The 143,483-nt window shown below is 37.9% G+C and overlaps 9 protein-coding genes across 13 annotated transcripts; 2 read left to right on the top strand and 7 right to left on the bottom strand.

Annotated features, from left to right (window-relative positions):
- Positions 1-3,381: 3,381 nt before the first annotated feature.
- Positions 3,382-17,281, top strand: kcnk4a (potassium channel, subfamily K, member 4a). Its single transcript, XM_065275235.2, has 8 exons — positions 3,382-3,568; positions 4,303-4,441; positions 5,450-5,688; positions 7,826-7,940; positions 8,018-8,178; positions 8,374-8,560; positions 11,978-12,114; positions 12,282-17,281. Exons 3-8 carry the CDS (start codon positions 5,500-5,502, stop codon positions 13,134-13,136), a joined length of 1,644 nt encoding a protein of 547 aa, XP_065131307.1. The 5' UTR covers positions 3,382-3,568; positions 4,303-4,441; positions 5,450-5,499; the 3' UTR covers positions 13,137-17,281.
- Positions 17,282-29,490: 12,209 nt separating this feature from the next.
- tgfb5 (transforming growth factor, beta 5) lies at positions 29,491-35,256 on the bottom strand. Its single transcript, XM_065263949.2, has 7 exons — positions 33,886-35,256; positions 33,226-33,389; positions 32,947-33,079; positions 32,741-32,851; positions 30,541-30,718; positions 30,108-30,258; positions 29,491-30,017 (listed from the first exon to the last, which is right to left on the bottom strand). Exons 1-7 carry the CDS (start codon positions 34,232-34,234, stop codon positions 29,859-29,861), a joined length of 1,245 nt encoding a protein of 414 aa, XP_065120021.1. The 5' UTR covers positions 34,235-35,256; the 3' UTR covers positions 29,491-29,858.
- Positions 35,257-38,673: 3,417 nt separating this feature from the next.
- On the bottom strand, positions 38,674-39,783 carry trmt112 (tRNA methyltransferase activator subunit 11-2). 2 transcript variants are annotated; one of them, XM_065263839.2, is made up of 4 exons: positions 39,571-39,783; positions 39,345-39,458; positions 39,132-39,224; positions 38,674-39,011 (listed from the first exon to the last, which is right to left on the bottom strand). In XM_065263839.2, the coding sequence occupies exons 1-4, from the start codon at positions 39,643-39,645 to the stop codon at positions 38,913-38,915; spliced, it is 381 nt and encodes a 126-aa protein (XP_065119911.2). In that variant the 5' UTR covers positions 39,646-39,783; the 3' UTR covers positions 38,674-38,912. The 2 variants fall into 2 exon arrangements, with proteins under 2 accessions (XP_065119911.2, XP_065119912.2); XM_065263840.2 differs by having other exon boundaries at positions 39,357-39,458.
- Positions 39,784-39,906: 123 nt separating this feature from the next.
- On the top strand, positions 39,907-47,741 carry LOC135745537 (uncharacterized). Its single transcript, XM_065263838.2, has 9 exons — positions 39,907-40,275; positions 40,742-40,913; positions 40,995-42,287; positions 42,373-42,512; positions 42,939-43,140; positions 44,414-44,518; positions 45,064-45,248; positions 45,336-45,477; positions 45,578-47,741. The coding sequence occupies exons 1-9, from the start codon at positions 40,117-40,119 to the stop codon at positions 46,198-46,200; spliced, it is 3,021 nt and encodes a 1,006-aa protein (XP_065119910.2). The 5' UTR covers positions 39,907-40,116; the 3' UTR covers positions 46,201-47,741.
- atg2a (autophagy related 2A) lies at positions 47,249-86,271 on the bottom strand. Of its 2 annotated transcripts, none has more exons than XM_065275232.2 (42): positions 85,711-86,271; positions 85,099-85,261; positions 82,290-82,439; positions 80,692-80,794; positions 80,084-80,222; positions 79,763-79,981; positions 79,459-79,561; positions 78,091-78,258; positions 77,774-77,907; positions 76,901-76,976; positions 76,565-76,817; positions 76,346-76,487; positions 76,159-76,257; positions 74,679-74,840; positions 74,327-74,591; positions 73,969-74,056; positions 69,024-69,195; positions 66,744-66,886; positions 66,515-66,657; positions 66,268-66,422; positions 66,032-66,182; positions 65,779-65,963; positions 62,208-62,288; positions 62,018-62,124; positions 61,842-61,934; positions 61,684-61,754; positions 61,519-61,595; positions 59,386-59,556; positions 59,177-59,303; positions 58,871-59,094; positions 58,556-58,785; positions 58,341-58,476; positions 58,062-58,268; positions 57,756-57,857; positions 57,575-57,659; positions 54,702-54,855; positions 54,553-54,622; positions 51,175-51,257; positions 50,197-50,318; positions 49,967-50,121; positions 49,729-49,881; positions 47,249-49,563 (listed from the first exon to the last, which is right to left on the bottom strand). In XM_065275232.2, the coding sequence occupies exons 1-42, from the start codon at positions 85,879-85,881 to the stop codon at positions 49,327-49,329; spliced, it is 6,069 nt and encodes a 2,022-aa protein (XP_065131304.1). In that variant the 5' UTR covers positions 85,882-86,271; the 3' UTR covers positions 47,249-49,326. The 2 variants fall into 2 exon arrangements, with proteins under 2 accessions (XP_065131304.1, XP_065131303.1); XM_065275231.2 differs by having other exon boundaries at positions 58,871-59,097; positions 85,711-86,270.
- Positions 86,272-86,459: 188 nt separating this feature from the next.
- LOC135745532 (nuclear RNA export factor 1-like) lies at positions 86,460-97,139 on the bottom strand. The gene is made up of 16 exons (XM_073812107.1): positions 97,131-97,139; positions 96,332-96,401; positions 96,135-96,223; positions 94,625-94,732; positions 94,382-94,491; positions 93,404-93,440; positions 93,088-93,156; positions 92,955-93,010; positions 92,771-92,875; positions 90,010-90,068; positions 89,797-89,912; positions 89,671-89,713; positions 89,519-89,591; positions 88,399-88,587; positions 87,276-87,336; positions 86,460-87,033 (listed from the first exon to the last, which is right to left on the bottom strand). The coding sequence occupies exons 1-16, from the start codon at positions 97,137-97,139 to the stop codon at positions 86,995-86,997; spliced, it is 1,233 nt and encodes a 410-aa protein (XP_073668208.1). The 3' UTR covers positions 86,460-86,994.
- A 366-nt stretch (positions 97,140-97,505) lies between these two features.
- On the bottom strand, positions 97,506-100,225 carry LOC135761928 (uncharacterized). Its single transcript, XM_073812106.1, has 7 exons — positions 100,135-100,225; positions 99,072-99,128; positions 98,672-98,810; positions 98,424-98,553; positions 98,140-98,223; positions 97,817-97,921; positions 97,506-97,622 (listed from the first exon to the last, which is right to left on the bottom strand). The coding sequence occupies exons 1-7, from the start codon at positions 100,205-100,207 to the stop codon at positions 97,506-97,508; spliced, it is 705 nt and encodes a 234-aa protein (XP_073668207.1). The 5' UTR covers positions 100,208-100,225.
- A 196-nt stretch (positions 100,226-100,421) lies between these two features.
- LOC135761824 (inositol-trisphosphate 3-kinase A) lies at positions 100,422-110,219 on the bottom strand. Of its 2 annotated transcripts, XM_065275226.2 has the most exons (8): positions 109,483-110,219; positions 109,295-109,392; positions 106,930-107,014; positions 105,444-105,657; positions 103,421-103,625; positions 102,403-102,504; positions 101,113-101,184; positions 100,422-101,017 (listed from the first exon to the last, which is right to left on the bottom strand). In XM_065275226.2, the coding sequence occupies exons 1-8, from the start codon at positions 110,093-110,095 to the stop codon at positions 100,775-100,777; spliced, it is 1,632 nt and encodes a 543-aa protein (XP_065131298.1). In that variant the 5' UTR covers positions 110,096-110,219; the 3' UTR covers positions 100,422-100,774. The 2 variants fall into 2 exon arrangements, with proteins under 2 accessions (XP_065131298.1, XP_065131297.1); XM_065275225.2 differs by having other exon boundaries at positions 109,295-110,219.
- Positions 110,220-112,838: 2,619 nt separating this feature from the next.
- Positions 112,839-120,456, bottom strand: bscl2l (BSCL2 lipid droplet biogenesis associated, seipin, like). Of its 2 annotated transcripts, none has more exons than XM_065263835.2 (8): positions 119,983-120,456; positions 118,990-119,071; positions 118,238-118,381; positions 115,853-115,987; positions 115,605-115,702; positions 115,377-115,521; positions 113,962-114,055; positions 112,839-113,792 (listed from the first exon to the last, which is right to left on the bottom strand). In XM_065263835.2, exons 1-8 carry the CDS (start codon positions 120,240-120,242, stop codon positions 113,503-113,505), a joined length of 1,248 nt encoding a protein of 415 aa, XP_065119907.2. In that variant the 5' UTR covers positions 120,243-120,456; the 3' UTR covers positions 112,839-113,502. The 2 variants fall into 2 exon arrangements, with proteins under 2 accessions (XP_065119907.2, XP_065119908.2); XM_065263836.2 differs by having other exon boundaries at positions 112,839-113,783; positions 119,983-120,452.
- Between the last annotated feature and the right edge of the window lie 23,027 nt (positions 120,457-143,483).

Below are 143,483 nucleotides of genomic sequence, written 5' to 3'. Positions count from 1 at the left end.
CATTTACACTCACTGGTAGCAGGGACATTACATGTGTGGTAACAAATACGCTTCAAGTGGCTTGACCTATTGTAGTGCTTTATTTTCTAAAATGTAGCAAATCAGAAACGTTCAATCGTTTTGCAAGTTTAGAATGACTGATATGTTTCAGGAGGCAAGGTTTTAGAAAGGGTGTGTGTTTGACGTTTTACAAAAATTAACAATTTTTTATTAATACAATATTAAGCAGGGAACCTCCAAACCGTTCTGCCATGATTATAGCACAGTTAGCACAAAAAATATGAAAGAAATAAGCTTTTATAAGCTCTGAGGTTATTGTTAACTATTAGAGTGTTTAGAGGAAATTGTGTTTTAGGTTTATTGCCATATAGCTTATGAATGGATATCTTCTAGGAAGGAATTTAATAGGGCGGTTTCCTGGACAGGGATTAGACTAGTCCTCAGAGATGTATAGTAACGAAGTAGAACTACTTCACTACTGTACTTAAGTACTAAAAGACAGTATCTGTACTCTACTGAAGTATTATTTTTTTCTCCTACTTCCACTTTTACTTCAGTACATTTTTTCTTTGAGTTTAATACTTTTACTCCAATACATTTTTTATGTGCTGCATAGTTACTCGTTACTCTCAAATGTTACGAATCATGGTCACATGGTGGTCTGAACCAATTGGAGATAGTGAAGTGCGACCCCTCCCTCCCTCTCACTCACAAATATGAGCCGGGGTTGTGGACAAATGCGCGAGTGCGCGAGAAAGACAGAGAGAGAGAGAATGCGCAAGAAAGGGCGAGTGTGCGCGAAAGAAGGAAACCTAAATTCAATGAAACACCTTGTACCTTTACCTATTACCATTTTATCGACAAATATTTCATTAATTCTGAATTCTCTATCGCCATATCAGTTAAATTAATCTGAATTATCTGAACATTCATGTCCTTGTACTCCTGCTACAGCCAAAGGAATTGTGAGTGTCCTTTAGCTTAAACATTTGAAATAATATAAACAATATCATATTCAAACTTTTGACTGTTTTCTTTAATAACTACATTACACAATACTTGTACTTTTACTTTCAGTACTTGAGTAGTATATTTTAAAATAAACTACTTGCAATACTTAAGTACAAAGCATGTTTAATACTTTAGTACTTCCACTTAAGTGCTGTGCTTAAAGAGCACTTCAACTTCTACTCAAGTCACTTTTTTGATAGAGCATTTGTACTTTTACTCAAGTCTGGGTCACTAGTACTTTATACATCTCTGCTAGTCCTAGACTAAAATAAATGTAAGAGCTGTTCAAATTGAAAACAACTTCTACTGGCATATCTTAAAATACATCAGTGCTCTTTGATTTGCCTCAAAATGCACAATGTTTTTAGTAATGCATGTTTGTTAAAACTAGTTATAAACCACCCTTTTTTTTTGCTTAAATAATCTTTTAATGATGGCATGTTGGTCCAAACAGTGCCGTTTATTGATCTTTTTATATTCTGTAGTAACGTTTTAACTTTTTGGCACTAATAGCTTGAATTGAAAAAAAAACGTTGGTTCAACATTAAATTAATAAGTTATTCGGTTAAAAAAAATATATTAAAAAATAGTAGTTAACACAACAATTTTTAAAGTTTTTTTTCATATTTTTATTTGAATTAACAAAAATTTTTGCTGAACCATCAAATAATTTTTTTAAGTGTTGGTTTTTTGTATTTATACATTGTAATAATTGCATAATTTTTATTAAACAACATATATTTTTATGTTACTTTAACTTAACAAATTAAGTAAAACAATTTCAACTTGTTTTTATGTGTTTTGTCAGTGGTTCTCAAACTGGGGGCCACGAAATGTCATTTTATTAACTCTTTCACGTCAGCGGTTTTTTAAAAAGTTGCCAGCCAGCGCCAGCATTTTTCATGATTTTCACCAAAGTTTAATGCCTTCCAGAAAATGGTGTTCTTTAAATATATAAACATACAATATACCAAATGAAAGAACAGACCCTCTGCTTTTAAACAAAAACAAAAAACCGTTTCATCCTACCTTCAGTGGTTCTTTTGTAATCAGCTTTTGAATATGGATAGGTTTCTGCAAAAACACCACATTTTGAGCAAAAAGCAGAGATAATTCCATTTTTGTGACGGACTTTTCATAGAGATCCCGTTCAGAGCGATCTTTAAAATAGACACGGACATGCAGCCGCTTGGCATAGGGCAATGCTTCCGGGTTTAAAAAGTTGCGGAATCCACCTGGTGGATAATAGCGGTATTGCGGAAAGACGGAAAATCTCGTCATTGGCAGGGAAGCGTTTTCTCTTGATTGACGAGATATCTCGTCAATGGCAGCGAAAGAGTTAAATACATAAATTTATCATTCTGTGTAATTTAACCTAAAACAAATAAGGCTACTAACCTATAGCGCTGGGTATCGATTCAGATGTTCCAGAGCGATTCAATTTCGATTCACACGCTATCGATTCGGTTTCCGGTTCTTGGGTTGGTTTTTATACTCGATTCAACTCAATGAATATAGATTTAATACAAATACAGTACTATATTAATTAAAAAAACAGTGAACACAATTTTACAAGTGGGTAATTAATAAAAATAAATTAAAAGCCACAACACTATCGTTGTCGTCTTGCTTGCTAAATCTAAAATGCTTCCATACATCTTACTTTTTATGTGAAGGTGGCATCAACGTCAATGAAGCACCTAAAACTGCCATTTTAAGCACTGAATGAAAGAATGACAGGCTCCTTGGTAACATCGCGCAAGGCAAAAAAGAGGTTGACATCTAGTGAAGAAGACTACTAATTTGATTAACGTTAATCTTACGTTCAATGTTTGCAGAAAAAAATGCTCTTTGAGAATCGATTCTGAATCGACCACATAAAAAAACGATTAATCGAAAAATTTATTTTTTTGCCCAGCCCTACTAACCAACAGCACTACTTTAATATGTTTTGTTTAAGTAAAATGTTGTGTTTTAGAACAAATTTGTTATGAATTCTCTTGGCGTGAAGATATGCACTGTACACCGTACACATAACTGTGTTATGTCAACTTACCACAGGTCAAAAAGTAAAATAACAGTTGAATTTCCTTGTAAAACCAAGTTTAAAAAAGGGTGCTTATAAAGTAAAAAATTAAAAACCACGTCCAATATCATAAAATAAGGCTAAATCAATATGATCTGGTGTTTTTCCGGGGTGAGGAACACTTCACATTTCCACTTCATGACACGGTCTCAGTGGTTTCCATGCAGACGGATGAGAGACAGAGACTGAAGAATTAGAGCAGGCTGCTTAAACATGTCAAGGTAGAGATGAATAAACTGTCAGGTTACATTGTGTATCATTTGTGTCTTTGCCAAGAGTCCTCTCTCCTCCCCTTCTCTCCGTCTCTTCCCTACTCTTACTCCGCTCGCATGTTGGCAGGTTCCTGTAAGTCTTTGGTAATGGGGAAAGACCTGATGAGATTGTGTATCTTTACCCTGATCTGCTGGAGGAAGGGAACTCCTCATATCACAACACACCAGACTGAACTTAACATCTTGATTTCAAGCTAAGGTAAGATCGAATCATTCCCTAACTTGACTTGTCTTGAAAGCTCGCATTGTGTCTTGTAAAGTATTTCATACTAATTACTAAGTAGTTTGTAAATAAATAAGTGGTCACTTTTTGTTTTACAGTTGAAATCAGTTGTAAATAAGCAAAATTTAAAAAAAAATTAAAGCATTTAAGATTTGCTGCATAGTGCGGGTTATTTTCAACCCAGCGTTGAGTCTACAAGGGACAAACCCTGCTGCTGGGATTTTAAATTATCCAAGAAAATGTATATTTGACCCAACAACCCTTCTTAGGTTAAATTATAACCCAACTCTTGAGTGAAAAACAAGACGGTAGTCCTTGTAGTCTTGTAAGATCCAAAAAAAACATGTTTTTAGACCGAAACGTTTTCTTTCAACATGTGCATGTTTAGTTCAATATCACAGAATGCTATAAATGAAAACGTTTAGAAGTATATATGGTGACAACGCAATATATACAGTAATATATTTTAACATAAGTACTTAGAAGCCAGTCCTAGAAATCCCTGGTGAACATCAAGATCTTGTCAGAGGAACAATCTGTTTACATGGAGCTCTGCCAGAGGTTCTGTTTTAATGCCGTCATATGTTGACTTCTTTACCTCTGAGCCTTCATGTGTCTGGACTGGGTCAAATGTTCTGAAGCTCAACACTGACCTGTGTTCATTTGCCGGTTTACTTTTAGATCACTAGAGTAACAGTTATGTTTCATAGGTGTCCGAACAAACCAATGAAAAAGGCAGGGCAGGGAAAAGATCAAAAGGAAAGAGGAGAGAGAGATAGATGCCGGCATTAAACATCTAAAATGGAGGAGAATGAGAAAACTGTTGATTGGGAAGCTTGATGTTGTAAGGTAAACACTTTATCTCTTTTACATTACATATACAGTGGGCTGTTAATATTTGTGACACTACACTACAAACCATATAAGCATACAATTAAAAAAATAATGGGTTTACTAGAAATATATAAAGCCAAATTCTGACTTCAAAATTCATAAAAGTTGTGTACTGTGTAGATTAACTTCACGTGTAAACTGTCATAAACTTTGTTAAACACAGAGCTTTAAAATGAATGGGTTTTTTAGTGAGGGAACCAGTCCAGCTAACTTGGTTTAGCCTACAAAATATGTGTTCAATAAAACTACTTTTCATATGTAATTTAAATACAGTTTTAACGATTTATAAGTTGCAGAATTAAAATTAAAATGTATTACCCGAACTGATTAACGTTTGATATGTTTTCAAGCGAAAAGTGTAGCAAAATCATAATTAAAATGTAATTTTCCCTAAATGCATGTACATTTACGGGTAGGACATTTGGGATTGCACTTTATTTACATACCGTGCGATGGATGTAGCAAAATTTAATAAGGATTAAAAAATTCCGGCAAATATTCTTTCATATTATTCAGGCAGTAGCGTTGAAAGTTAAAAGAGACGATGGCGGCGCGGCTTTCCCGCGAGTGGGCGTGGTTTCAGAGCCGCCGGCGAACACGCCCCCCAGCGTTTGATAGCAGAGAATCCTATCTGTTTTATATACTTATTTCATTTACTCGGCGGTTTTTTCATCATTCAAATTTGGCTGGGTGGTTAATAACAAATTTTTCTTTGGTGTGACAAACTGAGAATACATTAAAAAAGCGGATATTTAAGATATCAAAGTTATATTTTCACAGATTGTTTTTTGACATCATGCAGGATGATTTTATGTAAATCACAAATCCGTTTCTTTCACAGACTGGGTCAAAGTTGTTTTTCTTCAGTGTTTTATGATGTATAAAATAAATTGAATTGCTATTCTTGGGGCTTTTTCTCTGTTTAACCTAAAAGCCACATGTTAACAAATTTCTCCTCTGCAGCGTTAGTTTTCATCCACAGCACAGGGGAGACGTTTGACGTCATCAGAGCCATGCGCAACTCAACGCTGTTGACCATCCTGACGGCTGTGTTGCTGTATTTGGTGCTGGGAGCTCTGGTTTTCGGATGGCTGGAGTCCTCGAGAGAGGAATGGGCCCAGCGGGAGTTACTGAACTCTAGAATGGCTTTTCTACAGAACCACAGCTGTGTCAGTACTGATAGTCTGACTGAGTTTACTAAGGTCATTATAAATGCACACAAACACAGTAATACATCATCACTGAAAAGATCAGCTAAAAACAGCCTAAGCTGGTTGGTTTTTGCTGGTCTCCCAGCATAGTTTTAGGCTGGTTTTAGAGTGGTTTTGGATCCACCAGCTTGACAAGGCTGGAAGCTTGGCTAAGCTGGTTGGCTGGTCTTAGCTGGTTTAAGATGGAAGTAGCTGATTTAAGATGGTCCATCCAGCCTGTCAAAGCTGGTCTTCCGGCTTAGTCAAGCTGGTTGGTCAGCTGATTTTAGCTGGTGGACACAAAATACCCATCAAATGAAGAAGGGACGGCTCTTCAAAGAGCATTTAAGGGGCTTTTCACATATCGTGTCTTTTAAGCGCTCAAGTTTGTTATTTCAAATATAGGTGCGTGGTATGCACGCTCATAATGGAAATGACGCGGATGGTTGGGTGATTCTCACGAAATCCAGATTTAGAAGGTGTCCAGCATCAGAATTTTTAAAAAGCCCTTGAAGCACATATAAGATTTCTTTTTGTGAACTTACTATAACCATTATTTTTAGATGATTGCAAAATATTTCCTATAGAATTATTTATATTTTTTAGATTATTATTATCAAAAATTATCATTACCGCAACATGATATTACATTAAATATATGCATTTACAAACTCATGTTTCAGTAATTAGAACTAAAAAGTTGTCTAGGTACTATGACAAACAAAATTGTTACTTTTATCTGGAGAGAAAAAATCAAAACTGCTTACCTGGTAGCCATCTTGAGTGTCACAGTCAATTATGTCCCTTCCAACTTTTTTGTTGTTGAAAATGTTAGTTCCTTGAGGGCTTAAACAATGATTGAAAATTGTTGCGGATGATGAGAAAAATAGTTTTGACACATTTATATTCCTTATTATTGTCTCTACATTTTCCAATGATCACCAAATACCACATGTTTATTTACTGTTAATGTTTATAGTATAACATGCACTGAAGCTTTTTATTTTTTAGATTTTTTAATTATAAATATTTCCATGTCAAATAAACCAAATCCAGTCATGGACACGTTGCGTTAATGAAAATGTTCTCCTTAAATGTGTTAAAAACAACAAAATGGTTTGTATGATGTCATTTGAAATAATTTGCAAAATAATAGATGAAGAGATGTTTGTAACTGTATGCTACTTATTTTGATAGCATTTACTTTTATTATCAAAATGTTTCATGACACCTAGCAAGTCTAATTTTGCGAGAATCACCGGTTGCAAACGGGGTGCGACATGCTCGTTTTTTCCAGGCGCATCCACACCGCATTGAGTTAAAAACATCTCAACTTTTCAGAATGCCGCAAGCGCACCGCAGTTCATGTGACAAAAAAACCTACACACCTGGCATTTTCCACGCTTTTTCGGTGCGACGTGTGAACGGCCCCTAATACTTATTTTATTTCAAAGGTGCGCTGTGTAGATTTTACCGCCATCTGGCAGTGAGGTTGTGAATTGCAACCAACAGATCAGTCCACCGCTCACCCCTCCCTTCCGAAGCACTTAGAGAAGCTACGGTAGCCGTCACAGGACAAACATGTCATGCCAACATAGTGACCGTTTAGGGTTACTGTAGAAACATGGCGGCGCAAAATGGTGACATCCATGTAAGGGGACCCGCAGTGTTTGTAGAAAAAACTGATTATTGTACATAACGGTTTATTATGTAAGGTCTTTATACACCACTGAAAACATAGTTATGTATATTATATTGCATTTCTGTCAATAGATCCTCCCTAAAATGTACACATGACACCTTTAAGTACTATATGCGCATTTATGAGGAAGAAACGGCGTTATGGCTGCTGTGACATTTCTCCGGTATGACCCGACACTTCTAAACGTTGCACTCAACTATGAAACATAATAAAAATGCTTTAAAAAATTAAATGGAGGCATTGTGTATTTAAACCACCAAATATTTACATCTGAAAGATCAGGACGGTTAAAAACCTTAATTTTTTATGATAAGGATGCCTTATGCATGGATATGCCCATATATCTGTTCTTAAACCTCCTTGCAGACCTTATTAACAGACCATCAATTGAAAACCGCTAGTTGATATATATATGTCTAGGTATAAATGATACGCCTCTCTCTTTAGAAAGTGGTTGATGCCATTGAAGCGGGCGTGGATGCCAGAATCACGTCAAACTTTAGCAGCAGATGGGTTTTTTCGAATGCGTTCTTCTTCTGTGGTACCATCATCACAACTATTGGTGAGACTGAAACACCATTCACTTAAGAATATCAGAATGAATCAAATCTTCATGATCTCCTGTCCTTTGGTCTCTAGGCTTTGGAAACATCTCTCCTAAGACTGAAGGTGGTCAGCTGTTTTGTATATTTTATGCTCTGGTGGGGATCCCCATGTTTGGCATTCTGTTAGCAGGGGTTGGAGACCACATGGGTACCCTGCTGCGAAAGGCTGTGGCAAAGATAGAGACTTTGTTTTTGGTGAGTGACTTCAACAATTAGATTATAAGTGATTTTTGGATGAAGAGAGGAACTAGTTATTGATGGCGCTTCATATTAATTTAATTTATGAATATAAACAGACAAACAATCCGAAATGAAATCGTGTGTTAGCAGCGCAAAAAGTTACTAATAAACTGTATAATAAAATGTATTTACGTTTGGTTTCTGCCATAGCGCAAGGGTGTGAAGCCCACCAGTGTCCGCATAATCTCTGCCGTCTTCTCCATCCTGATGGGCTGTTTGATCTTTATCGCCGTGCCGACAATGGTGTTTCAGGAAGTGGAGAGCTGGAGTCTGTTGGAAGCTGGGTACTTTGTGGTGATCACGCTGACAACAGTGGGCTTCGGGGACTATGTGGCAGGTGCACATATTAAGTCTGCCCCATACATATGTCTAATAATCATGATATGTGATTTAGTTTAAATGTCATGTTGCAGTCTGTTAACTTCATTAAGGAACTCAATAGCGTATTACGCATTGACTGCAGGAAGTTTTGTGGTTATTGCATCCCAGACAGCCATAGATTTGCAGTCACTTTTATTAACTTATTTATGCAATTCGTCAAAAGACCCTGGCACTAATTATTGTTGAATATCCTGAAACCAGAGCTTGTATGTATGCACAGTAACATTTTTCTAATCTCTCACAAAGTCAATTCACACATTTAACCATGGTGACCTGGTTAGCAGCACAAAGTTTGTGGGTTCGATCCCAATCTGATTAGGGATGCACCGATATATCCGCCTATAATCAGTATTGGCAGATAAATGAGCCAATGATCAGGGCAGATTATATCTTGACAATCAAAAGGGCCGGAAAATACATCAGAACTTATGCTGTGTGCTTATTTAGGGTGCATCCAAATTCTGGGGCTGCGGCTTTTTTAGTTCGCAGACTTTGAAGGCAAGGCTCGATATTTGAAGGCAGCAGCCTCTAAATGCCACAAAGCGAACTGAAATGAGACGGTCTAGCCTACGGGGGGAGTTGCATCATTTTAATGATATTAATTGGATAGGCAAGGCTTGGCGCATCCCAATTCAGGGGCTGAAGGCAAATTACATCACCGGGCCGCGATTCGGAGGCTCCTTCACATAAAAGCCTCCAAATGTGGCTCTTTTTCCCCCTGAAACCAAGGATCCATAGATCTATCCTTCAAAACCTTGGCTTTCCCAAAATTCAATGCGTGCCTGTGACGTCTGACTCGTGGGTATTTTGAAATAAACATTCAAAACTAAAATAAAAGTGTATATTTTGCAAATTAAAGGTCCTTGTCACAGTTTTATTATTAAAAATGGTGTTTTACTGATGTGTATTAATATTATTGCTGCAATATTGTGCATGTTGCATTTTGCTTTTGTATATTTTAAGGGACATTCTACTTTTTTTTTGAAAATATGCACATTTTCCAGCTCCCCTAGAGTTAAACATTTGATTCTTACCATTTTGGAATCCATTCAGCTGATAATGGGTCTGGCGCTAGCACTTTTAGCATAGCTTAGCACAATCCATTGAATCTGATTAGACCAATTAGCATCACGCTAAAAATAACCAAAGAGTTTTGATATTTTTCCTATTTAAAACTTGACTCTTCTGTAGTTACATCGTGTACTAAGACCGACGGAAAATTAAAAGTTGTGATGTTCTAGTCAGATATGGCACTGCCCAAATAGTCCCCTTGGTTACTTCCAAAAGCAGGGGACTATTTTCAGGCCAGCAAAGTCCATCAACAAAAATTATTAAGCCAGTTTGAGAATATAGTTAGTATTTTTTAGCGCTATGCTAATGGTCTAATCAGATTCAATGGATTGTGCTAAGCTATGCTAAAAGTGCTAGCGCCAGACCCGGAGATCAGCTGAATAAATACTAAAACGGTAAGAATCAAATGTTTAACTCTAGGGGAGCTGGAAAATGAGCATATTTACAAAAAAAGTGAAATGTCTCTTTAAGGTTGTTGAATTATACATACTGTTGAATAGTTTAATCTGCATCAATGTGTTATATTTTCTAAAATAAAACAAAAAATCTGCCTCCATATGTATTTTTAAAAGTCTAATAGGTCTCAGCTGTTGTGTCCCGCTGACAAGTGTAGTGGGAGGGATAAGCAAGTAACGCAACTCCTCCCGTAGGCTAGACCGTCTCATTTCAGTTTGCTTCATTGCCTTCAAAGTCTGTGGCCTTAACAGGATCCAGACCCTGAATTGCTATGCACCCTCTGTGAGGGATACATCTATGGATCCTTGGTTTTAGGGGGAAAAGGCCATTTGGAGGCTTGTATGTGAAGGAGCCTTCGAAATGGGACAGCCTTCGTCACGGCCCGGTGATGTCATTTGAATTCAAATACAGCCTTGGAAGGCTGTAGTCCCTGAATTGGGATGCACCCTTTGAATTGGGTCAGAATAGGCCTTATTCAGCCTGCCGCCATGTTGATTCCAAAACAAGGCTGTGAGAGATGGACGTCCAGGGCTACGTTTACAAAAAGCATTGTTAGCTGGTCATTCAGCCATCAAAACATAAAAAAGACATTATTTTACAAATTTCCACATGACAGATAACTTCATGTCTAGTGTGATTGCTCCTTAAAGCGTCTGCCAAATGCATACAAAATGTACTTATGAAAGGATCGCTCCCACTTTAGCACGACAGGGTTACGGAAAACAATTTCAACTTGTCTTTGAGTTTGTTAAAACTGAGTAAAAATATATTACACTGTACTACACATGTCTACAGGGTAGACTCAGGTCCAAAGAAATGTACCCAACCTGAAATGACCTAAATCACTTTTCACCCAAACCCGAAATAAAGAAATTATTATTTTTTTTAAGAACTTTTCGACACGGGACAAACTGGAGAAAATTAGACCCAATTCCGAACCAGTAGGTTTTTTAAACCTGACTGGACCCAAATGAAAACCGCACCAATGTGTGTGCAGTCTGCAGCCCCGCATGCACCAGTCAGAGAAAAAAAACCTTGGTGGCCTCGCAACCAAATTGGCCCACTGGTCCATTTATTCAAGGTACTGCTAGAATGTGCATTCAAAATTGATTGACAGGTCTGTCTCAACGTAAATCAACCTTCCAGCCACCCGATGCCGCAAGCGCTCTTGGCAAACAGAGGAGGGGTGGGAAAAGGACTTGATGCACACACACGAGATCAGGTCTTTCGTTCGACAAAACAGATTCATTTTAAATTACCGGAGGCTGCTAATATTATACCCCACCCCTGTCCGAGGCACACGTGAAACTTTAAGACCTGTATCTCAAGTAGACTCATGAAGATCTCTACTATGGGATGAAATGGTTCAAGAGATTATACCATGTACCATGCATGTGCAAAGTTATATCCAATCTGCACAAGAACACTAGAAAGGGACAAAATTCCACACACACATTATTTTAGTAATGCTTGACCCAAAATCTACTCAAAACTTTTTATAAAGATACAAGCTTTTAAATCTTCAGGGATGTCGTGCCCCATAGACTAATTCTATTGTAGGTGCATTACCGTTATTTTTTTATAGACCGAGGGACAAACTGAAATTATTTTCTGTGGTAATCGTCATGCCACATAAGCTGTTCCTAGAACTGCTAGAAGATGTATTTATCCCAGAATAAGTTCCTGGGAGAGCTCAATGGTGAAAGCTCATTGCTCCAGGTCTTTGGATGACTCAAACCAGCAATTCTCCAATTATTGCGTCACTAAGCTTTGAACCACTGAGCCACACCACTCCTGTGAAGTATTATGGATGTGAAATATTATTATTATCTTTCGTCTACCCCAGAGAACAGGGGAGATGGCGCACCCCTGTATAAGCCGTTGGTGTGGTTGTGGATAGTATTTGGTATGGCCTATTTTGCATCCATCCTCACTATGATTGGAAACTGGCTGCGAGTGTTGTCCAAGAAAACTCGTGCAGAGGTGAGAGACAAATTTGACCTAATTTTTAAGAATCTTATTGCAGTTTATTAACAGATTATCATGGCTTAATTTCACGTTCCCCTAAAGTAGGAGCCTGTTTTTATCATAGAGAAAAAAAGACTTCTAATGTTAATATAAAAATGTTTTCTTGGATATTTCTTGCTCAGATGGAAGAGCTGAGAGCTCATGCCACAGACTGGTCTCAGAACATCCAGAACATGTCCATGGACTTCCGTATTCCCGTCCCACTCGATCTCAACGACCCCTTTCAGCGCAGACGCAGAAGAAAGCGGCATCGTCGTCATCGGCACCCGAGGGTGAGCGTGACAGGATCGGCGCATAGGATCTCAGACGCGATTCGAGAAAACGGCCATTTGCTGGTTGTTTGGCCTGAATCGAGGTATATTTCAGCATCTGATATCAGGTCCGACGCAATGTACCATTCCAGGTCGTGGTCTAGATTAGATGGAAGGTACGAGATAAGACCAGGATTGAGGTTGGCGGAGGGAGCCGGGTCCAGATCCGGGTCCAGATCTATCTCGCGGTTAGAACTGAAAACACAGTCAAGACGCGGATCCAGAGCCCACTCCGGGTATCCTTCCGTATCCGAATCGGCATCAGGATCGGTCTCTGGATCCGTGACACCGTCAGAATCCTGGTCGGAATCCGAGTCAAATTCCCCAAACTCAAAGGAGCCAGAATGCGGAGACGAGGGCTCTCGGAAGTCACTGGGAAGTGAGAATGACGTTCCTGTTCTCGTGGTGAGCGCCTGTTCACCTCCCGAACCTACTCTGTTGGATTTCTTTGGCGAGAACCTGGCATACATTGACGAGTCGTCAGATACTCTTAGTGACCGCGTCAAACCGACTGGGTCGAAACATCCTCGCAAACCTAAGAGGAGAAGCATGAGGAGACAAATTCCCCACTCGCATCCCGCTGGTTTACGGAAAAATATCAGTAATGAACCACAACCCTCTTCACAATCGCCGACGCCTCCGCCTCAAACCCCACCCGAGAAATGAGAAAAATCCCTCAGCCAAGCTTTCTTTTTTTGTAATTATGAGAAGCCAACTAGCAAAATCATTCTCATCTTTAATCGACTACAGTCAATTATCCAAGTTGGCATCTCATAATTAATGTTCAGGGCTCCAGATTGCCACCAAAATTTGAGAGTGTGCCACTGAATTTTACATCCAGTCGCACATGTGCAACCAGTAAATTTGACCTTTTTTTCTGATGTGACAGTGAATTTGAAACAGCATATTGTACTTACTGCATCTATCATCAAAGTATGTATTGGTAATACAGTAGAAATGTGATTATTTGGTTAGCATGTTGATTTACGGTGTGTGCCCCTAAATTTTTTGGTTGCGCCCCTAAAATTTTCAGTTGGGGGCCACTGTGCTCCTAGTGAAAAAAGTTAGTCTGGAGCCCTGATGTTTGAGGCTATTTACAAAAGTTCATCATAGTTTGAAGAGGCCAAACAAAGACTAAAAAAACAAACCATTTGAAAACTGTAATTGTGTACCGTCATAGTGCATTAGACAAGACAAACATACAGAGAGCTGAAGAGCTTGCCAGAGTGGACTGCAAATCACATCTTCAGCTGATTCACTTCAGTTTTTTTAGTATTGTGCCTTTGACTCTCAAAGTGTTTTTTAAAGTGATGTCTTGCTATTTATATTTCCTTTTATATGTGTATTACTTATATATGATGCATTATTATATGCTTATACCATGGGCCTGTTGAATGTTCCATGGGTGTTGATTATTTTTCTGTAAACCGCACACCTAAGCAGTGGCAGCTCGTGACTGTTCATCTTAGGGGCGCTAATTCAAAATATGTGTTCTGCGCTTGAGAGATCCTGTGTGTATCACGTGTTTTGTCAAAATAAGTGCCTGCTGCACACGCGTCAAAACGATATGATATGATAAAAGAGTTATGATAAAAGAGACACTCATGTTAAGACACTCCCTTAACAGTAAACTCTGATAACGCATGAAATTATGCGAGTATCTGGCAAACGCGAGCGTCTCTTTAATCATAAACCCTTTAGACGCGTCTGCAGCAGGCACTTATTTTGACAAAACACGTGATGCACACAGGATCACTCGAGGCGCAGAACACATATTTTGAAAAAAGGAACCGCACACATGACAGGCTACATACATGTTGTGACGAACTTCACATCAAGCGCCCTCGAAAAAAGAAGTCACCGGCCGCCACTGCACCTAACCTGTCAAATGTCTTAAAAATGGGCACCAGAGCAATTTTTGTATTAATCGTGGTATAAGCGTAATAATTGACTCTGGTCCTTTGAATTATTTGAAAATAATACACACCCGCGGTGTAACGGCATGACGCGATTACCACCTTGGGTGTGCGTTTTTTTCTTATAATTCAACGACCCGTCGTCAATTATTCCTTACATACGTTATATAGTATGCATTATTATTAATATGCATTATTCCCACAATTTAAAGGGTTAGCTCATCTTACAATTAAAGTTGTCGTTGTTTACTCAGACGTATGTTATAGGGTGTCACGATTCTCCAAATCCTCGATTCGATTACATTTTTGGTTTTAAGTTCACAATTCAATTAGATTCTCTTTATTTTTATGTTTTTTTTTAAAGTACAAAAAAATGCTATGCCGTTTTTAGACTAGACTTTTATGAAATATAATATCTGACCTTGATCTGGAGATGCCCTGCCATGTTAGTCGTGCTGCCAGTGGAAAAATATGGTACACGCACATACCTGATAAAACCAAACTTAATATGTCAGATGAACATCTGTCAGTACTTTGCACCTTAAAAACGCGCTTTTATTACCGTCAGACGAGATTGTGAGACTATACCCCAATAAGTCATGTTTAAATGCTGTTTTCATAACTCTTAAACAGTTAAGTGTTGTGAAACTTAAACAGATCTCAGTTCAGAGAAAGACCGGTCCTGGCACAGACGTCGTTCTGCTGACGCGTGGGAGGCGCTTGCTATTTTTGTTTAGCATGTATAGAGCAGCTTGCGTGGTGTCTCCCGCATCTGCCGTGCTATCTTTTGACTGGCTGTAGCTAGCTAGGTTAGAGGAGGTTGAATCGGCGCAATCAACACGTTTTTTTTCCCCCCCGCTTGGTAAGCCGACCGGACGTGACATGGGGGCGTGGAAGCATCGATGATTCCATTTTTTTATTCCAGGTTTTTCCAAAATAAAAGTTCCAGGTTGTGACTTAATTTCGATTGATTTGGATTTGAAATCGTGACACCCTTAGTATGTTATTCCATGCCTGTATGATTTTCATTAAACACAAAATTAAATAATCATAAATCATTTTCAATACAAAGTACAGTATTATTTTTACTCCATTTTTTATCAGTATAAATAATCTTTCAATTGATGTATTTTTTTTAGGATAGGACAAGAATATTTTTAAATCTGCAATCTGAGGGTGCAAAAAATCTAAATATTGAAAAAAATCGCCTCTAAAGTTTTTCAAATGAAGTCTTTAGCAACACACATTACTAATGATAAATACATTTTGGTAGGACATTCACAAAATATCTTAATTGAACATGCTTTTTACATATCCTAATGATTTTTGGCTCACACAATGTATTTTTTGGCTATTGCTACAAATATACCTGTGTGACCTATGACCTGGTTCTGTGGTCACATACAGCTACGGAAAAAATTAAGAGACCTAGATTTACTATTTATTAAGTAAAATTATATTTTTTGTTTCATTCTGTCAACTACCGACAACATCTCTGCCAAATTCTTAATAAAAATTATGTTTTTATTTGCATTTATTTACTAAAAAATTAAAACGAGAAACATGGTCAAAATAACAAAAAAGATGCAGTGTTTTCTGATCTTCAATAAAGCATAGAAAATAATTAAGTTCAAATTGATTTCTCAACAACAAAATACAAATGTATTTTTAGTCACATTTTTCATGGGTCTTGACATGCTCTCTGTCTATTACATTCGCTGTTGGGTGTCTTTATGTCGTTTATGAGGTTTGATTTGTTGAAATTCGATAAACACTGGACTGAAATGGTCACAATACATCTAGAAAGATGATTAAAATAAAAAGTGGAGTGGTCTTTTTAAATCTTTCCCCGCCATTCAATTAAGAGAAAACGCTTCCGTGCCAATGACGAGAATTTCCGGCTTTCTGCAATACCGCTATTATTCACCAGGTGGCGCACTTCCGCAACTCATACAAGCCGGAAGTAACGCCTCACGTGAAAGACAAAGAACTCCGTGCATGTTTTAATGATCGATCTGCATCAAAAGTCCTTCGCAAAAATTGAATTATCTCAACTTTTTGCTCAAAATTTTGTGTTTTTGAAGAAACCTACCCATATTTGAGAGGTGATACAAAGAGAATTAATGAAGGTAGGATGAAACGGTTTTTTTGTTTGTTTGTTTTGTTTGAAAGCAGAGCGTTCTTTCATTTGATATAGCCTACTGTATGTTTAATTATTTAAAGAAGAACATTTTCTGGAAAGCATTAAACTTTTGTGAAAATCATGAAAAATGCTGGCGGGGAAAGAGTTGTTTTTTTCCGTGGCTGTATATTCAAAAAACAAAAACCTGGTCATGCTAATTTTGTGTGATGCTGAATAAGATTGGTTGTGGGTCAAAATGTCATCATATTCGTGTCATACGAAAGAAAGTCTTGTTTGGAACAACACTAGTGCCAGAATTTTTATTATTTTACATTTTTTATGACAATGTTCTCAAACTGGGGTGCGTGAGAGGAGCCCCAGTTTTATGACATTTAAAAAAATATTAATGCATCATAAATTCTGTGTAATAAATAATGCTATTAATCATCAGCACTAAATTGTATAATTTATATGTTTGGTTCAATTCATATTATAAGATTGAGATTGTTTTATGTCATGAATTTTCTTTGGGGGGATGCCACAAGGGTGTCAGTTTGAGAACCACTGATCTAAGCAAACATTTTATTAAATACAGACACGTCTGTAGCCTATAACTGAATTTCATGTCATGTATGTGCCAGATTTTACTATAATGAATACAAAATGGTTTTAAATGTGCACTGTCCTCAGACTTATGACGGGCGCCCTCTTGTGGTCATCTGATGAAACGAGGGCCAAACTTACCTTCACTGTTGACTGCTTCTCTTATTTCATTTTTCTCAAGCTTTCTTTGTTTATATCTTACGTAATAGACTCAAAATCATTCTGAAGTTTGTACACGTGGTATATTTTTACTGCGGCTTGTGGCTTAACGCACATGGCACGTACACAGCGGCCCCATTCTCGACACACTTTCCCATGGCAGATATCCATATGTTCACATTTTACAACTTACCGATATAGAACACAAACACAAACAGCGTGTTTACAGAGAGGTGGAAGTTGTTTCCACTGTAAACTTGGAGCCAAATGAGATTTGAAATGCTGTCAGTGTGGGAAGCTTTGAAAAACGAAAGAGAGTGAGATGAACGTTATATCCAAGCGTGAGACAGCTCCAGGAATGGCTTTTGTAAGGCCCTGGCTGTGGGGATAAATGCTGGTTGCAGAGCAAAGGGGGTATTTAGAGGGAAGACGACAAACACATGGTGGTGGCTTACAGAGGAGCGTTTCCGCAGCGTTACCAAAGCACCCTTAAATTCTACCTCTGCTTCAGAGCCCCACCTAAACGCCATTTACTCCAAAAGCATTGATGTCTCCAACCGGATGCTTTTTTATGCCCTTTCCACTTAGAAATCAATTGTAGTATGAAGGTAACTTGAGTGGAAAAAGTGTGAAAAAAATTTAGTTTGTTGTTGTAGAAATAAACACCTAGAACAAGATAATAAATTAAGAAATGTAGTGTAGTGTTTATTCTGTTTAGATACAATACATTGAATGTGTTCATGCTATCACAAGTGAATGCATTACCAAACAATAAACAATACTTCTACAGTATGTATTAATCTTAGTCTTAATCTTAAACAAAACTAATATTGCTAGTGTTAGTGAAGAGGGCAGCAGTCTATCTGCCTCCATATAAATTCCACCCGTAAAAAAATCTCACGATGTTTACTGAAAAATACGGAGCCCCTTTTTTTGTTGTAAAAAAATCTAAAGTTTAGTTTCATGTGCTCACGTGAAACCTAGATGTGCAGAATTCATTTAAAAAATTTAAACGCAATACTTTCATGTGCGCACTCGAAACTAAACTTTATTTAATTTTTGCTCCATGTCCCCTTAGGGGCTCTGTAGAAAAAGGGTCTGTTTGGGTTAAAATGTTTTAAGGTTATTTTTGAGAAGCATGACAAATCTTATTCAGACAAATAAACGTTCCTCCTTGATAATTAAAGTTTCTTTTTTAAAATTCTAGGGAACAAAGTTGCCCAAAAATATGTTTTAAATATTTACTAAATACATTTTGTAGAAAGTAAAGCTTTTATTAAATATATTTTTGAATTTTAAAAAATATATTTAGTTTTACCTTCATAAATTAGGAGCAACAAATAAATTGTTAAAAATAATAATAATAATTTACAACCCATACGACAAAAATATATTGTAAAATATAAAACTTTGTATAAAATATATAAGTATGTATAAAATAAGTATATTTTTGCAGTTAAAAATATATTTATTTTTAATCTTTTTAAACCTGTTATGTTTCCATACAAAGTTTTTTTCCAATGCGATGTGGATAAAAATGCTTTAAAATATATTTAATTTTGAAATAAATATTCAAAATATACAAAAATGGCCTAAAAATATAATTGTTTAAACTGAAAGATAAATTTTTTGTAAACATATTTCAAAATATATTTCAATACATATATTTTTGGGCAATTTTTGTATATTTTAAAATATATTTAAAAGTATATTTGAAAAAAATGTTTTTGCTGTATGAAGGCAAAAGTCTTTAAAGTCCCCTTTAATAGGATGTTGTGATTAACTTCCATATGGCGTCAAACGTAATGTCACACAAGGAAAATAATGGGCGTGGCTTGTGATTTACACATTGAATTGATTGGATATAGAAAAGTAGGTGTTTTGTTCAAAAATGAAACTCGCAGCAGACTGGCGTATGAAAGGGGCGGGGTTAATAGATGCTCCGCCCCAGCGTCTAGATGATCATCAGAGGATAATTTTCTATAAGAATTTTATATAAGATTAAGTATAAGATTTCGTTTAAGTTTATGAGCGCACACCAATATTTTTTTTATAATAAACACTGCAATATTTCATAAAAAAATAGAATAGTCAGTTTTGATTTTAAGGGCACTTTAAGATAAATAAATAAATAAATAAATAAATGAATGAATATATATATTAATATTAATATTAATATATTAATATATATATATATTAATATTAATATTAATATTAATATATTAATATTTATATTTATATTTATATTTATATTTATATTAATATATTAATATATTAATATATTAATATTAATATTAATATTAATATTAATATTAATATTAATATTAATATATATTAATATTAATATACAGTATCATGTTTAGGACCAACCCGATGTCATAAAAACCTTTCTTGTCAGAATTCCGACATCAACATTACGGGAATATAGTTTTAGTATTATGTGGCTATCAAGTCTTCACAGTAAGTGTCCCATTCTCCGATGTAGCCCAGTGTCCACATCTTTTAACAGCACTGTCACTTTATATAACACACTTTTATAATGGTAATTGTATTGACTGGTTCTGTGTGTTTTCACAGGCCATTCAGAATGACAGCAAATGTAAGTAGACTTTACAGACACACTTTTTCCTTTTTAAAGGTCTTAAGATGCATTGTCTGTATATTTTCTGCCTGTTACTGTACATCTATAATCAATACCAGCTGTTGCCTCAGGCTTGTTTTAGTTTGAAGCAGATACATTTTAGTTATTGTGGCAGAGGAAATTCTGAGTAAATCCAGAAATGATTTTTGTCTTAGGAGCTGAGGTAAACTGAATATGCAAGACGTGTTCAAGTCGCCTTTGAAAATTTTGAGACGTATCCAATCCATCGCATCTCATTACGTCAGGTAATATATTTCATCTGATTTCAATGAATGGTTTATTCATTCCATATGTGAAGGTGACTTTATTTCTTGAATTTTAAATATAAATACAGTACTTGCCTATGATGTGGTGGGTTCTTTGTATTATTCTGTGTGTGTGTGCTACCACAAAGGGAAATTAAAGTTTATGTTTTTATACTGCGAGTGAGACCACAAATGTATATTTCTGAAAGGTCAATACTGCTGTTCAGATTAATACCACATTTATGTCAATGAAGGCAAGAAACTTTGAAAATGACAGTTCCAAAAATAATGTCTGTTTGAAGTTGTCAGAAGATATCAAATGATTTCTTAACCACTTAATAGGTTTCCATTCTATGGTTTCAAGTCTTGATTCACTTTTGGCAAAGGAGCTCAGCAGAATTCTGGGCATCAGGAGTTCAGCATTTGAGTAACGTCAACCTCATGTCGTGAGATGGCTGATAGTTTCACAAAATACTCTCTAAATTACATAATCTGTTAAGTCGAATCAGTTAAAGTTTCTGTAAATGCGCTCTCTGTTCTGCGCTCTTTCTCTTTCCAAATTTTTACTCTGTTGCTGAAAGAAAATAAAGTTTCCCATAGAAACTTCACAGATGAGATTTCAGTAAAATCACAGCTGTTTCTCCTAGAAAGCAACTGGACAATATACTTGGTTTTTCAAGTCATGATGAGTTGCTGTAACTTAATAAAGTTAAATAACTGAAGCTACAAAAAGTTACAGCAAACCATGCCTAGTAATGAAATAAAAAATCAAAGTTGAAATTACTTTTATTATAGGTTACTGGAAAAATTAAATGCAAATTTTTTTTTTACATAACCATAATTTTTATTGCATTTTGAAGTAGAAACGAGTGATGGAAAAAGTCAAATTTTAAATAAAAATTTTGCTAAATTTGCAAAAAATGTTTATATGCTCATAGCGCTTGAGGTGGTCTGTTTTTGCAAAAAAATTATAATCTGAATAATGGAAGATGGAAATACATTTGCCGAATTAATTCTGACGTAGCGCTTCTTTGCATAGCATTTAGTTTGGCAACTACAAGCTGCACTGCTAAAAAATTAATAACCGTCATGTTTCCGTGTTCCAAGCGTGCCTAGTTTTGTTTACTGTTGGTTACTTGTTTACGAATACCACCGTCTTTCGCTCCAACAACGGGATGAAACGCACTTAATTTGCATATGGTTTTATAAAAAAGATTTGCTTCACGTTTGGATGGAAACCCAGCTATTATCAGAAATCATGTTTCCATGACCATGTTTTTTTTTTAAGTATCGCAATGCAAACGAGTGATGGAAACGACAAATTTCGATTAAAATCCCTTAATTCGCAAAAAAGTTTTAACGCTCGCTTGTGGTGGTTTTTGATTTATGCGAGTAAAGAATAAATGTACCGAGCCCCTAAGGTGACCTTGGAGTAAAAAATATCTAAAGTTTAGTTTCATGTGCTCACGTGAAACTTTCATGTGCTCACGCAAAACCTTCATGTGCAGATTTTTTTTTAAAGTTTAGTTTTACGTGCTTGCGTGAAACTATCGCGTGCTCGCGTGAAACTATCGCGCTTTCACGTGAAATTTTCGCTTTCACGTGAAATTTTCGCTCTCACGTGCGCGTGCGATAGTTTCAGGTGAGCACGCGATAGTTTCACGTGAGCACGCGAAACTAAACTTTAAAAAAAAATTCTGCACATGAAAGTTTCGCGTGAGCACATGAAAGTTTCGCGTGAGCACATGAAAGTTTCACGTGAGCACATGAAACTAACTTTATTTAATTTTTGCTCCATGTCCCCTTAGGGGCTCCGTATAAATGCGAATAATGGGGGAACGGAAACGCATTTGCTGAATTAATTCTGACGTAGCAAACATAAAACCCACGACACTGACCGTCTAGCTGTTTTCTCTGTTGTTGTTTTTACCATATATGGGGCTTGACGTCATCGCAATGTCCTTGCTGCTAGTGCCTGAATAAAAATGCTGCATATTATTTTTCTTTGCACAGCATTTAGTTTGGCAATTCCAAACTAATACATTAATAACTTGTCCCATCGAGACATAGCAGTCCTGTCTTCATTTTCCATGCATTCCTTGTTTGTTTACTATTGGTTGCTAGGTTACAAATACCATCGAATACAAACGCACCTAATTCGGATTTGTTTGTTTTTCATTTTTTGGGAATTACAAAAAAAAATTGCTTCATGTTTGGATGGAAACCCAGCTATTTTTGCAAAACTCCCAAATATCACAAAAAGCATTTTTATGCTCCTTTAAAGGAACAGTATGTAAGAAATGTATATCAATTAATAAAATGGGCCTGATATGTCACTAGACATTAAGAAATCATTTTCATTTTAAATACTTATATCACTGACAACAGTGGTCTGGCCAGGATATTGTCATTTAAAAAGTGGAGTTGCAGCCCTCAACTGATGTTTATGTTGTCATTTTGTGTATTGGCCACTAGTTGTGTGATTGCAGTACCAGTTTTAGCCACAAGTTTTGTGATTGCAATACCAGTTTTGGCCACAATCCTACATACTGTTCCTTCAAGTTTTTTTTTTTTTTTTTGAAAAACTGAATTGCACAAATCACAAAACTGCAATTGAAACAGTTTATTCACATTTTAAGGTCACCTGATGGAAGTAAGCCACATAATCATTATTTGATAATGATGCTCTATCTACTGAAAAATCCAGCTAAGACCAGCATAGCTGGTTTAAGGTGGCAGTAGCTGGTTTAAGCTGGTCCTCCCGGCCTGGCAAAGCTGGTGGGTCAGCTGGTCTTTCAGCCTGACCAGCTAAGTCCAGCTAGACCAGCTTAAAATGTGACCAAAACACAGCTAGACCAGCTTTCTACGATCGAAAAACCAGCTAAAACCAAGCTGAGAGTGCAGCTAAATCCAGCTTATGCTGGTCTTAGTTGGATTTTTCAGTAGGGAAAACCACCCAGAAACACTGCAATGCGTGCCTGCTTCCAGAAAATGAGGCTTTACTTGGCAATTATGTTTGGATAACACTCTTACATCTCTTTTGATTTAAAATAATGAACTATTACATACAAGAAACACCTATACGTTGCCGCTCCTAAGTAGATAAGGGGCTTTCCTTGGCATTCATGTTTGGATAATACTTTTACGTCTCATTTGGTTAAAAATAATGTCTAGTGTGGTGGACATTATATAAGTAAACCTACCAACATCAGTTGGGAGTTTTGCAAAAATAGCTGGGTTTCCATCCAAACATGAAGCAAATTTTTTTTAATTTGCAAAAAATGAAAAACAAATGCGAATTAGGTGCATTTCCATCAAAAATAAATATTAGTCAAAAATGTAAAATTAGGGTTTAATTAACTCGCATAACCAATTTAATTAAACCATTGCAAATTAGAATTATTTTCTAAATGTTGACAAACGACTATTGCGAAATGACGGCGTTTCCATTAATCATTAATTAATATTTAGTTGACATAATTTATAAACAAGTTCAAGTTATCAAAAAGATTTTTTGATCTTCACACTTAAAAAAATGCTAGGTTATTTTTTTAACCCAGCTTTGGGTCAAAAAGGAAGTTTGATTTCTTATAAGGTGCTTTAAAAGAAGCTTGTAAATACAAAATATAACCATTTAAAACTATATCTCTTATTGAAGAGTGTTATGGATGGTTTCAGCAGTAACAACATAAACAAATGATTTTTGTAAACTAAACTTAACTTCCGGTTAAACCCACATAATCAATAACAACAGAGTCATTTTATAGTAGTTTATTTCTGTTAACAAGGGATATAAATGACAAGTAAATTACCTTCAACCTACCTACTGTATTAACTATTACACTGAGCTAATGTTAACGCTGGGTAAAATGAATGTAGCCTAGACAGTGTTAGCTGCAGGTCCTTATAATCTTGCCTGGCTGCCAACCCTCTCCTCACATTTTTTCGACAAGTTATTTGTTTAGCCACTAGCCAGATGAGAAATAAATACAGACCTGAAGTTCACTTGGGTTCAGGTGCGTAACCGCGACAATGCGCATGCATCCGATGAAACCGTCTATATACATTCTCAACAATGTGGAGTTATTTTCAATGCAGCTTTGGATTTAAAATGGGTCGACCCCAGCCATTGGGTTAAATTAACCCAGAAAATGTTTATATTTGAGCATAGGTTAAATTACCACCCAACAGGTTGAGTTCATCCCTTTTAACCCAACCCTGGGTTGAAAATAACCACCAAAAGGAGCTTCTGCATTTATCTTCTTCTTAGCTTTCTTTATTTCCATTATTCACCAGACTTTTGTAGCGGCTTCCTTAAAGCTTAAACATCAGCATATATTTTTGTAAGGTCTGGTGTTTATTCAATATATTGTTATTGAAACAAATAATTTGATCCAGATCTACACTAGAAATATGTAGAAACCCACATTTGTTTGTTGAACATTTAATTGAGAAATCATGAGCATTAATCCCTCCCTTTACAGCTATAACAGCCTCCGTTCTTCTGGGAAACCTTTCCACTACATTGTAAAATTGTTTCCACTAGATGTTAGAACGTGACCGCGGGCATTTGTTTTCACTCAGACACAAGAGCATTGGTGAGGTCAGGTCCTAATGTTTGCTGATGACTTCTGGCTCACAGTCTAGAATCCAATTTAGTTCAATGGAGTTCAGGTCTGGACTTTGTGTAGGGCCGGTTACAGTAAGTTCTTCCACACCAGATTCCGTAAAACAAACCATTTCTTCATGAAGCTGGCTTTGTGCGCAGGAGCATTGTCATTTTGGATCGGAAAACTTCTGTTGCCACAGATTTGGAAGTGTATAATTTCACCAGAATGTCATTGTGTGCAGTCAAATTAAGCTTCATCCTCACAGAAATGACTGGAAAAAAAGCCAAACCCGTTAATCAGAAGGGTGTCTGCGTACTTTTGGCCAAAATGCACATAAAAATGCTAAAGTGAAGAAGAATCTTCCTCTTTTATTCTCTTTCCTGAAAGTGATTTTATTTAAAGGATCTTCATAAATCTGCACAGCAGATTTGCACCTTGTACTCACACTCGGAAAAATGCTAGGTTATTTTTAACATAGCATCAAAAGGGACCCAAAATCTAGTTGGTGGGTTAGATTAACCCAGAAAATGTTTATATTTGCCAACCCATCATTTTGGGTTAAATCAACCCAGCAGCATAGGTTAAATTACAACTCAATGGGTTGGGTTCTTCCCTTTTAGACCCAACACTGGGTCGAAAGTAACACTTATTTTCCAAAAAATACTGCATGCTACTGTAATTTCAAACATTAGCATACTAGGAGCAACCCACAATGCATAGCAAAAAAAAAAACAGTACAAAAGCATACAACATAAATACAGATTACTCTATAAAGACGATTATTGCATTGTTTTCTAGTAGATTGCCGTTGTAATGGAAAACCGTACATTATTGCCAAATTTTGCCAGTTTTTAACAGCAATTACTTTACATTGTCTGAAAATTGTATGTTCAGTTTCATCCTCATAAGTGGGGATGCACAATGCAATAGATTTAAGATGCATTAGTACACAAAATATCTGCTCTTTTGTTTTTACACAGATCTGAATTTAATCTAAAATCTGGTCTTAATATAAAATCTAGCTGGTATTGCTTCAAGCTCTTGAAGTCGTCAGATTTTCTATACCAGTTATATTTGTTATTTAAACCCAATCTCAGAATAAACGTACAAAAGCTGTCACTGGGGCCGTACCATTCAAAAAGGTCCCAATAATGTACCCTTTAAGTATTAATATTATGTACATTAATATGTATGTTTTTGTAAGGGTACTGCCACAGTGACGACATTTGTACATTTATCATGGATAGTTTGCTTAGCTGATTTTCTTAAGCCGGGCTTTGTCCTACAGGATTTTGCACCGAATTTACCCAGATTTTCTCCCAGCAAGCAAAAACCGAGACAGTGAAATGATGGCTAACTAGACCCAATATAGTCTGGCTATGAGTAATCCACTTCTACCCTAAATAACCTTCAATTTGGTTACATGCCGTTTTTGCCAAAAAACTTGGAGAATATTCCATCATGTGAGCAAAGTCAACAGGTGTTCAAAGTGTTTGCTTTCATTTAGTATACATTTAAAACATGTAAAAGAATGGTCTATTCTTGTGCTATGGTTAGACGTCTATTAGACTTTCACTGACAGCCCACACAGCAAAAAATGATTTTCAAGAAAAACATTCTTAGTATTTTTGTCTTGTTTTCAGAAAAAATATAAAAAATTCTAAAATTAAGATGCTTTATCTTGATGAGCAAAACGACCAAACCAAAATATCACATTTAAGGGATTTTGTGCATAAAACAAGCAAAAAAACTGCCAATGGGGTAAGCAAAAAATCTTGAACATTTTTCCTAAACACTAAATTGAAGAAAAGTTTGCTTACCCCATTGGCAGATTTTATTGCTTGTTTTATGCACAAAATCACTTAAATTTGATATTTTTGGTCTAAAACTAGACTTATTTTCTTGGGTCGTTTTGCTCATCAAGAAAAAGCATCTTAATTTAAGAATTTTTACTGAAATTTTTTTTTCTTAAATAATTTTTTGCAGTGCAAATCTTGCCTTGTTTTAGCCACATTTGCTCAAACATGTTTGATATTTAGGATTCGTCAGGGGCGTCATGCACCATTTTTTTTTTTAAACCAACACCAAAGAGTTTTGGCTCTTTGCTCCCCCTACAGGTTAGAAGCGTAATTGTCCATTACCCACTGTCATAAATATTGAGGCATAGCTGGCTCTGATTGGATTGTAGGTCTGCCGTAAAGCAAGTTTTTGTAGTATTCACTCGGACTACAGGACCCCTACCCGACGGTTGGAAACTTCTTTAGTGCGGTTTTGGCCGATATAGGGCTGCAAAGCGAATGTGAAAGTGCCGTTCACCCTGTTTCGATTGGATGAATGACTGAAACTTTTTTGGAAGCGTTATTTTAAGGTAAAAAAAACTCTTTGGTGTTGCTTTAAGGTGGCACAGTGTGCACAGCTCACAGAAATTTGTGGATATACAGACATCAAACTAAATATTGTATAGCTTTCAGTCTTTTCCATGGCACTTACATTTGAAGAGTTTCGTTGCAAAACGAGATAACTTACTTTATATTTATATAACTTAATTTTTCAGAAATCTTGTTTTTTGGTTGTGCATTCAAATTAATATCAATTCAACTGCAGTTGGTTTGTTTTGATTTAAACCTTTATAACTTAAAAAATACAGCTAAGTAGCACCATAAAACAAAATAATAACATGATAACATAATAATAAACATGTTTTGACAAAAATGTTAAAAATGTTATCTCGTTTTGCAATGAAACTCTTAACTTCTAACAATCTGAACACCCCTGCTTTCATGCAAAAACCTCCAAATGACTTGTTTTATTGTATCATTAATGCATTTATCACAACAACTGCATTATCCTTTAAAATGTATGTAATTTTAAATTCATTAAGAATATAAACAACGAAAATGACTAAGCTATAGCCACGTGATTGGTTTTAATATTCAATAATGATTTTTTTTTAAATTATAAAAAATTATTAGAGGAACGCATATTGAATCAAATTTCACCTCATATTTGAGCATGTACTCTGGCGAACTTTGGCGTTGTACCAAGATGAATCTATAAATCTACTCGTATAACGTTGAGACTGTCACGTTTTAAACCATACATTTTCTACACAGAGGAGGTTAACTGCACATTACCTTACTGGGGTTTGTAAATGCTGTGAGCGTTTCTTACACGTTTTAATTCCTCAGATAGCAAAATGCAACAGCAAAGAGCCCGTGAGCGAGCTCAGACGCTTATGACGTCTGCGACTGCGCTGTCTACTCTGCAGCGCCTGCCGCCAGAATAAAGTAATGTAACACGATCAAAACAACGAAAATCTCTGAAAAGTGACAAGGATGCAGCACAGAATTAATAATATTGTGCATATTAAACGGATGATTAAAAGACATAACAAATAAATGGACGCTTCTTTGATTTTGAGGTTGCATGCAAAATCCATTTGGCTCAAAAAAAAAAAAAAACAAGGGGGCACGTGACCGCCCTCAGTTTGAATGGGCATGATGCCTCTGGGATTTGGGATGATCATGTCAAGACTTTCACAATAGCCAATAACTGAAGCAGTTATTACGTTTTAATTCTGTAAACTGAAATTGCACTCTTAAAGCCTTTTTGAAGTGTCATTAAAGTTGAATGCACTCGACTCTTGCTGTCATAAAAGCCAAAGAACCCAAAATCCTAAACAGTGTAGATTTATACAGATGCCCACGACTGCCATCTGTAGACTCACATGCTTCTGCGTAACTCACACAGCCCATTTAAGTTCACACCCCATGAAAACCATGAGGCCCAAAGCTGCACTCACACCCAGACAGCTCTTCCCAAACCACACGTTACTCAGACGGCTGATCTTCCTCTTTCTCCCCGTGAGGTTTACAGTTTCCGCTCGCCCACCTGCTTTTGCGGGGGAGCCGTGCTGCTGAGTCAATGTTGCGCAAGAGTTAATAGGTATTTTTGTCGATTCGTTTGGAGGTCCGTTATGTAATCATTTTTCATGGCTTCTCTCTCTCTCTGAGCCATTTTATCCCTTTTTTTGATAGGACTTTATAAAAGCTGTTTTCCTTAAGCGAGAGACCGAGGCATTGGCTCGATTTAGCCCTGGCAACCAAACACAGAAGCCCTGTCATTCCCTGCAGATCAGTCTCGCCGGCCACAGATAAACATTTAAACTGCAGGGAAAAACACTCGAAAACAAACTTTTAGCGCGATGCCTGCAGCTATAGGTTTTTAAAGGACACATTGAGGCTTCGTAGGTTTTCGTAGGGAGAAACCAAGCAATATGTAGGCCAAGTCAAGATTGTTTTTCATGTACCTCGCACAGATCCGACTACAATATATTGCTCAGCATTGTACCGTACTGTATGAGGGATATTACGCAAACCAAAGCGATCGCACGGCTCATTCGAGTCCTGCAGGCCATTTGCACCCAGTGTTCATTTCACCACAAACCCTGAACCCCATGCGTTTAAATTTGGCGTTCCGTGAGTGGCCGGTGTCTGGAAATTGTTCACATCCTGTTTACGTCGAAGGCTTTCCAACCTCGAACTGCATCTGGCTGATGAGTCCACCAGTCAAAACTGCATTTTCAGCAAGAGCGGACCACACAGTTATCGTTTGAAGACGTTCGGCCACTTGCAAAATGACTGAACCGTCGTTGGTCATCTACTGTGGGAACTAACTACTCTTACAATGATTAAAACAATAAAAAATGCCACAAATAACAAGCATTACATAATCGAAATTTATTGTTTTAAGGAAATAATCAAATATAAACTTCACCAAAAACTATTTACACTTGCAAATTGCAAAAATAAACAATTCTACAATAAACTTTGTTTGAAAACTATTGTTGGCGTATATTTTCCGAGTCACTGATATTGCTGTCTAAAAGCTCTTCTATTAAAATATGACCGATGCAGGATGTGTCTACTGTACTTAAGATGCTTAAGATATATGATATTCCTCCCGACAACTCCCCAAACTCGCATAGGTTCGTACTGTAAGAAATATTGTTCGTTATTTAAGTATTGTTCTTGTCAGTTGTGGTTTTACTCATCCACCTCTTCATCCGTATTTCTTTTCTCTCTCCGCTGCTTCAACGACACTTACAGGACCGGACCACCATGTTGGAGAGCTGTTCAACGCGAGGGGTCCGGCCTAGGAAATAAACGATGGTGAGGGGCTCCAGATCCTGTGGTACGCAACATGGAGACGCGGACGCTTCTGGATTCATCTTGTTATACAGCGGAAGAATCTGAGTGTAATAAAAGGCATAATGTAAGCTAAATGAATAATGCAATGCAAAAAAATTGCATTTTACAGACTTGGCAACCCAGATGCTCACCATGTTGTAGTGATTGTCTGTGCTCCACAGGTAAGGGCAGTTCCCTGCACAGAAATTTGCTTTGTACCCTTTCGGTTCGTGGATCCACTTCCATTTCAAGTCCCGACGGAAATCAATGTAGAGAGACCTCAGACAGCAGCCCTGGTCAGTCCTACGCGAAATCAAATGATTACTATAAGTCATCTATATTTTTCAGATTGATGTCATGTCTTCTCCAAAAGTTTGAACAGAGGCACAGAGACCTCATGTGGAAAAATGAGCATTTAATTCCATGACAGACTAAATGTAGTTTACAGTATTAGACATGACACTCCCCGGGCAAGTTATTGCATGTGTTGCGTTTGGGCATGTGAGATTTTGTCCATAACATTTCTAGCATTCAAGCAGATGATCTGAGATAAATGCATTTGATTCATTCAATCTCTCTCCATACCGTGAGCATATAGATGTGTTTGCCGCTGATCTCTTCTTGCGGTTTTTCCTGGTTGGGTTGTCCAGGCGGTCACTGGGTAACAGGGTCAGTATCAAGTGTGGCGTTTTAGTGCTGAATTCAATCTGTCCTTTAGTCGCACCGGGTCTTCGGTTCACCTTTATGATGTCATCATCAATCCCTGGGGATATGGTTGAAGGGGAAATATAAAATTACTTATAAGCTGCATAAGCTTTTGCATAAAAGTTTTAAATACTGCTTTTGGACACATTGCATTTAATTTTTCATCAGTACTAAAATCGATTGATTATGCTTGAAGTTTATGCCTAAATGCTTTAAAATGCAGGAAGGAAAAGCAGCCAACAAGTGTCCTTTATATGTAAAAACTTATGTTCGAAAAGCATCTCAGGATGAACATCAAGAATTCAAGATCTTCTACTTTTGCACATAACTTTTTGTACAAAATGTTCTTACTTTCATTTGTTTAATTACATTTTTGGTGATTTTAAACAATTGTGGGAAATATTCAAAAAAAAATGTATATTTAATAGGCTTGCAATTTTCACATTGTATTATAAAAAAGTAATAATAAAATAAATAAAGGTACGATAGGCAGTTTTTAACCAATAGTAAGCTAGCTTTGAAAGCATATGATCCCACTTGTTCCAAAAAATGTGAACTCTGCTTTTAGCTATTTCTCGATGCAGACATTTTTTCTTTATAGCCGTTTCTAAGCCTCTGTTTTTACCTTTTCTTGTGCCATGTTTTGTCTGTTCAGGTCAGGAGAAATGTAAGGTAGTCTCTGTTTGTCTGCATCATGGCATAACAAAACATGCAGGGTTGCCAGATCTGCATAACAAAACCATCTCAATAGCCAATCAAAACTAGCCCTGATGAAGCTAGCTCAAATATCAAAACTTTGCTTTTATAAATAAAATCATATTTGAACGTGGATCACAAAATCAGTCATAACTTGCACGGGTATATTGAATGGGTCAAAATAATTTTTATGTAAAAAATCATCAGGATATTGAGTAAAGATCATGTTCGATGAAGATATTTTGTAAATTTTCTACCGTAAATATATCAAAAAGTATTTATCAGTAATATGTGTTGCTTAAGACTTTAAAGGCAATTTCGTTTTTTGCACCCTCAGATTCCAGATTTTCAAATAGTTGTATCTCAGCCAAATATTGTGCAATCCTAACAAACAAACCATATATCAATGGAAAGCTGATTTATTCAGCCTTTAGATGACATATATAACTCAATTAAAACATTTACCTTCATGACTGTTTTGATATAATATTACCTTAGAGGGACACTCCACTTATAGTCCTCTGCTATTGAAAGTTACTAAGGGGGCTATTTCCGGGCACTGCATAATATCATTGCACCTGCTGCAAAGATCCTTGATTATTACGCCAAAATGAGAGTATAGTTCCTAGTGATATCGGCCTAGAAAATCGTAACTTTTAATTTTACGTCGGTCTAAGTAGACGATGAAACTACAGAAGAGTCAAGTTTTAAATAGGTTTTTTTTTAGCATGATGCTAATGGTCTAATCAGATTCAATGGATTATGCTAAGCTATGCTAAAAGTGGTAGCCCCAGACCCGGAGATCGGCTAAATGAATTCCAAAACGGTAAAAATCAAATATTTAACTCTAAGGAAGCTGAAAAATGAGCATTTATTCAGAAAAAGTGGAGTGTCTCTTTAAGATTGACAGCTGATGAACACTTTATGATCCTGCACCTTCCATGAAAATGTATTTAGACCACTTTACTTAGTGATTGCTGTCAGGATGTGACAACCAGCATAACAAAAAGTATTTCTGGAAAAAATTGCTGTTGATTTTAGCATCTTCAGTGAATCTAGTCACCATTTGCCTCGAATTTGCTAAATTGTATTTTATCGAAAAGCTTTTTGAGGTCTCACCCTGGGATGGTTTTTAAACAGTACTAACATAATTTCTTATTGACAGATTTTTGTTCATTATTTAGTCTAAGTCATCCATTAAAAAAAGTAATAAAATGTTATAAAATGTTTTATTTAATTTATTATAAAATATGAAAAACATTGAATGCTGGCATATTTTGCAAACATTTGCAACATTGTAACATTTTACATCATGCATCATGTTTTTAAATATGACATCACATCAGTTTTATGTGTCAGGGTAAAATAGAAATAGGATAACAACCTGCAAACCTGGCCTCCAGCTCTTCGCTCTTGTTAGGGACGATGTTGTTTGTGGCGGGGACATATGTGCAGCAGGGACAGTGTACACTGATCTTAAGTCCAAGATTTCTTTCTGAGAGAGAAAAGAAGGAAATTCATCTCTTGAATGTTCCTCTTGCTTTAACATGCAGTAAATATATGTTCAAGACCCAGAATGAACTTACTGACCTCTGAACGCCATCCATTCCTTTACAGTCTCTGTGACGTCGACAGACAACCACGCCCCCTTGGCACGCGGATCGACTGTTCTAGAATCGATGTATCTCTGAGATGGAGCCCTCACATCATCAGATTTAAGAATCTATGGATGTGAGGAAGATTTATCATCTATTTTTTTCTCATCTGCTTGGGCCACCATTGGCAATAATTCACTTTTATGCTCCATGGACTTCTGGATAATTAAAGTCTTTGTTGAGTTATAACCTATTGTCTGGGAAGTTCACTCACTTGGTATATTTCCACGCGTTGCTCTGTCGTGCGCGCCTGCGGGTTTGGCGCTCTGAAGATGCGAAATTCTGCTTTAACCAAAGTGCTCGAGTTTCGCTCCACGTTGGTGACATCGAAACCCACCACCCTGAAGTATGGGCTGTGAGGACTCTGATTAATCGAGTCTGTGGGACAGAAGCAGGATTCAAGGTCTTAATGTTTACACACTGTGGTCTGAGTTTGGTTTTTAGATGGACCTCAAGGAAATAAAACCTGCTGCACTGCCAAAAACGGCAGATGCACTGACTAACCCCGTGAAGTCTTCTTAAGCCTCATTGAGACTCATTATTTAACTAAAGCTGCCTAACAGAAATTATCTTAGTTACATCACATTGAAGATCAACACTACTAACACGACAAAATAAAAATAAAAATTGTGCATTAAAAACAGAATTATATTTTTATAATGCAAAAAACATCCAAGTATGAGCTGTTTGTGTTCTTTAAAACTTTTTTTAACCAATCCCAATTTTTGCAAAACTTTTGGCTACATGGATACTAAAATAATTGTATGCATGAAGCATGGATGGCACAGCACTTTTGTTTGCACATTTAGATCCACCATGCATTCTTCAAACAGTGCATTAACAACTCGTGTCTAATAAAATCCAATGCACTCACTCGTTTCGGTGCGCTGTGGTATCATATTCACCCGCTGTACTTCTTTCGCATAGTAATCCTCTTCGCTGCTCTCCAGATCGCACGCGGCTTCGGCCTGGCGCGCGCGCTCCTTCAGCAGCTCTTTCGTGCTGTTGTACAGTAACATCACCTCCGTCGGTACCGACACCGGCGTCGGACTGGGATCGGGTTCCGGTGGACTTCGGATGCGCAGCTTACTCAAAATCTGCCCGCGCACCGCCTCGATCCTTTTGGATTTGTGGTCGTCCAAGTTGTAGGACTGGCACGTGGAGAATCCCTCCGCAGACACGGATAGTTTGAGAACCAGCAAAGCCAGATTGATGAACCACATGATTGATTTACAGGATGAGAGGATCTGCTGTGGGATCTGGGTCTGGGTTTCCTTGGAGAGCGCGCCGGCGCAGCGCGCGCAGTGTGGGACAAACCCAAAGTGCGTAGGTTGCGCTGCTCACAGCATGTACTTTACTTACCAGGTGAATGGACTAAACCGTTATATGCAACTCTTTCCTGCACTGCCTATGATGTAAATAATGCATATAATTTTATACGCTCACATAAAATAAAGATTTGCAAAGTGCGCCAAGTGCATTGTTATCTTCAAGTAAAAAGGAGTTGAAATAAAGGCCTAATCTTTGCACCCAGTACGATAAATATCTTAAAGCGACACCACATTGTGATATTAACTATAGGAATGTATAAACAGACCTTTTCATTGCTTTCCCATCACGCTTGCCTGGATTTTAAGTATTTACCGGTAAGGTAATAAACGGAATAGTCCCTCATGCTTGTCTGGTATCCAAGGATAAAAAAAGTGCTGCTTTGAATTCTTGCGGTTGACTTTGAGCTTCAGAAAGTACTTCTAGTTCTTTCTTTTAAGGTTGCTCTCCAGTTATTTTCCCATGACAGCTACACCATTCGATTAAAAGAGATCAGATCCCATTTTATTTCTCCTCGATTTCGGTTTCTTTCAGCACTGAGTCAAGCATATCTGTCGTCCAAATGTTCGGTCAAGCCGCTAAAGTTGCAATAGGAAAATAAAATGATCCCATGAAAAAGGATGATGTCTCCAACAGCGCCAGGTTGAACTGGACTTGGTATAAACAATTGTGACTCACAGAAATGCTAGTCTAGGCTGGACTAAGAATAATCCATTTAAAGCAGAGGGGGAAACGAGAAAACCATCAACACGTCAGAAGGTAAAGCGAGTCTTTGAAGGTGAGATTGATTTCACCACATCTATATAATTAAAAACACAACGCCCTTCTTTGGGGGTTTAAATCGACCGACATGTTCTTCCTACTCTCCGCCTTAACAAGTTGTCTCTAAAGTTTTGAGACCGTGTGTGTGCGCGCGCGTGCGAGAGAAAGAGAGATGGAGTGAGCGCGCGACACATACGTGTACTGATATAAGAGAGGCAGAATCAAACTAGTTAAATATTAATTCATGTTAAAATGACGTCACATGAAAACTTTTAATGTTTGGCCATTACATGTTATTTAAAGTTTGTTTTCTGCTTACTGTATTTAGTTCACTGTTGGTTGTGACACATTTCTAAAAAAACAACAATCTTTGCCACAATGTTTACTTGTTTATACAAATTCATAAGCATGCTGAAATTTGTAATTTCGTGCACTGTAAACAATAATTAAATATTTTAGGTTTAAACAACAAGAATTAACAAATCACTTCAACTTTCTTGATTAAGAGTTGGTACATTTTAAATAAGACAGTTAAGCTTAATTTTTTACAACTTAAAAAACCGTTTAGGCTAAATTTATTGAATAAAGTTGTTTAAACTGAAATGTTTAAGTGCAGCAATGAATTTTACATGTTAACCATTTAATGCCTTTAAACATGAATCTACTTGATATTAATATATATAAAAAAGAATAGACCAACCAATGTAAGTTTTTAGATACACCCTTCCTTATTTTCCTTGCACTTTCTTCTCATTTTTAATTACAGTTCACCAAATACACGATCGTTAATCTTTCAAAAACGGCTTCTCTTCACCTCTCTTTAATGACATTATTATAGTTTGGCTGGGAGGGCTGTAATTGAACTTCAAGCAAAGAGAGAAGCCTTGAAGAAATGAGATATTAGGAACCAAAAAGTAGACACCGGAGGGCTGGAATTTTTTAAGGGCTGATATAATTTCCAAAGCACAACTTTATTCTTGTTCAAGCATGACTTCAGACCTTCATCTTTATACTGGAACTTAAACGTGGAAAATTCCCGACGGCGAGTTGAACTCTCGAGCGCCATCTGGTGGCGGGTAAATGAAAACTGCAGGGCTGCTCCGGTGGTTAGCTGCGGTGTGGCAAAATGAGATGTAAAAATAGAGCATAGAAAACAGCATATCCCGTGCTTTCCTTTTAACGTCCCTTAAACTAAATATAGTATCCGCCTTGCCACGTCATCTTGCTTTGAGCTTTCTGTGTGATGTGAAAAAATATTTGGCTGCTCTACTCAAGAGTAACTACTATAGCTGACCTCAAGTAAACACTGAAGAGTTGCAACAATCCAAAATCCCTTTGTTGGAGAAAAAGTGTATGGGCATAAGATGCATTTTAGCAGTACCGCTGTATCATTATGGTTATATTGTTTTATCAAGTTATTTATTTATTTTACTTGAGGTATGATTTGAGACAAAGGTGTCAAATTTGAATATCAAATCCGGTCCCTATTAAATAAAGTTTAGACACCCCTGCTAATGCTATAGTAGTACCATTCTGAATCCCGAATAATGGAATAATGTGTCAGGGTCTATCTAGGTCAGTGGTTTCAAACTTTTTTTGTCAGCCAAACCCCCTCTTATTCTAAATTATTTATATGAAGTAAATATCTAAAACATGTTTAAATTTGACATATCTTAAATTTGCATGTTTAACTTTAAAAAAAAATTCCTCCCATTTTTAAAAAGTTTTTATGAGTAGTATTTTGGTTATTATTATATTACCTGTTGGACCTTCTAGTAGTACATTTTTTACACATTGTTTTGTGATATACTATTAACACATTATGTGCCATTTTGTGCTGATTTTTTGTTCAAATAAATTAAAGGGACAACACAAGGTGTGTTAAGTTGTTCCAATTATAACACAGAAATGTGTCAAGTTAAGGACAACACCTTTAATGTGTTGTCCTAAACTAGACACAACATGTGTTGTTGCATTAATCTGTGCATTTTGCCTGAGTTTCCTTTTTTTTATATAGTATGAAATATATATTTTGTTTGCGTTTGTTAGATTTTTTTAATTGCACTTTTTATTTACGCTTTATGTAGTGCTGTGCATTGATTAATTTAGATTAATCTCATACAAAGTAAAAGTAATTTTTCGCATAACATTTTGTTTGTGCTGTGTGTAATTAATATGAAGAATAAGAAACATTTACTTGTGTATATATATTTATTTATATTTTTATATATTCTATATAAATAAATAAAAATCATATATAAATAAAACATTTCTAAAATATATATATGTATGTGTGTGTGTGTCTTTAAATATACATAATATTTAAACACAGCACAAGCTAATATTATATGCAAAAAATTACTTTTATTTTGTATGAGATTATCACCCTTAATCTAGATTATCACCCTTAAGTAAGGGATAATATATAGGCAGCCGGTAGTTATCGGGATATAAGCCCCGACAGTGTGATCAGGACCCGACGCGAAGCGGACCCGCTTATTACACGGCTACTTGTCACATAAGAAAAAAAACGGACATGAATATGAATTTTAAACATTTTATTGGCATATTTGTTTTAAATAAACATTTTTATCCTTCCGCGAAACTTTGCACAGATGCATAAAATGATCGTAATACCTTATTAAGATCCTCTGCTTCATACTTGTCTGTCTCCATTTTTTCTCTTTTAGCCAGTCTTTGAGAAGTTTTAATGCCCATTCTGTATTTTTTTGTGTGTTGGCTTCGTAGCTGTCATGCTCTATTTTGTCAAGTTCAGTCTCAGTAAGCTCTCTGTGTCTTGTCGTGGTTGTCCAGTGTTTGTCACAAGATGGCGCCAAACAGTAATCTTTATTGGCGTGGAGCGATTTTACTCGTACAAGTAGTACCGGCTATGCGTTATTACTTTGGAGCGGTTATTATTTGAAAAGAACGAACCTGCAAATGTCTCAACTGACCAATCAGAATCAAGCATTCCAGAGAGCCGTGTAATAATCTAGATTAATCTATGCCCAGCCCTAGTTTTATGATTTAATTGTTTTTTTTTTATATAAACACACGAACCCTCGGCAGTTCCACCGCGAACCACTAGGGTTCGCAAACTTCAGTTAAAAAAACCCGGATCTACAGTAGATAACTAATATGTTTTGTTTTAATAATCAATAGGCTTTATGCCCAGCTGCACTTCTTCCTGTCTGCCATTATTGGACAAACTGATTAATCCAGGTGTGCCTGACCTCAGTAGTCCAACAACAATAATCAGACACACCTGGATTAATCAGTTTGTCCAATAATGGCAGACAGGAAACAAGGAGCTGGCTGAAGTTCAGGAAATAGTGCAGCTGGGCATAAAGCCTATTTAGATAAAGTTCTTACAACATAATGAAAAGACAAAATATTTTTATATTTAAAGTTTTATATTTTAAAGTTCATATCTACATTTTTAGAACCAAGTGTTTTCTTTGAAAGAAAACATATGCCTGCCATTTCTAATATTTAAGAATTACTGAGATTTCAGTTTAAATGGTGACCACAACTAAATGAAAAGACATGGTTTGATAAAGAATAACTAATACAAATGTATTTAATATTTAATAAGGTACACAACAGAATGGCAATTCAGATAAGAAACTAATACAAACAAAAACATTAGTTGAATCCACACATTCGTGGATTGTGATCAAATATTGTAATCTTTTTAATAACATAAAATTGCATCCAACAAACGTTCAGGTCCAGTACACAGTATAGACATTTTGTCTGGGATGCTGTAGGAATTTGATAACAGGGTGAAGAGTGTATCAGCATCACCTTTCACTCATCTTCATTGAGCAGCATGTTAGGAACACCTTTGGAGATGGGGAACTCTCTTCCAGATTCAGGACACTGTAAACATCCCTCTATAACCTCAACCTGAAAGTAGACAACACAATTGTCAGCACTTAATCATTTAAACAAAATACATGGCATGAAACTAGTTTGTTTCCCTATTTATTTATAGGAAAAGGCCTGGCACGACTACTGCTTCCTCACCTCCATCATAATTCTGTGAACTTTGCGCAAAAAATCGTCATCGTTTTCATAGTTTGGTATGAGCGTGCTGGGGAGGTCTTGCGAATGTCCAAGCTGTTGAAAAACATTTAAATACAAGTCAATATTGTTGTTAAAGAAAAACATCTATTATGACAAATTCTCTAACTCCAGAGACAAAACACGTAGTAAGTAAATAAATGTATGACTGAATACCTGCAAACTCACCCCTTCTGCTGCCTGGATCAAGGCACTCCACTCCAGCTTTGGAATCATCCGGGTAACAAATTGAGGATTAAACTCCACTTCATTCACTTTCACCTCTGTAGCCTTCACATAACAATAGAAAGAGTCATGGTTTAAATGCCGATTCATACTAAACGTTTCTGGATTATTTTAAGTGGGCTTGATAAAAAAAACTTTATAGAGCTTTCAAGCTTACCTTAATGATAAGCGGGTATCCTTTAGTTACGCCTTTTACGTGTGACGTTAACATGTTATGTGTTAACAGCTTCATTTTGACAGTACGCGTGTATATATTTCTGCAACAGATTACACGTGTTAAATTACAGAAGCACTAAATTAACTTACAAAAACATACGCATAAAACCACATGCGTCTGAAGGGATGACTGAGTGCAACGGCGAAAATAAGCACGGCGAGAAACAATACACTCATTTTTGGTTCCGCCTGAGGAACAATTTCAAAGTGCTTTTTGACAACAACAATAACACTAATAATAATTAAAATTTGAAACAATTATCTTTATAAGCGTTATTATAAATTATCTTTATAAGGCCGTTTTTCAATCCAAAGGCTGCAGCCTGCGGTGGTCGCATAAGCAGGCTGCATACGCCATCAAGCCTGGTTTATTTAAGTTAACTGAGCATTACATTTGCAAGTCATAAGCATATTACAACAATTTACGGTTAACTTAGAATAATAGTCAACTTTATAATTGTTAATATTTTGAAATAAGACAGTCTTGATGATGTATGCAGCCTGGAAATGCGACCTCCAGGGCTGCACCACAGCGAAACCCAGGGCCAGCGGATCTGTAAAGTCGCAGAGCCTTGACGTCACAGCAGTTTCCGGACAGCAGCACAGGACCGCAGTTTACAGAAAATCAACAATGGCAGAAAGCGTGGTAAGCTGTTTTTGTAATGTTTATTTTGTCAGCAATGAATAGGTTCAAACTGGGCTTTTAACTGTAGACAAGTTTTCTTAATCTTACGCTAATATGAATGATATATCATGGTTTGATAATGGCTGCACTCGTCACTTACCTTTACGAACTTGTAGCCTAACTTTCATTCTTTTAATTGTGATCAAATTATTGCTGCATGTTGTGTTAATAATTATGTATTTGGTTGATAACCTAACATTTGCTATTAAAAGAAAATAGTGTAGGTCAAATTTACATCACAAGTGGACCTAGTCACGTGACTCAAGTCTATAATATAACGCACAGTAATATAGGTTTAATTGGCATTATTAATGTTTTATGAATGGTTTTCTTTACATCAACGGCTGTAATAGTGTACAGTGTCTTGTCTTTTATGCTTCCAAAGTTTCCAAAACTAAGCAATGTTTCTCCATGTTTCCCTTTTTAGACCCATGTTACGATTCAGCGAGGGAGAAAAATACTTAAGTTGCAAAAATGCAAAGACTGTTGCAGTAGCTTCCACTGCCCTTTCTGCAAGGCCAGCGTCTTCAAGCCAGCACGACTTGCTAAATTAAAATTGCATCTCAAATGTCACTATAAAAAAGCAATTACACATGGTGGTATGAACAACACTTTATATATTAGCTGTCCAAACATACAGTGTCACAATTAATGACTAATATATAATTTTTTTCTTTTAGACTTCACCATTCACAGATGTGGACTGGGCTGTAGATCGACACTCCATTATCATTGCGTGTACTGCACGACTACAGTCCTGAGGAAAGAAGATTTTCAAAACCATTTGGAAGTCTGTAAACACAAACTGCATCTTCCATCAGCCACGGAAAAAGCTGTGACATCTGCAAAAACCAAAGAAACATCAATATCCTCTACAGCAATAGTGACCGCTCCAGACGTCAAACCAATGCCCTCAAATGATACCTTAGTAAATTTCAATACAGAAACAATTACACCAGAGTCCTCGAACAAGGTTCGCGTCCGACCCGTTGTCAAGACACAATGCCCGATTTGCAATGCCCTAATGAATAAATGCAACCTACAGAAACATATTGTTCGCAAACACACCGATGAGCCGAAAAAAGACTTAAACGCCACACTTCACCTCACCAGCCAGTGTATTGATAACACAAACGGCATATTTGCCGTTTTGAAAAACGCCAACGGTCGCTGTGTGCCACTCCACGTACAGTACAAAACATGGGGAGAAAATCACAGAGTCCTCTGCGAATCCAACGACTGTCAGGTAAACCTTGAACTTGCTCAGAGTAGCGGCTTGCCACCGCGCCAATGCAAGCACATTACGTCTGTGACCTACTGCCAGTCGTCTGCTGAACAGGTCTCGCTTACAGAAGAAACTTTAACAGAGATGGCGAGAGCGAAGTGGTTGAGCGAGGAAACCAAAAAGATTTGTCTCGCTCACCAGCAGCTTTCTGAAAGCAACTGTGTGCCGCTTTCTGTTCACGTTACAATTGGGGCCCTGCAAACCAAGAAATGCGTTTCGGTTTTCGAGTCCCACCACATTTTGGGCCGTGTCATGGTGGTTTATAAGACAAAATTGAACAAGTGGTACTGCCCCTGCGCAAAAAAGCGTCAGTCATGCATTCACAGATTTGTCGCCCACTGGCACCTGTTTCAGACCCATCCTGAGCTGTTTCAGCCGCCGGTCACGAGCACTGAAGAAACGCTATCAGAAGACCAGCATGACTTTCCAGAAGAGATGGATGACTATACCGTGTATCCCCCAAAGGATCATGAACTCAAAAACATGGTAGATTACATCTATCAGAACAAGAAGATACCTGCCAACCTACCGTACGATATCTGCGTGCCATCGACGGTGAGGAGCCACCCAAGATCGCTTTTGCCAAATGAAAATGTATGTCAGAGGTGTCCGGATGCCGTTCCCCTTAGTGACCCTATCCTGATAACACAGACTGCAAAAATACTCACCAACTGGAGTATTATTGAAGGTAGGGTATGAATTTATCCAGATGCTTGTGTGTTATTCGGCTATGCTGTCATGTAATGCAATGCAATGATTCTTTTAAATGTTAGATGTTGCCACCTACTATAAGCAGTGTCCAGAGTGTGAAATGTGTTACCGGTACCAAGAATGGAAAGATGGCCTACATAACTTCAACGATGACATCATTCTCGACATCCCCTTATGCTTAACCTTGAGGAACCTCTTGCAGGTGACATGCAGGCTAATATCACTTTATGAACATTTTAAAGAGGGGTCAGTTTCACTTTACAGGGTTTAGATTAAGCCAGGACTAGGCCTTAGTTATTTTAAGTCATTTATACAAACATACATTACAAGAAAACATGTACATCTTGAGACAAAACAATGGCACTGATATATTTAAGTTATGTGCGTGCAAGCTGTTAAGACAGCTCAAATATGTATTTTAGTCTGCCCCAAAATGTCCCAGTAAAATATACAATTTTATTAGATTTACAATATTTTTAAATACAATAAAATTTGCAATAATGCATTGTACTATATTTTATATGTAAGCTATGTATTTAATAATTTTTTGTTTTCTGTGTTTTTCCATGTAAAGCTGCTTCGAAACAATGCAACATTGTAAAATAAATGATACTTTTTTTTCTCTTAGGTTCATACTTCAGTCAGCAGAGCAGTGGAGTTTTTGCAGCTCATGACAGGTGTGGCGTATCCACCAGCAAACGCTGTCCTGCGTGCATATTTACATTTTGAAGCTCTTACAGAGCATGAATACAAGTTCTCGTGTGTTTCCTGTGGAGATCATCCACCTGTGGTCATAATGGGTTTACAGAAAAAACCTTCACAGGTTTCAGGTAGGACAATTGTAATACCATAAATTGAATAAAGTTTACTAGGTTTGCGGTTTTATTTTATTTGTGTAGTGGGCAGTGCTCCTCCATATGGCGGAGACGTGCTTTTGGTGATGTGAGTTCAAATCCTGGCTCGATGTCCTGCCGAGCACATCCTGACAAATCAGCTTTTTTATTAGTAAGGGGATTTCTAAGTGGGCTATTGACACAACATTTTCCACCAGATGTAGCCATCAAGCCAAATATTGAATTCATACAAATAAATCAGAACATTTAAGTATACAAGTTGAGTCATAATAAAGAAAGTGAAATGACACAGGGAATAAGTATTGAACACTCTTTATTTAATACTTTGTAGAAAAGCCTTTGTTGGTGATTACAGCTTCTAGATGCCTCCCAGCTATATATATATATATATATATATATGAATAAATAATCATAATTTTTAGATGTATTGTGACCATTTCAGTACTCAGTGTCTGTTGAATTTCAACAAAAGGCCACATTGAGAGTGACATAACGTCACCCAACAGAAAATCTAAAAGACTGAGAGCATGACCCATGGAAGATTTTTCCAAATAAATAAATTTTTAAAATGTTTCCTAAAATACATGTAAAAACATTAGTGTTTCGGTGTTGAGAAATGAATTTAAACTTAATTGTTTTCTCTGCAGTATTAAAGATCAGAAAACACTGCATCATTTTTTGACAGTGTTTTAACCATTCATCACTTTTATTAAGAATTTGGCAAAAATGTTGTTGGTAGTTTACAGAATAAAAACCAAAATGATAATTTTACTTTAACACATATCTATAAGAAGTATATCTCAAAAAACTGAAAGGGACTATTGAAACACTCTTAATTTTTTTCGTATATAGTGCTGGGCAAAGATTAATCGCACACATAATAAAAGTTATTTTTTTGCCAAATATATGTGTGTGTGCCTTTTAAATTTATATATAATATAGAAGAAATTATAAAAATATAAATAAATATATACACACTTGTAAATGTTTCTCAAATATATACATGAATGTGTGTATTTATGTTTATATAATAATTACACACAGCACACACACTTTTATTTTGTATGTGATTAATCGGGATTAATCTTTGTCCAGCATTGAAGTAAGTCAATTATTTTCCTGTAATTTTTCTTCGCAAAAAAAATAAATAAATTTGACTTAAAATTAAATTGAATGCCGTTAACTTATTCTGGTTGCTTTTTTATACTTTCTTTTTAACAAGTTGCTGCTTGTCATCTTATGTTTACAGAACGTGACATTGAAGAACCCCCCGAGGATTTTAAAGGGGAGGTCAATGTGGAAATATTCTGGGAGGCTTTGTCCAAGGAGATGATTGCTCAAGGATTTGTTGCAAGTACATGCATACATTTAAAAATTTCAAACAAACACCAAAACAAAGTATTAATATTTAGGATTCTTCAATATTTATTTATTCATTTCCTCAAGTTAATTAAAACCTGTATAAATGTCTTTGTTTTGCTTAACATAAAGAAGATTCTTGTAATCGAGCAGGAAACAGGAGCACTATTGTCTTTCATAATAGGAAAGAAAAATACTATGGAAGTCATTGGTGCTTAAAAATGTTTTGACTACAAAGAAATGTATACAGTTTTGAGTGAACTATCGATTTAATATACTATTAGGTACAAAGGTGTACGTTATGAAAGGGTACAGTACCACCCTGGTGACAGCTTTTAGTTCACTAATTTATGAGAATATTTTAAATTTCATGTTAATTTTTCAGATAAAAATTTTAATCTCATTATGTTTGAAAAAATAATAGAAAAAAATGAATTAAATTAGAAACATGCAAAAATAGAAACTTTTTTTATAACTTCTGAGCTCCTCTGTATATGCAAAATAATTCCTTAATTTTTATTATTTTGTTGCCGTTTGCAGATGATGGTTATAATCCACTTTCAGTTCCACCATCCTTTCACTTTTGGGCTCCTTGGATTGGCAGGAACACACGGCGCTCCGACACGGTGCTAAACACAGAGTTTGAGAAAGTTCGAGTTTCCAATTCTGCATCAGAGAACTTGATTTCAGAAGACCGGCTTAGAGACGAACTTTTCAAACAGAAGGTTTGTTTACGTTCAAAGAAAAAAAATACTTGTATTTATTGAGAAATTCATATGCTGTTGAATTAGCCTTCATGATCTTTTTGATAGGTTGATGTTTTGCGAAGCTTGTGCACAGACTGCGGTTTGGAGTCTACTGGATCTTACAGTGAACTCCTACTGAGATTGTCAGAAGACATGAAGTCTGAGGAAACTTATAAGAAAGTCAATGAGAAGATCTGGGCTCCATCCGGTAAGCGTCTTTTCTGATATACAGTGTTTTGCTTTTGAGGAAAAATATTTTAAAATTATTTGAACCATTACTATTTTTACACAAATTTTTTGTGCAATAGGAGGGTGGGGTGTGATCATGTGTCCCTGTGGGATTGTGTACAGTCTGAGAAACAATCTGCGAGGTGAAACTCCTCAAGACTTTGCAGATTTGTTATTGTCATGGAAACACATGCCAAACATCATCATTTATGAGTCTGCACACAGTCTAGCAACACATACGAATCAAAGGGCACCGGAACAGGTACCCATCGCTCCATTTGAAGGATGCTTAGCGGAGCCCACTCGAGCTAATGTAGATCTGGCCAAAAGTGGGCAGTTGAATGTGTCGCTACCTTGGTTGCAGAGCAAGAAGGCTGTTGCAGATGTTTACGGACATCCTGTTACAGGATCTTCTGAACGTTATGTGCTGTACGACGAGATTCATGAAGGAAATCACAAGGACATTAGCAATGTTTTAAGGAACGTTACATCAGTCCCTCAGCTTGACGGAAAAGTAAACAGCCGGATCGTAGAGCAACTGTTTACAGAGATGAAGAAAAACAGCTACTTTTTGAGGACGTCTTCACCATCAACGCAGCTGTTTCAGATGAGGAACATCATTCATCATTATAATGAACACAAGAACAACAAAGTGATTGACCGGATGGGAGGTCTGTGTTTGCTCAATCTAGGTGCTGTTTAAAGTTTCTGCACATAACTTTTTTTGACTACCCAAGTTAAATGGGTGCATTTTTTTATTTGTTGAAAGTTTAATTGAAGGTTAAATTCAGATCTTTAAAAACGCACTGTTACCTTAATGCTACAGTTCACTTAAATATGAAGTCATAACTTCCTCATGTCATTCTACGTTCACATGCTGTTTTCATGTGTTTATTTTCAATATAAGGTGAACACAACTTTGTCTTCATCCTGGCACTGTTTTGCATCCAGTTGCACATCCCAAAAATAAAGTCAAGGTACAAAAGTAAATTTCTTAAATGTTTTTCTAATGCACAATTTATTTTTTTGTATTAATTTGTTTACGCATTGTCTTGGTACTATACAGGTAATTCTTACAGCGTGTGATATTGTAATTACAGACGTAATAAATGTACACTGGTAGCCACAAATCACACAGGCAACCAGTCACAACCATCAATACACAACATGCATGTTCTTACACACACTCACTCCGAACACACACTGTACACATAAACTCACAAAATACCCAAAACTCACATCCCGCATACATTATACAATTAATAAAGAGAAAGAGAGAGAGAGAAAGGGCATCGAATGATCAACATCACCTTTACATTTCATTAGCCAGAAATACAAAATAAAAATGAAAACAAGGCGGCATTTAATGAAATGAAAGCAAGCATGTTTGGTTTGGAGGGAAGTTTCTAAATTAAGGGTAAAGCACACAAAATTAGTCAAGGACATGTTAGGGTCAATTAAGAGTTTTGCTTAAAGGAAAACAACACTGTTTTTCAATATTTACAGTTCTTACCTCAACTTAGATGAATTTATACATACCCATCTTTTTTGAATGCGTACACTTAATCTGTGTACGGCGAGTCGTACATGTGTTAGCATTTAGCCTAGCGCCATTCATTCCTTAGGATCCAAACATGGACGAATTTAGAAGCCACCAAACACTTTCACGTTATCCCTTTTAAACACAAATTAAACATAAATGGATAAAAAAAAGAGAACTATATTGTTTGAGCGAGAGGGGGAGTTGTCAGGAGTGATGTTGTTATTGCATGCCGAAGTGCTGCAAACTAAGTGCTCTTCCACCTTACTATATAGTTCTTATTTTTTATCCGCTAACAAAATCGCCACGTTTTATTTTGTGCCACCATACTTACTTGTGTAACTACTCATGTAACTTTAAATAGGAAAACATGGAAGTGTTTGGTGGCTTCTAAATTCATTGCTGTTTGGATCCTAAGGAATGAATGGGGCTAGGCTAAATGCGAACACATTCACGATGCACTGTACAAAGATTAAGTGCACGCATTGAAAAAAAGATAGGTATGTATTAATTTGTATAAGTTGAGGTAAGAACATAGTAAAATATTGAAAAACAGTGGTGTTTGCCTTTAAAATAAAAGGCCTATTTTGGGGAAAGTCAAGCACATTTGATAAATGTTATCCCAAAAATGTTGCTCTGCTTTTTGCTGATTTTACTACTACTAAAAAAAAGAAATGAATGCAATCCAGTAACTTTTTTTTTTTACAATAATATAGCAAAATAAATCACTGTATTACAGTATAACTAAAATCTGTATTGAAAACAGTTCAAGGTAAAATGCCTGAAAGCATTTAGTTAAAGGGACACTCCACTTTTTTTTAAAAAAATATGCCAATTTTAATAAACATTTAATTTTTACCGTTTTGGAATCTATTCAGCCAATTTCCGGGTCTGGCGTTACTTTTAGCATAGCTTAGCACAATCCATTGAATCTGATTAGACCATTAGCATTGCACTCAAAAATAACCAAAGAGTTTCGATATTTTCCTATTTAAAACTTGACTCTTCTGTAGTTACATCGAAAAATTAAAATCGCTGCAGCAGGCGCAATATTATCCCCTGCTATTGACAGATCCTAAGGGGACTATTTTCAGCTGCTGGGTAATATCATTGCACCTCCTGCAGCCATGTTACGGCAGCACAGTCCTTGATTATTACGCCAGAATGAGAGCATAGTTCCTAGCCATATCGGCCTAAAATAAAAAAAATCACAACTTTTAATTTTCCGTCGGTCTTATTACACGATGTACAGTAACTACAGAAGAGTCAGGTTATTTAGCACGATGCTAATGGTCTAGTTAGATTCAATGGATTGTGCTAAGCTATGCTAAAAGTGTTAGCACAAGACCCGGAGATCAGCTGAATGGATTCCAAAACGGTACGAATCAAATGTATAACACTAGGGGAGCTGGAAAATGAGCATATTTTAAAAAATAACAATGGATCTCTTTAATTTATAGAGGGGTGATGTACTTTTGTCATTTAACTAATGTAACATTGCTAATTTTGCATTTTTTATTTTCTATAATGCTTAGGTATCATGTATGTCAGACATGTTTTCATAAGAAAAAAATGCATTCTGAAACATAGTAAGTTACAAATAAAAATGGGCTTCCCTTACTAATAAAGACAGAAAAAGTTAGAGAGAGAGAGAGAGAGAGAGAGAGAGAGAGAGAGAGAGAGAGAGAGAGAGAGAGAGAGAGAGAGAGAGGGAGAGGGAGAGGGAGAGGGAGAGGGAGAGGGAGAGATTTAAAGTGTTTATGTTAATATAATTATGGCACTAGGACACCAGGAAATTCGACTGTGCTTAAAAACACAATCAGAGGTCAAAGAATCACTCACAAAATTTAGTAAGGCCACCAGAATATAGTCACGTAATGAGCGTTTTCACCTTACCTAAATCAGAGATTTGTTAATCTTCAAGTAATACTTTTCAGGGGAAATATTGATTCAACCCAATGCTGAATGAGTAGGGAAAACATCTGGTCTTGAGCTCACAGGTAAACCGTGTTGCAAACCGATATGATTGCATACTTCTTTATACACGTACGTCAAGATGAAGACGAGCTGCACTTGGCTATCTGGAGAGATTCACTGTAGCAAAGTGCAAAACGAAAACATTTGCATTGCACAAGACAAAGTGTGCAACCGTGAGGAAGCTATTTAAAAAAAATGTCGAGTTTGTTGTCCTATGTTTTTGCATTGGTGCTCACAGATAAACTAACATTCATACTTCGCTTCAACATTCACGCTAACAAAAATCTGACGACTTTTAAGTCCACGTCAATCTCATTCTTGACCGTCTTCTGTGCGCCATTTTAAGAAGTCCTCTTTCCGGGCATCCGGTTTAATTTGGTTCCTCATGCCTCCGAGCAGGTTGGATGTGGCCTCCGAGGCAACTATTAGGGGGCGGACGACCGTGGGTGGGATTTGGCGCAAAACCCCACCCACAGCTCCGGGAAGACCTTTCTGCTCGTGCCCGCGAGATGCCACATCGCACAGGGTGTGAGCTGTGTCAATCACTCCCTGTAAAAGACAATATGATGTTTATTTTACTTATCGTAAACTGATAAAGTTGTTATATATATATATATATATATATATATATATATATATATATATATATATAAGAAATGTAATAAAATAATCATAAAAGTCATATAAATCGCATTCATAACAATAAAGACTTACTTCTCTGACGGTGTCATAGGCCTTGGCCACACCCTCTCTGAGATCAGCTGGTTGAGGGGTGCGCCTTGGACGCGAGGTGGGCCGTCCCTCTGTAATGTAACGTGTCAGAGGAGGAGTGGGAGATAAGATGTCATACACGGTCTCAGCAGTGGCCTGGAAACAGAAAAATACGGCACAATAAGTAACTGAAATTACAGTTCTTGTGTATCATGTGGTTATTATTTGCCAGTGCACGCACTTGAATCGCTTGCACAAGTCTGTTGCTGAGCTCCAGGGCCGCAGAGGCTGTGGAGGTGCCGAATGATGCTGCCCCCCTCTGGAGCCCTCGAATAATGCGTCCATCCTTCCTGTACTGTTCAATGGGCATCCAGAAGAGATCTCGTACGCCGTGAACTACAAAGTGAAAAGTCAATTAAATATTTAGCATGCACCTTTTACTGTACAGAACTGCACAATATATGTACTCACATAGTTGTACGACAGAATGCATGGGTCCGACACCTCCCAAAATCCCCGGCAGCTGGTTCTTCCTGATGTCAGCAAGCCACTCGTTCACAGCGTATTGAATCACCTTATCAACACCCAGCAGCCTGAGACAAGACAGACACGATTTCAAGGTTGGGAAACAGTCGTGTGTAAGTCGCCAACATTGTGTGGAATTAAATAAAGGGACACTCCATTTTTTTTAAATGTGCTAATTTTCTAGCTCCCCTTGAGTTAAACATTTAATTCTTACCGTTTTGGAATCCATTCAGCTGATCTCCAGGTCTGGCGGTAACAGTTTTAGCATAGCTTAGCACAATCTATTGAATCTGATTAGACCATTAGCATCGTGCTAAAACATTTCCAAAGAGTTTGGATATTTTTCCTATTTAAAACTTGACTCTTCTGTAGTTACATTGTGTACTAAGAACGACAGAAAATTAAAAGTTGTGATTTTCTAGGCAGATATGGCTTGGAACTATACTCTCAAACTGGCGTAATAATCAAGGACTTTGCTGCCGTAACATGGATTATTACACCAGAATATGAGTATAGTTCCTAGCCATATCTGCCTAGAAAATCACAACATTTAATTTTCCATCGGTCTTAGTACACGATTTAACTACAGAAGAGTTGAGTTTTAAATAGGAAAAATATCCAAACTCTTTGGATTTTTTTTGTGCGATGCTAATGGTCTAATCAGATTCAATGGATTATGCTAAGCTATGCTTAAAGTGGTAGCGCCAGACCCGGAGATCGGCTGAATGGGTTCCAAAACGCTAAAAATTAAATATTTAACTCTAGGTGAGCCGAAAAATAAGCATATTTTCTTTCAAAGGTGAAGTGTCTCTTTAATGGAAGTGAACATTTGGTTATGCGAGACTAGCTGGTGTATTACATTGATGCAGACAAGGAGTTACTTAAAAATGAATAAATGTAAGCGAACGGGAGATGATTTAATACCCATGTCTACAACATAATCTCTTCAGCTTCAATTCAGAACAGTTCAGCTGAGCCAGACCAATCAGAATGCCTGCAAACGTTCCCTATGGACAAAAATAGATGATACTGATTAATACTCTAGCAGGATCTTTAAAAAATTGATGGATCTTTAGATTCGAATTAGTTCCTGTGTGCATTCTGTTAAAGGGCACATACAGTCTTGTTCAAAATAATAGCAGTACAATGTGACTAACCAGAATAATCAAGGTTTTTAGTATATTTTTTATTGCTACATGGCAAACAAGTTACCAGTAGGTTCAGTAGATTCTCAGAAAACAAACAAGACCCAGCATTCATGATATGCACGCTCTTAAGGCTGTGCAATTGGGCAATTAGTTGAAAGGGGTGTGTTCAAAAAAATAGCAGTGTCTACCTTTGACTGTACAAACTCAAAACTATTTTGTACAAACATTTTTTTTTTTCTGGGATTTAGCAATCCTGTGAATCACTAAACTAATATTTAGTTGTATGACCACAGTTTTTTAAAACTGCTTGACATCTGTGTGGCATGGAGTCAACCAACTTGTGGCACCTCTCAGCTGTTATTCCACTCCATGATTCTTTAACAACATTCCACAATTCATTCACATTTCTTGGTTTTGCTTCAGAAACAGCATTTTTGATATCACCCCACAAGTTCTCAATTGGATTAAGGTCTGGAGATTGGGCTGGCCACTCCATAACATTAATTTTGTTGGTTTGGAACCAAGACTTTGCCCGTTTACTAGTGTGTTTTGGGTCATTGTCTTGTTGAAACAACCATTTCAAGAGCATGTCCTCTTCAGCATAGGGCAACATGACCTCTTCAAGTATTTTAACATATGCAAACTGATCCATGATCCCTGGTATGCGATAAATAGGCCCAACACCATAGTAGGAGAAACATGCCCATATCATGATGCTTGCACCTCCATGCTTCACTGTCTTCTAGGGCTGTCACTTTTGAGAAAAATCAAATTCGAACGGATTTCGAATATCATGCAATGTATCCGAATATATTCGAATACCCCCCCCCCCCGTGCGCATAAAAAAAACACCGTAATGGAGATTCACAAAATTATTAACAGTGACAGTCATAAACAGGGTTGTCTGGATTACTCTTTTACTTAATGTTTGAAACAGCAGGTTATCAACTTATGAAGAACAAACTTATATATATAGAAAAAACGATTCAGAACAGTTACAAACAATAACGTGACAACTTAAATAGGAGCAGGAGTATATGCAGACCCAAACGGAATTCGCGCCCGCAGATTTCGGCAGAAAACTCAGCGGAATTCGACGGATTTAATGCCCATCATTGACAAGCACACATATCCCGCGCTTGAGCGTGTTCGTGAGAAGTAATCTCATTGACAACAAGCACACATACAGCCTATAACCCGCGCGTTTGTGAGCCGTCATTGACAAGTACATTAACCCTGCGCGTGCTGTTTGCTTGCCCGTTTTTAATGATAGAGAGCACAAACCCTTTGATACTTGAGATGAAATTAAACTTATAGATGAGTTAAGCAGATCTCACTTGACTCTGTCGTCTATGTGACGCGCGACAGTCAACACATCATCATTTCAAATCCGTTTACAAGACGAATGCTGTTGTTGTTTAATATAAAGTTTACATTGCATTGTAAAAATGATGAAATTATCTTCATACATGCTAATTTCATAATGCGAACGTATTAACACGTATTTTTATTCTGCTATAATATTTAACACTATAAACAATATGCCATTTTATATACAAACTATAATTCTATCTTGACATGCACATGAGGTTCATTTTGGTCCCATCTCGTGCGCACAGTTGCTGTCGTCGGTCTCACTCTCAGCCTCCTTCCTATTACGAGGTGTTACTGTAAAAAATGCGCCACACATGGCATTTTAAAAACCGGATGGTTTATTTATAGTTCGAATACGGATATTTTACGTCATGTTCGAATGAATATTCGAATATCGAATAAAAAGTGACAGCCCTACTGTCTTCACTGTGTACTGTGGCTTGAATTCAGAGTTTGGGGGTCGTCTCACAAACTGCCTGTGGCCCTTGGACCCAAAAAGAACAATTTTACTCTCATCAGTCCACAAAATGTTCCTCCATTTCTCTTTAGGCCAGTTGATGTGTTCTTTGGCAAATTGTAACCTCTTCTGCACATGCCTTTTTTTAACAGAGGGACTTTGCGGGGGATTCTTGAAAATAGATTAGCTTCACACAGACGTCTTCTAACTGTCACAGTACTTACAGGTAACTCCAGACTGTCTTTGATCATCCTGGAGGTGATCATTGGCTGAGCCTTTGCCATTCTGGTTATTCTTCTATCCATTTTGATGGTTGTCTTCCGTTTTCTTCCAACGTCTCTCTGGTTTTGCTCTCCATTTTAAGGCATTGGAGATAATTTTAGCTGAACACCCTATCATTTTTTGCACCTCTTTATAGATTTTCCCCTCTCCAATCAACTTTTTAATCAAAGTACGCTGTTCTTCTGAACAATGTCTTGAACGACCAATTTTCCTCAGCTTTCAAATGCATGTTCAACAAGTGTTGGCTTCATCCTTAAATAGGGGCCACCTGATTCACACCTGTTTCTTCACAAAATTGATGACCTCAGTTATTGAATGCCACACTGCTATTTTTTTGAACACACCCCTTTCAACTAATTCAACTAATTGCCCAATTGCACAGCCTTAAGAGCGTGCATATCATGAATGCTGGGTCTCATTTGTTTTCTGAGAATCTACTGAACCTACTGGTAACTTGTTTGCCACGTAGCAATAAAAAAATATACTAAAAACCTTGATTATTCTGGTTAGTCACATTGTACTGCTATTATTTTGAACAAGACTGTATTATGCAAAATCCACTTTTACAAAGTGTTTGGACATAAATGTGTGTTGGCAGTGTGCGAACACAACAACCATACAAAGAAAAAAATAATACTTTTTTTTATCCTCATTAAACCAAAGCTGCCTCATTAGACATGCTGTTTTGATTCTATTGTTAATGTGACATCACATTGATAAAGCCCTGCCCACAGCCAATGACTGACTGGTTTATTTTATCCAAAAGCTTTTCTAAATGTCTTTGTTAGCATGTTGTAGCGCTAATGTGGCTAAATATAACTGTCCCAGATTGTATTCACAGGAATCTGATTTATTTTTAACTAAAAGCGCTCACTGTCTGTTGGTTTAAGGAGTGAGAAGATGAAGCTCATTTGCATTTAAAGGTACTACAGACATGGTGATATGATATGTTGGGTATTTTTAGGCACACCTGAGACTTATATTACATCTTGTAAAAAACATAACTCAAGATGGGAACTAGACAATTATATGATCTTCTACCTGCTCAATGACCACATGCTTTCCTTGATAGTCCAGCCAGATGGGGACTTCTGAAGTGAAGCGAAACTCTCTACAGAAGAAAGAGAACATTACTGATGATTTAGAGGTCCTGTTGCACATTGCAATGTGATTTGGTGTCAGGTCTTTACCTAAAGTAGATTGGTTGGTCAGAGGATGAGGAGGAGCCAGCAGAAGAGGAACTCTGCTCACTATAGGTCGTTTCTACGGAGGCTGCAAGATCGGGACCCAATGCAGAGGCAGGATCTGTGTCGTCCGGATGCTTCAGAGGAGCATCAGTCTTAACTGGAAAAAGAAACGAGCGATAGAGGAGCAGTGGTTAGCCATTTGATACTGAATGTCACCTTGGAGTATAAACCAGGATTCACCAAAAGACTAAAACGGTGAAATGAAGATTTAATAGTCAGCTGTAACGTACCTGGTCTAAGTTTTAAATAGGAAAAATATCTAAACTCTTTGGTTATTTTTAGAGCAATGCTAATGGTCTAATCAGATTCAATGGATTGTGCTAAGCTATGCTAAAAGTGCTAGCGCCAGACCTGGAGATCAGCTGAATGGATTCCAAAACGGTAAAAACCAAATGTTTAACTCTAGGGGAGCTGGAAAATGAGCATATTTTCAAAAAACGTGGAGTGTCCCTTTAATATCCAAATGATTTTTGGCATAAAAAATCATAATTCTGTCCCATATTGTATATGTATTGTTGGTAGGGATGGGCATTCGATTAAGTTTTCTTTGTCGATCGTCGGGAGAATTAACGATCGACTATCGATTAATCATTAATATTTTTATAATAAAATTTGTTATTTAACTTTTATACCTAAAAAATGCTATGAATACAAATATACAGCGTGTTTTTCCTCGATGAGACCTTTATTACAAGATCAACTTGTGGCAGACAGTTAAACTATGTTTCAAACATTTATGTGCGTGCATGTGCGGTGCTCTAAAGCAGCGGAACCTGCAGCTGCGAGCCAGCGTTCTTAAACAGAGACCTCATTATTTCCAAAATAAATAAAAAAACAGATTCATGTTTAACATTTAATTAAACAAAACACATAATACTTAGATCTGAAAGGTTTTGTCAAAATGTAACTCAAAATTATTCAAGCCAGAAGAAAGTGCAAGATATTAGCCTTCCTTACATTAGGCTATAACAAATTAGGCTACTTAAAGCCTTGTGAAAAATAACTAACTTAAGTAACTGGCATAAAACTTCTGCACCAGTCTACTGATTTTTTTTTGAGAAATAAAAGCATGTTTTGGGGTCAGACGCGACCGCAACCCATGGTGACGGTCAGTCCAGCCGCCGCCGAAAACACCCGCTCCGAGGAGACTGACCGGGATGCACAGGTACCTCAGCGCTAACTTGGCTTGTTCCGCATACAGAGTATGTGTGAAACAGCGTGCGTTTTGTGAGCCCCATTCACCATTGTTTAATTATACTAACATAGTCTTTTAGTTTTTATTTGTTGTAAAACAACAGTAGACACACATTTACTATGGTCTCCAACTCCACAATATACCATAACCATGGTATTTGTTGTACAATTGCGGAAATACAAATCGTTATAATCTGCACAAAAAAACCCCACACATTTTCACAATGATAAAATCATGGCTAATTTTCCTAAGGTAGTAATTACAAAATTATATATGTTTGAAAGACAGAGATGCGCACCTGTCAATCTATTACATAACAGAGCGAGGCCAGAGACAAACGTGCTTATAAACGGGAGTAATATGGAATAATGTGTGCATCTTTGAATAACTGTAAGTATACATTTCTTTTAAATATATTTTGTCATATAAAGTTTTGAGACATTGCCTAATAATGCTTTTTTCACTTTAATTGCTCATTTAGACTTATTGTGCGGGTAACAGCGTTTTTGACGCATTTACCTCAGAGATTATTTTGGCAATATTGCTTTTTTCCGGTAATAATAATACAATTTATATTTCAATCCTGTTTCATTGTCTGTTTATTCATTTCATTATGCTGTTATGTTAATGTGAGGATATTTATTTGCCATATGAAACGTGCCGTTATATGAATACTTTTGTATAATATTCAAATTTATGCGGAATAATGTGTGCGTCTTTGAATTCATACAGTTGCTTATTTTTGTCATAAAGTTTTGAGAAATAATAATATTGTGAGGATTTATTTCCATATGAGACGCTTTTTGTCGTTGAATACTCTCGTTTATTATTTTGAAATCATATACATAGGAAATATATAATGTGGAAGGGTAGACTTGCAAAGTTACTCTGCTTATTTTTATTTATGATATATGTGGAGATAAATAAAGCATTGCAAAACTGCTGATTTGATCCATTCAGATCCTGACCACCAGGCTAGAGATTTTAAACATCCTTAATCCACATTTACTACTCTGTCAAATAATATCTAACATATATTGTTTTGTGAAAAAAAATGATGCTTTGTTCTATTGTTTATGCGGAAAAGTGTTCACAGAAAGTGTCAATCACATGAACGTTTTATATGCAGAATAAGCGGTCAGCAGCGCACTGCAACGGGTGCTTGACGGATTCGCCGCACACATACGCAAATGCACTGCATACGCAGTATTTGTGAAACAGGAGTTAGATAAAAAAAATGCATTCAATTAATTGATAACAAATTAACGTGATCGACGAAATTCTTAACAATCAATTATCGATCGTCGATTAATTATGCCCATCCCTAATTGTTGGCTATTGCCATATACCCATGTGACTTATGACCACAAAGATGGACCAAGTTAAGGTGTTATATTTCAGCAATGGGGTTGTAACAAAAGTCTAAATGCCCTCATCACTGCTGATGCTTCTTCAACAACATACACAACAAGTGTATCTTACTGCGTAGAAGGTACGGCGTAGGTCTGACGCAGAAGTATAAATCAGGCTTTAGATTAAATAATTGTAATAATTAATAAATATCTACTTAAAATAATAAGTCATGGGCCATCAAACACATTCTAGACTTTACTACACTTACCCTCAGCCGCAGGGTCGACGGGTAGGTACGGATTAACCCCTGCTGCCAAGGTACTGAAAAAGTCCTTTAGGAAGAAAAGTGCATCCTGGAAAATAAGTAAATTTTTATGATGTGCACTGAGCCTTTTAACCTTAAAGTTGCAGAATAATAAAATAAATGATGTCATATAGATGATACATACCTGGTCTATATTGAGTCGCAGTGGTAATAGACTCACTCTCAGACAACATTCGGGACCGCCCAGACCCGATTCAGGCATCACCTGTAGTGCTTTGACAGTGAGCTGCAGCACAAAACACAAACAGAGACAAAGTTTAAAAAGAAAAAATAAAGTGGATGAATACAGGGATGAATAAAGTGGGTAAAGTCAGTGAGTATGTATCCATCAATCCATATGTCTATATACACATCAAGGGTTAAAACATCAAGAGTGTAATTCATTATGCAACAAGGAGCGCAAGATGGCGTATCGTTCATAAAACCTTACCATGTTGGAGTGTGCTCTGCGCGGCATGCTCTCGCTGGTGTGCAGGTACAGGAACTTGTTGATTTGAGAGGAAGCCAGTCGGTCTCTCACCTCCAGCTCCTGCACAATAAACACCTGACGGGAAATAGGCTGCTCTCCAAGCCCCGCCCCCTCTGCATCCTGCCCCGAGGGCGACAGCACTTGGTACGTCTCATGTTGAAAACTGACCTGGAGAAACAGGAAGTGGTTACAGCTACTAGTGAGTGAAACAAAGTGTCCCATCACACACACTCGTTTTACCTTGGTGAGTTGTATCTCCATGAGCAGCGTGTGCTGCCTGCCACTTCCTCCAACCCAGCGCCAAGAATTTTGGGGCCGCGAAGGTCCGACCGAACGAGAAGGGGATCCGCGTGCGCCGGGAGCGGCTGCTCGAACCCTGAAAAACGTAAACATCTCAAGGCTTTGTAGCCTGCGTGTATCGTGTGATTTCTTTGAGACTCTGATCTCAAACCTACTTATGACTGTGCTGTGTGTGAGCGGAGCTGGGTTTGCCGCCGAAATCTTTCCCACCGTACAGGTGCCATATAATGGATACTTCTCGGAGCACAACTCTATTCTGAGGCACCGGAAACCGGACCGGAGCACGCAGCAGGTCTGAACTGCCTCGTGGCCGTGAGAAATAGCCATCACGGACCTTTATAGGGTCGTGGGACAGCAACGTCACCACAGGCTCACCATCTCTAGGCTGACAGAGGAGTTATCGTTATATTGAAAAAAATATATATTTAAAAGAAAAGCAAATGGATGTCTATCAAACTGCAGGTACAGACCGGAATGCCCATCCCAGGAGCTTCTAGGATGCAAAAGTCGTCATTGTCGGTGGAACCTTCGGAGCCGTCCTCTGACATCACATCCGCATGAACCTCCATAGCTGTGGTTACCAGTCCGTCAAGATCAGACTCCTCCCCTTCCAATACAGAGGGGCGGGGTTTAGGGGCTTCTCCCGGGAACAAGTAGACCGAGACAGGTGAGGCTCGACGGATGGAGGGAGAGCCTGCTGGAAAAATATAGGGTGGACAAATAAATGTTGTTCTGTTACACACATACACACACACAGATACAGTTGCTTGCATTACCAGAATCTTGTCCGTCTTCCTGCAGGATTCTCTCTGTGTCAATTAAGGCATCCGTGAGGTCATACTGATTAATCTCCGCCGTCTCCGCTGGTGGACAGGAAGGCAGGGAGGCGGGACTTTCGGATAGCTGAAGGAAACAGACACTCCAGAGTTAAAATCTAAAGGTAAAAAATATTAAGTTTACCAGTACTGTAGCAGACAAATCTCACCGGAAGCTTCTGTCCGGCAATTTCTGTGGGAGACGTGTGGCGGGGTGGAGGATGAAGGTCGCCCTGAGAGACCAGGTACTGCAGAATGTTGACCAGAGCAGCGCACGAGTCTGCGCAGGTGTGCACGTGAACGACGTTATTGGAACAGCGAAGCTCGAACAGCGGCTGGGTCTGGAAATATTGCACATTGATAATAAAGCCATTTCAGAGAATTGTTTCTAAATAGATCTTAAAGGGATAGTTCGGCCAAAAACGATATTAAACCCATGATTTACTCACCCCCAAGCTGTCCGAGTTGCATATGTCCATCGTTTTTCAGACAAACACATTTTCGGATATTTTAGAAAATATTTTATATCTTTCAGTTGATTAAATGTAATGTTACGGGGTCCAGCAATAGTCCACGACCTTCAAGTCCAAAAAAAGTGCGTCCATCCTTCACAAATTAAATCCAAACGGCTCCAGGATGATAAACAAAGGTCTTCTGTGGGTAATCCGTGCAGTGTTGTTGTAGAAATATCCATATTTAAAATGTTATTAACGTTATAAACTACCTTCCGGTAGCGCCGCCATCTTAGACTCAGGAGAGAGTATTAGCGTAGTGTACGCACTTTTCTTAGTGACGTATGACAAATTCGGAGGGTGGGGGCACAGAGCAGCAGCAGAGAAACTCTGTACGCTGCGTAAGCTCTCATCCTGAATGCGCATCACTCTAAGATGGCGGCGCTACCGGAAGGTAGTTTATAACGTTAATAACATTTTAAATTTGGATATTTCTACAACAACACCGCACGGATTACCCACAGAAGACCTTTGTTTATCATCCTGGAGCCGTTTGGATTTAATTTGTGAAGGATGGAAGCACTTTTTTTGGACTTGAAGGTCGTGGACTATTGCTGGACCCCGTAACATTACATTTAATCAACTGAAAGATATAAAATATTTTCTAAAATATCCGAAAATGTGTTTGTCTGAAAAACGATGGACATATGCAACTCGGACAGCTTGGGGGTGAGTAAATCATGGGTTTAATATCGTTTTTGGCCGAACTATCCCTTTAAATGTTAGAAATGTAAAAACTATAAACTATGTAGCATTAAACAGTTTTTTCAGATTTCTGTGTTTAAGATTATTTGGGCGGGGCTAAAACGGTGGCTTGATGACACACTGGAGCCAGTGAAGATGGCTCCGCCCCTAACACAATCGCAAGCATCCATTCAGGTTGTAGCGGTATTTAAGTTAAAGGAACATTCCACTTTTTTGAAAATATACTCATTTTCCAGCTCCCCTAGAGTTAAACATTTGATTTTTTTCCGTTTTGGAATCCATTCAGCTGATCTCCAGGTCTGGCGCTTGCACTTTAAGCATAGCTTAGCATAATCCATTCAATCTGATTAGACCATTTAGCATCGCACTATATATATATATATATAAAATATTATAATATTTTCCTCTATAAAATGCGACACTTCTGTCGGTACATCGTGTACTAAGACCGACAAAAAATTAAAAGTTGCGATTTTATAGGCAGATATGGCTATGAACTGTACTCTCATTCTGGCGTAATAATCTAGTTCCTAGCCATATCTGCTTAGAAAATCGCAACTTTTAGTTTTCCGTTGGTCTTAGTACACGATGTAACTACAGAAAAGTCAAGTTTTAAATAGTAAAAATATCGAACACTTTAATTTTTTTGAGCGTGATGCTAATGGTCTAATCAGATTCAATGAATTATGCTAAGCTATGCTAAAAGTGGTACCGCCAGACCTGGAGATGGGCTAAAAATCAAATATTTAACTCTGGGGGGGGGGGTCTGGAAAATAAAAATATTTAAAAAAAAAGTGGAGTGTCCCTTTAAGAGAAACGGCAGCTTTCCATGAGTGGGCGTGGTTTCAGCACTGACAGCAGACACGCCCCCAACGTTTGATTGCAGACAATTCTGCTTACTTTCCCAGATTTTCATAATTTACTTGGTGGTTTTTATTTTTCAAATTTATCTTGGTATTTTATAACACACTTTACTGTGGTGTGATAAACTCTGAACACATATTTAATATCACTTTAACACAGAAAAATATATACTAATAATTTAAATGTATGGAAAAATCATGTCACTCATAGTGGGACACTAACTGGTTTACTGGAGTCCGTTCCTTTCCATGTGGTGATGGCCAACTCCAACAGATCGATGTCTAACACGCACACATAGTCTAAGACAGAGAGAGATAATATCATTAAAATATACTTTTTACTGCTTATTCACACATCCAACCAGAAGTGCATCAATTGAAAACAAACCTCGTCTCAAATCCACCGTATCGCCTTCACATTTATCTGACAGGTACAGTGCAGAGTCATCCAAGATAAACCTGACAAAAATTACAAAAAAACCCAATCAAAACAACAATCTCATCATCTCCATAATACCGTCAAGGTCGCAAACCCATAATCGGTACCTGAGATGAAAGGTTGCCGTGTCTACGATGATGTTGCTGGATAGAGAGAAGGACTCTGCGGTAAACAAAACTCGCAGAGGAAGATAGAGAGGTCTGGAGGAGAGAAAAAACAAAGAAAGAGTAAAAAAGTCTGTAGGGATATTTGAAAAAAACTACTGCCGGGAGTATTGTGATACCTGTAGTCAACCGCGCAGGTGGCCAGATGAGTGTGTAGTACTGTAATGACAGCAGGTGCGGTGTATCCTAAAATGTCATCATCTATAACATCAAGGAAATCAACTATCTGCATAAAAAAATGCAATATGCACATTAGACCAATCCGACACACCGGTGAAGAGATTTAAGCTTCATATGCAGACTGCCAACCTGTTCATGCCAGCTGTGATTGGTCAATGCCATGTGATGTCGTAAAGTAGCACCATGGAGTCGCAATGCAACCACAAACTCCTGCAAAAGGAAAAAAGTCACAAATTAGCAATTCCATAAATGTCAACCATATTATGAAAAGTAAAGTTTTTAACCACACTGAAATCTTAGATGCCAATATTTGGTGGTTATATATAAATACCCATGCAAAGTATCTGTAAACATTTTTAAAGCATTTTTACTTTTTTTAATAGTTCAAATTAAGTGCAAATTTCAGAAATGATCCAGATTCCATCAAGTATTTTCCTCATAAAAGCGCATACAAAAATTAAGTGAAAATAAATAATAAATGTTCTTTAACTCTTTCCCCACCATTGATGAGTCATCTCGTCCATTAACCTTTATTGGTTGTTCGGGCTTTTAACAGCCACTGTGTTTTTTTAGTGGTCTTAATTTGGCCACAACTTTCTCTGCATTTCAGCAAAAGGAATGATTTTTGGTGACAAATCCTATATTGACACATATTTTGAGAAAATGCTTTGAAATTTTGCAAGAATTCAACAATATATCGTGAGCAAATTTAATACCCATTCGTAGTGATGCACCGATGTATCGGCCGCCGATATTTATCGGCCGCTTTCTGATGAATTTGAAACCATCGGCATATCGGCAATAGCACGAAAAAGGCTGATACCGATTGTTTATTAATTATCTGCATAAAGAAATCCATTATATGTAAAAAAAAAATGAGTTAATATTGTTAATAAAAAAAATGCTGAATATCAAAAAACACCTTTGAAGGTTGTCATGCTGTCTTATTATATTTGTTTTAGCTTAACTTGTGCCTCTCTTATTATGTTGGTCAGTTGAATGCTAATCAGATCCAATCCATGTTCAGTAAAAATAATTTGATGCAGAAATAAACTAGCTAATAGACCAACTGTATAGTATTGTATACAAGTGTTTAATATCGGTATCGGCCAGAAGTTGTCTGTTAAAATCGGTATCAGTCCAAAAAAATCCTATCGGTCCATCCCTACCCTTTTGGTTGTTTGTGGCTGTTTACAAATTAAATGGCTGTAAAAATGTATCAGATTAATTTTTCACATTTTTTGCATAAATCTGTTAATTAACCTCAGTACCGATCAAAACTACAAAAATTCCACAACTTAACTCTTTGTTGTCTTTTATTGCCAAGTTTATAAGTTATGTCACTGATTTGGGGAAATTACAGATTTTCAATATAAGAGATTGTGGACAGGATTTTTTTAAGCCTTCTTGGGCATTTGAAAGATTAGTAAAATGTTTAGTTTTTGACCAGCATCAGATAAAAAAAAAATTCTCCTCAATTTGTTGTTTGTGGCTTTTTGCCCCTTTGACTTCCATAATAACAACATTTCTTGAAAATTTGCCATTTTTACTGCTGATCACCATGTGGCACCATGTAACCTTTAGTAAAGGGCTAATGGTGCCACATGGTGATCAACAGTAAAAATAAAAAAATGTATCTCTTTGCAAAAGGAAAAACCACTTTCAATCAAGAATGCATGATTATATGAAGTCATGGCTTTGCAAACAAAAAAAATGACAGTATAATGAAAGTCAATGGGGCAAATCTGATGCTGCACAAAAACTAAAATGTATCAAAGCCAATGTTTTTACCAATCTTTGACATAACCAAGACTATAAAAAATACCAAAAATCTCAGTAGTGCCTCACTGCAGAACACAACATCCAGGGGTCGGGGTTGGATTTAGATCCAGGGGCGGAGCTGGATTCCGATCCAGAGATCCCATTGGTCGCCAGTTTTACCACAAGACACATCATACACGTGTTGCTGCGTTACCATTTCCGCATTAAGTCGTAACTAAAATAAGTTATTATTTTGACATAAAAACTAACTTTACTTATGACTACAATAAAAGTAGTGCCTTTAGGATGAAATGTAAGTTTTTTGCTATAATGTTTTGGAGTAAAACATTTCGGGTACGCCTACTACGAGTAATCTTACCACATGCAGTTTAAGACCTATTAATGGATACAGTATAAATATGCATAATTATTAAAATATATAGGCTATGGCATGTTATTTAGAAATTAATAAATTGAATGTTTATCTTGTATGGACTTTGAACTTGTTTTAACGCGTCTTTTCTTACAGCCATTAGGAAACAGGTTTCCCTCGTAGATGGTTTACTTTTTTATTTGCTAATAAAAGATATCAAATAAATTTGTTTTTATATTTACTCGTATAGGAATAGCTGTGTTATAAGTGGGATAATGTACAAATAAATCCCTTCAGTGATATCAAACTGTCGGGAACGTGTCCGTACCTCTCCTTACACCTAACTGTGATACTTTCTAAATTATGAATCTTTCTCAACTATATTATTAATCAAACGTACACTTAAATTGATAAGAGCAAACGTTGGCGACCACAGGTTGCAACTAATTGCGGGCTGCAACAACGCAAATATACTGGTTCTTTTGGCGGAACCAAGTATATAAAGTGGGAGGAGTTGGATCTAGGTTTGGCCTAACATATAAAGTGCGTTATAAATAAAATTTATTATTATTATTTATTAGATCCAACCCCGCCCCCTGGATGTTGTGTTCCACAGTGAGGACCATCTCAAAAATCTAGTCCACAATCACTTTTTATATTGAAAATCAGTCATTTTGTGTGTTTCCCCCCAAATCAGTGAGATCACTTATAAACAACAAAAAAATTCAAATAAACATTTGGTAGTTTTGATCAGTACTGAGGTTGATTAACAGATTTATGCAAAAAAAGTCATCTGATAAATTTTTACAGCCTTTAACAGCCACGAACAACCAGAAAGAGTAGTGAATTTGAACAACCCACAAGGATTAAGAGATAATGCATCCCTGCCAATCCATATTTCCGCTATTATCCACTAGGTGGCGCTCTTTCACAACTTATAAAACATTAAAGCATCCACTGATCCAAAACCAGTAAAAACAAGTGTATGGTTTGATCATCGCTCTGAATCTGATCTCTATCAAAAAATCCTTCACAAAAATGCAATTTTCTTTTTGTTCAAAATATGGTATTTTTTAAGAAACCTACTCATATTTAAGAAGTGATAAAAAGAGAACAAATGAAAATAGAATGAAATGTTTTTTTTCTTAAAAGCAGAAGCACTGTTCTTTCATTTGATATATTGTAAGTAATATATTTAAAGAAGAACATTTTCTGGAGGCATTCAACTTTTTAGAAATCATAAAAAATGCTGCCACTGACTGGCAAGTTTTATTTATAAAAACACGGGCAGGGAAGAGTAAAAGAGCCGTCCCTTCTCCATGTATTGGTTTTTATTGCACAAAATTCCTACAAAATGTGTTGTCTCCCAAAAACTAGTGTTTTATTTGTCACATCGCATGCATGTTTACCTTATCTAAAACAGAAAACAGGAGTATAGACGGTTCATTCTCTTAGAATTTATATTTCAAGTTTTGAAATTCCCAGGAATTGCTCAAATGCATTACTTCATAATAATAAAAGTGTCTACAGGTGATGCAGTGGCAAACAAGGCAGTAAAACACAAACCTTGACATTTCTCTCAAGGTCTAATGTGATTTTAATGGCGGTCGACAGCATTTGAATGTCAGATTCCCGTCCACCGACGCTGCTCACCCCCACCTCCGTGGGGTAAATGGTAGGGTCCAGATAGCCGGGGGCAGTGAATCTGGGCATTTCCAATCTTGCAGGGATAGGAGAGTCGGCTACCTCCGCTGTAAATATAAGAGAAAGACGCTAAATACCTGTAACTTCAAAATTGAAATGTCCTTTATGATGTTACCTTTATGATAGAGCTCCACTTTTCTGCTCTCTATGGTCAGGAAGTTAAGATTGGGATTGTTCAGATGTTGCGACACACTAAAAATCTTCCCCCCTTCTAAATCCAAAACGAGTTCCCCGTGACAATCTTCCACTTTGCGGCCAGCTTCATTCTAGAGATGAAGAGAACAACTTAGGGAACAATAACATATGTAGGTTAGTGACATTTTGAACTAATGATTTTTTCCTGAGAATAACCTTGCAGTCAGTCACGGCCTGAAGGCGACCTTTGCCGATCAGCACAGTTAAACAGAGCAAGCTGAGTCCGTGGCTAGACTGGGGCTCCACTTGTTTCCTTCGCTTCGATTGGCTGGCTGAGTAAAACTGAGTATCTTCCTCCTCAGAGTCCGATTCTGCGATGAGAGGATACGAAAATAATATTATGAGAGAATCTTTCATTGAAACCAAAGCATGTTTTTGTTTGAAATACAACATGGGGACTGACCCAGTCTGAAGGCAGATTTACAAAGGTAAAACTCATCATCTTCAGGTCTGCGATGATGTGAGGGACTACGGTGTAAGGAAGAGGAGGGTGCTTGGGGAGGTGGAGAGGGAGGGGGCTCCCACATCAACAGATCATTATTAATCCTGGAGAGAAAGAAAGATGAACAATGCTAATCAAATCCTAAACCTGAAAATGGGATTAACTTTTGATGGCAGTAGTGTAAGCAAACCTGTTGTATATGCTCTGGAAGGCTTCTTTACTGGGCAGGAGGACACATGCTACAGGAAACGTGATATCAACCACATACTGACATTGAGATATACATTGAGACTGAAACTCCTTCATTTCCTCTGGGTCTGCTGGTATCACCATCTGAAACAGATGAAATCCAGACAGAAGACAAAGTAAATTACTGTAATGATGTTGTGATACAACAAATAGAATGAGATATAGGTGCAAGCAAAACAAGATGACAAGCAAATGTGGACACATGTGATGATGAATTTGGGAAAGCCAATGAATTAAGTCATAAGCCAAAATAGCCATTTTTATTTATATTGGGACCTGTGCATGTCAGGTGACTTTAATGACATACAACAAGTTTCATATGTCAATGCACTAGAGATTGGCAGAAATACGGCAATTTCAGCGTGAGAATAGATTGGTCTAAAATCTTTTAATAACCATGTCAAGAGTGGTAGAGATGCACCGAATGTTTGGCAACCGACACTATTCGGCCATATAGCAAAAAAGCATTTGAAAGTGAAGCAGGTGAAATTACAGAAAAAAAAATTCCAAACGATAATGTTTTTGATGAAAAAAAGAGCAACCGGCGTAGGAGTTATGCCCCGTTCACAAATACAAGCGGCACGCAGAACAAAGCGACAAAATCCCACCGGCATGGGGTGTCTTCAGCGACACAACGATGTGGAGAACAGTTCAATATTTTATGCAAATGACGAGTGACTTTCATGAGCGACTACTAATAAAAGTGAGGTCAGGTCAAGTCAACCTTTTTTTATATAGCACATTTAAAAACAACAGAGGTTGAGCCAAAGTGCTTTACAAATAAATAAAAATTTAAAAAACAGTTAAAAAACAACAACACATAATTCTATCTATAAGTGAAACAGTGTAGTTTATGTCGGCCATTCCCAAACTGTGGTCTGCGGACAACTAGTGGTCCGTGAGGGTACTGCAGGTGGTCCGTGTAAAGGCAAAATAAAATATAAAAGAATATATTTTATTAAGAAAAATTTATTTTTTTAAGAATATGTTTTAAGAATCTGTTGTGATGACCAGTTAAAGTTTTAGTGCTAGTAAGCCTATTTACAAGTGCAGATAAATTCAGGACTTTGTGTAGACATATTTTATTATGAGTATTATGAGGTGGTCCGCGAAAATTCTTGATTACAAATAGTGGTCCACACACACAAAAAGTTTGAAAACCCCTGGTTTATGTCCTCTGTCTTTTACTGAAAGGATGGTTACTCATTTGGTCATACAACTAGAATTAGGAACACCTCCTAAAGGCGGGGTGCATGATCTCTGAAAGCCAATGTTGATATCTGAAATCACCTAAACCAACACACGCCTACCCCAATAGAATCTGGACCTTCTTTTGATAGACCCGCCCCACACATACGCAACCCAGGCAACGATGTCTGTTAGTAGACACGCCCCTTACTGCTGATTGGATATGTGTTACTCGGCCCAACTACCTTTTCCAAAGCGTTTCTCAAAAATTGTGCAGCCCGCCTTTAAAGGGATAGTTCACTTTAAAATGAAAATTCTGTCATCCTTTACTAAACCTCATGTTGTTCTAAACCTGTATGAATTTTGTTTTTTCTGATGAACACAAAAGAAGATATTTCGAGAAATGATGGTAAACACACAGCAGTAAGTGACCATAAACTTGGGGATAAATTATGAAGAAAATATTTTAATAAATGATGGAAAGCACACAGTTGACGGTACCCATGAAATTCCATCATATTTTTTTATTCCTACTATGGAAGTCTATGGTCACTTACTGCTGTGTGTTTACCATCATTTCTCAAAATATATTCTTTTGTGTTCATCAGAAAAAAGAAATTCATACAGGTTTAGAACAACATGAGGACGAATAAATTAACTTTCATTTTAACGACCTTTATTAAAAGGGATGGGCGACACACATGGTAATGTGAACACAGCGTGAGAGGCACACACACTTTATAAACGCAGCAAACATGTTGGCAGTGTGGAAGCATTTATTTGATCTTACTTTTGGCTATTTTCAATCAAACATTCAGCACATCCCTAGTGCTATTTCGAAAAACGCTTTTTAATGACAGAAATGACGTCGTAAGGTGCAATCAAATCGACACAAGCCAGAAAATACATCCTGATAAAACACATGTACTTTAAATACACTGCAAACTGCTTAAATGCCAAACGTCATAACTGTAACTTTAATAAAACAATCAAAATAAAAAACAAGCGATAAACAAATAAGAAACAGACGTACCTCCTCTGTCTCAAACATAGTGCGGTTGGATGAGAATGGAGAGCTGTTCTTCTCTCGGAGCTCACAGGGATTCTCCAGGGACACAGAGCCCAGACCTAAATCTCCATTCAGACCTTCACACGGACCTCTGTTTTCAGACCCTGCCGCTCCCTCATGCACACGCACCTGGATCCTAAAGACAGCAGGTAAAGTTGACCATTATTCAATCACCGTTTTTGTCATTTGAGTTAAAAAAAAAAAATTGATGATCTTGATGTAGACATATTTTTATTGATTTGAAATGTATTTGTTGTCAAGCAATTCCGGAGATTTCAGACTTTCCTGGTGAAATTCCCAAATCAAATTCAGGCAAATTTGTGAAATATAACATTAATTCCTCTGTTAAAATCTTGAAAATAAACTTCACCAATTACCAAAAATTCCACTCACATTTGAATTCTGACCTCTTGTACAAACACATTTACTTACAGTACCTTGCTAAATGTGTACGTATGCATTTAGTTTTTATATAAAACTCATTATAAAAATCTTAATTTTTTTATACCATAAAAAATAATTAATCTGAATTTATCAAAAAAATAAACATTTTGTCTGATGTACACATAGGGGCCGGGATGTCCCGTGTTTTGTGCCTAATTTATTTATCCTGTATGATACGTCCTGCGTCCCGTTTTTTGAATGCTACGTTGATCTAACCAGTGACTGATTTAACAGGCTTGTTCGACTTCATGTGGTGCCACAAGAAACGAAAGGCAGATAACATCAAAATCCTGTAAGAGCGATTTGAGAAATCATACCGAGGAGACAGCTATCGAAATGCTCTCACTGTACTTTGATGCATCCACCGGTCAGTTTTTGCGCCGCCACAAGCAGTGTGTCACAGCAGAAGTGTTTTAGACCGATATTAAAGGTAATTAAAATGTTACTCAATTAAAGGACTGTGTTAACAGTAAATTGACAAACTAAATAAACCTACCGTATGTTGCCAAGGCATAAGAGGTATAGATTTAAGCAATATCGCTCAAGTAGGAGTGTGATATAGCTCTATATCATCACGGCTGTGATAAGGCCAGAGGCACGAGGCCGTAGGCCGAGTGCCGGAGGCAATCACAGCCGTGATGATATAGAGCTATATCACACGACTCCGAGAGCGATATTGCTTTTATACAACAGTTCGACGGCACACGTTTGAAAAACGAAAACTAGAAAACAACAACGGAGTTATTTTAAAAGCCTCTTTGTTTGAGACCTACTTCTTCCGCCACGGATTTGAGGGCGGCCAGAATGACAGGTAAAACTTTCGGCTGCTTTGAATCTCATAACAACTCAATGGACGGAAAAGCCGTTTCTTTATATTACCGTTTCTTGGTCACAAAGTGTAGTTTTAAGATTAGTTCAGTCGAGAATGTGTATGTATTATATTTAAATCTGCAGTCGATTAGTAAAGATAGCGCCTGTTTGAACGAGTGCTTACTGAGATTCGGTACGAATGAGAACCAAAGCATGAGCGGACGTCAGTGTTCACTCGCCCCGCTGACCACCGCCCTCTCTGGGCTACATCTCTGACGGGGATTCCCTGGCTCTTATGTTGGCCTTGTTTGTTTATGATCGTCAAAATGAGATCAAATCAGCAGTATTTGGTGTCATAATAAAACTATTACTTGTTTTTTATTCATATTTAGTGTCTTTTGTGTTGTTATTGTTTTGGCGTGAGGTAAAAGTTAATAAAACTATACTTATTCTTAACGCGATACGAGCACTCGATTATTATTATTAAACTTTGTTCTTGTCAGTACTATATAAAACGTTTTTTTATAAGTGTCAGAGAGATGTTTTTGCATGCTGCTTATAAATATACCAGTGGCGATATCTCATAACATGTTTTAATAGTCACGTCACGATAAAGTAAATGATCAATTTCCACATTTAAAAGCTGCGGTGCTTACCTGCAATTCCACGGTGTTTTCGCGTTCTGATAAGAAATATAGCTCCAGAAAAAAACGAGTGTTTATATTCCTCTTTCCAAGTGTTAATCGTCCACACTAGTGATGGGTCGTTCGCGAACGAGCGGCTCTAAGAGCTGATTCTTTGTAGCGAACGAGCAGAGCCGAATCTTCAGACGCAGGCAGGGGAGCCAGCTCTTCTAAGGGAGCTGAGCCAGAAGAGCCGAATCTATGAAAAGAGCCGGACTGGCATCACTAAAATGTAGAGCCGGAGCTTGAGCCGAATCAATGGAAAGAGCCGGACTGCCCATCACTAGTTCACACGATGTGACAAGACATTTCTCCCATTAACTTTAACGTAACATCCAAGAGCGCTGATCTTTGACGGAATAATAACTTCCGATTGGGGATTCACAGACTGATTTATGAGCTAGTAAACTAATGAGACACACGGAGAGTGATTCAAAACAGCGCGTCTGTGTTTTTCCATTCAGAGATGAGCCTGCTTAAAACCTCCATTCACTAGGTGGCGGAATGATACAGTGAAGCGGTTACAGTGCCGTTATCAGCACAATATCGCATAGCTCTTAGCCAATCAGATTCGAGAACCAGAAAGAACTGTTGTATAATAATATTTAATTAGGAGATTAGCTATCATTTTGACAAATGGCTTAAATACACTTTACACAAAACCAGGGCTCTGAACCGGTTCAAGGAACGAAAACGAAAACCGGAAACGAACGAAATTTTAACAGGAACAAAAACGAAAACTAAAACGAAATCAATTTTAATCGTTCTGAACAGAAACGTTTATTTAAAATGACCATTAACCGGTTAATAACGTTATTTTATCGTTTTCTTTAATATTGTACTTATCAGTGACCAATCATGATTTGAACAGTACAACATGTGACTTTGACGCATCAAGCGTGAGTGACTTTGACAGACACATAAGCCGTTTCTCAATATGCGTTCTTGTCTGTACTTGTGTTCTTGCGGACTTGTGAAACGTCATCAGTCGCGGCCCAAGTACTGTTCCAATTCAAAGTTCGCATCAAGCCCAAGTTCACATAAAATCCCCGGATGTGTTCTTGATCCGCCCATTTTATCGAGGATGCATCAGAGGAGACTTGTGTGGACTTATGACAGCGAAGTTTCCCAGAATGCATTTCGTGTCAGGAGTTCGTTCTTCCGAGTCTGAACTTACAAGTTCGAACTACGAAGGACACAAGTCCGAGTTCAGCGTACTTGGTTTTGAGAAACGGCTATAGCGTGAGTGAAATGCCCGCGCAGCAGTCATCGAGTCTCCGGCCCGATAGCATTTGTCTTAAACAACCACAAAGCTACCCATCAAATGTTCAGAGGTATGTTTAAGTTAAAACTTGCTTGGAAAAATGAAGATGCAAACTGTAACTCAAAAAACCCAGGGGACTTATACCACTGTCAATTACTTTTTAGATGGGTCGCCACCAAGAAATTCCTTTTCGTTATTATTCGTTAGTCTTAACAAGTCTGTCTGCAATATTGAAGGATGTGGGGGAGAAGTACAGTAGCCGGGAATCACTAAGGTAACTTGAACCTCATTCACACAGACCTCTGGTCCCAGAAAATACCCGTAAAATTGCCAGACAAGCGTCTGTGTGAACAAAAACTCGTTCCGTTAATCTTCTGGGATCGTTGCCGGAAAGAGGACCTAGTAAGATACGCGGGTAACCCTCTGTGTGAACAAGAATGCCATAAAGGGCGTGTCGAAGTGAGGACGTGCGCGTCATCATCACAACACAAGTTATGGTTCAGCTCCTTACAACGAGAGATAATATGTATATAAACATTAACCACGAGAAATGTTGCAAACTAACATGTATATAAACATTCACCACGAGAAATGTTGCAAACTAGATTGAAGCAGTTATCAGGAAATGATATATGAGACGCATAAACAATGACGCACGTGCCGTAGTGAGGACGCGCGTGTCATGGCAACATGAAGTTGGTTCAACTCTTTAAAATGAGGGATTTACAACATTCACTACGAGAAATGTCAGCAGACTGGACTGAAGCAGATATCAGGTAAGTTAGCTCGTTACTCACTGCGTTGAAACGGAGATCATTCAGCAGCATAAAAGAATATCGCGTCACGTGCTCATTTGAGCCATAATAAACGAAAATACCCGCATGTCAAATATCCACTCTGAAGCTGAGATCATTCACCAGCATAGAACTGTGCGTTCACGCGCTCCTTTATAGTCTTATCATAAACAAAAATGCACGCCAGTTGTTTCTGGGGATAGAAATAATATATAATATGCAAACTTCAGACGCTGCGTAGAAGAGAGGGCGGGACTTTCAACAGGTCGCGTGTCTTTCCGGGACCATCAGATGCCGTGTAATCTTGGCAGTGTGAACAAACAAAAACTCTAACCATTCCGGAAAAATCCAGGATGCATTTTACGTGTATTTCCCGGAATGTGTGTGTGAAAAGGGCTTTACAGAGGCACATTTAACACAAACATCCAGCAGAGTATGCTGCGGTTTCAACCAGTAAAAGACATGGTTGAAAACGGGTCGTTTTTCAGCTGTTTATACTTAAAATGAATGCAGGTATTTCTTTTGTGGTTTTAACAATTAATGAAATGTTGAAGTTTAGTTATATCATGTGTTATGTTATTATTTTTGTGTGAAAATTAGTCTGTATGCATGTATTTGTTAAAGTATAGCCTGAATTAAAATAACGTTATTAACCGGTATTTTTTCTAAGTAAACCGTTTTCGGAACGTAAATGTTCAATGAGGAACGTAAAAACGGAAACGTTAAAATATCGATTCTGCTCGGAGTGAAACGATTGATAATTTTTTTCGTTTTTAAGCCCTGCACAAAACCATATCCGCACTGCTGCGGCAAGCCATATTTTGTCCTGTATTTCAGAGTGAGAAAATTGGCAACCCTATGTACACCTTTTCAGACAATTGTTCAGTAGATATATACACAAAGTCACTTCTCACCTGGGCATGGACTCAGGGTTGTGTGGATCTGGACTCTTCTGTACACGGATACAGGGAAATGCCTCCCCTTCCCAGCCTTCATACACTCCTAAAGCAAACATAACATATAACTATCACACAAATAGCTTAGAGAGTACACAACACTTTACACACAACATGAAATGGCCTTCCCAACGTGCTTAACTTAATGCAGTAATGCAACATATTTGTTTTACTTGTAGGAATAAGTTGCTTTTTACAACAACAAAAAACATCTATTGATGAATTGTGCAATAATAAAAAAGTGTATACAATGTAAATATTTTTATATCATGCTGACATGTAAACTTGATGGCTTATTTAAACTCATGGTCCTCACCATGCAGATCTGTGAAACAAGCCTCCAGCAGTTTGGTAAGTTTGGCTCCAGGGCTCGAGGGGCTCTCCTGAGGAACATCTGGCCCCTGTTGAGACTTCAGCTCCAGGTTGGAGATCTGCAAACTCAAGATCTCACTACGCACCGCACGCTGGCTGAGAGGTCGTCTCAGTCCTGGGGGTCGAAGGTCAGGGATAGGGAAACGCACCTTCAGTACAGCGTGAGGAGATTGAAGCACCAGAGAGGAGTGCAGCTCTAACAACTGAGGCTGCAGAGAGGAAAAGAGAGAAATTTTAGCATAAAACTAAAAGGAGAATTAATTGGCGTTTCTGAACAGGATGGGGTGCGCAGTGACCTCAGCACTGTGTGCTCTTTTAGGTGGTGTTGGGCAGTGACTCAGAGCTTGCAAGATGTACTCCAGTCGACCTAAAATATCCAGGTCCAACTCAGAGTTCAGTTCTTCGAGCTCAACCTGTAGGGCACTATCTCTGCGCACCACACGCCGTCTGGTTCCACTCTACACAAAGAGGAGGACAAACATGCTGATAAACATTATATATACACATACACTCACCTAAAAGATTATTAGGAACACCATACTAATACTGTGTTTGACCCCCTTTTGCCTTCAGAACTGCCTTAATTCTTCGTGGCATTGATTCAACAAGGTGCTGAAAGCATGCTTTAGAAATGTTGGCCCACATTAATAGGAAACCATCTTGCAGTTGATAGAGATTTGTGGGATGCACATCCAGGGCACAAAGATCCCATTCCACCACATCCCAAAGATGCTCTATTGGGTTGAGATCTGGTGACTGTGGGGGCCATTTTAGTACAGTGAACTCATTGCCATGTTCAAGAAACCAATTTGAAATGATTCGAGCTTTGTGACATGGTGCATTATCCTGCTGGAAGTAGCCATCAGAGGATGGGTACATGGTGGTCATAAAGGGATGGACATGGTCAGAAACAATGCTCAGGTAGGCCGTGGCATTTAAACGATTGCCCAATTGGCACTAAGGGGCCTAAAGTGTGCCAAGAAAACATCCCCCACACCATTAAACCACCACCACTAGCCTGCACAGTGGTAACAAGGCATGATGGATCCATGTTCTCATTCTGTTTACGCCAAATTCTGACTCTACCATCTGAATGTCTCAAAAGAAATCGAGACTCATCAGACCAGGCAACATTTTTCCAGTCTTCAACAATTTTGGTGAGCTTGTGAAAATTGTAGCCTCTTTTTACTATTTGTATTGATGAGTGGTACCCGGTGGGGTCTTCTGCTGTTGTAGCCCATCCGCCTCAAGGTTGTGCGTGTTGTGGCTTCACAAATGCTTTGCTGCATACCTCGGTTGTAACGAGTGCTTATTTCAGTCAAAATTGCTCTTCTATCAGTCGGCCCATTCTCCTCTGACCTCTAGCATCAACAAGGCTTTTTCCCCACAGGACTGCCGCATACTGGATGTTTTTCCCTTTTCACATCATTCTTCGTAAACCCTAGAAATGGTTCTGCGTGAAAATCCCAGTAACTGGGCAGATTGTGAAATACTCAGAACGGCCTGTCTGGCACTAACAACCATGCCAAGCTCAAAATTGCTTAAATCACCTTTCTTTCCCATTCTGACATTCAGTTTGGAGTTCAGGAAATTGTCTTGACCAGGACCACACCCCTAAATGCGTTGAAGCAACTGCCATGTGATTGATTGATTTAGATAACTGCATTAATGAGAAATTGAACAAGTGTTCCAAATAATTCTTTAGGTGAGTGTACACACACACACTATAAACACATACGTGTGTAAATGTATAAGATCACAGATGAATTGTGGTACCTTGCGCATGTGCTTCTCACAAAGACTGTGGTGAAACTGAGCACAGGGTCTTGTAGCAGTGCCCATCGTGAAGCTACCAGCCGACTGAAACTGCAAAAGCTGGGAGAACAAAACGTGTGCGTGCACACATATTTATTAATAAGTAATAAGGCTTTTCAAATGTTTTGTTGACAGGTGTGATGTGTACCTCTGTGTACTGTGGACCACCAGAATCCCACAGGGACTCCAGTAGTTCCAGCCTGCTGAATGAGAGGTCAGAGGTCATGGCTCGGATGTGCTTCCCTGCGCTACGCATCTCACACACCAGCTGCACAGCGGCACCGGTCAACCTGGAAAAAGTCAGAGAGAATCAGAGGAAATGCCTGCACATATATCTACAAACCGAGCAACTTGATTCCTTATGTACCTGATGTGAGAGTGTGGACACGCCTTAGAAAAACTCCCTCGCAGATTCTGGAAGTCTCTCTCGCTAAACATGCTGTCTTTAAAGAAAGCAAGTTCTTTAAAAAACAGCTGTGACACCTCGGCCAATGAGGAGTGCCCGTCGGGCCTGGTAGGCGGTTCCTGCTCCAGCAGGGTCAGAGTGACTCCACCCAGAGAGAGGCGGATTAAGGAGTCTGGTTTTAGTGGTTCTGATTGGCCACCACGGGATGACCGTTCTATAGGGGATAGAGAGGGTAAAGTATAGATTGCATTAAAAGAAAGACAGAAGACTATGCGAGTGTTTGACTCCGATACATACTTGAAGGTCTGCTACATTGCGGCAAACTAGTTAAGGATCCTGGTACAGGATAACGACGAGGACAGTTAACCATTCCCTGCAGGTTAAAATAATAAGGAAACCAATCACAAGCTGCAGAAACAACATTTCAAAGGAAGTTGACAGAAAAACAGGGTTCCCACAGCTTAGTTGACTTCAAATTCAATGACCTTTCAAGGACTTTCCAGGTCCAATACCCTCAAATTCAAGGACTAAATGTGGGGATACATTTCAAGTGAGAGCAAGGTTACATTGTGTTACCTTTAAAGATACATTGTTACAGTTCCCTTTCATGGGAACTCGCGCTGTGTCACTGCAGTGACACTTTAGGGACGTCTCCAAGGGTAGTGCGTCTAAATGTGTATATCAAATTCAAACAATGGTGAGGCTTAACGACAAAGACAGGGTGACGCGGGAGCCAGGAAGTATATCACTATCTGAATTATTGCCAAAGATGGCGTTACAGGGATGCAGGAAGTATGGCAAGAGAGACGCAGCGTCTCGTTCCCTTCTCAGGGAACAACAGTTACATACGTAACCCGAGACGTTTTCATGTGTCAAACACAACTATGCAAAAAAGCATTTTGGTATGAATCAACATTCACATACAGAAGATATAAGCATTTAAAGCGAACAGTTTAGCACGTGTGCTTAAAAGGCTAGATTTTTTTATGATATTATCCTACACTACACAGGGAATAATATGGATTTTTTTCAGAAAACTACTTGCATTAAATAGATTCAAGCACTACATGTATATTTTAAAAAACTTCCCAGGGCCTTGAATTTCCCCCTCAGATTCACAAACTTTCAAGGATTTCGAGGACCTGTGGGAAGCCTGGAAAAAGTACGCACCTGTGACGACAGAGGGTTTGATACACTACTCTGACTGTGAATGGACGACTCCATGCTGTCAGACATTTCACTGCCAGAGCGTGTGGACAACACACTGCTGGTCATATTGCCGGGACCCATCGAGAAAAACATCTCTGAGGAAATAAAGAACAATAACAAAATTTTGACTACAGATCACAAACTAATCTGGCTATGTTTGCAATTAAAAATGATTAGATCTGCATAGTATTCTGAAAGTATGCCTTTACAATTAAAATCAGACATCTAAAGTAGATATAACAACTCCAATCATATTCTCTCGCTCTTTCTGTACTTGCCTCCATTCTCCATACTGGTGACATAGGGTTCTGCATCCAGCTCCATATCTCTGTCCATCATCTCTGCACTTAGCTGTTTACTGAGATCTTCCTCAATTAAACGCAAATCATCAGAACCCAGGGGTCTGGAGACCCCCCCACCAGACACCCCACCACCACTGCTGCCTTCTAATAAACAGAGATGGGCGAAAATATAACACACAGTAAGGGCTTGTTCATGCCAATAGCTACAAAGATAAAGTTTTAAAGAAGACATATTATGCAAAATCCACTTTTACAAGGTGCTTGCACATAATGTGTGTTGGAAGTGTGTGAACACAACAACTCTACCATGAAAAAAAAATCCACCTTCTCTTCTAATCCACATTAAACCAAAGTAGTCTCATTAAATATGCCGTTTTCATTCTTGTTAATGTGATGTCACACTGATAAAGCCCCGCCCACTGTCTGACTAGTTAATTAAACCCTAAGCTTTTCTAAATGTGTCGGTACGGTACATTCACACGGGACGGAAGCGTTAACGCTTGATGTAAGGCTTTTCTAAAGTTTAAAAAAAAAATTTTTCATTTGCATATCATGTTTATCACTACCTCTGTCTCACATGACAGTTTCTGTACAAAAAAACGTGCGTCAGTCAACGTGCTCCGCTAAGTCTCATTTAAGTTGCATTTAAGCATTATGCGAACGTGCGCATCATGAATGTGCTGCCACAAACCGCAAGTCTGAAAAAAATTGGTATGGTATTCCTGATTCTCAACCTGTGGATGTTTTTCATTGCTAAAAGGGAATTTGGGAACTTATAGCAGAGCACAGATGACGCAAGCTAGCACGAAGGTAAAGCTAATTTTTTACATTATAGCAATGATGCTGATTCTCTCAGACCAATCAGTGATCTACAGTGTTTTTGCGTCACATTTTGGTATCAGCTCGGGCCGTTTTTAACTCCGGCCGAGGTTGTACTAAAAAAAGTATCGGGTACTACGTACTGCACCCAGTGGAAAAGCTTACAAAAGTAAGCTGACCCAAACCAAACTGTGGGGTACTATACAATGAAAAGCACCAAAATTTAGTTCCAGCAAAGTGTGGTCTGGTACTAAAATCGTTCACAGTTCCTAAGGTGCGAATACGCTAAAAAACACGTAGTATCACAAATATTTTGGGTACTATAAAAAGGTTTTTCACAGTGTGAAAGGCCTTATTATCCAGTCATAATTGGTTCATTTAACCAGAAGATGGGACTTTTGTCAACAGAGCGGCCTTAATGAGCGTTGCATTGTCTCTTATTCATAGTAATAGCATTGCTCAATCTTGTCACATCCAATATCTTTGTCCAAATCTCTGTGGGACACATTCAGCTAAGGATCGTACCTGATGTCTCAATGCAGAGGGCAGATAGGAGGTCCGTCAGGTGAGTAACCTGACTAGGGGAGAGCAGCAGGTGGATGCAACCAACCTTACCATCCAACTCAAACTATGAGAAGAAAGACATTATTAAGCTCCTGAGATTTAAACTGTGCAAATGACTGTAATAAGATTCAATCTAATCAAAATTATTTTTGCACATTGAACCAAATCATTCATTTAATCATACTGATTCAGAAGATTTATGTATCTTACATGAAATGTTCTCAAACCCTTCTTATACAATTATTGCATCTCTTTCAACACGAACCTTGGGTCCAGGCAGCATTTCATTTTGTTTAATTTTGACCGTCGTCTCTATGAATCCTGAGCATTGTCCAATCAGGAGGGGCTCAGGGGGCTTCTGGGATGGTAATGGATGAGGAGGTTTGGAAGCATCATCTACTACATCTTCATCCTTTTCATCTTCCTCATCTGACTTCTTCATGTCCTCCCTGCTGTCCACCATAACATCAGAATGAATCAGCCCCTGTAAAACATGAAAGAGGATCAAATAAGGCCATGAACCTTTAATTTCAAACCCTAGTGATGCTTTCCTGGTTGAATAAACGTTTTAAATATTGAGCCTGACCTGCATTCCTCCCAAGGTCTCATAGAGAAGCTGTACAGAGTTAAGCTGTAGGATCTTGTGCAGGAAGGCTGGTGGCTGGTGGATGTCCACAGGCACTGTCTGGCTTGAGTCTCTCACAGCCTCATCACAATAATCCACCCTGCAATACCGCACACCACCACCAGAGACACAACAGAGCTCATTCACGATTAAAGAAATAAACTTGAGGAATGGGTGTGTTTATGAGAACCACGATTATATCTATGTGTTAATGAGGACGTCATGTGTTTCCAGTTGAACCTGTGGATCTACTCAAAGAATGTAAACAATCTGGAAGGTACTTGACAGAAAGTATGCATTTTGTTATGCCATACACACATTTTTTAACAGTAACATTAATTTACAATACACAAGCAAAAGCATATCTTAATATGAAACTTCCTCAGTCAATATTAAAGATATCAAGGTTATATATTAACAAAAGGTTTTTATTTTATGTAGAAAATACACAAAATCACATAAAATGACATCAACTGGGTTTTTGCAGGCAGGGTCACATATTAAAATAAACAGACAATACTGTTTAAGATGCATCACTACATTATTTGAGTAAAGATGTAATTGCTGACCGTTTGATGCGCATCTCTAAGGCAACCCCCGTCTCAGCATCCAGGGGATGGTGTTCTACTCGCACTATGGTGTCCAGGAAGGTGACTTTAATTCGACGAAGGACTGCAAACATACAAACAGGCCATTGAATCTAAATATGTCTTGACAGGCAGTGATGATTGACTGATAAGAATTTTTAAAGGCAGATGCTGATATATATGTATATACACAGGGATGTCATAAAGTAATAAAAGGTAAAAAAGTAATAAAAGTTTGTTTTTGCTTACTATATGTGTGTGTGCACAATGTGGATAACTATTTTGTATATATAGATAAACATGCATGTATTTGAAAACAAAATATAATAATAATAATAATAATAATAATAATAATAATAATAATAATAATTATTATTATTATTATTATTATTATTATATAAAATGCATAAATAAAATTCTTAAATATATACATGCATGCGTGTATTTATATATACATAATAATTACACCTAATACACACAAATATATTATGCAAACAAAACCGTTTATTTTGTATTTATTTAATCGCGTTTAATTTTTGACAGCCATAGAAAAAATACATTTATTTTAGTGCTGTCAAAAGTAACACGTCGATAATGTGTTAATGCAAATTCATTTTAACATCACTAATTTTATTAACGCGCTATTAACGCAACATGCAATTTCTGTTTGACCTTTGGTCTAGCCCACAGCTGGATGAATTGAGACGAAGCAAGTGACTCGCGCTGTCTAGATGAGTCAAAGGTTTTCATAAAAATAAGAACATTAAGCTCTCGTCTAGCGAATCCAATGCTCTAAATGAATAGAGCATTAAAAACTTGAAAAGTGTTCCACAGCTGGATGAATTGAGACGAAGCAAGTGACTCGCGCTGTCTAGATGAGTCAAAGGTTTTCATAAAAATAAGAACATTAAGCTCTCGTCTAGCGAATCCAATGCTCTAAATGAATAGAGCATTAAAAACTTGAAAAGTGTTAAATTTAAGTAAATTTAGAACAGATAAAAATGTGAGATTAATTTGCGTTTAATCACGAGTTAACTCATGAAATCATGCGATTAATCTAGATCATAATAGCATAGATACAATACAAAATGTATATACACAAATATTTCTTAAACATATATATGCCTGTGTATGTATTTATATATACATAATTGTTATACACAACACACACACATAAATGTAAACAAAAACATTTATTCTGCAAACGATTAGTTGCGATTAATTGGTATGCAGCCCTTAAGTGTACATAATTTTCTAAACAATTCCTTTCTCAATTTCTGAGAGATTAAATTAATGAGAGATGCATGAAGTCTGAATGTCATGCATGCAATATAATGTACTTTGCTTTGTATCCGAGTTGTACCCAAATTGACAAAATGACTTTTATTACACAATAATAAAAAAAATTCAAGGGGGGGTTAGACATGAAGTGAGGAAAACTTGTACCACATGAAACTAGATATGGAAGACAGCCATAAATATATATTATACAGGCAAAAGACAGTCTTAATGTAATCTACTCCAATCAATCTAAATCAGTATAAAAATGTTGATCAACAGAAAATTTGATTGATACACACCAGTCTCTATGGTCTGTGCAAACATTTCCAGTCCCTCCAGGGGAGCAGGTGGCTCTTCGGATGCCTCGGGTGGGTCCTTCAGGCACTCCTGGGCCAGCTGCATGCTGGACGTCATACATGAGGACCATCCTTGGGAGTCCCAGCTCCCATCTAACAGAGATAAAAAAAAATTAAAACTTTTGACTTAAAGGGTCCTGTACTGCTTTTCACATTTTCAAATTTTATTAAGTCTGTAATGTTGCTGTTTGAGCATTAAAGATGTAAAGTTACAAAACAAAGAGTCCTGTTTGAGTCGTGCTTGCAAAGTGGTTCTGGTAGATCCAATTGTTGTTCTACATTGTCATTATGGGACTCTGGCTCAAAACTATTGTCAAAATGCCTGTTTACACCTGATAAGCTGAAGTTGGCTGTTATGGTAAGCATGCTCTAAGCATTTGACCAATCACAACAGACTGGGCCAACTTGACCAATAAGCCTGAGCATTTTAGAAGGAGGAGCTACAGAGAGAGAGTCTAAAGCTTTGTTTATACTCGCACTTTGGTCCGCAACGCAAGCCTCCGCAGATCGCGCGCGCGTCTCACCAAACGGACGAGGCGTTTATAGTTGACGCGCTAACTGTTGCACTATTTTTTGAACCACCAGGGGGCGACGCGAGCAATAAAGTCAAAAACAAACATAAAGAAGAGGATAGAAGTCGTCGTCCGCTGGAACAACCCTGGTGCTTTTAACATCAGAGTTTGATATATAAATATGAGAACATGAATAAAACAACAATCTTTTAAATATGTCTTTATTAAACATTATCATTTCATTAACGTTTTTACTAAACAAACAGTACAGATATCTTAAGGTTTGTATTTTATTCCTCGTTTAGTGATTCATTCAATACAAATATAAGCCAAACATTCAGAATCATGGAAAAGAATTCGTGTTTTAAACTGCAAAGTTTCCATACTTTACAGAGTGTCAGATAAATATATAAATTTTTTTGCTTGGATTGATCAAAGAATTACGTCACAGGCTTGCCTGCTCGGACAGAATCGCCTCGAGTTCGGTCATTTTCGGATGCGGAGCCGCGCGGAAAGTTACAAAAAATGCCGTGCACACCGCCACGCGAAATGGGGTCTCGCGCACCCAACGCGCACGACCGCCCACTCCGCGTTGACGTCATTTTTGCCGCGCGCACCAACGCCCCCGTGCGGACACGGCGAGTATAAACATAGCTTAAGGCTGTGTCCGAAATAGCTCCCTATACCTTCATTCACTATTCTCTACATTAGTTTACTAATATAGTTCACTCGAAGGAGTGAATGAAAACAAGTGAGTTAATTCGGACACTTGAGCTCGCCGGAAGCGCTGCAGTGCGGGCGACATCTTCCACCAAGAAATAATTTGCCGCAAGACTATCTGCGAGTGTACTGCGATTGTGGTGTTGAATGAGTGCACTCAATAATGTCCATTATAATTTTAGACAGCACTAGAAATTATGTTCCCTCAACTAGTGCACTATTTAAGGGTATAGGGGGCTGTTTTGGACACAGCCAGAGACATATCGGAAAAAGAAGATGCTGCTATAATATACAAATAATTTTTTAAGGAGATAAAAGGACTCATTTAAAGGGGACATTTCACAAGACTATAAATATTTGGTGTACCCAGAATACATATGTGAAGTTTTAGCTCAAAATATCATAGATAATTTATTACAGCATGCTTAAATTACCACTTTGTAGGTGTGAGCAAAAATGTGCAATTTTTGGGTGTGTCCTTTTAAATGCAAATGAGCTGATGAAATGCAAACACTGATCATCATAATGGTGTGGTGGTGAAATTGAAACTCATGTATGTGGTCTGGGTTGATCTTTTTCACATTTTCTAGGTTGATAGAAGCACCTGGAACTAGGGATGCACCGATAGCATTTTTTTGGGCCGATACGGATTTAAACAGACAACTTCTGGCCGATGCCGATACCGATATTAAACACTTGTATACAATACTATACAGCTGGTCTATAAGCTAGTTTATTTCTGCATTAAATTATTTTTACTGAACATGGATTGGATCTAATTAACATTTAACTGACCAACATAATAAGAGAGGCACAAATTAAGCTAAAACAAATATAATAAGACCGCATGACAACCTTAAAGGTGGTTTTTGCTATTCAGCATTTATTTTATTAACATGAACAAATTTTTTTTGACATATAATGGATTTCTTTATGCAGTTAATTAATAAACAATCGGTATCGGCCTTTCTAGTGCTATTGCCGATATGCCGATGGTTTCAAATTCATCAAAAATCGGCCGATAAATATCGGCAGCCGATACATCGGTGCATCACTACCTGGAACCCAATTATATAGCACTTAAACATGGAAAAAAAATTCAGATTTTAATGATATGTCAAATTTAAGATTACCAAAGTAATTACAAGAGCAATTATACAAACAAAAATGTTTTAATAACATTAACCCAGAGCCAAACAAAACAGACATTTAAGGAGAACATGACCCCAAAAGCATTCAGACAGATGGTCAGACAACCAAACAGTCCCACCCAAAAGTCACAATATAGGCTGTGCCAAGACAGGACCGGATGCTCAAACAAACAAAGCATGTTTTGATAGCACCACAGAGGTAACTCTTCTCAGTAAGCCTATGGTTGTTGCCTCTGCATGGTGAACTGGGATTTGAAAAAGCATTTTTACCAAAAACAAAACGCACATAGGTTATGATAACATTTGGCACTCCTCTATATAAGTGGCAAAATTCTAGCAGTCCAGACACCTTAATAAAGCCCTACTTACTGTTTCTGTATTTGGGTCTGCATGTTATTTGCAATCCAGTGACTTCAAGGGTGCAGTGGTCCGTCACAAGTGCCGCCCAGGGAATAGTCACCGCAATGCTGCTCACAAAACCTTCCACAATCTCTAGCGGAGCTCCTAAAGACTCCAACAACTCATTGACTGACTGAAAGAGAAGATTCAGAGTAGTTAGGGGGATCTAAAGGTGAACATCTGGCAACCCGCGAGAACAAAACAGGGAAAACATGCCAAAGAGGCGGTGATTATAAAACAAGCAAAGGATGTTGTGGTTTGTGTTAGCTAAAATTGTGTTAACAGTGTAAAGGTTGTGGGTTATACACACAAAAACACCACACATTGATAAAATGTATCACTGTAACAGTCGATCTGGATTAAATGTAACCATTTATAATGGTGTGACAGATGACCACTCCAAAAACAGACAAAGAATATAAAAGCTAAAGTTATCAAAAACACAAATGACGTCAGCAGTGCAATCTAAAGTTGTGTTGATCTCAAGTGTGTCCAGACATTGCGAAATACTGGCAGGACAAATGAGAGACACATGATGGTGGATATATCTTACAGAACAAGGCCTGGACATGTCTCACTTACCCAAGCATCCAAGTTAATCTCCCTAATGACACCGCTGCCATTGTACAGGTCCAAACTCAGCTGGTCCAAACTCAGTCTCTCCTCCAAGAAGTGGCCCAGGTAGTGCTGTAGGAGGTACCGACAGGCCCGTTTCTTTATTGAGCCCGACCAGGGGAACAGCCACCGAGACATAGGGCCACGACAGACGGGGAGAGGGAGCAGAGAGGTGGCGGAACAAGAGACCAGTCCTGCATAACAGATTTAAGGGCCCTCGGTATTGTGTGCAGACGAGAATAACGGAGTGAATGCGAGATGAGGTGGACAAGAGCGGACGAGACCGTCTAACTTCCTATGCTTTGACACCAAAATCCCCCGAGTCTTCGTGTTTGGACCTGGATTTGGGCTGAGCGGCTTTATTCAACGATTATACAAAGCAACCCGACGCCCTGTTTCTTCTTTTAATCACAAATGTCAGGGAAAATACGCGACGGGTGCTCTACGGTCCTTCTGAGGCAGTGGGTTCACTGGGTTGTTTATTGTTTTCATACTAGGAATAAGCGAGTGGCGTCGTGACGTCACAGCGACTAGAAGAATACGGAAGTTGGACTGCAGAGCCGCCGCCGCCATTTTGGGAAGGTCAAAGAACAAGCCACAAATTAAATCACACTCGATTTGTTAAATGTAATAGACATTTAAAGTTTGTTTTACTAGACAGATATTTCTATATTGTCTGTCTGTCTGTCTAATACGAGCTATTTCCAATAGTTAAGTGCACAGTTTATATTTGTCTACAAAATTAATTTCATGCCTTAAAATTAAAATCTTAATGTCACATTTTTTTTATGATACTCAGAAACACCAATTCAGTCATGTTTTTCCTCGATGCATGTTTCTTCTTTGCTTTCCGCAGTTTCAACACACATGTTGTAAAAAAAATTCTTTGATCTAACTCACTTGAGGTACTCATTTGATGCAGAGGAAACCTGAAGAAAATGTGCAATAAATGTAAACTTTATTTCCATGTAAACATCCATGTAAGCATTTATTACTATTAAGTAAAACAAAAACACATGTACCATGAACATGACAATTAAAACAGAAAAAGTGCTTTTTAAAAATAACAAAGAATCAGTGGCATTGTGTTATTTATTCAAGTACAATCTGAGGTATAGTCCTTTAAAGAATAAATGAAACACAAAATAAAACAATATAAAACAAATCTCTGCGTTTCACTTCAGTCTGGCATCACAAATTTAATGTCAAACAACAAATAAAAACATGTATTTTAATATGAATTTCAATTATTTACTTTATGAACGCTGCTTCAGGAATCTTTCCTTGTTCCTATAAGAGACACAAAAACATGTGAATGATACAAAAAGGCTAGTTTCATGTCCCAAATAAAATAGTGAATGTGATGAGATTTCCGGAAGCACATGGTCTACTTCAAAATGAATCAAATTCACTTGTATGTGGAAAATTCAGCTTAATTTATGTGCAGTTAAAGCTAAAAATCTGTATTTGTGTTGCAGTATGTTTATAGGTCATGAGTAAAAACAAATGAGGTATATTTGCTTGAATATTACCTTCAGTTCTGTAAAAATCTGTGCAGCTCGGTGATAATCCCATGCATTATCCTGCAGACATCTAACAGCAACACAAATAACTTCAACACACAGGCCTTGACAAGATAACACTGTATGGGGTGGGCGTTATGATTAAAATCTACAAAACTACACAACACTACTAGCCTAAACAATTATTTCTCACGCTTTCGCTCTCGTTCTATGAAGAGCTTAGATGCAAAGAACCTGCATCTAACATGTTTTCTTGTAAATCAGGGTTCTACACCTTAGTTAACTTCAAATTCAAGGACCTTTCAAGGACTTTCCAGGTCCAATACCCCCAAATCAAGGACTAAATGTGAGGACACATTTCAAGTGAGAGCAAGGTTACATTGTGTTCCCTTTTAAGATACATTGTTACAGTTCCCTTTCGAGGGAACTCGTGCTGCGTCACTGCGGTGACACTTTGGGGACGCCTCCAGGGGTAAGTGCGTCTGAATGTGTATATCAAATTCAACCAATGGTGGGGCTTAACGACAAAGACAGGGTGACGCGGGAGCCAGGAAGTATATCGCTATCTAAAATATTGCCAAAGCCGGCATTACACGAAGTATGGCAGAAGATCCAGCGTCTCATTCCCTTCTCAGGGAACAACAGTTACATACATAACCAGAGACGTTTTCATGTGTCAAACACAACTATGCAAAAAAGCATTTTGGTATTAAATCAAAATTCGCCTACAAGAGATATAGGCATTTAAACCGCGAACAGTTTAGCACGTGTGCTTAAAGTCTTTTTATGATATTATCCTACACTACACAGAAAATATGGATTTTTCTAGAAAACTTCTTGCATAAAATAGATTCAAGCACTTTCAATGCCCAGTATCTATGCATGTTTATTTTCAAGAACTTCCAAGGGCCTTGAATTTTTCCCCCCAGATTCACAAACTTTCAAAGACTCGTGGGAACCCTGTTTGATGAGAAAATATCTGATGAACGTGTAATACTGTTCATGCCAAGAGCATTTGGTCAATATCATTATCCCATTTTTGACAGAGTTGGCGTTTAGAGGCTTTTGCATCTGAGCTCCTCGTATAGTTCTGTTCCCTTCAGTTTTTAATATACAAAATTTCTGCTCTTACTTTTGAGACCATTGCAGGTTCATCTGTGAGCACTGTGAAAAGGCAGAGAGCATTTCTTGCTGGGATGCCGACAGGGTGGACACTGGGTGGCTGCTTGAGGGGGTCGGGGCTGGTGGTGCTGTAAATGCTCGCTCAATCTCCACAGATGTGGCTGTCCTCACGTAGAGCTCATCATTGACTATGCACAGACTGCAACATGCAATAAAGAGGAATTTACATGAAAGAATATTTTCATACGTAAAGGATATCTTCTCGTAAGTTGCGTCAGTATCTGGGTGATTCTCACAAAATCCAGATTTAGAAGGTGTCCAGCATCAGAATTTTTAAAAAGTCCTTGAAGCCAATTTTTTTATTTAAGGTCTGAACTTACTATAACCATTATTTTAAGAGGATTTAAAAAATATTTCCTATAGAATTATTAAATTTTTTTAGATTATTATTATCAAAAATGATCATTACCGCAACATGATATTACATTAAATATATGCATTTAAAACTCATGTTTCGGTAATGGGTACTTAAAAGTTGTCTAGGTACTATGACAAACAAAATTTCAACTTATCTGGAGAGAAAAAATAAGAACTGCTTACCTGGTAGCCATTTTGTGTGTCACATTCAATTATGTCCCTTCCAACTATTTTTTTTTTAATGTTAGTTCCTTGAGGGCTTAAACAATGATTGAAAATTGTTGCGGAGGATGAGAAAATTGGTCTTGGACACATTTATATTCCTTATTATTGTCTCTACATTTACCAATGATCACCAAATACCACATGTTTCTTTACTGTGAATGTTTATAGGATAACATGCACTGAAGCTTTTTATTTTTTAGATTTTTTAATTATAAATATTTTCATGTCAAAGAACCCAAATCCAGTCATGGACACGTTGCGGTAATGAAAAATTTCCCCTTTAATGTAGAAAAAAAAACAAAAAAATTGGTTTGTATGATGTCATCTGAAATCATGTGCAAAATAGTACATGAAGAGAAGTTTGTAACTGTATGCTTCTTATTTTGATAGCATTTACTTTTTATCAAAATGTTTCATGACACCTCTTAAGCCTAATTTCGCAAGAATCACGCATCTGTGTATTTAGTCATGGTTGTGCCTTTTCCTACCCAGAATTCGGAGCAGGAACTGTGATAAATACTCTACTAAATCCCCTCACAGCTTGTTTCGATCCACCAATAACTGAAGACAGGAAAAATAATCATTTTAGGATGAACATTTACTGCTCTTAGATATTATATTTTTTTACCATGAGCCTCACCATCTTTGTACAGTCCACTCACTGTGAACGCTAACAGAGAGTTCTGCAGAAAAGATAAGATGACATTCATTTGTGATAAAAGTAAATCTGTAAACAAGATGTTTAGTGACAGCATGGCGAACCTACCGTATACGTATTGACATCCACAGTAAATGAACTCATGTCGTGCTGGGTCTTCGGCAGTTCATTGAGATAGGCGACCACATTGAGCCGGGAGCGTTTTAGGTTGCGTATCCGTGTGGCTGTGAGCATAGGATTCAAGATGGGAAGATTTTAACTTCAAAAAGACATTTTAAATTTCTTTCTATAATTTGTTAATTCATCAGGTATGAAACTTACATGAATCAGTGATCTGCTTAAGATTGCGGTTAGCGTCATGATACTCTGCTAACATGCACCTGGGAAAGTGACATGACATTAAGCAGTGACAGGAGCATCTCTGTTTTTAAACAATTAGGCTTCAGTCACACCAAAAGCGCTTTAAACGCTTGCAAACGCAAGGCGCGACGCACTGCCTTTTTTAAAAAAAGAGCAGTGCGACGCGGCTTTTCATATTGCTAAGCAACCACCGAGTCAGCTGTCTTGTCAATCAAATATTGAAGCGTGAGCGCTCTTTTGCTGTTAACTGTCATATCAGCAGAAACTTTAAAAAGAGGACGCTTGCTCTGACCTTGTTTGAGGATGAGAGGTGCACAAACACGCAGGAGAGAGTGAGCGAGTGGTGTCCGGTTCTTCAAAGCAACTGTAAACTTCCCCCACCACAACGTAAGGCCCGCCTCTCCCCTCATTCGATTGGACAATGGAAAGACACGAATGACGTCGGGCGCTTCTCCGCTCTCAGCGCTCCTTCAAAAACGCGTGCGCGGCAGGCGGCAAAAAACCGCAAGGCGCCCGGCGCGCATAAACAGCGCGCAAACGCGCCCTGCCCATAGAATATCATTCAAAAAAGGCGCCTGCAACTGCCATAAACGCTATTGGTGTGACTGGCCCCTAAGTCTGGCTCTGAACCAGCACTCAAACTGCCTTGGTGGAAAAGGGGCATATGGGAGTGGATGGTGACCGCCTCATTCACAATCCACTTCCTTTATAACCAGAAAACTTAAAACTGGGCCTGTGTTTAGGTTCTGAAGAACATAGAAAGATATTGGGGGTTCAAATGACATAATGCTGCGTTTAAGGGGGTCGCACACCGGCCATGCAGCTCAGCATCGCGTCTAGGACAACTGGCGATGCCAGTGTGCGTATACTCATAGAAAACAATGTGTGATTTTTTTAGAACGGCGCGGTGCTACTAGGGCTGGGTATTGTTTAAAATCTTTCGATCCGGTGCCAATTTCGATACCTCCGTTTCGATGCCGGTTCCTAACGGTACTTTTTTCGATACCATGTTTTAAAATCCATTGAAACATTAACAAAAATACATTAAACACACAACTTTTATTTTTCACCTTAATTAAAACAAATTCTGGTAACACTTCTCACTCAGGGTAACATTAATAAAACTGGTTGTGCTTTTTGGATAGGGGTGCGCCAGCAGACACACTTATCAGTTTTTTTTTAATGAAAATAAGGAAACAAAAATAAAGAAATTAAGAATATAATTAACACTGCTTTATTTTATGAAATGTAAAATGGTATTTAGCTTGGACTAACAGTATTTGTGGATTCATTATAGCTGCAACTTTGACAAAAAGTTAAAATATTTAAATGAGTGACTGAGTTTTACTGGAAAGATTTGTATGCATGTTTGTTTTTTGTAAACAATACTCAACTTTATAATTATCCAAATATTAAATACATTTGGGATTTTTAAAATGAGTTCAATGTCATTTCATTCAAGTGAAATTAGCAAACCAGTTAAATGGAATTTTAGTTTGTTTTAAATAACGAGCCAGGCTTTGGGCTGCGCGTGTGCGTCAAGTTTAAACCATAGACTGTAAAAAATAGGTTTAAACGCATCGTCCATTTTGCGAGACGAGGGCATGAAGGCTTTGCGATGCGGAGAGACAGGCGCGAGTATTTCATAAGTATTGAGAGACACAAGCTGCGCGCGTGGGTCAAGTTTAAACACCTTGTCGAGACTGTTGTGGGAGACGCGCGCGCAAAGCCTTGCCATGCGGAACCAGGCGCGAGTAAATCACAGGCTGTGCGCGTGCTTTAAATTGAAACCCCTCGTCACTTTAGGAGAAGCGCCGTTTTGGTTGATGTGCCTTTCACGGCGACAACACGGCCATGCTTGCGCTAACTTTATTGGTAAGACTGTCACAAAGACTTTCTTATCATATTGTATCCTTTCTACACTTGTGTTGGGTGACTGCGAGGTGGACTGCGAGTATTTTCAGAAATCCTCCCCGTCACGTGGTGGTGGACAGCCAATCGCCGGCGCTTTAGGTCCTTACACACAAGTACAGGCTCACAGACACAGCCGCTTCTGGAATCGAAATTTGGCATCGAAAGATAAAGAATTTTTCGATACTCAAAGTATCGAAGTTTTTCATTCGATACCATAAAAGTATCGAAGTTCGGTACCCAGCCCTAGGTGCTACGCGGCGCTGAGCTGGGCTTCCGGTGTGCGACCCGCTTTACACCAGCCAGGGTAAAGGCGGCAAAAACGCGCTATTCACGCATAGTTGGACGCTTGAACATTTAGGTTCTCTCGCTTAATTCGCGAGCGAAAGCTGCGCGTGAAATTCTAGTCATTCGAGAAATTCACGCGGAAATTTGCATCATGGGAGGGGCTTTTGCGACTCCGCTGAGACTCCACCACTCCGCTTGCTTTCTGTAATCACGACACTACTACAGCTGATTGGTTAACGCGGTGTGGAAATCCGCCGAAGTTCAGATTTTTCAACTTGCGAATTGAGCATTCCCGCAGGAAATGCGCACGGAACGCGCCATCCGCTCCGCGCCTTCGGTGCGTTCCGCGCCATTCGCGCCACAGGATGCCTAATCGTGTCTTTGCATTGACTTAACATGTAAATCACCCACGTTTGCCGCCTCTACCGCTGCTGGTGTAAACGCAGAATAAGGGTGAGTAAATAATGGCATTGTCATTTTTGGCTGAACTATCCCTTTAAAGTGTTAACAGTGAAATACTGACCTAGTGGGATTGGTTAAGGGTGGCAGGCTGATAGAGAAACTGGCTCCATCATGATAAGCGTTCATCAGCTGCTGTCTGTTTCCAGAGTCATACAGGCTGTAATACCTGCCATGAAACAGAAAGCACACATCAATGCTGCCAAGACACCATTAAGATGACAACACATAAAAACACCTTGACTTACTGTTGTAGAAAGCGCTGAATGACACCCATGATTTCATCTGAGACTAAATAGCTGCCCTGGAATAACAACACATATTGTAAAAAAAAAAAAACACCATAGACCTCCTTCACGTCGATTTAACAATTTCATTTACCTTACAGGGAGGAAGAACTGTGCTGGTTTCAATACCAAAACTGATAGGAGGTGGAAGTGCATGACCATCCTACAGACACAACAGCATTACAAAGAGAAATCAGTGGCATTTGCGGTTTAAAATTCATTTAAATGTACAGGATATTTACTGAGAAAAAAGTAGGATGGGGATTGATTAGAATGGAAGTCAGTTTCAATGAAATTGTATCCTCCTTGACAAATTAATGATTGACAGACGTTATATCTGATAAACAGAAAGTATTTGACTGCACAAGAGTTCAGTTACTTCAAAACATTATCGATGCAGAAAAACTCACCAGTTTACAAAGCCTGGGAAATCGCTCACGCAGTGCCCTGTTAGAGAAAACAATAAAGACAAGAAGAAAATGTGACGTACCCGAGCCACAAAAGGAAAAGATAAAAATTGAACCAACCTACATTTCCAACACATAAAAAACATGCTCACCATTATTTTGAACTGTTACATCTTGTGATCCATGACAATGGGTCTCATTTAATAAGCATGCGTTTGCACAAATTTGTGCTTGAGATGTGCATACGAATGTTTTCACAAACAAATCGTTATAAAAAAAAAAGGTTTGTATGAAAATGTCTTCTAAATGTATGCAAAAATTCAACAAAAACCTAAAACCATGCTCACTATAATCAAATACTATGCTATAATTATGATGTGTATGAAAATGTTGATATAAAAAAATATACATGATTATACTTAATATTTTCTGTATTATATATTCTTATACATGATCAATATTATTATTAAATACATTATATTATACATTATTATAGCCTACTTATGTTTTCTCTGCACTAAAGGGCAGTGCCATGGTTAAATAGTGCAGATTAAGGGGCGGTATTATCCCCTTCTGACATCACAAGGGGAGACAAATTTCAATGACCTATTTTTTCACATGCTTGCAGAGAATGGTTTATCAAAACTAAGTTACTGGGTTGATCTTTTTCACATTTTTAAGGTTGATAGAAGCACTGGAGACCCAATTATAGCACTTAAACATGGAAATAATTCAGATTCTTGTGATATTTCCCATTTAATCCCAGTCTCAGACATTTAGAAATACCAGTTTGTTGGCAGAACCCATTGAGAGGCTTATCTAAAAAAAAAAATGCTCAGATGAACTGATAATCCTTACTTATGAATTTTCTTTAATTTAGGAATCTTGACCCATGAGATTTCAAACTACTCTAGTTACCATCTACAGGCCTATAATTATGATCTACCGACCATCCCTTTACTTTTGGACACTCATACTGACCTGATATACGAGGTCTGATCATCAAAACAATCACACAGAGGGTTTCTGTCCAACCAAAGTTCAACCAGTCCGAGACCTTTCAGATTGTCGAGCTCCTCCTCAGACCTTAGCTATAGTCACACAGAACAAAATATAACAGATGACAGATGCTAATACAGTTAGATTGGAGTAAACAAAAAATTAAGTGAGATAATAATAGTCAAAACAAATGCATACAGGCCCGGTGACCCAAGCAACTCTCACCTCATTACAAGACAGATTCAGTGACTTCAGACTCTGGGTTTTCTGCACCAGATCTGCAAGATCAGTCAGGTGAAACAGCTTGTTGTTGCTCAGATTCAAACACGACAACTGTAAAGGGTCAAAAAAAAAGAAGATACTTTACTTTTTGCAATAATTCAGAACATTTCATATTTCTAGAATGCAATGTATTTGTCTTAATGGCCAGAAATCACCCTGAGACGGCTGACAAATGTTTTCTGAAATTGGGATCCAAGTTATGCCAACTCAGGGTTATTTTTAAAGGGGACATTTCATGAAAATCTGACTTTATCTATGTTTAAGTGCTATAATTGGGTCCCCACTGCTTCCATCAACCTAGAAAATGTGAATAAGATCAACCCAGTAACTTAGTTTTGGTAAACCATTCTCTGTTAGCATGTTAAAAAATAGCTCATTCAGATTTGGCTCCCCTTGTGATGTCAGTCTTAATCTGGACTATCCAACTACGGCACTGCCATTTAGTGCAGAAATCAGCTCATTTTGCATTTTAAAGGACACACCCAAAAACAGCACATTTTGGTTAACACTTACAAAGTGGCAATTTTAACATGTTATAATAAATGATCTATACGATATTTTGAGCTAAAACTTCACATACGTACTCTGGGGACACCAAAGATTTATTTTATAGTCTTGCGAAATGTCTCCTTTAACCCTTTCCAGCAGCTGGATGTTTTGATCTCCTATTTATATCTAGATAAAGGAGCTGAACTTTAGTAGATGTTCATAGTTAATGTCACAGATCTCATTTTTTAATGCATGCATGGATCTCTATTCATCGCGAGAACCGGTTAATCCACACTAGTTGATCTATACAAAGATATTTAATATTACCAGGATACATCACTGGTATTGATATGAATGGAGGAGATTGCAATGGTCAATATGGCTGCTTTTAGTAAAAAGAGCCAATCGTCAATCGTTAGGGGGAGGGACTTTCCGCTTGCACAGACCTGAAGGCCTCCAGCTTAGTAGGGATTTAAACTGGGGATCTTCTTACTGTGCATTCAGACCGCCACCGTCGAGAGCGTCAAAGTGGTCGGAAGTCATTCATTTTCAATGAGAGCCGGCGGCGAGCAGCGGCGCGTCATGTACAGCGTGAGCGTCGAGGAGAGTTGAAATCAGCTCAACTTTATGGTAATGAGATATGACGCGGTTCGGCGGCAACCAATCGGAAGGCGGAAATGTTCATCGGCAACCAATCGGAAGGCGGAAACCTCCGCCTGAGAGGAGTTCAGAGAATGCATTCGAGCGTCAGAGCGTCCACTACAACTTTTCTTTAGCGTCGTTGTCTGGGCAGCCAGAGCTTTTATTGACGCTCTCGCCGGTGGCGGTCTGAATGCACAGTTAGTGTGAGGCAACAGTACTACCCACTGAGCCACTGTGCTAATTGTAAGACATTTTAGAAAATGTTAAACCAGGATCCACGAATGTGATGTAAATGCGCAAAATTTGAGTAGTGCAATCTTACCCCTGGAATATTCTCCTCAATGATTTCTAACACAGCCCGCACGCATTTGTTTTGGTTTAATGTCACCTGAATATTCTCAGAAACCAAGGCTGGTGGGGAAAAAACAAGTTTGCAAACATGTAACGTATTCAGCAATCAAAAGGTATTTTTGTTAATTGCAGTATTTTGGCCAATGTTTGGATGCTATTAAGTTTTACCTGGATCAGTGTGGATGCTGCTCAGATCAAGACACTTCTGGGAGACATTAAAACGTTTCGACAGGCATTTCTGTGAAAAAGAACCACAATCAGAAGTATTAAAGAGCATCTATTTCATTGCTAAAAAACAACATTAATTTGTGTATTTGGTAAAATACCAGGGTTTCCCGCGGAAAATTTGTTAGTTAAGGTGGTAGGCTTGTGCGGGGGGCATGGCAGTGATGGTCCGGACCACGTCTTTCCAATTCGGCTGTGTGGCGCACGTGCCCGTTTGCAGTGTGAAGAGCGTCTGCACTATACTCCGAGATGCATTCTTTTTGCAGCTAATTTTTTTTTCAACGACCTAGTTAAGGCGGTAGGGTTTCCCAGCTTAGGCGGGCCGCCCGAACTGAAAAGTGCTGCGGGAAACCCTGAAATCAATGTGTTTGCGTGGTTTATGGTTTAAAAACACATTATTTCCACATACCGTACATTTTTGTAGCTTAAAATTTCCCCGTCTTTCCGAAACGTACCGATTTTGTACAAAACTGTTCTAATTTGGCCAGCTAAGTTGTACGTTGTGATTTGCCTGAATACCTCTGACGCCAGACAAAAATGTGACGCTCCTTATCATGTTTGAAAGATTTGCTCAAAATGCAATGCTAACAGGAGTTAACTTACAGGCTATGAGTCAAAGTGGGAGGAATTATGATAGTGTCGGTCTTGTCCACGTCACCAATCTGTGTTTGTTGTAGTCCAAGAAAAGAGATTTACGTTCGAGGTGATAACTCGCGTCATCATTTATTTTTGGGGTTTGTACCTTTTGCATATCGTTAACGTACTAATACACTCCTACACACCAAAGGAAATCTAAAATCGTGAAACGGCCCATTGGTGCTCTTTAAGGCCAAAAATGTTTCTATTTTTTACTCATACGTGAGGGTCCGCACACAGTACACGTGAGACAATTTTCATCATCAGAAGAGTGTGTACCTACAGGAGAACGTAGTATGTAGCCCAGGAGATGCATCATAATGCGCATGTGCCGAACGTCCGTGTACACGTACGAGTCAAATAAACTATACTTTGCAAGGCTGTGCATTCGACCGTGCACGTACCTTTGCGTACATGTAAAAAACAGACTATACTTCGGGCTTAAGAGTAACAAGAAGCATATATAAGAAAAAAAACTTTTTTAAAGCACTTTTTCATCATCAGTAGTAATTATAACCTTTAAATGCTTCAGATGTTCTGGCTTCAGGCTGGTTTGTTGGAAAGGAGGATATAAACAAGGGTTTGTGAAGACAACCACCTGCAAAACAAGCATGTCAGTACTCTAAAGATGATAACCAGTTTTAGTAAAACTTTGCTGAGATTAAACAAATTTGTCTTTCATTTCATGTTAACTTTAACCATTAGCCTTGATTAAAGAAAAAAAATCCAGTAAAGACAGAGAAGGAAGTTTAAAACAAATGTTAGTTTTAAGTGGTAGGAACGATGCAGAACTTTGAACCCCTCGCTGTCCGTGATTCTGCGTGACAGTTTGTGCAGGGCGCTGGCAGCGGCCTCATCCTCCACATAAAAGTGAACGCTTTGACCTGATGTGCAGTACTAAATACAAACACAATGAGACAAACACAGATTTAAGTCACAAAGCAATTGCAAAGACTAGTGGTGATATATACGATTTAAACTAACTCTGTAAGAATTATAGTTAAATTAAAAGATAATAAAGATTTCAGAATAATAAATAGGCAAATACACAACATTTAACATCAAATAAAACTTTGCCGACTTCTGGTGGATGTTTTACATGTGAGATTACTTACATGTAGTGGCTTGAAGGGTATGGGACTATGTTTCTGAAGTGCTGTTATTAGCCATTGCTGCTTATATTTCTTTGCACGTGGTATCTGGGTAGCAGACATAAAGATCTTATGGACTCGTATCATTCAAAAGAATTACAATTCAAGATTACAAATCTTTAAATCAATTACTGGACATTGAGTTTTATGACTAGTTTGATATCTGAAAATCCAGCACTATTTGTTTATTACTGGTTAGAATGGACCATAAAACTTAAATAAACAGTGTTATTCTGTTTGATTCTTACTGTAATCCTAAAGAACGTTCCTCCTCTTCCACCTTTTTGTCTTCCTCTCCCTGCACATCCCCTTCCAAAATTCTTAAACTTATTTTCCTCTCTTCCCCTTTCCTTTTGCCCCTTTCCCCTCCAGTTAGACCTACGCAGGAAAATAATATTTTTAGCAGGTTAACATGGAGTGAAAATTACAACCCAACATTTAGATAGAATTTGTCACAATCTGACAATCACTTTTGGGACTTCTTATACTGACTGACCCATCAACATTGCCACCCGGAAACCTGCCACAAGGTCCCAACTGCCTTGGTGGTTTGGCACGCCAGTGAGAATAAGTCCTGAAGGACCTATAACCTCCACGGTTAAAAAACTGCTGACTGTCATTGCGACCATAATGCTCTGTAATGCAAAACAAAGTGCATGTGTGCATGAAATAAACCACACTGTACAGTGAATAACATGTGTTCAGTTTATTACATAAAATAAATCATATTTAAATTTAATTATATTTATGTGTTTTGCAATTTTGCATGGTTGCAACAACTTAAGTCATGTGCCTTTACAGAAAAAAAAAACTATAAAGAATTTAAATAGTGCTGTTCATATAAAGTATGTGCACACGTAAACAGTGTACTGTAGGTTGCTCACATGCATGCTTACCTTTCAGATTGCCATCAGTCCTCCACACCTGTCTCACCACAGCAGGACCATCCGAGTCTGAGGGAAGGGGACGAGACGATTTCAGACGCCAGGGTGGGACATTTTTGCTGTCTTTTTTGTTCATTGGTCCGCCAAAATTAAACTACAAACCAACTGATTTTTTATTCAACTTCTATTAAAAACCCGCATATTACCTCGCATGCCTTATCATACGATGAGCTGCTTTTAAAAGTCAATAAGAATTTTAACCGCGTTCTGTTTAAAAAATTACTACACTGTAGCGAACTACTGTTCCCATAATGCCTTGCGCCTAAACATAATATCCGCACAGAATGCACTTCCGGATTTGGTTAATTACGAAACAATTAAACTCTTAAAAAGTAGCAGAGATTTTGGACAATTGATTTATATTATATATTATATTATTATTATAAATTGCTCAAGTTATAGCTTCTGTAACGTTAACTGTTTTGTTTCGATATTGGTTGGATTTTCGACCTTAAATTTCCAATACACGTGAACGTATAGAATTACATAAAATTTATTAAATGAAAAAAAAAACATTTGGAAATATTTTACATGAATTTACAAATAAAGAAGATAAATATTTTTAACATATCAGTACTTGGAGTGACGTCATATACTTCTTTTACACTATTTCTTTCAAAATCCATTACTTTTCTTTGGCATGTTTTGGCACATTTGCTCGTTTGTTGCAATAGTGCGATATTTGTATAATTAATATGTGAAGATAAGCGTACGTAGGTCTACAATTTTTAATCAATCCTGTCAATCGCTGCATTAATTAACGTTAATACAGTAACTTATTCAACTTCTGATGAGTTTTAAAAGTCACAAACGACTTGTAAAAGGCATAAATTATAGCAACTGAACGTAAACGCGTGTTCACCGACAGATTTAAAGCGTAACGTTAGGTATACAATGTTAAATCAAACCTGTCAATCACTGCATTAATTAACGTTAATACAATATTCAACTTCTGCTGAGTTTTAGTTAAAGTCACAAACGACTCATAAAAGGCATAAATTATAGTAACTGGTACCTGAACGACTAGGGTAAACGCGTGTTATCACCGACAGATTAGGGTAATTCTTCTGGTAGCGAGTCATCATCATGCCCCCATTAAATTGATATCTTACACATGCGCACAACCGCGTACTCTCACCGATGCACGTGGCAAACTGAAAACGTGATTACTGTAACGTTATCTAAGCAGAAATGCGCGTGCTTTACCATAGACAAGAGCAAAAAATGACATAAAAAACTTTTTTGTTTTCATTTTAAACTATCAGCTTAAAAAAAATACATACATTTATTCAGCTTGGAAAATAAACAGATTCACTTTTAGCACTAACATTTTCTTTTAGAGGTAAATATTTACATTTTTTGTAGATCTTATGATTCCTCTATGGCTATATCCCATATCAAACCGACACTTCACAGTAGCTTTTCATAACATCTCAAGCATTAAGTAAACAGATATGTAAATTCAAAGCAAGCAGTTAATGCTTTATTAATACTGTTACATGTCAATAGTCTTGACTAGAGGATCCAATCTTGCAGCTTCATAAAGTATATAAAAATGTTGCTTTTTACAGTCATGTCATGTGTGAGTTTTTAATTCAGTGCCAATTGAATATGATTTTTCTAGACAGTCTTCATGAACAAAATGAAGGGATGGCTCAGACTCCCAGTGATGATGGCTCTTGACCTTGTTCCTCTGCTTCCCTGATGGCTTCACCCAGCAGAGAGATGAGAGAGATTAGACCAAGGAGATATCCGTCCTCCCTGTTTCCTTCCACCCATGGAACATCATGCCTCAGCTGGACACCGTTTGGGGTTGGTATGGTCTTCCCGAAATCTATCATCCATATATTAGCTTTGCCGTTGCAGTCATGGACGAAGAGCAGAGAACTTCCTATGATCTGAAATGAGATGTTTAGAGGTGAAGGTAAAACCAGGTCCAAATGCATTTTGAAAGGAGAATGGGGTAGCAAACCAAAAATTAAGTTTTACTGACCTCATGCTTGCTAAAAAAGGTTGACCGCAGTAATGTTTCATGCAGTCCTTGTAATCTGGATTTGTAGGCCTTCTGGGATAAACAAAGTGTGACACAGGAATTAATATTTTTTGGGGACAAACTGCATATTTGTAAGTAAACAAGCAGTCTTATCAAGAAGGGAATAACAGAAAGTCATATGGGCCAAAGCAAAAAAATAAAAAGAATAAACTAGTGTTCCTAAAATAAAATAAAAATGAAACATTCAATCAAAATGAAATGTATTTTATTTTATTCATCAGGAATTTGGAAAAATGGACAGTCTATACCAGAATATATATCATAGTGGTTAAGAGCAGTGGTTCTCAAACTGGGGGCCGGGGATTTTATAAAATATATAAATTTATCATGAATTCTGTGTAATTAAACCTGAAAAAATAAGGCTACTAACCAAAAGCACTACTTTGTAGAATTTAATATGTTTTTTTATTAAAATGTTGAGTTTTAGAATGTGCCGTACACAAGGGGGGCCGCATGCTGAAAAGTTTGAGACCCACTGGTATATAGGAATGGTTGAAATCATTTTATTTTGGAAAAACGTGATTAACTGTACACAATAAAACCTGATATACACAGATCAGCCATAACATTATGACCACCTGCCTAATATTGTGAAGGACCCTATTTTGCCACCAATACAGCCCTGACCCAGCGAGGCATGGATACAACAGTACAGGTCCAATTTTTTATATATATATATATTTCGTTTTTTATTGAAAAGAGAACTCAGACAGTTTTACAATGGTAGTTTTGACATTTGTCAATTTTACAGCATTTAAAAAAAAAAAAAAAATGAACCACTCAAAGTTCTCCATGTCAAAGACCGATCAAAATACCTTGTTAAATTATAATCCAATTGTAGCAAAACTATTTACAAAGAACAAGTATTTGTTTTTCTTTGCCCAGGAAAACATTGACACCTTTCCCAAATAAAGTGCCTCAAAACTAAAATCGACTGAGGTGTCTAAAATTTTTTCCAAGACTTTATGTATATCTTTCCAAAAACTTTTAATAATAGGACAACCCCAAAATATGTGAAAATGATTAGCATCCTGTGAACCACAAAGTCTCCAACGATTTGAGTTTCCTAGAATTTTTTTTTTTTCTTTTGGAGTAATGAAAAATTGAATAGTATTTTTCCAGCAGAATTCTCTCCAATAAGTACAGGTCCAATTTTAAAGTTATTTTAACAAAATGTTTGTGTGATTATATAGTATATACAAAAAAAAGTATTAAAGGATGTGCACTTACTAGAATATGAACCTGTCTCTTGGTAAAAGATAATAGGGTTTCTGTCACTTGGGCATCTGTGCGTGTCTTGTAAAAATCTCGTAATACTTTTCCGTTCCCCATCTGGAAAAAAGCAAAATGAAAACAAAATGTTGGCCAAAAGAGAAACAACTTAAAAAAAAGGTTATGCCCAAAATATCCCAAAAGTTGTCAATCATAAAGCATTTTAATTTGTGATCAAACTTTTACTTAGTTTTATAAAGCGTGCAAATAAGAATATAAAGGGATGCCTGTATCCAAAATGTAAATTCTGTCATCTTTACTCACCCTCAGTTTGTTACAAACCTGTATTAATTTCTTTGTTCTTCTGAACATGAAGGAAGATATTTTGAGCAATGTTTGTAACCAAACCATTTTTGAGCACCATTGACTTCCATAGTAGTATTTTTTCCAACTTCTGTTTCCTGCTTCATTACAAATTTATTATTTTGTGTTCAGCCGAACAAATACATTTATACTTGTTTGTAACAATATAAAGGTAAATGATGACAGAATTTTCGTTTTTGGGTGAACTCGCTTTAAAGAAATATATTAGTCAACATTGGTAGTGGATCAAAACAGTTCATCAAAGTTGTCCTAAGACAAGAACGAGTGATGGTTTAAGAACACATTTATGAAAGGTTTGATCCACTTCAAATGTTGACTATGAAATTTCTCTCACAATTTACTCATCCTTGTGCCATCTCAAATGTACTTGACTATCTTTCTTCAGTTGAACCCAATAAATAATTTTATATTAAAAATGCCCAGTATTAAAATAATTCAGTAATAGATATATGGAGTTTTTGGAGGTTTATGTTGAGCTCCATATATGAATGTTGGCATTTTAATATAAAGTTATTCATCTGTGTTTAGCTGAAGAAAGAAAGTCATATAAATCTGGGATGTCATGAGTGAATTTTCATAGCTTTTTTTATTGTATTTCATACATGACAGGCTATAACAGTACACCTTTGACTGGACTGATCTCTTTTCATACCACTATGCCCTCTATGCGAAAGCCCAACGTTGAGGTAGTGCTGCTGTCATCCCTCCATTGCATGTAACGCAGCTTCGTTACGCCTCCCTGTGCGTGCTCCTCCGCAGTTGGAGATGCCGGATCTACTTTTATCATCTTTTGATACATATCACCCCGCATGCTGGCATTAGTCCTGGCCTTAATGATCTCTTCTTCCTGATATGTCCTGTGAGTAATGTCCCATAACACTCATGATGCAGTTAGGGGTAAGAATCACTTAAATATAGTTCAAGATCACAGACAAACAGATCAACAAATAAAATGTGGTTTTGAAGCTGATCAACATTAATAAGGGGTGACTCCATTTGTCTATCTGTTTGTATCTGTTGGTCTACTGTACCTGTCTGTCAGTCTGTCTACTCTATCCGTCTGTATCTGTTTGTCTGTCTACTGTATGTGTCTATTTGTCTGTATCTGTATGTCTTTCTGTCTGTCTGTCTACTGTATCTGTCTGTCTGTCTTTCTGTCTGTCTGTCTACTGTCTGTCTGTCTACTGTATTTGTCTGTCTGTCTACTGTGTCTGTCTGTATCTGTCTGTCTACTATATCTGTCTGTCTGTCTGTCTACTGTATCTGTCTGTCTACTGTATTTGTCTGTCTACTGTATCTGTCTGTCTGTCTGTCTACTATACCTGTCTGTCTGTATGTGTATGTCTGTCTACTGTGTCTGTCTGTCTGTCTACTGTATCTGTCTGTCTACTGTATCTATCTGTCTGTCTACTGTATTTGTCTGTCTGTCTACTGTGTCTGTCTGTATCTGTCTGTTTGTATCTGTCTGTCTGTATCTGTCTGTCTACTGTGACTGTCTGTATCTGTCTGTATCTGTCTGTCTGTCTACTGTATTTGTCTGTATCTGTCTCTCTGTCTCTTTGTATCTGTCTGTCTGTATTTGTCTGTCTCTCTGTATCTGTCTGTCTACTGTATCTGTCTGTCTGTCTGTCTGTCTACTGTATCTGTCTGTCTGTCTACTGTATATATCTGTCTGTCTACTGTATCTGTCTGTCTGTATCTGTCTGTCTACTGTATCTGTCTGTCTGTCTGTCTGTCTGTCTGTCTACTGTATTTATCTTTCTGTCTACTGTGTCTGTCTGTCTGTATCTGTCTGTCTACTATATCTGTCTGTTTGTCTGTCTACTGTGTCTGTCTGTCTGTCTGTCTACTGTATCTGTCTGTCTACTGTATTTGTCTGTCTACTGTACCTGTCTGTCTGTCTACTGTATATATCTGTCTGTCTACTCTGTCTGTCTACTGTATCTGTCTGTCTGTCTACTGTATATGTCTGTCTGTCTGTCTACTGTATTTATCTGTCTGTCTACTGTGTCTGTCTGTCTGTATCTGTCTGTCTACTATATCTGTCTGTCTACTGTGTCTGTCTGTCTGTCTGTCTGTCTACTGTATCTGTCTGTCTGTCTACTATATCTGTCTGTCTGTATGTGTATGTCTGTCTACTGTGTCTGTCTGTCTGTCTACTGTATCTGTCTGTATATATCTTTCTACTGTATCTGTCTGTCTGTCTGTCTGTCTACTGTGTCTGTCTGTCTGTCTACTGTATCTGTCTGTATATATCTTTCTACTGTATCTGTCTGTCTGTCTATCTACTGTATCTGTATGCATGTATGTATGTGACTGTCTGTCTGTCTACTTTATCTGTCTGTCTGTCTATAGTGTCTGTCTGTCTGTCTGTCTACTGTATCTGTCTGTATGTATGTCTGTATCTGTCTGACAGTATCTATCTGTGGATCTGTCTGTCTGTCTACTGTATCTCTCTGTCTGTCTGTATATGTCTTTCTACTGTATCTGTCTGTCTGTCTGTATGTATGTGTCTGTCTCTCGTATCTTTCTTTCTACTGTATCTGTCTGTCTGTCTGTCCGCCTGTCTATCTTTCTGAATGGTTGTATATTTGTTTATTTGCTTTTTAATTATAATTTTTTTATTCAACATATTCTGTATTTAGAGTTTAAGCTCTCATTAGGTTCGCTCTTACCGGACACCCATTTTGCAGTCCATAATCACAGGAGATCTAAGACCACTCAATAGATCCTCTAGACGAATGAAACGCTCTCCGTCCTGACTGATGTGTCCATAATAATGAGGCACGAACTGACAGAGCGCATCAGACATGAGATCCTGCAGGCAGCTGTCTTCTACCTCAGAAAACCTCTTGAGTACCTCACCACCCTCACTCAGCTTAACATTACCTGAAGGGACCACACAAAACATTATATATCTCAGAAGGATTACTCAAAGAAGATATCATGATAAATGATGGTAACCACACAGTTCACGGTACCCACTGACTTTCAAAATATTTGGTTAGTCTACTATGGAAGTCATTGGGTACAGTCAACTCTGTGGTTCCCATCATTTATCATATTGTCTTCTTTTGTATTCAACAGAAACAGGAAAGTCATACATGTTTTAAACAACATAAAGATGGGTAAATTTCATTTTTGGGTGAACTATCCCTTTAAGTAGGAGAATAGTGAGGTTACCCTCAAAAGAATGCTGGGTGGTTTCAACCCATGGTTGGGTAAAATATATGGACAAACCCATCTGTTGGGTTAAAATAAAGGCAGGATAGGCAGGAATTATCTAAAATACTTTTTTACAAATTTGTTTAAACTGTCTTTATATACCAATACATAATTAAAATGTAAGTACTCTGAAAAAGAGAGTATAAAACTCGAGTGTCTGTAGACCTTTCATGACTGTTTTAAACACAGCTCATTATTTCCATTCGGGACGAAACAAAGATTGGCTTGCACGACTATATCACTCTCTCTCGCGACCATGGCACCAACCCTGTTGCTACGGGATCTGCCCACACATGCGCACACCCGATTGATTTGAACGTGCACAAGGCACTCTAGGAAGAGCAAAAGTACGGCAGAGAAAGAGCATTCAGAACTCATAGTACCTGCATTTGCAGTCAGCCAAGGCAAACAAGGAAAAAAAGGAATAAACGAAGAAATCAAACGAGAGTAAATATCGCGTGGCTTTTCCTTGAGTCGACGATGCGGTAATGGTATTGTCTCCGGAGTGTAGTCCTCATCAGAGTCAACAATGCTTTCATCACGGAAACTCTTACATGTAAAGCACCGTATATGTTATGAATCTTCCACGAAATTCACCTTCATCACAGTGTAAATGATGGTAATAAAAAAACTTGTATCAATGCAATCTGTTTTTAGCTTTGTCTTATAAATATAACTAGCTCGTTTGTTACCGAATCAAACTAAATATATTTTAAACTTGACCAGTATCGATATGATAGCTTAATAGTGAGTACTTAAAGCTATCATATTTTTTTATATTCATAGTGATAAAGTTAGGTGTATTATTAAATGTGATTGTGACATGACGTTACTACATGCACCGCGCTCCTTCCTCTCCGCTCGTCTGAGGTAAATGCTTCTATAATTCCTGCCTATCCTGCCTTTAACCTAGAAAATGTTCAGTGATCTTCATACCTTGGTGACCAGCCAGCTGGATCCACGATCTCTGTGTGCGTTTGGACCACTGCATCATAGTCAAAAATGTTCTCCATGATCGACACTGGAGAACGAAAAGAGTTCATTTCTTTTGGCATGCAGTGTATTCAAACTGTTTACAGTTGTGTATAATGAAGCTGCTATCATCTCGATGATTTATATTTCAACAAAACTCTTAAAAATGAAGGTGCTACAAAGGGTTATTCACAAGAAGAACCATTTTTGGTTCAACAAGAGCAATTTTGTTAAATGTTCTAAAAAGAATAATTTATTTCCAACCTTTTTATAAGAAAGAAATGTTCTGTGGATGTTAAAGGTTCTGTATAGAAGAATTCAGACAAAAATGGTTCTTATATGCTATCGTAAAGCCCTTTTATTTTTAAGAGTGATAACAGTTTAAAATACATATCAAACATTTTAAACTCATCTAAGAGGGATAGTTTATCCAAAAATAAAAATTCTGTTATCATTTCTCATCCTCATGTTGTTCAATGTATGAATTTCTTTATTCTGATGAACACAAAAGAAGATATTTTGATAAATGATTGTCAGCACACAGCTGATGGTAACCATTGACTTCCATAGTAGAAAAAACAAATATGAGGAAATTCAATTGGTACCATCAACTGTGTGCTTACCATCATTTATCAAAAAATCTTCATCATCATTTATCACAATACTTCCATTAAATTTGTTTTCCTACTATGGTAGTCAGTGGGCAGCTGTGTGCTTACTAGTGGTGGCTCGTGACTGCTCATCCGAGGGGCGCAAATTCAAAATAAGTGTTCGGAGAGTCATGTGTGTTGCTTGTGGTTTCAAAATATGTGTTCTGCGTTGAGTGATCCTATGTGCATCACATGTTTTGTCAAAATAAGTGCCTGCTGCACACGCTTCAAAACCATTTATGAAAAAAGAGATGCTCACGTTCACAAAATACACGCAAGACACTCTCTTAACAGTAAACTCTGATTACGCATGAGATTATGCAAGTATCTGGCAAACACGTGCGTCTCTTTTATCATAAACCCTTTAGACGTGTCTGCAGCAGGCACTTATTTTGACAAAACACGTGATGCACACAGGATCGCTTGACGTGCAGAACATATATTTTGAAATAAGGAACCACACACATGACGGGCTACATACATGTTGTGACGAACTTCGCATTGAGCGCCCTCGAAAAAAGAAGTGACCGGCCGCCACTGGTGCTTATACCATCATTTATGAAAATATCTTCTTGTGTTCATCAAAATAAAACAAAAAATCATACAGGTTTAAAACAACATGAGGTTGAGTAAATGATGACAGAATTTTCATGTTGGAGTGAACTATCCCTAAACCCTGTCAGCGCCGATAGATCCATAGCGCCAATGCGCAAGGCACTACAAAAAAATTACTTACGTACTTAGTATTTTTGTCATGTTACAAGTATTTAAAAATTCTTAGATCAAGATCCATTTTTATGATGAGAAAAATCATCTAAAATAAGTCTAATTTTTAGAAAAAAATATCAAATTTAAGTGAATTTCTGCATAAAACAAGCAATCCCCATTGGCAGATTTTTTTGACTTGTTTTAAGCACAAATTCATGTATTTGTACCAAAAACAAGACAAAAATAGCAAGTAAGAAAGTCATATTTTGCAGTAAGCGACCTGAGTTTGATCCTCCTCCCATATCTCCACCCAACACTTTCCTGTCATCGTTATACTAACCAATCCTAATAAAGTCATAAAAGCGCCTAAAATACAACTCTTTTCTCAGTATTTGTCCATCATGTAAAGAACAGCATGTGCTAAAGTTGTACAGTTGAAAGATAACAAGTTTGTTTTGAGGAAAATTGCAAATTCGACAGTAACGTGCTACTCTGCCTCTCTTTACAAGACTATGCAAATGTCCTATTCAAATACATAATGGTACTCTTTCAAAATAATGCAAATTGTCGAGCAGCTTTGACAACATCAAGAATTAAACTTTTACACTCTTAAATATAAAGGCTCTATATGCCACATAAGAACAATTATTGGTTCCTGAAGAACCTTTGAGTCTTCTTGTTTTAATATGTATTCATCAAAAATAAACTTTTTTTTTTTTTTACAACAAAAGGTTCTATTGATGTTAAAGGTTCTTTATGGAACCATATAATAATCATTTCTGGATGAACCTTTAACATCTGAAGAACCTTTCTGTTTAAAAAATGTTTTTAAGGCAATAAAAAAGTATGAAAGAAATAATTTTTGGTTCTTTAAGGAAACAAAAATGATTCTTCTATGGCAAAACTTTTAAACACCTTTATTTTTTAACAGTGCAGTCATCGTTCGTTCCCTTTCCCAGAATTCCTCTTACCTTATTCAAGGTCTTTCTCCTTGCTGCTGTATCCTCTCCCTCGCTGAAGACCTCGTCGCTCTCGGCTGAAGAGTTATTGAAGGAAGAGGACGATGAAGCTGAGGAGTATAGGAGGACCCGAGAGAGGACAGGATGAGGAACGTAATCTTTCATTTCTCTATTCTGTTCCTCACCCTTTTTCTCCATACCTCTGTTCATATAAAGTTCCCCATCTCTTGAAGTCCCAGACGCTTGTATGTTTCTTTGTTTTGAAGCCCAACTCCTTTGCCTTTGCCTTCTGCTCTCAGTCATCTTCTCTCTCTCCTTGCCCTCATAAATGTTATCCAGACTTCCACCCAGTCTCTCCCTCATCCTGCCCTTCAGTTTTTCCTTAAGGTCCGACTTGCTTCTCCACATGTTCTTTCTAGATTCTGCATTAAACAACATCTTTGAATTTTCTTCAACACGTGCTTCATCCTCCATCACTTGCTTTTCCTCAGTGTCCATGCCTGTGGTAGCTTCTTTACCAGCTCGTGGTAAACAATCCAAAAGTTCTGGTTTTATATCCTCATGTAGGTTTGTGTGCATTTTCATCGGTTCATCTAGTCTGGATGATAGGACGGCTTGAGCGGAGGCCAGTTTAGGTCTGATTCTGAAGCCAGTTTTTTTTAAATGATGATTTGGTTTGATTGGAGATGAAGAGAAATCCAAAATGTTTTCTTCTACATGTACGTCATCTCTCATGCTCTCCCCATCACCCGCAGCGCTCATTTTCCCGGACAATGTGCTCATGCTTTGCAGAGGTAAATCCAAACCCTTCATGAAGGTGCTTGGATGAAAATGCTCATTGGAAAAGCAAAATGTTGTTTTAACCTTTAAAGAAAGACAATTGTATCACTTTTAAGCAATTGTTTAGACAGACAAACAAATGAATAGCATTACAATTGAGGAGCTCAGATGCAAAAGTCGCTAAAACTCAATAAAAAATTAGATAATGATATTAACCAAATGTTTTTCGCACGTATTATATGCGCATCAAATACTTTCGCTTCAAATTTGCTTAATCCCGGTCTCAGGCCATTCAGTAATACCGCTTTCTTGGCAGTTATTGGCCATTAAGAGTATGGTGATATAGTATAAAAAAATGCTAATGCTACGAATAAGCTTCACTTGTGCCCAGGAAATAACCCACACACATTCATAACAATTGCTTTTAGGATTAAAGTACAAACTCCCACGTACCAGACTTACCAGCCTTTCATCTCTCCAGCCGTTTGGTAACATAGAGTTAAAGCTCAACGTTTTGCCATCAACGTCTGTCGCCAGTGATTTGCATAATGTGACATCACAAGTTTCCAACAATGAGCTCTTTCGTGGTTGAATCCAGGACTCACCCACAGTCCATAGCATGAAAAACGGAGAACAGATGACCCATAGTCACATTGACATTCATTTACTTGATAGACGCTTTAGCCTTACAGTGCATTAACCACAGATTTTATCAGCATTCCCTGGGAATTACACCACATAATGGAGAACATCACAAAATATAAACTAATAAAAAAATATATAAAAAACATAGGAATAAACACAATAAAGCAATTTTGAACACTTTAAAAACAAACTGTGCTAAATAAATAGCACTAAATGTGGTTCTTTGCTCGTAATCATAAAATAACCATTTTTAGTGCCATAAAGCACCAGTAAAGCCCCTGTGTAGAACCTTATGTGGTGCTATAGTGGTGCTATATGGCCCCGTATGGTTCTTCATAGGTGCTTCATCACCGGTGCTATATAGCACTAAAATGTCTCTTCTATGATTACGAGCAAATAACTTTTAGTGCTATTTAGCATCATTTGTTTTTAGAGTGAACAATTCACTGCATATCTCTATTTATTACAATTCTTGATTCTAATTAGCCAGTTGCAACATTTGCAGGTTTGTTTTGACAAGCAAAGTTTAATATTAAACAAAAAATTATTATAATTGTCTTCTAAAAATAAGACAGATAGCGTGTTCGTGACATTTGAACGTGTTGTCTTAAAGGAAAACACCACAGTTTTTCAACATTTTACAATGTTCTTACCTCAACTTAGATGAATTAATAAATACCTTTTTTTTTCAATGCGCGCACTATATCTTTCTACAGTGCATTGTGAATGTGTTAGCATTTAGCCTAGCCCCATTCATTCCTTAGGATCCAAACAGGGATGAATGTAGAAGCCACCAAACACTTCCATGTTTTCTCTATTTAAAGACTGGAACATGAGTAGTTAAACGAGTAAGTATGGTCGCACAAAATAAAACGTGCGGTTTTGGTAAGCGAATAAAAGTTCAAGGTAAGAATGAAACTACTATGATTAAATGTCTTAAAAGAAATAAATCTTAATTTTCTAATGTATTTTAACTGAAATGTGAGAACCTTGATGACGTATCCGGTCGAAGCAACGCGACTTACGGAGAACGAACCCGAAAACATGTTCGGGACGTGTCCGGCGGAACTGGCATGAATGGCCACCCTAGTCAGGAGTGATGATGTTACTGCGCACCGAAGTCGAAGTGCTGCCATCTGAGTGCTCCTCTGCCATACAATATAGTTCTCATTTTTTATCCACTAAAAAAATCGCCACGTTTTATTTTGATGGCTTCTAAATTAATCCCTGTTTGGATCCTAAGGAATGAATGGGGCTAGGCTAAATGCTAACATTTTTAGTACAACATTAAAAAACTTTAAACCGAAAGATATTTCAAATCAATATTTAATTTTCCTTATCTTACTTATGAGATAAATAGCCGTGTAATATAAACGCAATAATGTACATGCAGCCGGTTGTTATAATAGTATAAGCCCCTTAAAGACGCTACGCATCGGGTCCTGATCACACTGTTGGGGCTTATTTCTTTTTTTTATATAATTTTTGGGCCATTTTTGCCTTTATTTATAGACAGTAGTTTTTGAGAGACGACAGAAAAAGTAGAGGGTGGAGAGAGGGGTATGGGATCGGCAAAGGACCTCGAGCCGGGATTCGAACTCGGGTCGCCGGAAGTGCGTTTGCACCATATGTCGGAGCGATGCCAACTACACCATCGGCTCCGACAAGGGGCTTATTTCTGCAATAATATTCAAAAGGCTGGATTATTTTTGACCCATAATGGGTAAATATTGGACATAACATGTGCTGGGTTAAAAATTGACCCAATGCTGGGCTATTTTAACCCAACCGCTGGGTTATTATACCCCATAGTTGCATAACAACAACCCAACATTGGGCCATTTTGAACCCAGCATGGGGTAATTTTTAACCCACCATGTGTTCTGTCCAATATTTACCCATTATGGGTCAAAAATAACCCAGCCATTTTTAGAGTGTACATTATCCCTTATAAAACATATGCTTTACTTTTTTTATTATTGTCATTTAAAATGCAAAGAATGTTTAACAGTCCTAAAGCTCAAAAGTCCTGTTTTCTTAATGAAAACAACATTAAACAATTTCTTTGGATTTAGGGGTAAATTTTGAAATGTGACCTGACCATGTTCTTGACAAGTTTTGAGAGATTCAGTATGGTGTTAAACTATTTATTCGACTGTACATAAGACAACCATATTGCAGCAAGTCAGGACAGAATAACATCATATTCCAGTAAGGATGCATGATGAACATATGAAAAAATAATAAACTAGAAATTTTAACATGCAGGGACACACGCACATGTGTGTGTGTGTGTGCATGCATGTGTGCGTGTGTGCGCACATGCACACAAAACCTTTTAATAAAGTGATATACAAAGGAATTGTAACAGCATCAGTGGATATCTCTCGGTTGGGTTGTGTGTTTTCCAGAGAGGCACACATGGAAATAAATGCAAATTAATCTGTTGCTTTCCAAACATAAGCCATAACCAAATAACATTTTCCATTAAGGCTATTTATCAGCATAGTATCATTGTATGCAGCTGCAAAAACAACAACAACAACAATGTTGTTGTATACATTAATATTAAATATTCAGCAACAAAGGAAAGTTTAGACGGATTAAAAGTAAAATGTGCTTGGCTAAAAATTCTGTCAGCAGACAAAAATAAACTGGAGAACATGAATACAAAATACAGCTATTAGTTTTGCATTTTCAAAAAAAAACAAAAAAAAAAACATATGAAGTCCAGCAGATGGCCTTTGCTCTTCATAACCTTCACCCTCTTTTAGCAGAAAGTTTGTTTTTTGGTATTAGGAGCTCAAACAGGAACCAACACCATAGTTGTTTTTATCTTCAGTGTCTGTTAATGCCTGAGATGATTGTACAATCACAGGTGGCAAATGTCTTTGCCTTAAAATTATTTCCCCCGACCCAAATGTACAAACGGGTTCATCCTCCTCCGGTTCCCTAGAGTTTTCACTATCATCCACCCCCGTCTCAAGAATGGTTTCTTCCGTCTCCTCAGAATTGCAATCCGTGGTGTCTATATCCCTTATTATAATGGGGGAATCCAACAAGCATTTTGTAGTGGCTGTATACACTTACAAAACAAAAACACAATGCATTTTAAAATCAAGAATCCAGCTGGATATATAAGGCTACTAGTTTTTTTTAGATGTTAATTATAGTATTCGTATCTGTAATAAATACTAAAACAATACTACATTAATAAGAAATAGGTTGCAAATTGAAGTAGGTAACAGGTGCACCTTTGCTATTTCCCTCATCCTGAGGTTCAGATTGATCATTCAGTTTTTCTGATTCTTTATTTTCATCTTCATTCAAATCAAACGAAAAACCTGTCTGATGAAAGAAAACATGTTAAAAGAAACAAACACATGCACATCAGCAGCAATTCAAGCTCTTCTGTATGATTTTATCCATGTTCAATTGGGATTGAAAGTTGGCTATATGACACTCTTTAATTTAAAGGGGACATTTCACAAGTTTTTTAAAAGATGTTAAATAAATCTTTGGTGTTCCCAAAGTACAAATGTGAAGTTATAGCTAAAAATACCATATAGATAATTTATTATAACATGTTAAAATTGCCACTTTGTAGGTGCTGTTTTGGGTGTGTCCTTTAAAATGCAAATGAGTTGATCTCTGCACTAAATGGCAGTGCCGTGGTTGGATAGTCCAGATTAAGGGGTGGTATTATCCCCTTCTGACATCACAAGGGGAGCCAAATTTCAATGAGCTATTTTTTCACATGCTTGCAGAGAATGGTTTACCAAAACTAAGTTACTGGGTTGATGTTTTTCACATGAAATTTTCATGATATGTCCGCTTTAAAACAAACTGTTCTTCTGTGGCATCACTGTGAAGACCCTTTTTGGCACCTCTATTTTTAAAGTCACAATGAAATTGAAATTAAAAACTAAATTTTTGGGGGGAATATTGTGGCATTTTTTACAAATGACTTTTCCATGAGCTTTTTTTTTTTTTTTTAAATGCATACCCTCATAATCTTTAATCAAAAACTCAAATCTCCTTACTTATGGTCACGAGTAACGGCTTGAGGGCAGAGCCCAGGAAAAAATCGCTACGATTAGCAAATAACAACATGACTGAATTCCAATGATCCAATCAATTCTCAATAGACAAATTTAAAGGAAAACACCACCATTTTTAAATATTTACTATGTTCTTACCTCAACTTAGACAAATTACTACATATCTATCTTTTTTTCAATGCAGGCACTTCATCTTTGCACAGCACGTAGTGAATATGTTAGCATTTAGCCTAGCCCCATTCATGCCTTAGGATCCAAACGGATGAATTTAGAAGCCATCAAACACTTTCATGTTTTCCCTATTTAAATACTGTTTGATTTAAAATTTTTGTTTGAAGCCATAGGAATGAATGGGGCTAGGCTAAATGCTAACACATTCAAGACGCACTGTACAAAGATTAAAAGTGCATGCATTGAATAAAGATAGGCATGTATTTATTCATCTAAGTTGAGGTAAGAACATAGTAAAATATTGTTTTCCTTTAAGTCTCGCCCAACTATTTCAAAAGCCGTTTCACTCGGATATACGTCACGCCTGGGAAAAGAAGACTACTTCCGTTTCATTGTGACGTTAAGAGTGCATGTATAAAACTAAACTTGATATGAACCTCTTGTTTGCCCGTCCTTGCGGGTGACCTGCGATCACCCAGATTGAACTGTAGAAAGCTGAGAACGATGATGAAACTGAGGAAGGCAAAGTTACTCATCACCCCGATGATCGCTGTCATCAGAGGGAAATGATAGAGCAGGTACCTGTGCAGATCAGAGGGACAAACCTTAATATTAAGACTAACACACAGCACATCACATGCACACAGTAACACACATGCACAAACCTGATGCCTGTGAAGTGGGCAAAGATGTAGAGATTTGCTCTGTAGATTTGAATATGCTGGGAATAGATCCTGATAACAGCACCAATAGTGGGTTTATACTGAAGAAAAATAGACAGTTACTAACTGTGTGTCCAACAGAGTACACAATTCATACAACCCAGTGATGAAGACATATGTACAGTTGACACTTGAAACCAAATGTACGTCTTTGGACCCTTTTGTGTCTCAAGATGTGAGATTACACTTACAGAATCATCTCTGAACTCTGAGTAAAGCTCTGTAGTGACTGACTGCTTTTGCTCGGACGCTCCTGTTAACAGCATTGGGGAAAATATCATGGTGTCCATAGCCTGAAGCAGAGAGGAGCGATAATGGAGCATTGCCTGAGACGAGAGAAATAAAGAGAGAGACGGCATTGTTAAAAATTGGATGCAAATTGTATAATTGTGTCCCCACAACCCAGCATCATTATAAAGAGTATGCTGATCCAGCACCAAACCAGCCTAGCTTGTTCTTGTGTTCCTGTAAAGCTCAATTGAGAGCATTGAACTATCCATTTAATTTAGATAAAGAGCCAGCCAAGTGCATAAATGTAAACCAGCATAAGCCTCTGACCAACAGGAAAATGCATCTTAGAACAAAAATAGTTTGCATTACATAGATAATATATGATCTACAGCAGGGGTCTCCAACTTTTTTTGAAGCAAGGGCTACCACAATGGATAAAATAATCTGGAGGGCTACTTTTTTAATATACACTCTTAAAACAAATCTGAAGAGTTTTGTTGCAAAACGAGATAAATCCATTTTTTTATGTTTTTGTCAAAACATGTTTATTATTATGTTATCATGTTATTATTTTGTTTTATGGTGCTTCTTAGCTGTATTTTTTAAGTTATGAAGGTTTAAATCAAAACAAACCAACTGCAGTTGAATTGAGATTAATTGGAATGCACAACCAAAAAACAAGATTTCTGAACAATTAAAAAAATGGAGTTATCTCGTTTTGCAACGAAACTCTTCATTTGTTAAAATAACACATATTGTGTCTAGTTAAGGACAACACATCTATTATGTTGTCCTTAACTTAACACATATTTGTGTTATTTTTGAAACAACACATCTTGAAATGACACATAACACATAATGTGTTAAATAGGTTAACACAAAATAATATTTTAAAATGCATTTTAAAACACATCCTTTGTTAGAGTGTAGTATACTCAAAACGTTTAACTTGTTGATTTTATCATCATACTTGTATGTCATCATCATCATTATTCATCATTTTTTAATAATCATTTATTAAAATGTTAACATACATAAAATAAACCATCTTTTAAAAAATATAATAAATAAATATAAAAAATAGGGCCGTCCAAATATTAATCACGATTTATTGCATACAAAATAAAAGTTTGTGTTTGCATAATATATTTCAAAAAACTGTCCTGAAAAGAATCAACACACAAAATGATTTTGGTCTGAAACATCATTATAAATGACATAAACTTTCATTTGAATAATAGGGTTTTTCCTCTTTTATATATATATATATATATATATATATATATATATATATATATATATATATATATATATATATATATATATATATATATATATATATATATATTAAAATTAGGGCTGTCACAATATTAATCGTGATTAATCACATGCAAAATAAAAGTTTGTGTTTGCATAACATATTTCTGTGTGTATTGTGTGTAATTATTATGTATATATAAATACACACATCCATGTAAAAACTTAAGTAAAATGTTATTTGTGTATTTTTTTATTTATATAATAAAAAATTAATCAAAATCTATAATAATAATATATAAATACATGTTTCTTAACTACATACATGCATGTATGTGAATTTATTTATACAGAATAATTACACACGCATGTATTATGCAAAAAAACTTTTATTTTATTGTAATATTATTGTAATTTTATCAGACTCATATGTGACCCTAGACCACAAAACCAGGATTCATTTTTGAAATTTAGATTTATACATCATCTGAAAGCTGCTTTCCATTGATGTATGGTTTGTTAGGATAGGGCAATATATGGCCGTGATACAACTATTTGAAAATCTGGAATCCGAGGGTGCAAAAAAATAAATAAATAAATTGAAAGAATCGACTGTAAAGTTGTCTAAAGTTGAGGCAGTTTAGCCTAGTGGTTAAAGAGACAGGCTTGCCGGTCGAGTCTCACGGCCAACAGGATGTGACTGTGATGCCCTTGAGCAAGGCACCTTAACCCCAATTGCTCCCTGCGCACTGAGGTGATAGATGCCCACTGCTCTGGGTGTGGGCTTGTTCAGTGCGTGTGTTCACTACTAGGATGGGTTAATTGCATAGGTTTCATTCCAAGTATAGGTTACCAAATACGTTACTTTCAATTGAAACACATATTAATTTTGATAAATACAATTTAGATAATTTATGGTAGGAAATGTACAAAATAGCTTAATGCAAAATTTTTACTTAATATCGTAATGATTTTTGGCATAAAAATCGATAATTTTGGCTATTCCTACAAATACACCTGTGCTTCTTATGGCTAGTTTTGTGGTCCAGGGTCACGTATGCTATTGTTGTTTTGTTTGTTGTACTTACAGAACGTGCAGATATGTCAATAATCTGACCGGCTTTAGTATACAGTGACATTTCTACAAGAAACATTCCCAACTGCTGATTGGCTGGAGACTCTGGCATCTCCAGTTCCAGTGTGATCTGATAGGGTTGACCATATGTCATTACCTGTAATGGGTAAGAAAAACGATTGACTTTTTGGCAAAATCTGATTAAAAATGAAAAAAAAAACACTAGCTGCAAAAAACACGAAACATTGTGATGTCACACTTCCCCATTAAAAATACCTGTCTGAAATCGATTCTGAATCGCAAGGCTCCGATTCTGTGTATCATGCGCAGCTTGTATGTGTACTACGGCTCTGTGATCAGTCCTTATCAATATAAAATCACTAGTTTGAGTCGTTTATAACATGCATTTAAAAAGACAACACTCGTCAAACACAATCAATCAAAATATACTTTATTATCATGAAAATACCTGAAAAAATCTGAAGAACAGCGATATTAATATGCCTCTAGATATTTCCTGGAATAACGTTTGTAATGCTACTTCTTCTGTGGTACAAATGGCGTTTCAACACGAGAGCGCCATCTGGCTTTTGGATGTGGCGGCATTTCACCGTAATTCATTAAAATTAATTAATTGAGAAAACGCACATTTGCACAATTATTTGTCACAGCCCTAGTATAGTTTAAAATCATAGCCTTCTTTAATAATCTTCAGAGACAAACAGAAGCACAAATATGATGATTTAACCAAACATTACTATTCACCTGGTGTTTTCCATTCCTCAGAAGAGAGACGTTAGCCTCGGGAAAAGAGCACATAGCATGATGAGGGGTTGAACAATCTGTTCTGAAAAGAATCAACACACATTTGATGAAAAATCAAAATGATATTGGTTTGAAACATCACCAGAATCTATAAAAGAAACAAAATTACTTGCTTCAGAAATGACATAAACTTACATTTGAATATTATTATTTTTTTCTCCTAGGAGTTTTTTCAACCTCTAGGGAGCTGACATTGGCTTAACTAAGAACTCTCTTTTATACGTTACATTATCACTACACTCGCTAGTACGGTTTAATCTTAGCCTGTACTCAGCTACTTATGTTGTACCAATTTGTTTTCATAAATTAAAAGCTGCTTTGAAACAATTAAAAAATTGTGAAAAGCGCTTAATAAATAAAATTCTCAAAAAATTGTATGGGGGCCGTACCCTTTCAAAAAATACACATTTGCATCTAAAGAGTTCATATTAGTTCCCTCAGAGGTACATATCGATACCAAATGTATACATATTTGTACCTAAATGGTACATATAGGACTTTTTTATACAGTGACAGATGAATTTGGCCTGAAATACAAGCTCGATTGGCTGCAAGGTCTTACTCTTTTCTCGTTCTTTTTAAAGCTGATTTAATAATGCTATTATTTGCATTTAATTTGTTTTATCAGACAAAACATTTATATGTACACTCTCTGAAAAAGGGTACATGAAGATACAAATGTTGTAACTGGGGTGGTACATTTTCAAAAAGTACACTTTTGCAACTAAAAAGTACATATTGGCACCTCTAATGTGCTGGTACCTTATTCTGGTACCTTAAAGACACATATCTGTAGCTAAATGGTTCTTATTAGGAAGGTACCGTCCCAGTGACAAAAAGGTACAACTTTTGTACTTTTTTTTCTGCGAGTGTACAAAGGCATCAGATGCGACAGGTTAAGATGAAAATCTCACATGCGCTCATTGTCCTCACCTGTAGGAGAAGTAGACAGGTGTAATGTAATTCGCTGTGGGCATAAATGAGTAATAAAAGCTGCCGTAGAGAAACAAAGCCACCCAGAACACCAGCAGAATAACACAGATCAAAATAGCCACTTCCAGAACCTTCTGCCTGATCCGCGCCAGCAGAACCGGCATGGTCTCCATGATCTGAACCACCAGTCCATTGATCTGACTTCCCATGTCCTCCACACCAGAACCATCTGTGTTGTACTCGTCTGCGCTCGGATCCATGATGATTGATTTCTTCGTCCGATTAAGTCTTGTTGTTGGTTTTCTGTCCTAGATTCGCTAACTACCTTAAACATACCTCTTTACTCAGGATGAAGCAAAAATGATGCCCATTTCTCACCAGCAATCTCCTGTCCATTTGTTTTTTTTTTTTTACCAAACTTTGCCCCTGATCCCGTGGTGTCTGACTTTAATTCATCTCAAAGGTTCGGTGTGAATGGAGGAGCTCTTCGTACTGCAGATTCTGGGAAGTGTGGGACGGTTCAGTGAACCTCCGGTGGGACCACAATGGGACTCATGACCAGCATGTGAGGCAACAGGACAAGACGTGCTGTTAAGAAACCCAAGTGCTGTGAAATGTCCAAGACTAATTCTGCTAATATCTGTAAATGTCAATGATCAAAATGTTTTAGTTTGGTTTGACATCACAAGTTTTAAAGGGTAAAAAAAGTTTTTGAGCTGGTAGTTGTTTACTATAAACTGAGTTTATGGATTAGTGCATTACTCAATAAATGACAATATATGATGTTGACACATTAACTGAAATACTTTTAATAATAAGTTACAGTAAATAAAATCAAGTAAAGACTTATATATAGGGAACAAAACCCTTCACATATTTGTTAAGGACAAGCAAGACAAAACATAAAACAACCTTTTAGGGTCTTTATGAACACATAGAAAGTTGGTTGAATGTCTTAATGCCCCAGTTGTAAATTTCTCAATATTTTTGTAAGCACATTAATGATGTAACTGCAAGACAAGCTACACTATGACCCCTTATAAGTTTGCATGCTATGTTTAATCCATTGGTATCAGATGACACAAAGAACAGACATATTGCACAGACACATGCACATCAAATGACAGCCAGCGTAATGTCTCAGGAGGATTAGTCAGACATTGTTATTACAAGAATGGAGATGATAAACAAGCCTTTTTCAATCTGATCTTGACCACAGCTACTTGTAAATAAGGGGTGTCCTCCATTACTGTAAATGTTTTTGCACTGTGAATGTTTTTGCACTAGATGGCACTATATATACTTTTAGAAACATCTATCACCAATTTCAGTCTAAACCAGTGGTTTTCAAACTGGGGGCCGCGAGATGGTGCCAGGGGGTCCCCAGTTTTATGACATTTTATGAAATACATTAATTTATCATGAATTCTTTGTAATTAAACCCAAAAAAAATTATTAACAAAAAGCACTACTTTTCTGTATGATTTTTTTTTTATTAAAATGTTGAGTTTTAAAACAGTTTTTTGTCACAAATTTTCTTTGGGGGGCCGCGAAGGAATGCACCGTACACAAGGGGGGCCGCACACTGAAAAAGTTTGGGAACCAACTACAGTCTGGGTGTTAAAGGGATTATTCAATAAATAATTTAAACAGTTAATTAGTAATAGTCGATACATAATATTTACACATTTTGGACTATTTTGAACAAATTTCCAATATTAAATGTTATGTGTATAACTTGTCCTGGTCTTACAGACATAAATCACCTCAAATAGCTGCATGTTGAGGAAAGCTGTGATATTACTCTTCATGGTGTACGCTGAAACAGGCAAAAAAATAAATAAAAAATAAAATGCAGAAATATATTAAAGACCCAAGCCAGATTTTGAAATAGTGGAAAATGTCAGAGAGACTTTTGGCTGAGCTATTTGGACTTGGGCCAGTAAGCAACCGCGTGTAATATAACTCTAGAAACCCTTCAACCACAAACCAACACACTAGATCACACTTTTGAGAGAGAGAGAGAGAGAGAGAGAAAGAGAGAGAGAGAGAGAGAGAGAGAGAGAGAGAGAGAGAGAGAGAGAGAGAGAGATTGAAATTCTGTGAATGATTTTCAATGGCCTGCCAAAATGAGGCAGCAAGTGCACATACATATTCAAGAGAGGTTTATGCAGGTGAATCAAACTGTGCCTTTGTTCTGATGAAAACTAAAGTGAAAATTTAAACATGACTCGAAACTTAAAGTCGCTATTTAATTTGTTAGAATGAAGAGCAAACAGACCTGGACTGCAGATGAGAGCTTAATGCCCCCCCTCTCTCTCTTTTTCTCTCTATCCATCTATCTCTTGTACACATACTTGCTTTGACTCATTTGCAATTCATTCCCCCTGCTGGTATAGGAGTTATTATATGCAGCTGCACTGTGGATGTAGCTCCTTATTAATATTACAGGAATAATGGTTTGTGTAATTCTTGATGATGGTTGGTCTGTCTGCAGACACATTTTTTTGCACAATGACAATGACTTGGCCGAAAGTCTTAGATATTTTTTATAAAAAAGAAAAATCCAGCCTGATCTCATGAGAATTTGTGCATATTTTACAAGTTGGCTAATTCGTACGAAGTTAACTCTTTCCCCGCCATTGATGAGTTAAGAGGACCAAATATATAACACCGGACTAGTGGTTGTTGGATATTTTACTGCAAATATCTTATTTGCAGTAAAATATCCAAAAACCAGTCCGATGTTATATATTTGGTCCAGCTGATTACTAACAATATCTATAATGTTTTCAACAAGAAAATTGCATTTCTAAGCAGTGACACGGGGCAGTGCAGTCACCTGTAAATGACGTTAATATCTATGTTACCCTTTTTTAGTTAGCGCCTTTAATGACGTAAAAACCACATGACAACAGTGTCGTAGACAAATGCGGAAGTAATAGCGTCTGTCGGGCCACTCGCTTTTTTATGGTAAGTTTGTTCATCTGAACACTTAATTCTGTGCTGTGTTAACAAACCATCGTATTGGACCAAAGCCGTACCCTGTGCGTAGCTCTGCGTAGCCTGATCAGATCTACGCGGACCCAAGCACTGTGATTGGTTCACCAGAACCCCTCCCGTCAGGTAAAAAAAGGACCTACTCACGACTATATGAGCCCTTAATACTGTAACATCTATGACTACAATTGCGTTTTGAACATTACATGAAACCTTACATAATGAAAAAAAATGATGTCATCAAACACAACATTTATAAAACTTGATTACTTTACCTCATGTGTAACATGATTTCTCGTTCCCGTCTGATTGATGGCCATCAGCGTTTGAGTTAAAGACAACAAATCCCATCAGTCCACGCTGCTTCAGAGCATCATTAATCTACGTCATTGTTATTAATTTGATCTGGCGCCCTCTAGCGGCGCAGATTATACAAATTGCATCTTTAACTCGTTAATTAAGAGAAAACGCTTCCCTGCCAATGACAAGTTTTTCTGGCAATCCGTTATACTGCTATTATCCGACCCAACTTAAAAAAACAAAATTAACCACTTAGGGCAAACAGTTAAACTCTGTGTATGTTTAGCGCTCTGAATCTAATCTCTTTCAAAATTCCTTCACAAAAATGTCATTATCTCAGCTTTTTGTTCTAAATTTGGTATTTTTAAAGAAACTTTTCCATATTTGAGAGCTGATGAAAAGAGAAAAAAAGTATTTTTGTTTGAAAGGGTCTGTTCTTTCATTTTATATATTGTATATTCATATAATAAAAAAAAAAATTCTAGAAGGCATTAAACTTTTGGAAAATCATAAAAAATGCTGGCGCTGGCTGGCAACTTAAAAAAAAAACGCTCACAGGAAAAAAGTTAATCGTGCAAAAACAAACAATTATCATAATAAAATTATAACAAAACCCCGCCCCTAATCCTAATGTTAAAGGGTCAAGGCAAATCGTACAAAAATTTACGTATGTGGTCGTAGGAATTAATAAGAATTGGCGCCTTGTAACGTTGAAAATCTTACTTATGCTGGGTTGCTTTAACCCAGTGCTTCCCAATCCTGGTCCTCAAGCACCCCCTACCAAAAAGTTTTATATGTCTCCTTATTTAACACACATGATTTAACTCATCAGTCTCCTTCCAAAATGGTAAACATGTCTCCACAACAAGGTGATGAGTTAAATCAGGTGTATTAAATAAGGAGACATCTAAACTTTTTGGGAGGGGGTGCTCGAGGACCAGGATTGGGAAGCACTGCTTTAACCCATTGTGGGGTCAATTTTTTGGAGGGGGGGTAAATTTACCCTAACACTTGGGTTTGTCCATTTTTGACCCAATGCCGGGTTGAAAATAACCCAGTGCAGTCTCCATTAGAGTTTCAAAAGAGATCTTGTTACAAACTGATCTGTCCACAAAAGTCAATATCAATGTGAATTCAAACATTTCTCATCAAATTTACACAAAGTCAGATTATTTTACCTATAAATTATATATATTTTTGTCTCATTTGTTTCTGTTTTTATTTCTCACAGCCTGTGAGTCAAGAGAAATATATTTTTTTAGGAGAAACATCTCAGACTAATTCTGGGTAAACACCAAAAGATAATCGGGCTGATTTTGGGCCGATTTCCCCCCTTCCGACAATCCTAGCTGTGTCCCGATTTTTTATCCACATGTTTGCAGTCTATCACATTTTGAAAATCTTATAAGATGTAAAAATCTTTTGGTGTGTACCCAGCACAAGTTGATACCCAAACTGAGAACTCCATCCAATCTCTATGAGCTAAGAAAGAGCAACATTTGAGCAATAACAGTTTAATCTCTTTTCCCATAATTTGTTTCACAGTGAAGTTTCCACTAAAGGGAAATAAAAGATGTTCAAAAGCTCTTTCCAGATTACAACCTATTGGAAGTCCTAACCTGGTTCAGTATAGTGCTGGTGTATAGAGAGAATGTGTGAAGGGTTTATATGTGGCAGATGTCCTTTTTCCATTCTGGTGATTTCTTATTACACGACAGTAATAAAGCCATTAGTGACCTCTACTCTCTTTACCGTGCCTCATAATCTCTCTCTATCCCTCTGTCTCTACACAACTACCCTTACCAATAATAATTTTGTGACATTGGGAAAAACCAAATAGCAATTATCACCCAAAACATACAGTACTCTGTGCCACAATGCAGATTGAAAGCATAAAATTAATGAAGCAAATGCAAAGCTTCTTGTATTATTGCAGCAGTAACAAACCTTGGTATACTCAGTTTACCTCAATTTACAAAGAAATTTCAGTGAGAATTGTTATTTTTTAAAGGTAAAGTGCATAATTTCTACTGTAGTGCTGAATGCAAGTTTAATCGAATGGTAATGCAAGTCAATGAAACCTACTATTTTAAAGGCGGGGTGCATGATTTTTGAAAAACACTTTGGTAAAAGGAGTACCAAAACACACCAATCAGCAGTAAGGGTCGTGTCCACTAACCAACATCGTTGTCTGGGTTGTGTATGTGTTTGGCGGGTCTATCAAAAAAAGGTCCAGATTCTATTGGGGTAGGGGCGTGTTTGCTAAGGTGATGTCAAATGTCAACATTGGCTTTCAGAGATCATGCACCCCACCTTCAAGTCTTTCACTGGTATATTAACTTATAACTTAACAAGTTGAAATGATTTAACTTAATTTGTTAAGTTGAAGTAAAACAAAAACGTATGTTAATGTGAATTTATTTACAATTTTACTGCAAAAATGAATCTTCAGACACGTTTCCCCCCGTCTTCCATTGTTTGGCCAAACAGACAGTCCTACACCAAACTCACTTTCTTGATCATAGTTATTTCTACATATTGGAAATATTTGGTATTGTGCTAAACCAACATGATCTTGAATTCATTCGTGTCCATGGCACGAAATTCAGCTTTTTACGTGCCTTGAGCATGAATGTCTTTTTCGTGTCACTTGCAAAAATTTCTATAATTTCTATGTACTTTTATGCATTGGTTTCTACATGTTTTTCTTCTGCTTTTAAAACTATTCTCGCCTGGAGTTGGGGTTTGCGTTAGGATGTCTAAAAATGTAACAGAAAGTGATTCTAACCCCAAGCGACAATGGTAAGAAAATAGGGAAAAAAACAATGAGAAAACAATACATAAAATAAGACGAAAAAGAAAGTCGTGCCACGGCCACGAAAAAACTATTTATAAAAATTTGAGCAAGTGACACGATGCTATGGACACAAATAAAGGAATTTTTCGTGACTATAACACGACTTTCCGTGAGATCAGTCTGTGCTAAACACACAGGATATAAAGGGAACACAAGTCTCGACCGCTCTCTGACACCAAAAATTTTCATCTCTGTGCTAACAACCTGCTGATTATATTTCTGCCCCGGTCAGACCCGGTGTTACATCATATTCTCAACAAAAAACTGAGAAACAGTCTGATTCAGTCTATTACTAGTGGGATAAACACCATATGTGCGGGTGTTTCAAGGTCTTTATTTATCTTAGATTAGATCTCATTACTTACATAAACCTCACACACGAAGTCTTAGTGTAATATTAAGTTGATCTGTTGTTATTCTGCAAAGTACACATTAAAATCTGTCATAATGAGGACTGTTTACCAGGTCTGGAGATATGTAAATATCCGTGAGAGAAGAACTTGGCTCACGGGTGTTTGTTTCCCAGCGTGCCTGTGACGTGAGCAGCCAATAAGGGCAGGGATGAGACCCTTCCTGCTTCCCATCTGCTGACTGGAACGGTCTCATCAAAAAACACGCTAAAATTCACACGCACATGCTCTGACTCACACGAACAACAGACACACTCGCAGACAAAGACACACATGGCTTGGCTCTGTGCGATGGGTTGGATTAATGACAAAGACATAAATGAGACAAGAAAATCACAGATGAGACCTCTTTTATATCTCATCTGTGATCTTCTATATAGCTCAGATTTGCCAAGTCTGCAGTTTGCACCTGGTATTAAGATGCGATTTGGTTGATCGGATCACAAGTGGGCGAGAGACTCCTGTTCACATGTTTTAATCGTTCTCTTTTGTCAACCTTTGATTGCTTTTGCCCCGATTACTTCGAAGGAATGGTCTATAGGCAAGTTGTTAAGACACGAGCGAGAGAAATGATGGGTTTAAATTTGTGCAAACTAATATTATGTGAGAGTAGCACTGCTTAGTAAACAGGTTGTGCAATGATTTGTACATGTATATGAAAGAGTTTCTCTTTATTTATTTCAGCTCACGCAACTTTCACATACTTGCAAAACAAAATTTAAAGAGGCGGAGAACATTCACATTAGTTTTATGAATGAAAGCCTAAAGATCACGCACAACAAGTCAAGACTGACTGATGGAAAAATATTGTTGCTCGGTACATCACATTAGATAAGTAGGCGGAGAGTAGGTGGTCTTTTGTAGCTGCTTGTACTACACATAAGACCACATGAGCATCTACACTACAAAAGCATTATAGGGTTTCTGACTACCTCTGGATGTGTTCAAAAGTGGACGAGTTCAAAATGTTTCACACCCCATTCATACCTGTATTTAGCATCGTACACTTGTTATCGACCAAAATTTGCAGCCTTATCTCACAAATGTCCTATTTTCTTACAATTGTCGCTTCGTTTTGGAAAGTATAAGGAAAATCAGTTGAGTAACCAATAAGTAAAATGGACAAGGAAAATAAATGCGTGGCATGGGCACGTAAAATCAGGGGCGTCTTGCACCATTTTTTTTTTTAAGGGAGCATAGTGTGCACAACTCACAGAAATTTGTGCATACACAGACATCAAACGAAATATTATAGAGCTTTCAGTCTTTTCCATGGCACTTACATTACTAACAATCTGAACACCCCTGTTTTCATGCAAAAACCTCCAAAATAAAAGTGTTGACTAACTTTCATATCAAATACTATTCCATCAAAATATTGACATATTGGCATCATATTTACATCTGAAACGCCATGTTTTATTTATTTAAGTTTCAATAAATGTCTTGTTTAATTGTGTCATTAATGCATTTTGCACAACAACTGCATTATCCTAAATTAATGTCATTTTAAATCCATTAAGTTTAAACAACGAAAATGACATAAGCTATAGCCACGTGATTGATTTTAATGTTCAATAATAAACATTTTTTTTTAGATAAAACTATTAAAGGAATGCATTATCACATCAAATTTTGTCTGTGCCCCCGTGAACTCTGGCGAACTTTGCCGTTGTACCAAGATTAATCTAGAAATCTACTAATATAACGTCGAGACTGTCACATTTTAAACTATACATTTTCTACACAGAGGAGGTTAACTGCACATTACCGTACTGGGGTTTTAAATGTTGATAAGGTTTCTTACACGTTTTAATTCCTCAGATAGCCAAAGGCAGCAGCAACAGCAAAGCTCGTGAGCACGCTCAGATCCGTTTGCGACTGTGCTGTCTGCAGCGCCTGCCGCCAGAATAAAGTAATGTAACACGATCAAAACACTGTCAAAATGGCAAAAATCTCTAAAAAGGAACAAGGATGCAGCACAGAATTGATAATATTGTGCTTATAACAGATTAAAAGTCAAATAACAGATTAATGGACGCTTCTTTGATTTTGAGCTTGCATGCAAAATCCATTTGGCTCAAAAAAACCAAGGGGGCACATGCCCCTCAGTTTGAATGGGCATGACACCTTTTCGTAAAATGGTGGAAAGACGTGAAAATGCCAGGCAAAACTGAGCAAAATAATATGTGATTATTTCACGGAAATTTGTGAGATCATGTTGATTTGTGTATATTTGGTATAATATAATGTGTTCATGTGGTTTATGGTTAAAAACATTATTTTCCACATACTGTACATTTTTGTAGCTCCAGAGTTCACTCTCTTCCTGAAATGCTCTGTGTCCCTGATTGGCCAGCTAATCTGTACGTTGAGATTGGTCTGAATACCCCTGTCATGATTTCAGTCTTATTGGCTGCTTTGTCTTTGTTTCTCTATGTGTTGTGTTTTTGTTTTGACAGCTCCACACGTGCGCGTCCTCCACCTGGTGATCTCATTACCTCTGACTTCTCTCACCGGCGTTCCGCACCTGATTCTTATTATTGTCCAATCCGGTTTGATTTAAATTCCCCTCGTTTCCTTTGTTCTTTGCAAGTTCGTCTTTGTATGTGCCTGCCGCTAGCTTGTCTAGTTCCAGTCCTGTCATGTCTCAGTTTCCTGTTAGATATTTATTATTCTCCGTGCTCTCTGCTGCCTTTGCCCCGTCAGATTTCCCTGCCCTGCTGTCGGTCTCTCCCGATTGGTGTGACTTCTGTCAGGTCTTTACGAACTCTCTGTCAGTGGATTCTCCAAGCAACATTTCACACCGTGCGCTGTCCAGCCGCAGTGCGCATTAGCGCGTAATTCTGCTGAAGACGCTGACAGCTGCAGTGCGCTCTAGCGCGTAATTCTGCTCATCGCTCTGACGGCCGCAGTGCGCTGTCCAGGGTGCTTACTGCTGAAGACACTGACCGCTTCTCTCTCTCTCTGTGCCCCGCCAGGAATCTCTCTGTTTGCCCGCCTGGATTACATCTCAGAGTGTGCTGTTCGGGGGAAGTCCTACAGCCCGGCTGTGTTTCCCACATTGTGACCATCCAGAGGAGATCGCTGTGGTCTGCATCGCTAGTGTTATCTCTTCGTCTATCCATTACATACACGGACACTGAGAGTTATCTATTTATATATTACTGATTCACCAAGTGTTTTCCCGTTTATATTCCTACCTGATGACATTGAGTGTGCTCTATAATACATTTTGAATTAAAAACCTCTGCGCTGGGATTCCTGTTTTGTGTGTGATTCCTAACAGGACGAACTTGCCAGTATGAATCCCGCGGAGGTTGAGGACTTTTCTGTCCGTATGTCGGACCTTTCCTCAAGTTTGGACCTGCTCAGTCTGGAAGCCACCCAACCCAGTCAGTCGTCGCAGACAGAGCTGCAGTCCTCACCGACGGAGCCTCATGCTACAGCCCCACCTCCATATGATGGTAATCCCTCCTCTTGCCGGGCATTTTTGTCACAATGTTCATTGGTTTTTGCCCTCCAGCCCCGCCGCTATTCCTCTGAGCGCACCCGGGTGGCGTTTGTGATTGCCCTTCTGGTTGGCAAGGCGCGTGAGTGGGCTACGGCCGTGTGGGATGCTCGCGATCCTTGCTGTCGGTCGTTTGGTGACTTTCGCAAGGAGATGGAGAGGCTCTTTGACCGTTCAGTGCGCGGGGACGCCGCTGCGGCTCGGCTGGCTCTTTTGGTTCAGGGAGGCCTTACAGTCACCGATTACGCTATTAAGTTTAAGACCTTAGCGGCGGCCTGCCACTGGAATGAAGCGGCTCTTCGAGCGCAGTTTGCGAAGGGGTTGTCTGATGATCTCCATGATGAAGTCGCTGTTCACGATCTTCCCCCCACGCTGGATGCCATTATTGATCTGGCTCTCCGGATTGAAGCCCGGAGAATGCTCCGCAACCAGCGACGATCTCTTCGCCAGCGAACTCCTATAAACGAGGCCACCGCTTCCCCCTCTTCTTCTTCACTCCCTGTCAGGTCGGAGCCCATACAGCTGGGGCGCATGCGCCTGTCACAGAGAGAGAGAGATAGACGCCTACAGAATTCTCTGTGTTTGTATTGCGGGAGGCCCGGACATCTTGCGAAGACTTGCCCGTTAAAGAACCGTCGCCCTTCTATGAGCCCAGGAGTTCTGGTGGGCGCCACTACTTCTAAACTCTCCCCTGTTTCCAGTACCCAACTCCCCGTCATGTTGTCCTTCGCTGGGCGTGATCATCCGTCCACTGCCCTTCTCGACTCTGGAGCGGAGGGCAACTTTATAGATGAAGCTCTGGTTCGCGCCTGGGGTGTTCCGGTTGTCCCTCTCCAATCCCCTTTGGATGTCTGGTCCCTTAAGGGGCAGCAGATGGCACGCATTACACATTGCACCTCTCCTGTGAGTCTCTCTGTGTCTGGCAATCATTGTGAAGAGATTGTGTTGCATATTCTTCATGCTTCTCTGTCTCCCATTATTTTAGGGCATGGTTGGTTAGCGCAACACAATCCTCACGTTGATTGGCAGCATAGTGTTATTTTGTCTTGGTCCCAGTCTTGTCATGTGTCTTGTCTTGGTTCTGCTGTTTCTGGTTCTGTTCTTTCTCTTCCTCAGGTTCCGGCGGTCGATTTGACCGGAGTCCCGGCGGAGTATGCGGATATCGCTCAGGTGTTCAGTAAAGCCCGGGCCACCTCCCTGCCTCCTCACCGGCCATATGATTGCGCTATTGATCTCCTCCCCGGCACTTCTCCGCCTAAGGGTAGACTTTATTCCTTATCGGGTCCTGAGAGAGAGGCTATGGACCAGTATATCAATGATGCCCTGCGTGCCGGTCTCATCCGTCCCTCCACCTCGCCTGCAGGGGCGGGGTTTTTCTTTGTTGGTAAGAAAGACGGCTCCCTGCGCCCTTGTATCGATTATAGGGGTTTGAATGACATTACTGTTAAGAATAGGTACCCCCTTCCTTTAATGTCTACTGCGTTTGAGCTCCTGCAGGGGGCGCAGTTCTTTACCAAGCTAGATTTACGCAACGCCTATCATCTGGTCCGTATAAGAGAGGGAGATGAATGGAAGACAGCCTTTAACACCCCTACCGGACACTTTGAGTACTGCGTTCTGCCGTTCGGCCTTTGTAACGCCCCCTCTGTCTTCCAAACTCTGGTCAATGATGTGCTGAGAGACATGATTAACAAATTTGTCTTTGTGTACATAGATGATATTCTCATCTTTTCCCCCTCCATGCAGGAACACACTCAGCATGTCCGCCGAGTTTTACGCCGGTTGTTAGAAAATAAGCTGTATGTCAAGGCGGAGAAGTGCGAATTCCATCGTAAGTCGGTTTCGTTCCTGGGTTTTGTTGTTGCCCCCGGTGAGATCCGTCCTGACCCAGCCAAGATCAAAGCGGTGGCCGAGTGGCCAGTCCCCGACTCCCGTAAGGAATTATTAAGATTTCTGGGTTTCGCCAATTTTTACCGGCGATTTATCAGAAATTATGGTCAGATTGCTCAACCTCTTACTGCTCTCACTTCCACTAAGGAGAGGTTTGTTTGGAATTCCAGCGCTCAGGAGGCCTTTGATAATTTAAAGTCCCGGTTTATCTCTGCTCCTGTTCTCTCTATTCCAGATCCGGCTGCTCAATTTATTGTGGAGGTGGATGCATCGGATGTCGGGGTAGGCGCCGTTTTGTCTCAGCGGTCTGCTAAGGATGGCAAGGTGCATCCCTGTGCCTTTTTCTCCCATCGGTTAAACCCAGCAGAGCGAAATTATGACATAGGCAATCGGGAGCTGCTGGCGGTCAGACTGGCTTTGGGTGAGTGGCGTCACTGGTTAGAGGGGACCTCGGAGCCCTTCCTGGTCTGGACGGATCATAAGAATCTCGAATACATCCGTTCAGCCAGGAGGTTATCTTCTCGTCAGGCTCGTTGGGCGCTCTTCTTTGACAGATTTAACTTCACCCTCTCGTACCGGCCCAGTTCCAAGAATACTAAGCCCGATGCTCTCTCTCGTTTGTTCGAAAGCCCCGGTTCCGCTGGGGACGAAACCATCCTCCCGGAGGGGCGGGTGGTGGGTGCCCTGCGCTGGGGAATAGAACAACGGGTGAGACGGGCCGGCCGGGAGGGGGAAGTGCCAGAAGGGTGCCCAGCGGGTCGATTGTGGGTTCCGAATGCGCTTCGCTCCGAGGTCATCCGGTGGGGTCACGAGTCCAAGTTTGTTTGCCATCCGGGGGTTCGGAGAACGTTGGCTACCGTACGTCAGCGTTTTTGGTGGCCCTCTATGGGTCCCGATGTCAGACAGTTTGTGTTAGCCTGTCAGGTTTGTGCCCGTAATAAGGCCTCTCATCAAGCCCCTATTGGTCTGCTCAAACCATTACCCATTCCCTCTCGTCCTTGGTCACATATCGCTATCGATTTTGTAACCAATTTGCCTAGTTCTAAGGGAAACACTGTAGTTTTGACCATTGTCGACCGCTTCTCCAAGGCGGCTCACTTTGTCCCTTTGCCCAAATTGCCCACTGCCAAGGAAACTGCCCAGGTTATGATCGAGCACGTCTTTCGCTTACATGGTCTGCCTACAGACGTTGTTTCAGATAGGGGTCCTCAGTTTATTTCTCGTTTCTGGCAGGAATTTTGTAGACAAATAGGCTCCACAGCTAGCTTGTCTTCAGGGTATCATCCTCAGACCAACGGGCAATGTGAACGGGCTAACCAAGATTTAGGTAGAGCTCTCCGCTGTCTGACATCGCAATATCCGAGCTCCTGGTGCCAACAGTTACCCTGGGTTGAATACGCCCATAATTCTCTTCCTGTTTCTTCCCTTAACATGTCCCCTTTTGAAGCGTCCATGGGGTTTCAGCCCCCTTTATTCCCATCACAGGAACCTGATGCGGTGGTTCCGTCTGCGCTAGCTTTTGTCCGTCGTTGCAAACGCACCTGGAGAAAGGCTAGATTTACATTACGCCAGGTTTCCAGACGAACCAAAGCCGCGGCCGACCGTCACCGTAGAACCGCGCCCCGTTTTATCTGTGGGCAGAAAGTATGGCTTTCGTCCAAGGATTTACCTCTCCGGGAGCCTTCTCGCAAGCTGGCTCCACGATTCCTTGGGCCATACAGCATTGTCAAGGTTATTAATCCCGTGACGGTCAGGCTCAGATTGCCCCCAGCACTCGGTCGGGTTCATCCAGTTTTTCATGTGTCTAAGCTGAAGCCTGTGTATTTTTCCCACCTTAATCCTGTTCCCTCTGCCCCCACCCCTCAACTTATAGATGGTGCCCCTGTGTATTCAGTCAAGTCTTTACTGGATGTGCGTCGCCGGGGTAGGGGATTTCAATACCTCGTTGACTGGGAGGGATATGGTCCGGAGGAGAGGTGTTGGGTACCGGCCCGGGACATCCTGGACCCTGGGCTGATAGAGGATCTCCGCCGGCGACGGGGTGAGTCTCCTCATGGACCGCCAGGTGGCGGTCGTGGGGGGGGAGTCCTGTCATGATTTCGGTCTTATTGGCTGCTTTGTCTTTGTTTCTCTATGTGTTGTGTTTTTGTTTTGACAGCTCCACACGTGCGCGTCCTCCACCTGGTGATCTCATTACCTCTGACTTCTCTCACCGGCGTCCCGCACCTGATTCTTATTATTGTCCAATCCGGTTTGATTTAAATTCCCCTCGTTTCCTTTGTTCTTTGCAAGTTCGTCTTTGTATGTGCCTGCCGCTAGCTTGTCTAGTTCCAGTCCTGTCATGTCTCAGTTTCCTGTTAGATATTTATTATTCTCCGTGCTCTCTGCTGCCTTTGCCCCGTCAGATTTCCCTGCCCTGCTGTCGGTCTCTCCCGATTGGTGTGACTTCTGTCAGGTCTTTACGAACTCTCTGTCAGTGGATTCTCCAAGCAACATTTCACACCGTGCGCTGTCCAGCCGCAGTGCGCATTAGCGCGTAATTCTGCTGAAGACGCTGACAGCTGCAGTGCGCTCTAGCGCGTAATTCTGCTCATCGCTCTGACGGCCGCAGTGCGCTGTCCAGGGTGCTTACTGCTGAAGACACTGACCGCTTCTCTCTCTCTCTGTGCCCCGCCAGGAATCTCTCTGTTTGCCCGCCTGGATTACATCTCAGAGTGTGCTGTTCGGGGGAAGTCCTACAGCCCGGCTGTGTTTCCCACATTGTGACCATCCAGAGGAGATCGCTGTGGTCTGCATCGCTAGTGTTATCTCTTCGTCTATCCATTACATACACGGACACTGAGAGTTATCTATTTATATATTACTGATTCACCAAGTGTTTTCCCGTTTATATTCCTACCTGATGACATTGAGTGTGCTCTATTATACATTTTGAATTAAAAACCTCTGCGCTGGGATTCCTGTTTTGTGTGTGATTCCTAACAACCTCTGACATTAGCTAGATATTTCAGTGGCGTGTTTACCAATTTGGGGGCCCTAAGCAAAGTCCAAGGACCTGGGGCCCCCCATGCCCCAACATTAAGAAAAAAAATCTTGGTTTAAAAATACAAATAGTGCCCATTGTCTTATTAAAAAGAATAAAGAATCATTATCTGTCAAAAACATAAAGGTCTAGGTTTTACCGCAGTGGTTTCCAAACTTTTTCCAAAAGGCCTCCCTTTTGTACAGAAAAATATTTCTAAGCCTATCTCAGATATATCCTTTGCTGGCAAATTCCTTATAGGATGTATTTAAAATTATGTAATTAATACAATACTGCAACTTCAGTGTGTGATCTTAAAAAAAAGAAAAAGAAAAAAGCGGCATGTTTACCACGCAGACTTTTTATAACTCTGCAATCATTAAATAAAAAATAATTAAATAAGTTAACCACTAGGGGGCCCCCAAGCCCGTGGGGCCCCAAGCAATTGCGTGGTTTGCGTGGTGGGTAACCACGCCACTGAGAAATTTGACGCTCCTTACCATGTTTGAAAGATTCGGTCAAAATGCAATGCTGACAGGAGTTAACTTACAGACTGGGAGTCCAAGCGGGAGGAATTATGATAATGCTGGTCTTTACTACATCACCAATCCCAACAGGTAAACAGTTAATCCGTGTGTTTATTGTAGTCCAACAATTTTTAAATATGAACTCAAATGTTTCTTTTATCAAATTGACCCAAATCTGGATTATTTTACTTGTACATCCATTTTAGCCCGGGCTTATTTTACAGGTCTGTACTCTTACTGTATTTGAACAACCGTCTCATTTATTTCTGTTTTTATTTCTCTTAAGCAATAGAAGAAACATCTAAGACTAAACATTTTCCTCTATGTAGAACCCCACATGCTGCCCACCATGCTTGACTGAGTCAAAACTCAATGAAGGATGATGCAACTCTTCTGTCCATTGATAAAGTGCTGACACACACACATTTCACGCACAAGCATGCACACAGCATAAATCCTGGACTAATGCAGAGTGAAGGCGTGCATAATCAGAATGAATAGATGTAAAAAAGTGGGCAGTGCTAACACAGCTGTCAATCATTCAGATGAAATCAGTGCTGAGCCTGGCGGATCCCATAACACATGGGCCTTAGTTATATTAGGACATTTAAGTAGTTTTTATATAAAAACCTTTTAAACATTATTGGTGTGACAAAGCATTGGCATTAATACATGTTAAGATATGTCATTGCAAGGTGTTTTTAAATTAAGGCAGCTTAAACATAAATTTTTATCTGGGACTAGAATAAACCCTGTCTGGGAAACTGCCCCTAAATGTATACAAATTCAAGAAAACTTACTCTATACAGTTTAGTGTATTGCATGTTAATCTAAATTTAAACTATATAATTTAAAACTGTTTTTTATCAGCTTTCTATCTGTTTTTTCTTTGCTTTCTATATTTTACCTTTAAAATTATTCAGATATCTATATTTTTTGTGTGGGTCCATATCCCATCTTTGCTTTAAATATTTTTTACCATTAAAAAGTCACAATATTTTAGATAAAATGCACATTTTAGTCATGTCCCCAGGATTTTACTCAGCCCTGTTACCCAACAAAAAAATGTAACAAAAATATAGACGGTTTCAGCAGTAACAACATAAACAAGCCGCTGTCGCAGTCTGCACGTAACTTCAGGTAAACTCCGCTAATAATAAATAACAACAAAGTTCTTTAAACGTAGTTGATTTATACAACAAGCAAAAAAACAACACATAGATTACCTAGGAAACCAAAACATTTGTTATTTTCGATGAGGAATTTGTTCAAGAGATCAGTTTAGCAACTAGTCAGACCATTAAAAAAACGAAACCGGCGTCCGATGAAACCGTCTATATTCCACAAGACACATTTTATTTTAAGAGGAAGTTACATCATCTTGATCTTCTGAAAGTCATGTGAAGATCAAAAGTCACTTTTCTCATTTTCTTTTCTGTATATTTTATGATATTGTTGCTATGGCTATGAATTTGTCTTCATGCTATTAGCACATGCAGCTATATTTAATGTATTTGCCAAATAAAACTCAGTCCTGTTACCAATGCCTCCATCATCCATAAAAAATCATTTAAACCGTTAATAAGTAATAGTTAATATATAATAGTTACACATTTTGGACTATTTTGAACAAATCTCCAATTTAAATATTAAACTTATGTGTATAACTTGTCCTGCCTGGTCTTACAGACATAAATCTACGGTGGCCCTGAAGTGCAAACCACAACAACAAATTCCTAAACTACAACAACAAATTAAAAAACACCACAACAAATAAAAAAACACTACAACAAATTAAAAAACAACAACAAATTAAAAAAACACTACAGCAAAATGAAAAACAAATAAAAAATAAAAAACACAACAGCAAGTAAAAAAAAACATTACAGCAAATTAAAAAACACAACTACAAATAAAAAACACAACAACAAATTAAAAACACAACTACAAATAAAAAACACAACTACAGTTATGATTAATCCTCATTAGAAATGAATGCAAGGAGACCCATCCAAGATGGCGGTCGCGCGATACGTCAGCTCCAATAGGCAGCTCACTCTAAGAGGTGTCTACGTATATAATGTCTATGGCCCACTGGTACCTACCTCTTCCTGTAGGTTAATGTAGTTGTGTTTTTTATTTGTAGTTGTGTTTTTAATTTGTTGTAGTGTTTTTTAATTTGTAGTTGTGTTTTTTAATTTGCTGTAGTGTTGTTAATTTTGTAGTTGTTTTTTATTTTGTTGTAGTGTTTTTTAATTTGTTGTAGTGTTTTTTTAACTTGCTGTTGTGTTTTTTATTTTGTTATGTTTTTTTATTTTGTTGTAGTGTTTTTTCATTTGTAGTTGTGTTTTTAAATTGTTGTAGTGTTTTTTTAATTTGTTGTTGTGTTTTTTAATTTGCTGTAGTGTTTTTTAATTTGTAGTTGTGTTTTTTAATTTGCTGTAGTGTTTTTTTATTTGTTGTTGTTTTCTAATTTGTTGTAGTGTTTTTTTATTTGTTGTGGTGTTTTTTAATTTGTTGTTGTTGTTTAGTAATTTGTTGTTGTGGTTTGCACTTCAGGGCCACCGTATTAATCACCTCAAATAGCAGCATGTTGAGGAGAGCTGTGATATTACTCTTCTTGGTGGACGCTGAAACAAGGGAAAAAAATCCCAGAAATATATTAAAGAGCCGAGCCAGAATTTGAAACGTCAGAGAGACTTTTGGCTGAGCTCTTAAAACTATAATTTACTCCGTGTCTTCATTAGCACTATATTTCATGTTTTTGCTAAAACTATGCTAAAAACCAAAATGCCTTCATCCTCCAAAAGAAACCAAAAATAAACTAGCAACCTGAGATTGACCAAATACACATTTTGAAAAGTAAATATGTGTGTTATTAGATTTAGTGTATGAAAATATAAATAGTGAAATTTTATTTTGATGAGTTACAACATGCAAATGGCACCGATTTGGTGGGATGGCCCACATAATCCATCTCGAACACACAGCATCAAGAATGTTAACTATGAACTAATGATTCTTTTAACTGCATAGCGGTCAGACATGTAACCAAGTTCATATATTGTTTATTGTTAATGGGTTTACAAGCAACCATTCAATCTCTCATTAACAGACGTTCACTTTTAAAGGTCACATGTCATGTTTTATAAATGCTGCCTGTGATGTGCATCACATCAAAACCTTTCATTACGGCATTTAAATAAGGACGGCTATGGCTTTACGAGCAACTATTGTTAATTTTCCCTCCTTTAATGTTTGCTTACAGAAATATGTGTTTGGCAATTTTTGATGGCAAACACAAATTCTTACAGTAGCTTGCTGAGGAAATTCATCTTTATCGACATTTAAATCACTGCTTACAAACATAAGTCAAACTCCTTAATTCAATTTGTAATTCAATTCAAACGGTAAGGGAAAATAAGACATTGAATATAGCAGCAAGCCACGCTTTTCAGTTTTTTAATTGAAACATCATCTTGCACTTTGTCCTGTTATTGAAAAAAGTTAATACATTATTAATGCAACAGCTCAGACAAAGATGTACGACTTCTCCTCTGTCCTTCGCAAGCTTTGCTTAGTTAAATCCTCTAAATGCCCAAACAGACATTAATGGAGATGGATGGTTGTGTGTTTACGTCGGCTTCATTTTTACCTAATTATAAGACACTATTTGGCTGCCTCTCATCATCTTTACAGACACAACAGATGGATACGTTTACTTTGTGAAGGTCATTTGATACCAGTGGTGGGGCGTATCGCTTTCTCTCTCTCCTTATTCAAACCCTGAAGGACTGTCTCTCATCTGATCCTTTAGAAGTCGATCTGAAGACGAGCTGATGTTGCAATCTGAGCGAGTTCTTCAAAGTAAAACTGCAACCTTTAAAATAAAATATTATTTTTGCACCACTGACAGGTTATTTCCTAGGGTTTTCTGTATGTTTCTATGTGCTTTGTTGTCTGTTTGAACTTGTTTTAGTATTTGTGGAGCACACCTGACTTTTAGCGATTGTGATGTTCACGGCCAAGCACAATTATTTTGAGACACGTCATCTGCATCATCAATCGCTCATTAGCACATTATAATAAATTTTACTCATCACACAATGATATGTCTAGTGATCGACAGATAAAATAAGTATTTACAAATGACATATTTTCTAGAGGTGCTATTGACATTAAATTTTTATCAGATGCTAACAACCAATGAATTCCACAAAGTCAAAGAAATTTAACCATATATGTCCATAAAGTAAGTTATGTAAAATCGTGTAAATTGACAAAGGAAAAATATTGAACAGTTTACTATAATGTATTTAATACTTGTACAAAAGCCTTGGTTGGTAATGAAAGCTTTAAGATGTCTCCTGTATGGTCAGTTGTGATTTTAACCCTTTCATTCTTCCATACAAACGGTCTTCAAATCTTGAAGGTATGAATTCTGATCTTTAGATTTTCAATTGGATTCAAGTCATGCGATTGGCTGGGCCATTCTTGCAGCTTTATTTTCTTTCTGAATTGTCCTGGCTGTGTGTTTGGGTTAGGGTTTACCCATCATGAGATGTTTCTTGCATGACACCTTGGTGATACACTATATTATTGGCCATCAGTTGGGATTGAACAGCTGTTCTTATTAGCACTGACAAGGGGCAGGATTGCTTTTTATTACTGACTGCCTTGGCTTTCCATCACTTTTTGCAACTCATTTTCTTCAGGGGTCCAATACTGTCATTTTAAATGATTACACATAACTTAATTTATGAACATCTACGGTTTGATTTCTTTGCATGTGTGGATTGCATTGGTTTTTAGTGATGATGTAAAAAAACATGTAAGTGTGTGCGCCTGAGCAGAGTTTAAGTAATTTTTGCGATGGAAATATGCAATTTCTGAATGCAGAACTTCTCAGTCTTAAAAGGCACCTGCAAGGCCTGAAAGAGATCAAGCCTCAGCAAAATAAAAAGTAACAAACACAAAAGTAACCTAAGCATTACTTTCCATGACTAAGTAACTAAGTAACGCAATTTTGTACTTTTTTTAGGAGTAATTTAAAGAGTAACTAAACCCTAAACCAACTTTTTTTAGTTAATGATCTGTAAGAATGATGCTTTATTAGTGCTGTTCATTGATTTTAGTAATTTTTTTGACATTTGGATATAAAGTGTTTCAATACTACAATATATGGTGTAAAAACGTCTGATTGCTGCCCTCTTCAGGTTGAACGGTGGCTACTGCAGTTGAATTTTCCCATTGGATGTTGGGTCCAAAAAATGACTCGTGACGTAAGCAGGTTCAAGCTCACCACGCCCTTGTTACGATCTCACCACACACTTGATACGAGCTTAGTTCGTCCCCTCTATCTTCGTTGGGATCTGCCCTCTTTTCTTGCATTTTTCAAATATTGCCAGTGGGTGGAGTCAGGCTCTGACCAGGGGTTTAGTTACCCTTTAATATTGTAATGCATTACTTTTAAAAGTAACTTTCCCCAACACTGCCCATCAGCATATCGGCCATAGCACGAGAAAGGCTGATACCGATTATTTATTAATTAACTGCGTGAAGGCAGTCAGTTGCATGTCTGTTGCACAATTCAGCTGTTTATAAAATAATTAAATACTTCCCCCCCCCCCAAAAAAAAGATGTGCAACGCTAAATCATGTAGTTAATCACATGAGAGATTACTCATTCATGTGAGACATGCGGTCAGAGTAAGAGTATTTCGGGAAAATGTCTGCGGTCTGGGCTTTTTTCAAAATCTCGGAAAAAGACTAAAAATCGCCAAAAATGTATCTTACTTTGTGCCTCTCTTATTATGTTGGTCAGTTGAATTTTACAATCCATGTTCAGTAAAAATCATTTGATGCAGAAATAAACTAGCTAATAGGCCAACTATATAAATGTTTAATATTGGTATCGGCATCGGTATCGACCAATAGTTGTCTGTTTAAGTCGGTATAGGCCCCTAATAATCATATTGGTGCATCTCTAGTTTTTACCAACATCTGATGAATATTTCATGTTAATATATTTATGAAAACAAATGGTGACGTGTTCAATACTTATTTTACCTACAGTAGAAGAAAAAACATAAAATGGATTAGAACATTTTATTTAATAAAATGCTATATTTTCCAATTTAAATAAAACAGAATAGTTTAGAAGTCAGTCAAGTAATCTCGCGTGATATTATAGCCATGACCACTTTGAATGGCCAATGACCTCCCAAGAGACCATTTCTTAGTACCACATAATTTTTTGGGGCAATGAAATGTCTCCACATTAACAGACCGATTTTATTCATTTATGAATGTCTCTGAAGTCATAACAACAACGGCAAACACAAGAAAATATCTCTTTTAAATTCCACTATTAGACGTCCTACAAAGACTTGAACCTTGCATGCTTTTTGTTGTTTCCAGGTGGTCCGTCAAAGGCAGCGACACACACGTCTCCCGGAAAACCTGTATAATTCAACCAATCAGAGGACAACTTTCGAAGCTGATGCGCTAGTTGCTGTGGTGTCCCACTCATTCTCCACTGTGATTGGACGTCAAAATAATGGAATTGACGAGCATAAGCATTTTTCAACTGTCTGCGCTTAATGCCGAATGTGGAAAAAATGCAGACTTACCCATCGCAGTGTGCGGTGAACACACAGATCAGTAGGCAGCTATCACTGCAGCGCCTGGGGGGAAATTTGGGCGCCAACTGGGGGAAACATGCCTTGCTCAAGGGCAACTCAGTCGCAACCTGCCAGCTGTGAGACTTGGAACAGCGACCTTTGTGTTACAAACCAAACTATTATGCCAAAATTTTTTAAAATAAAAATCTCAAAAACAAACAACGCTTTACTTCTTACTGTAACATGCAAAAATGTATCATACACTAAATGGGGTCATTTTGATTCCACGTTGCTTTAATGCATCTTCCCTTTAGCGAAACATCTACCAAACTTTTAATAAAGTTGTTTAAGACATCAGCACAAAAAACTAAACACTTTAATATTCCTGATTAAGTCAAGCTTAAAACGCAGACGGTATAAAGTAGAAGATAAAAACCAGCCAATTTCAGATAGATGCAACGCACCATTTCCTAACTCTAATCTAAACTGATTACGTTTTAAATCAACATAACATAATTTTCCATATTTTTGTAATTACTTCCGGAAGAATGGTTTCAAATACTGCCTAGATTCAAAATAATAAAGACTGGAAAGACTCCCCTAAATGATTTTTATACTATTTAACCCAAACTCATTTATACCGCTGGGAACATGTGTTAATACTTTCAGTGCTAATGCAGAGAGCACACGAGGTCTGTGGGGAGTCAAAATTAGTTATCCAGAGAAGAAAGCAGATTAAAAAGAAAAGCACACACTTCACTTGGCTTCGATTAAACAGAAAGATTAAAGTTAAATGTAAGTATTCTGCTCACAAATGCAACCCATCAGCAAGTGGATTTGTTCATTTGTTAATTGTAGAAAATATTTAGAAGTAAACTTGTGCCTCTACCGCAGAGGCTGTCAATCACAAACCTTCAAGTCTGTGTCACAGGTTTAATCCCATAATTAATGACCACTTCTTAAACAACAGCAGTCAATGTGTTAAAACATGTAATAAGTCTGACCGTGGTGAGACAACGGCTGTGTTACTACAAAAAGCCAGTGGAAAGGTCAATTGCACATTTCAAAGGATGGGTTCCTGGTGTGCTCATGAATAAATTAATGTGGGCTGAGCAGATTTGCTGTCTTAATGGTGTCATTAACGGCCACAGCCTATTGAAAATGCCAAACCTGCTCTTGGTTAATAGATAAAAGGGTATAGATGTATTTAAGGAGTTTTTACTTCAATGAAGGGAGATAAATCATTAAGTCTGCACCTCGGGGGAAGAGAAAACATAAGTTTTAGGCCTTGCAGATGTCAAGCAGAAATTATACCTTGCAGGATTCCAATACGGCAAAAAAAAAAAAAAATCTTTGGCCAAA

Source organism: Paramisgurnus dabryanus, chromosome 16 (assembly GCF_030506205.2).
Source record: "Paramisgurnus dabryanus chromosome 16, PD_genome_1.1, whole genome shotgun sequence".
Classification (NCBI taxonomy): Eukaryota; Metazoa; Chordata; class Actinopteri; order Cypriniformes; family Cobitidae; genus Paramisgurnus; species Paramisgurnus dabryanus.
This window is presented reverse-complemented; position numbering and strand designations above follow the sequence as displayed.

What these genes read in the sequence shown, in the direction of transcription:
- kcnk4a (XM_065275235.2), top strand. Translation starts at nt 5,500, where the DNA reads ATGCGCAACTCAACGCTGTTGACCATCCTGACGGCTGTGTTGCTGTAT. An exon ending in TACCATCATCACAACTATTG is followed by an intron (nt 7,941 to 8,017) that starts GTGAGACTGAAA and finishes TTTGGTCTCTAG; the next exon opens with GCTTTGGAAACATCTCTCCT. An exon ending in CTTCGGGGACTATGTGGCAG is followed by an intron (nt 8,561 to 11,977) that starts GTGCACATATTA and finishes CGTCTACCCCAG; the next exon opens with AGAACAGGGGAGATGGCGCA.
- tgfb5 (XM_065263949.2), bottom strand. Translation starts at nt 34,234, where the DNA reads ATGTGGTTCATCAATCTGGCTTTGCTGGTTCTCAAACTATCCGTGTCT. An exon ending in ACCACAGCGCACCGAAACGA is followed by an intron (nt 33,390 to 33,885) that starts GTGAGTGCATTG and finishes TCTGTCCCACAG; the next exon opens with ACTCGATTAATCAGAGTCCT. An exon ending in AACGCGTGGAAATATACCAA is followed by an intron (nt 33,080 to 33,225) that starts GTGAGTGAACTT and finishes TCACATCCATAG; the next exon opens with ATTCTTAAATCTGATGATGT.
- trmt112 (XM_065263839.2), bottom strand. Translation starts at nt 39,645, where the DNA reads ATGAAGCTGTTAACACATAACATGTTAACGTCACACGTAAAAGGCGTA. An exon ending in CAGAAGGGGTGAGTTTGCAG is followed by an intron (nt 39,225 to 39,344) that starts GTATTCAGTCAT and finishes GTTTTTCAACAG; the next exon opens with CTTGGACATTCGCAAGACCT. An exon ending in TTCACAGAATTATGATGGAG is followed by an intron (nt 39,012 to 39,131) that starts GTGAGGAAGCAG and finishes GTCTACTTTCAG; the next exon opens with GTTGAGGTTATAGAGGGATG.
- LOC135745537 (XM_065263838.2), top strand. Translation starts at nt 40,117, where the DNA reads ATGATGTATGCAGCCTGGAAATGCGACCTCCAGGGCTGCACCACAGCG. An exon ending in CCTTGAGGAACCTCTTGCAG is followed by an intron (nt 42,513 to 42,938) that starts GTGACATGCAGG and finishes TTTTTCTCTTAG; the next exon opens with GTTCATACTTCAGTCAGCAG. An exon ending in TGCTCAAGGATTTGTTGCAA is followed by an intron (nt 44,519 to 45,063) that starts GTACATGCATAC and finishes TGCCGTTTGCAG; the next exon opens with ATGATGGTTATAATCCACTT.
- atg2a (XM_065275231.2), bottom strand. Translation starts at nt 85,881, where the DNA reads ATGTCTCGGTGGCTGTTCCCCTGGTCGGGCTCAATAAAGAAACGGGCC. An exon ending in CAGACCCAAATACAGAAACA is followed by an intron (nt 82,440 to 85,098) that starts GTAAGTAGGGCT and finishes TATCTCTGTTAG; the next exon opens with ATGGGAGCTGGGACTCCCAA. An exon ending in TGCGACTCAATATAGACCAG is followed by an intron (nt 57,660 to 57,755) that starts GTATGTATCATC and finishes CTTATTTTCCAG; the next exon opens with GATGCACTTTTCTTCCTAAA.
- LOC135745532 (XM_073812107.1), bottom strand. An exon ending in TGAATCTGTCTTGTAATGAG is followed by an intron (nt 94,492 to 94,624) that starts GTGAGAGTTGCT and finishes GTGTGACTATAG; the next exon opens with CTAAGGTCTGAGGAGGAGCT. An exon ending in TTCCCAGGCTTTGTAAACTG is followed by an intron (nt 93,157 to 93,403) that starts GTGAGTTTTTCT and finishes TTGTGTCTGTAG; the next exon opens with GATGGTCATGCACTTCCACC.
- LOC135761928 (XM_073812106.1), bottom strand. Translation starts at nt 100,207, where the DNA reads ATGATGATGACTCGCTACCAGAAGAATTACCCTAATCTGTCGGTGATA. An exon ending in GACTGATGGCAATCTGAAAG is followed by an intron (nt 98,811 to 99,071) that starts GTAAGCATGCAT and finishes TTTGCATTACAG; the next exon opens with AGCATTATGGTCGCAATGAC. An exon ending in GAACGTTCTTTAGGATTACA is followed by an intron (nt 98,224 to 98,423) that starts GTAAGAATCAAA and finishes TCTGCTACCCAG; the next exon opens with ATACCACGTGCAAAGAAATA.
- LOC135761824 (XM_065275225.2), bottom strand. Translation starts at nt 110,095, where the DNA reads ATGAAGGGTTTGGATTTACCTCTGCAAAGCATGAGCACATTGTCCGGG. An exon ending in GGAGAAAGACCTTGAATAAG is followed by an intron (nt 107,015 to 109,294) that starts GTAAGAGGAATT and finishes TTCGTTCTCCAG; the next exon opens with TGTCGATCATGGAGAACATT. An exon ending in AGAGACAGGTTCATATTCTA is followed by an intron (nt 101,185 to 102,402) that starts GTAAGTGCACAT and finishes TGTTTATCCCAG; the next exon opens with AAGGCCTACAAATCCAGATT.
- bscl2l (XM_065263835.2), bottom strand. Translation starts at nt 120,242, where the DNA reads ATGGATCCGAGCGCAGACGAGTACAACACAGATGGTTCTGGTGTGGAG. An exon ending in GCCCACTTCACAGGCATCAG is followed by an intron (nt 115,522 to 115,604) that starts GTTTGTGCATGT and finishes TGATCTGCACAG; the next exon opens with GTACCTGCTCTATCATTTCC. An exon ending in GGATGAGGGAAATAGCAAAG is followed by an intron (nt 113,793 to 113,961) that starts GTGCACCTGTTA and finishes TTGTTTTGTAAG; the next exon opens with TGTATACAGCCACTACAAAA.